Here is a 144,179-nt window from a genome sequence, read left to right as displayed (position 1 = left end):
ATCCATGTACTTTACCTTCTCTGCAGTTTCAGTGAATGAATCCCTCTTCTAGTATTCTAAATTCTATTAATTTTAACCTCCCAAGGACATCTTACCAGCATAACACATCCAGATTTTGTGGTGCTTGAGCTTATAAATTGTGAGGTTCCTCTTTAGGAAAAGAGTGCAAGTGATAAATACAAAATAAAGTAAAAATGTAAATAATTATTTTTTAAAAAATGAAGCCACCCCAGATTTTAAATATAAGAAATTTGGAATGTATATAAAAATCCTTAAACTCAGAAAAATGATACTTTCTAAAATTAAGAACCTCATGTGTTTTTATAATGCATTTTCCTCCAAAATTTGTTTCATCTTCATTGATTGCCTCTTCATACGATAAGATTTTTATAATTTTATTCTATAGAGTAGATTGTAATCCAATCATTCTTTTAGCATTGTTGATCAAAATCTGTGTTTTCTGTTGAAGGTTTAGACAAGTTTATTTGAAGTTGAATTTTGATAGCGACATGCAAATTTTAAGATTATTATGAAATAGAGAAAGGCTCTAAAGTTTTTTTCTACATATAAGCTATAAGATTCCACTTTTCTAACAAAGTTTAAATACTTTTTAACAGTGAATAACAGTAACCAGTTTGTTATTGATGTTGTTATAGTATACATTGTTTCCTATTATTTTTCATTAGTTTGCAGTATAACTTCAAGAAGTATACTTTTCAATGTGTTCATATGATTCATTCCTTTTAATCACTTAGACTATCAGATAACCCAAGAATCAAGTCATAACTTCTTTTAGAAAATGTATCTTTTTTTTTAAATTAAGGTATCATTAATATAAGATCTTATGAAGATTTCACACAAGCAATATTGTGGCTACTACATTCATCTATATTATCAAGCTCCTCCCCTCCGCCCCACCCCCACCCCGCACATACCCCAGGGCAGTCACTGTCCATCAGCATAGTAAGATGCTGTAGAGTCCCTACTTGTCTTCTCTATGCTATACTGCCTCCCAGTGACCTACATTATGTATGTTGATCATAATACCCTTGATCCCTTTCTCCCTTCCTCCTCGTTCGCCTTCCCCATCCCCTTTACCTTTGGTAACCGTTAGTCCCTTCTTAGAGTCTGCGAGTCTGCTGCTGTTTTGTTCCTTCAGTTTTGTTTTGCTGTTATACTCCACAAATGAGGGAAATCATTTGGTACTTGTCTTTCTCCACCTGGCTTATTTCACGGGGCATAATACCCTCTAGCTCCATCCATGTTGTTGCAAATGGTAGGATTTGTTTTCTTCTTATGGCTGAATAATATTCCATTATGTATATGTACCACATCTTCTTTATCCATTCATCAACTCATGGACACTTAGGTTGTTTCCATATCTTGACTATTGTAAATACTGCTGTGATAAACATAAGGGTGCATATATCTTTTTGAATCAGGGATCTTGTTTTCTTCAGACAAATTCCTAGGAGTGGAATTCCTGGGACAAAAGGTATTTTTATTTTTAGTTTTTTGAGGAACCTCCAGATCACTTTCCACAATGGTTGAACTAATTTAGACTCCCACCAACAGTGTAGAAGGGTTCCCCTTTCTCTGCATCCTCACCAGCATTTGTTGTTCCTTGTCTTTTAGATGTTGGCCATCCTAACTGATATGAGGTGACATTGTGGTTTTAATTTGCATTTTCCTGATAATTAACGATGTGAAACATCTTTTCATGTGCCTGTTAGTCATCCGATTTCTTCTTTGGAGAAGTATCTGTTCAGATCCTCCACCCATTTTTTAATTGGGTTATTTGCTTTTTGGTTGTTGGGGCATGTGAGTTCTTTATGTATTTTGGATGTTAATATCTTATCGGATATGTCATTTATGAATATATTTTCCCATACTGTAGGATGTCTTTTTGTTCTACTGATGGTATCCTTTGCTGTAAAGAAGGTTTTTAGTTTGATGTAGTCCTATTTGTCCATTTTTGCTTTCATTTGCCTTGCCCAAGGAGTTGTGTTCATGAAGAAGTTGCTCATGTTTATATTCAAGAGATTTTTGCCTATGTTTTCTTCTAAGAGTTTTATGGTTTCATGACTTAACATTCAGGTCATTGATCCATTTTGAGTTTACTTTTGTGTATGGAGTTAGACAGTAATACAGCTACATTCTCGTACACATAGCTGTCCAGTTTTGCCAACACCAGCTGTTGAAGAGGCTGTCATTTCCCCATTGTATATTCGTGGCTCCTTTATCATATGTTAATTGGCCATATACATGTGTGGGTTTATATCTGGGCTCTCTATTCTATTCCATTGATTGATGTGTCTGTTCTTGTTGTGCCAGTACCAAATTATTTTGATTACTGTGGCTTTTAGTAGAGCTTGAAGTCAGGGAGCATAATTCCCCCAGCTTTGTTCTTCCTACTCAGAATTGCTTTGGCAATTTGGGGTATTTTGTGGTTCCATATGAATTTTAGAACTCTTTTTTCTAGTTTATTGAAGAATGCTGTTGGTATTTTGATAGGGATTGCACTGAATCTGTAGATTGCTTTGGGCAGGATGGTCATTTTGACAATATTAATTCTTCCTATCCATCAACACAGGATGTATTTCCATTTTTTGGTGTCTTCTTTAATTTCTCTCATGAGTGTCTTATAGTTTTCAGGGTATAGGTCTTTCACATACTTGGTTAGGTTTATTCCTAGGTATTTTATTCTTTTTAATGCAGATGTAAATGGAGTTGTTTTCCTGATTCCTCTTTCTGCTAGTTCATTGTTAGTATATAGGAATGTCACAGATTTCTGTGTATTAATTTTGTATCCTGCAACTTTGCTGAATTCAGTTATTAGTTCTAGTAGTTTTGAGGTGGATTCTTTAGGGCTTTTATGGACAATATCATGTCATGTGCAAACAGGACAGTTTAACTACTTCTTCCTTACCAATCTGGATGCTTTTTATTTATTTGTGCTGTCTGATTGCCATGGCTAAGACTTCCAGTACTATATTGAATACAAGTGGGGAAGTGGGTATCCTTGTCTTTTTACCAGTCTTAAAGGAAAAGCTTTCAGTTTCTCATGGTTAAGTATGATGTTGGCTGTGGGTTTGTGGTATATGACCTTTACTATGTTGTGGTTCTTGCCCTCTATACCCATTTTGTTGAGAGTTTTTATCATGAATGAATGTTGAATTTTGTCAAATGCTTTTTTGGCATCTATGGAGATGATCATGTGAATTTTGTCCTTCTTTTTGTTGATGTGGTGGATGATGTTGATGGATTTTCAAATGTTATACCATCCTTGCATCCCTGAGATGAATCCCACTTGATCATGGTGTATGATCTTTTTGATGTATTTTTTAATTCGGTTTGCTCATATTTTGTAGAGAATTTTTGCATCTATGTTCATCAGGGATTTCGGCCTGTAATTTTCTTTTTTTCTGGTGTCTTTGCCTGGTTTTGGTATTAGAGTGATGCTGGCCTTATAGAATGAGTTTGGAAGTATTCCTTCCTCTCCTACTTTTTGGAAAAATTTAAGGAGGATGGATATTAGGTCTTCTCTAAGTGTTTGATAAAATTCGACAGTGAAGCCATCTGGTCCAGGGGTTTTGTTCTTTGTTAGTTTTTTGATTACCAGTTCAATTTCCTTGCTGTTAATTGGTCTGCTCATATTTTCTGTTTCTACCTGGGTCATCAGTCTTGGAAGGTTGTATTTTTCTAGAAAGTTGTCCATTTCTTCTTGGTTATCCAATCTGTTAGCATATAACTTTTCATAGTATTCTCTAATAATTCTTTCTATATCCTTGGTGTCTGTAGCATGATTTTCCTTTTTCATTTCTGATTCTGTTTATGTAAATACATTCCCTTTTCTTCTGGATAAGTCTAACAAGCAGTTTATCTATTTTGTTTATTTTCCTGAAGAAGCAGCTCTTGATTTCATTGATTCTTTCTATATTGTTTTAGCCTACTGAATTTTATTTACTTCTGCTCTGATCTTTATTATGTCCCTTCTTCTACTGCTCGTTGGCACAATTTCAATCTTTCTGAATTAACTGAGTCTCTTGTTGTGTCCTACTATGTGATCTATTCTGGAAAATATTCCATGTACACTTGAGAAGAATATGTAACCTCCTGTTTTTGGGAGGAGTGTTCTGTAGATGCCTGTGAGGTCTGTTTTCTAATGTGTTGTTCAGTGCCTCTGTCTCCTTACTTATAATCTGTCAGGTTGATCTGTCTTTTGGAGTGAGTGGCATGTTTAAGTCTCCTAAAATGAATGCATTGCATTCTATTTCCCCCTTTAATTCTGTTAGTATTTGTTTCACATATTTAGATGCTCTTTTATTGGGTGCATGATATTTATAATGGTTATATCCTCTTGTTGGACTGACCCCTTTATCATAATGTAATGTCCTTCTTTGTCTCTTGTGACTTTCTTTGTTTTGAAGTCTATTTTGTCTGATACAAGTACTGCTACTCCTGCTTTTTTCTCATTATTTGCATGAAATATCTTTTTCTATCCCTTCACTTTTAGTCTGTGTATGTCTTTGGGTTTGAAGTGAGTCTCTTGTAGGCAGCATATAGATGGGTCTTGTTTTTATCTCTTCTGTAACTATGTTTGTTGATTGGTGCCTTTAGTCCATTTACATTTAGGGAGATTATCAATAGATATGTACTTACTGCCATTGCAGGCTTTATATTCATGGTTACCAAACTTTCAAGAGCAGCTTCTTTACTATAACTGTCTAACTTAACTCTTATTGTGCTACTACAAACATAATCTAAATGTTCTTTTTTTACCTCCCTTCTTTTTCTTCCTCTTCCAGTCTTTATATACTAGGTGTCATATTCTATACTCTTTATATATCCCTTGACTGACATTTTGAGTAGCTGATTTAATTTTGTATTTCTTAGTAATTAATTGGTCCACTTCATTTACTGTGGTTTTATTTTCTCTGGTGAAAACTATTTAGCCTTAGGAGCACTTAGAGCAGTCCCTCCAAAATACACTGTAGAGATAGGATGTAAATTCCCTCAACTTTTGCATATCTGGAGATTGTTTAATCCCTGTTTGGAATTTCAATGGAAATCTTGTAGCATAGAGTATTCTTGGATGGAAGTCCTTCTAGTTTCATTGCTTTAAATATATCATGCCACTCCCTCTGGCCCTTAAGGTTTCTGCTGAGAAGTCTGCTGTAGCCTAATGGGCTTTTTTTTTGTATGTGATCTTTTTCCCTCTCTGGCTGCTTTTAATACTCTCTTCCTGTCCTTGATCTTTGCCAGTTTTATATTTATACGTCTTGGTGTTTGTCTTCCTAGGGTCCCTGGTATTGGGAGATCTGTGCATTTCCATGGCCTGATAGTCTATTTCCTTCCCAGTTTGGGGAAGTTTTCAGCAATGATTTCCTCGAAGAGTTTTTCTATCCATTTTTCTCTCTGTTCTTCTTCTGGTACTTCTATAATGTGAATATTGTTTCATTTGGATTGCTTGCACAGTTCTCTTATTATTCTTTCATTTCCAGAGATCCTTTTTTCTCTTGGTGTCTCAGATTCTTTGTTTTCCTAATTCTCTAATTTCTGTTTCATTTACCATTGCCTCTACCTGATCTTATCTGCTTTTAAATTTCTCCATTTTATGTTTCTTTCAAGATGCTGTATTTTTCAAAGTTTCTATCTCTTTCTTGAAGTCCTTCCTGAGATCTTGAATATTTCTCTGTAGCTCCATAAGCATGTTTATGATTTTTAGTTTGAAATCTTTATCAAGAATATTGGTAATTTCAGTTTCACTGAGCCCTTTTTCTTGTGTCTGTTTGAATCTTGTTTGTACATGATTTTTTTGCTGTTTCATACTTCTAGTGATTCCTATGGAATACCTTTGTGTAGGTGGCACCCTTAGTGCCTAGAACCTCTATTCTCTGGAGCTGCCTAGCACCTGGAGTGATGGCAGGGGTCACAGGTGCATGGCACTGGCTCCTGCTGGGACGAAAGAGCTCTTTCCTGTTTCCCAGCTCTATTGCCTGCCTCTACTGCCAGTTCCAAGGGGTTGAGTGCACTAGCTGCCATAAGGCGGGGGCACCCTCCAGCTGGCCTTGGCTGATGGCAGGGGTAGCAGGTGAGTAGACTGGTGCCTCCTTGGAGGAAGACATGGCAGATTGCGTATTGCACTGTTTTGCTAGGCAGGAGAATGGAGTATCTGAAGCTCCTGAAAGTGTCCAACCTGGTGGGCTGAGTTTGCCAGTATGATTTTGTCTACCTGTCCTTTCTCCTGAGCAGCAAGCTCTGCATAATCTTTGCCCCTTTAGCACTTTCCTCACTCTTGAGAAGACTTTCAATGTGTCCACCTTTCTTTTGTCCCAGAGGTTCTGTTGTGGGTACCTGTTCTCTATAAAAAGCTAGAATCTGTCTCTCCAAGTATTTTGCCTCTCTGCTTTCCAATCCCACTAATCTCCAGAACACCATGTAATGTGGGTTCATACTCCTGGAGAAGATCTCCAGGGCTGAGTGTTTAGCAGTCCGGGGCTTTTACTCCCTTCCATTTTTGTTTCTCTTCCTCCCATCTGTGAGATGGGGTGAGGGGTGGGCTTGTGTTCTGCCAGATCACGGCTTTGCTACTTTACCCTTTTCAGTGATTTCTTCTTTTTTGCCCGGATGTAGTCTGTTCTGCAGTCTTCAGGTCTTTCTTTCAGGATTAGCTGTTTTTGCTGTATTTTTATGTTTTATATGGTTTTGGGAGGAGGTTTCTGCTTCACTTCTCACACTGCCATCTTTTTCCCCTCCTCAAGTGCAACTCATAAAACTAAATAAAACTTTATACATCTAGCTTAAATGGAAACTTGGAAGGTGAAACTCCCTAATTATATAGAGAACTCTGGTGATTACCTTAGACAATCTGCATAGTAGAGTCACTTCAGGAACTTTAAAAAAAACACTGATACCCAGGTCCTATTCCAAACCAATTAAGTTATAAAGTTTGGGGGACAGAGTTCCCAGCAAGTGTCTCATGTGGTTCTGGTATATGGTCAGAGCAGAGTGTCTCTACCCTGGATCATTCACATGACTGAAATGGTAACACCTAGTATTTTTTATCCCAAATACCTCCACACTGTTTTCAATCTCTAATTTTATGTTTATATTAAATATAATTTCACAGTATTTGATTTTCCACAAAGAATATATTTGTTCAATTTAAAATTTCCACTCATTAGAAATTATTTTAGATTAACAAATGCTTTATATTTTAACACAAATATCATCTATGAAGGTGCAAGTAATGGTGTGTGGACATGTGTTTAAGATCCGATTTTCTGGGGATGAAAAGCCTAATTTGTAGATTTACCAATGTCCATGGTGTAAATATTCCTGCCATTATCCAATTCAAACTACCAACTTTTTGTCACTAAAAATGGAATTAGGAAACAATGTGCTCCATCAGTTCTCCATTAGTCTGTGAACTGCTCTAGAACATCACTGAATATAAAGCTATCAACCATTCTTTATGAATAATAGATCTACTACTTCATTTTGCAAATGAAGGATCCAAAATGCAAAGGTTTTAAGTGACTCATTCTAAATTAAGCAATAGTTTAATAAAATAATATTGTAATTAATATCAAAACAACATGTGAGATAAAACTCTAAAATATATGTGTAAATACACACAATACATATTAATACATAAGAATTCCAATTAACCTAACTATTAATTGAATGATTTTGTTTTCTGTTAAAATGTCTCTTCATTACCTTTATTTATTTATATTATTATATTTTTTTATTAAGTTATCATTGATATACAGTCTTATGAAGGTTTCACATGAGCAATGTTGTGATTTCAACATTCACTCATATTCTCTTCACTACTCTTAATTAAGTGCTTATACATAATAAGGTGTTCCTGATTTATTCATTTTTCATTTTTGCTGTCTGCTCTTCAATGACTAAAATTTGTTTTAATATTTGATATGAAATTCTACACTCCTCTTAAAATATGACATGGCTATTTTTTATATATTTTCTCAGATTTCTTTAAAATATTTTTAAAAATTTCTCTAAAGAAATCATTGTTAATTTTGAGTGGTATTAGCCAATTAAATTTATAATTAAAGAAACATTTTATTAATTTAAAATTCAAATTTTCCATCAGTAGAATTTTAATAAATTTATTTTTTGCTATTATGAATGGGATTTCTTTCTTTATATGTAGGAAAATTGATGATTTTTAGACAAGTTATATTATTAATCCTATTGCTTAGCCAATTATATTTTCTAGGTATAAACACATATGAATACAGTAAACTATGCCATAAATCTGTAAACACACACACACATTTGACCTTCATTATTTACAGATTCTGTATTTGTGAATTCCTACTTGCTAACATTTATTTGTAATCCCCAAACCAATACTCCCAGTGTGTTCACTGTCATTCCAGACCATTTCTGAACATGCACAGAACATTGGGAATTTGATTCTCCCTATGGCACATATTACCAGCCGAGGGCAAAGAAGGCAAATTGTGCCTTCTCGTTGCAGGTCTTTTATAAAAAAGTGAGTATATATAAAGAAATATGTATATATATTACACTTACATAAACAATTGCCCTTTCCCAGTCCTTTTACTGCCATGTTTTGTATTTGGGTGCTTTTTGTTGATGATTTCTTGTTTAAAATGGGCCCCATGCCTTGAGCTGATGTGCTGCCTACTATTCTAAGAACAAGAAGACTGACATGTCATCCAGAGGAGAAAATACATGGGTCGGACAAGTTTTATTCAAGCATAAGTTACAGTGCTATTGGTCTTAAGTCCAATGTTGATGAATCGACAAGATGGTATATATAGGGTAGAAGAAAAAATTCATTGGTTCATATGTGATGCTCCTCCAGAAAGTGCTGAAGTAAAACCTATTGTGCTTTATGAAGTTGTGGTGAAAATATAAAATGGCTACAGTTATGTATTCATGGGATAACAACTGAAAAAAATAATGTTCTAGGCATCACTATGGTGAGACTGAAAGCCAAAGTTTATAATCTCAAACCCAGTATCAGGAAAATGTTACATCTTTCATGACTAGTGTTTTATTATAAAGAAATACTGCTTGCAATTATTTGTAAGAAATATATATTAAATAATGTATCTTTAAAAATAAACACATAATATAAAGTTATTTAATGGTTGATTGATGAAAATGTGACCAGAAGCTTATAAGATCTACTCCTGTATTTTTCCTAAGACTAATATCTCAGTATTCACTAATTCAGCATTCACAATGACTTTATAGAACTCCACTATTATTATGTGAGTGTGCATGGTGAAAGGAAGGAAATGGTACCTAGAATTTCACAGCCATCCTACAAACAGGAACAATCGTGTATTTATTTCAACATACATGTTACAGAATTTAGGTAGGTGCTATTTTATGTATGTATGCACATGGACATATAGATTACATACACTTGAATTTTTTCATTCACAATTTTAAGCATTTCCCCATATTATTATGAATTATTTCTTACCATTACTTTTAATGGTTATTTGTTTATTTTATGCATGTAGGATCATTTCTTAATGATAAATTTTAAGAGCCCCTTTCCTCTGTCACAATGTTTATTTCTTTTTGAAAAAGCTTTAAAAGTGTATGTTCCCATTTCACTTACAAATGTAAAAGTAGAAAAATCATTTTGAAACTCCTGTAGAAAGATTAGAAATACAGAATTTTAGTTCCACCTTATCTAATAACAGTATTTCCACTATCACTTTCCCTTTACATAATTTCATTAATATAACTCAACATTTAATCATTACCCAATTTTCTTTTTTACAATTTTTATTTAACTTTGCATATGGGTTTACAATGAATTAGTTTAGGTCTGTATATTTATCTGATGTAGTGCTCAAAGTCAAATCCTTTTCAGTGATAATAACCTGGATAGTGTGTTCCTAGATTTTACCCATTTCTCAGCTTTTCTAAGCAGGTCTTTTTGCAATTATTCATTAATGGTTTCTATCTTCACATATTCGACTGTTACAGCTAAATAATATGTAACTAATAATTCATTTTTTGTTTCAAAGTTCTATAGATATTGTTTTTTTTCTTCTACTGTTGACATTGCATAGATACATTTTGAGTGCAACCTGATTTTTACTCACTTATACATATCCTGTTAATGTTTTTGTTGTTCAAATCATTGGATCAAATTACTGGTGTTGATGTTATGTCATTCCATATATTCATATGCTTTTTTCATTAAATTCTAAGGCTTAACTATTTTACATTTAAAAATCATACATATACTCATTAAAAAATAACCATATTATTATTCCAATGAAAAAAATTAATTGATGAAACATTACAGGACAGTTATTTCTGCAGGAGTTTCCTGTCCGTGGGAGATTCCTTAAAACTTAGTTGTGCTTGGAAATGTAGACAGAACAAGATAATAAATAACTACAAGATATTTTAGACTATTACCAAAAACTACATATGTAATTGGGATATTTTTATATTTTGTTAATGTTATTATTTCCACTATTTCTTTGTACAATGTCTCTTTCTCCACCAAACTAAAATATCTTCATTGTAACTAAAATATGTTAAATAAATCCTAATACAACATCTCATAGAATATTTTAGCTTCCTTTAAAAAGCTTTTATTCAATTGCCTGATACTATTATTATATATTCTTTGGACTCTTTTGGATTCCTTCTAAAGCATACATACTCAGTTTACTTCATCTATATTTGAAATCCAGTTTATTAATAACTAACATGTAATCTACAGTTGTGTTATCAATACGGACAGATTAACTGTTTTAGTGAAGTGCAATGCAGTTACAATGTGGGCAGACCAGAATAGCTAATCATAATATTAAATAACATTTAACTTCTTCAATTTGTTTCTCTCTCCAAGGAGAAAATAACACTCAAAGCAACTAATGATTTTCTTACATAAACTCTATCAGCATCTGTTTGTCCACACAACATCCTTAAAACTATAGGCAGAAGATGCTCACCAAAGGGGGGTGTGATCTTCCTAATGAGATACACGATGTCTTTGGAATGTAGCTCTTACAGAGATATGCTCAAGACAGTTGCCATTTCCTTCTCATCAACTCCTCAGAGTTTGAGATTTGGCCCCCAGCCACAGTTTCTTTCAGCTATCACTCGTGCATTATTATTTACTTCTGCCCAGGTTGTAGTACTTTATATGATGCCCTTTATAATGTCAGACAATGGGTAACAATCTCCAAGAAGCTATTGTTGCCATCTGTTTTCTCCAACAATTCCTGGAACATTTGCCTTCCCTGAACGTCCATAAAATTTGCATTTTAACACCCAGTGTGACAATTTTTCTAGGCATTTTTGATGTCCCTCTAGTGCTATCTGTTTTACCTCTTTTGCCAACCATACTGGTTTATGTACATTTCTCCAGAAAATAAAGGCAGAGACAAAATTGCAGTAAGGAAGCATATATAAAAAGCCACTAAACTGGGACAAATCCACAATGATGCTTCTTCTCTTGACTGAGAACATAAGCCATTACTCAATCTTTTTTGTTAACAGGCAATGAGAAAAAATATTTATTAATTGTAATCTTCAATGCAATTAACATTTGGGAGAACAACTAAACTTTAATGAATTGGTGCTTTAATGAATTAGCAACAATAAACAAGCATAACCAACATTTAAGCTTTCTACAATATGAATAAAACCTGTATTTGCAGATGTGTCCTTTTCTTTATATAGGAGGTAATGTATGGCCATCAGTAGCAGATGATAAACGTTTAACAACAAGCTTTTGGGGAGAAAAAAAAGACCTTATTTTTAGTGTTTGCCAATTTCTGTGGTGCAAATACTCCAACCATGGCTGTTCCTTTGAGAAGAGAGGTCCAAAATCAGTTCTCAAGATTTGGGGTAGATCAGCTCCAGAACACCTGCAGGTATACTGGAATTAGTTTGAAGTTTTGTTCTGTTTATAAATTATAGTACTGGGATCAAGCTGCTAAATCTTCCTGTTTCTTTATTTTTTACCTGTAGAATAATTCTTGCCATTGCAGGGCTTTTGGAAATAGAGATGTTGTGTGTAAAGCAGTGTGCATATTAGCAGCTAATAGACACTCACTGAGTATTCTGCATTATTATAGTCATCAGTTCCCTGTGTTAATCTGCTCAGGCTGCCACAAGAAAATACCATAGACTGAGGGACTTAAACAACAGCTGGAGGTTCAAAGTCCCTATCAAGGTGCTTCTCTAAGGGCTCTCTTCCTGGTTTGTAGATGACCGTCTTCCCACTGTGTCCTCCTGGGCCTTTCCTCCATGTGTGCAGAGAGTGAACTCTGGTGTCTCTTCTTATTGTAAGGATACCAGTCCTTTCAGGCTAAGGTCCCACTCTTATGACTTCACTTAACTTTACCTCCTTGAATGCCTTATCTCCAAATAGCCACATTGGGGGTTAGGGCTACCATATATGAATTTTGTGGGAACACAATTCAGTCCATAATAATCTCTGCACATTCTCTAGATTTTTCTCTATGTACTTTCTATTTCCCAAGTATGCCCATGCTTTCTTTGCTTTGTTCATGATGTTTCCTGTAACTATATGTCACAGTAATGGACAAGCTCAGATTGTCAAAGTCCATCTTCACTACCTCTTCCTACAGAAATACCTTCCTGATCATTTCACCAAAAATTGTCTCTCCTACCTTGAGCACTCAAAAAGTTTTGATTATAGCACTCCTGTGATGCTTTTTTCTCTCTGACAAATGTTATGCCATATTTCATTAAATCTAAGATGCATATTTTCCTTCACTTTAAAATCCCTGAAGAATTTTTATTGTGATCTAAAAGAGGATGGCAACTCTCTTATCAATTAAAAACATTAACAATACTTCACATCATTGGCCAGTGTTATAATATGATAAAAGAATACTCCTTCAAATGCCCATTTTGCATTTTATGTGTCCACCATTATATGCACTTATAAAAATTAAAAGTGAAATTATATTTATGAATATGAAATATCCTTCAAAAATGAAATATTTAATTTTGTATCTCTTTATTCTTTAAAAACTTGTTATCTAGTACATATTTTAGTTCATTAAACAACTTGCAAATCAGATCCAAGCTCATATGGACAAATCTAAATTTAGGAAAAATGAGTAAAATTCTATCTGTTGTGTGATTTTTAATTGAAAGTTACAGAAACCTAATTCAAATGAATTGAAGAGAAAAGGGAACTCATATTAACTGTGTTATAATAAAGTATATGCTTCAAAATGGTAAAATCATAACTTATAAATATGAAATAGGGGGGCGGAGCCAAAATGGCAGCATGAGTAGAGCAGCGGAAATCTCCTCCCAAAACCACATATATTTTTGAAAATACAACAAAGACAACTCTTCCTAAATATAAAATAAACACATCAAAAGTGGTAAGATGAATTCAAAAAGCATTTGAAAAGATATATGTTATATATGTATCTATTTAAACATAAAATTTATAATATTACACCATTACCATGCCAGTTAGTTACTATTAGACTATGCGGTCACCTATAGAATATGTGGTGCATATTCATCAAATAGACACATCCACATATGGTTTATAATAAGGGGAAAACCATTTAAACTATAAGAGATTTGCACTTGCTGCCATTAGAAGATTTATAAAAGTACAAATTGCTTTCAATTACAGCATTAGCATTTACTAATCTTGAACCCTTTAGTTAATCCCCTTCAAGAGCACTAACACCTAATAGTTACTGCAAAAAAAGGTAATCCCTTTGGTACCTGGTTTTTCACTTTTTGAACTTTAGTAATTAATGTCACTTCTTATCTGAGTCAAAACATCTGAAAGAAAAGGACTGAAATCTGTCCAAAGAGTGCTTGAAATACATTCATTGGTGAATAAATCAAGTAAAGATTCTAAAGAAGCTTCTGTTCTGTAGGGAATGGGGAAAGGTTATACATGACAAACATGTGGAAGTGATCAGGTGCGTTTGACAGTAATAACTGCCCAGGAAAGAAGAAAACAAACAGTATTTGGGGACTGAGTTTACAGGGGATTGGAAGTGTGGGGATGTGAGCTCGGTTGTGGGGAAGAGTGGCGAGCACATGTGATAGTGACAAGAGCGATCGAGGTCTGCACCCCAGGAGGATGCCGTTGGAGCGACACTTGGCTTAGGAGAGCAGGGTGTCACACAGGTAGAACCACTGAGGCAGATGCCTGAAGACTGGGTCGGGGGTGCCTGTGTGATCAAGGAGCATCATGAGAGAGGAGTAGGAGAGGACTCCAGGGAGGCACTGAACATGTGCAGGGAACAATCTAATATCTTTAATGTCTCACCTCCCCTTTGCTCTGGCCTTTGCTGTGCCGGCAGTCAGGAGGGCCTGGGATTGCTGCATGCCTATGTGCCTGCGGGGTGCTGGGAGGATGGCTGTGGGACATGCACTGCTCATCTTGTTTCTGAGCAAACCTGGAAATGCCAAGACACAAATGACTGGGGCAGCCCATGAGCAGTAGGGGATGACCGCTGGTGGATAAAGCTTCCCCATCATATTTTGGCACAGAGACCCATGGCCTGAGAGGGGTCCTAAGGATTGAGCTAAAGTTGCCCACAGAGGTAGGCAGCTCAGTAATGGACTTTCTCTTCTCTGCTTCCCTGTCACTAGTTCCCTCACTCTGGTTCTCCGAATCACTTCCCAAAATAAACTTCCTGCTTGTAAGCCCTAGTCTCAAGCTCTCCTTTTGAGGGAAATGAAGTGAAGACAGAATAGAGTGGCCACATCAAAGAGAATAATAGAGCTCATTTAAGACTTTGAAAGCCTTGTACTTTCTTCGAATATGGAGTTTTGGACCAAGGAATGAGACAATACGACTCAAACAAGTAGAAATTGAGGAAAAAGAGAACACCTTATCAATTGAACAGAGTGACTCTAGGTAGACTGTAGGTGCTGCCATATGCAAAAGCACAAACTCAGTCTTTAGTCCTAGATGATCTCACAAGAGCTAGAAACCAGATTCATAGCAGCTCTGCTTGCCCCCTTTTCTGTCCTGTGGAAAATTAGAAACAGCCTTTTCCCTCCAATTGGTACAAGCTTGACATTCCAAGCTACAACCCAAGTAGCTCTTGAGAGTTTGTGAAAGAGTCTGTGAAGTAAGCTGATTGTGAGTGAGATCATTTCATTTTAATTCTCTCAACCCCAGGGGGCATTTGTTATTTGTAATACATGGAAAATTCAAGTCATTCAACAAAATTCAGTTCATACCACAAAGTTTGATATTTTATTTATATATTTATTTGTTTGTTTATTTATTATTTATTATTTTTAATTTTGATATCATTAATCTACAATTACATGAGGAACATTATGTTTACTAGACCCCACCCATCACCAAGCACCCTCCACATACCCCACCACAGTCACTGTCCATCAGTGTAGTAAGATGCTGTAGAATCACTACTTATCTTCTCTGTGTTGCACAGCCCTCCCTGTGCCCCACCCCACATTATACATGCTAATCATAATTCCCCCTTTCCTTCCCCCCCCCCCTTATTCCTCCCTTCACACCCAACCTCCCCAGTCCCCTTCCCTTTGGTAACTGTTAGTCCATTCTTGGTTCTGTGATTCTGCTGCTGTTTCGTTCCTTCAGTTTTTCCTTTGTTCTTATGCTCCACAGATGAGTGAAATCATTTGGTACTTGTCTTTCTCCGCCTGGCTTATTTCACTGAGCATAATACCCTCTAGCTCCATCCATGTTGTTGCATATGGTAGGATTTGTTTTCTTCTTATGGCTGAATAATATTCCATTGTGTATATGTACCACATCTTCTTTATCCACTCGTCTACTGATGGACATTTAGGTTGCTTCCATTTCTTGGCTATTGTAAATAGTGCTGCAATAAACATAGGGGTGCATCTGTCTTTTTCAAACTGGGCTGCTGCACTCTTAGGGTAAATTCCTAGAAGTGGAATTCCTGGGTCAAATGGTGTTTCTATTTTGAGCTTTTTGAGGAACCTCCATACTGCTTTCCACAATGGTTGAACTAATTTACATTCCCACCAGCAGTGTAGGAGGGTTCTCTTTTCTCCACAACCTTGCCAACATTTGTTGTTGTTTGTCATTTGGATGGTGGCAATCCTTACTGCTGTGAGGTGATATCTCATTGTAGTTTTAATTTGCATTTCTCTGATGACTAGTGATGTGGAGCATCTTTTCATGTGTCTGTTGGCCATCTGAGTTTCTTCTTTGGAGAACTGTCTGTTCAGCTCCTCTGCCCATTTTTTTATTGGAGTATTAGCTTTTTGTTTGTTGAGGTGCATGAGCTCTTTATATATTTTGGATGTCAACCCTTTATTGGATCTGTCATTTATGAATATGCTCTCCTATACTGTAGGATGCTTTTTTGTTCTATTGGTGGTGCCCTTTGCTGTACAGAAGCTTTTCAGATTGATATAGTCCTACTTGTTCATTTCTGCTTTTGTTTTCCTTGCCCAGGGAGATATGTTCATGAAGTAGTTGCTCATGTTTATGCCCAGGAGATTTTTGCCTGTTTTTTTTCTAGCAGTTTTATGGTTTTATGACTTATGTTCAGGTCTTTGATCCAATTCGAATTTACTTTTGTGTATGGGATTAGAGAATAATCCAGTTTCATTCTCTTACATGTGGCTGTCCAGTTTTGCCAACACCAGCTGTTGAAGTGGCTGTCATTTCCCCATTGTATATCCGTGGCTCCTTTATTATTGACCATATATGTTTGGGTTAATATCTGGACTCTCTATTCTGTTCCACTGGTTTGTGGGTCTGTTCTTGTGCAAGTACCAAATTGTCTTAATTACTGTGGCTTTGTAGTAGAGCTTGAAGTTGGAGAGTAAGATCCCCCCACTTTATTCTTCCTTCTCAGGATTGCTTTGGGTATTTGGGGTCTTTGGTGTTTCCATATGAATTTTTGAACTATTTGTTCCAGTTCATTGAAGAATACTGTTGGTAATTTGATAGGGATTGCATCGAATCTGTATATTGCTTTGGGCAGGATGGCCATTTTGACGATATTAATTCTTCCTAGCCAAGAGCATGGGATGAGTTTCCATTTGTTAGTGTCCTCTTTAATGTCTCTTAAGAGTGTCTTGTAGTTTTCAGGGTATAGGTCTTTCACTTCCTTGGTTAGGTTTATTCCTAGGTATTTTATTCTTTTTGATGCAATTGTGAATGGAATTGTTTTCTTGATTTCTCTTTCTGCTAGTTCATTGTTAGTGTATAGGAAAGCAACAGATTTCTATGTACTACTTTTGTATCCTGCAACTTTGCTGAATTCAGATATTTGTTCTTATAGTTTTGGAGTGGAGTCTTTAGGATTTTTTACATAGAATATAATGTCATCTGCAAATAGTGACAGTTTGACTTCTTCTTTACCAATCTGGATGCATTGTATTTCTTTGTGTTGCCTGATTTCCATGGCTAGGACCTCCAGTAGTATGTTGAATAGCAGTGGGGAGAGTGGGCATCCCTGTCTTGTTCCCAATCTTAGAGGAAAAGCTTTCAGCTTCTCACTGTTAAGTATGATGTTGGCTGTGGTTTTGTCATATATGGCCTTTATTATGTTGAGGTATTTGTCCTTTATACCCATTTTTTGAGAGTTTTTATCATGAATGAATGTTGAATTTTGTCAAATGCTTTTTCAGCATCTATGGAGATGATCATGTGGTTTCTGTCCTTCTTTTTGTTGATGTGATGGATGATGTTGACAGATTTTCAAATGTACCATCCTTGCATCCCTGAAATTTATCCCACTTGATCATGGTGCATGATCTTCTTGATGTATTTTTTATTTCAGTTTGCTAATATACTGTTGAGTATTTTTGTATCTATGTTCATCAGGGATATTGGTCTATAATGTTCTTTTACAGTGGATGTTGTATGCTCATTTTTCTTTCTCCTAATGGACAAATTGATCACCCAGAATATTTTATTTAACTCTGGTATCAAAATGTAATATTTTGTTTCATTCACAAATTAAACTTTTGTGTAACTTAAATTATGATTATATGAACCTTTTTAAATTAAATTTTGTGTAATTCATGGGCGAGGAAACATAAAGATTTTACCGTACGTGGACACTAACAGTTTAGCCTGCCACAGTTGCATGGACACTGGAGGAAGGTAGAGACACTGGGGGTTGGAAACAAAAGACTTTTTTACTCAAGGAACTGCAACTGGTACAAAATTTTGTTCAGATCAATACTTGTCTCCACTATCCCCTGCCTGCAAGTCCCACGGGGATGCAATGCAGATGAGCACAGATGGATGCTGAATATGCAGTCAATTTGTGTCACAATCGCAGAATCCAGAATTTAGGGAATCTCAATCTTTTGTAAGGAGACTACAAGTAAATTGGCCCAATCTTGGCACCAGAGGGAGACATTATCTTTACCGTAGTGACAGTAAGCAAATCTGCCCTCTGCACTGGAAGAGGACTATCTCTGTCTTCCAAGGTTATTCACCACACAAACATCCTTAAAAGACAGTCTGGCACAAAAAGTTATCAATGCCTCTGTTTACAAGATGAGAAGACCTGTGAGACTCATAATACTATGTTGTAATAGGCTTTTGTAATGTAAGTCATTCTTGATCATGGCAAAAACAAATTAGCACCTTAGGAAAGTATGTAAACATGGACTTTTCACACTAGTGAGGTCATAGAAGTCTTCAACTTTTATTTTTGCAATTAATTCTGCATCTTAAGTATTTTTCTATATTAGGACATAAATATATATGGGAATATTTTTGTACATGTAGGAAACCCTTATATGGTTGTATTACAATTTATTGACTCAATCCCTCATTAGTAAATGTTTAATTGTTACAAGTTTTCACTGGTACAAACAGTCCTACACTAAACATTATACTTCTGTTTTGGATATTGTCTTGAGTATAGGTGTATGATTCACAACTAGGAGGATGTATGATTCACAGCATTGAGATAAAGAGTATGTGGGATTTTAATTTGAGGGCTATGAAATGGATCTACTAGAAACTTCATCAGTTTCTCCTGTTCCCTCACAACCTTGCCAAACTTGGATGTTAGGGTGACGGGCAGAATAATGCCTCCCCAGAGCTGTCCGTGTCCTTATCTCCAGAACCAGTGAGTATGCTACCTTACATTGCAAAAGGGCTTTACAGATGGATCACGTGAGGCTCTTGAGATGGGAGATTGCCTTGGATCCTAGGAGGATCATTGCGAAGGTCCTTATCAGTGAAGGAGGCCGAGAAGGGTTTGGGCTGAGGGAAGAAGGCTGTGCTGGCTGAGGACCGTGGGTGAGAGAGTGTGGGTAGGCCTCTAGATCCTGACGAAGACAGGGAAATGAATTCTCTTCAGAGGCTCCAAAGGGAACATAGCTCTGCCAAGACCTTAGTTTTAACCCCGTGAAACTCATTTCAGACTTTCAAACGCCAGAAGAGAAACATAATAAATGTGTGTTGTTTTAAGATGCGCTGTGGCAATTTGCTTACAGCAGCAATAGAAAACTAATATGATAAAATTGTCTAATCTTTGCCATTGTAACAGGCAAAAACAGCATCTCATTTTAAAACTTTGAATTATTTAAATATGAGCAGAACTGATTTTCCTTAATGTGTTTTGCTTTTTTTTTTTTTGGTTAGTCTTTTCATATTCTATTAAAAGTGATCTTTTTGTATTAAGGAAATTACTTCTTTATCATAAATGCTGGAAACATTTTTACCATTCTGCTGTTTAGTAGGTCTTGTAATTACAATCCTGATATGCCTATGGTTGTTTCCAGCAGAAAATTTAAGTATTTGCATAGTTAAATGTATTTTTTTTTCTTTTCTTTTTGGCTTTTGGATTCGTGTTAGCAATAGAAAGTTTTTTTTCCCTCAAGTATAACATCTAAAAAATTTTTATTCTATTACTTTTAATAGCTTTAGCCCTAAATCTTTGTTGATGTATCCCAAGTGCCTTGAATAGAGTCTGGGCAAAAGATAATTGCTCAAAAGCATTTATTGAATAAATAAGTGGATTGATTTATGATTTCTTTGGATGCAACAGGTGAAGTAAGGACACAGCTTTATTCATTAAATATTTTAAATAACTATTCAGTCTTCATAAAACTGCTTATTGAAAAATACAGATTTTATCCACTGCTCAGAATAAATTTCTTTGTATTTTATAAAATCTGAATATATCTATATATCTTTGTATCTACGTGTGGGCTCTGATTTATACTGTATTTTTGTATTTGACTATCCTTACACCATACCTCTTTTAACTTTCATAGCTTCATTATAGAATAAATTCCTATAGTTAAAACTATGCTTATACTTAAATGTATTATTAGCATTATTTAAAAAATTCTTGCCCTTTTTCCTTGATACACTGTAGTATTTTCAAAAGTTACCTTCGCTGAAATAATCCTATTGTTTTTAATGCTGAGGAAACTTGATGTTTTGAAACTAAAACAGAACTTATATCATAAGAGTTTATCGTTGGGAAACAGAATTATTTTTTAATTTATGGGTACAGTACCCACCTATAGATATAAGCTTTTGCATATATTTTTGAGGATATATCATGCAATAAATTATTGGGTTTTCTGTAATTACATTGAAAGATAAGTATAGGTCTTGACTCTGTTCAGAGATTGATTTCAATTTTGCCCAAGTACAATGACAATTTTATACAATTCCAACTAAATGTAAAGATTATTTTGTAAAATAAAAAACTACATTAAACTATCTAGCATGGTATATAACCATATACAGTTGATAATTTGGAAAATGGAATTGCCAAAATGAAGCTGGCAAATGCAATTTGAGGAGAATTTGCTTTCCAAGGTTTTATGTTATGATGATACACTTATAGAAAAATATTTCAGGAAACATGAGAAAACTACAATGGAGCTAATATCCGGCAGAGAACCTATTCTATTAATATTTACATAAATTAAAAGCTTGTAAATACATAATTAAAAATCATTAGGGACCAAAGGAGTAGGCAATAAATGGTTTTGAGATAAATGGCCAGTTTTTTTTAGCAAACCTATATATATGCTCTTCATGGTAGGCTCTCAAGATATCTTAGTTAATCTCTGGAAACTGTATATGATGAGATATCACTCCCATTATTATGTTATGTTAAATGAAGCCCATTCAGTCTTAAAATAAGGGGATTACCAAACAAACCTAGTCTAGTCACATGAGCTCTTTTAAAAGCACAGTTTTCTACTTCCTCCTACAGCAGAAGAGAAAGTCAGAAAGACCCCAAGAACATGGGGACTCAACTTTCTGGCTTTGATGACAGAGTGCACCAAGTAAGAAGAAATGGAGATGGCCTTATGGCTGTGCCTCCAGATAAGAGTCCAGACCAGCCAACACTTTGTTGTCAGTGGCAGGACATCCTATGCAGAGAACCCAGTTGAGTCTACCTGGACTTCTGACCTACAGAACTATCAGCCAATAAGTTTGTATGGTTTTAAGCTGCCATATTTGTGGTGACTTGTTATGCAGTAAAAGAAAACCTTGTGGCCTAAAATGTGGTTATGAAAAGTTTTAACAGTTAGGAAAAAAAAGCTTATGCTGTATATATAGCTAAGTGGAAATTATAAGACCTTACCTATCATTTACATTCATAAAATAACTCTAGATAAAATAAAAATGCATTTATAAAAAATATACATAAACAATGACTTATATAGTAAGGAGATAACTGGTTGTACTTATCTTTTGGAGAGTAAGATGGATCTCCCATATATTCTTCTTTGAAAAATTTACCCACAGCTGCAGCTGAAGAGCTAGACTTTAGATGTATCTGCCAGTACACACCTGACCCAAGCTAAGCCTCTATCCTTGGGAATTTGAAACTAGAGTTCATGTTAAACCATGACTGGATCAGTCATTTTCTACCACATACACTCACATATATACTAAAGCAGCAAGAATACATTTACAGAGGAAGGAAACAAAGCTGACAAACTGAAAAGGGGAAATGAGATTCCCATACTTCCCGACTTCTCCTTTGTAAGCTTCTGTCATTTCCAGCTCTGGGTTTCACAGAAGTCCCTGCATCTGTCTCATCAGCGCCCCTTCTGGCTTCAGGTTGTTTGCACAGGTTTATGTTTCTTATGACCAAATAATTCACTAAAAGGATGATGCATAATTTTAATTTTCTTTTGTGTACTTTTTTGAATTATCCACAATGTTTATAGTAAAGATACAGACTTTTTATAATCAAGCAAAAGAAACTTTCAACTAAAATTTGTAAAAAAATATGTAATTTTTTAATCAAATAACACAGCTCAATGGTCAAAGTTTAAATGTTATTCATATTTATAATGCATCTAGGTTCCCCAAAATTTGAGGTGTCCTAGAGTAAAATACATATACTGTAGGAAAAGTTCATTTCAGAAAATAAAAATTAAGCCTACTTTAGAGATGGTAGATATAATGCCAGGGAACTAAGATAAAAAAACCATAGCAACTGAACATAAAATTTGACTGAAGGTTTTCTAGGAGTCAAGGGAGAGAGAGTACAATGGGTAATTTTTCTATACATTGTCTGATTAAAGGAAGTGCCACTTCCTTTGTTCTTTAGAAGAGACAGATTTTTCCCTGTTTTTTTAGTCTAAATGAATCCTCTCTGATACATGAAATTATAGAATTATAAAAGGGAAACATTAGGAAAATAAAAAAGATAATGTTATCTAAGACTATAATTTTGTCCCATAGAAAAGGTAAAACAATATGCCTTGGGTCAGATAGAAATAAGAGCATTTTGATAAATCATGCAGAAACATTTTCTTACATGACTGCCTCGGTATATTATTCTATTTAAATTACCATTTATGGAAGTAATTTCTAGGGTAATACAAGTGAATAGTCTTGGTGTTCTAGCAAAGTTGGTGAATAGTCTTTGCAATTACATAAATATAATGCTTAGAAAATTGAAGGGAGTGCTGCTTGACCTGCATTTTGCTTTGTGCTTCTCAAAAATGAGCTTGGCTCCTAACTTGGTCTTGCAGTGGTGGCTCCCATTACCAGATAAGACAGTTAATCTCTCAATGAGTATTTGAAAGTCTAACATTTTGTATTCTTGATCAAAGTGAGAGCCAAGTGCTTTAAATGGCAATGAGCAGGTAGCAAGATAACATCCACATTATTAAAAAAAATTAGACTATCTTGTTTGTATTCTTGTCCAAGTAGAGGATACTTTTTTCTATCAACTTTGGGCAAAATGGTGTATGTGTTAAGAGAAAAAGATTATAACCCAGAGAGTAAAAATGTGGACATAGAAAGTGAATCCCAAGCATTAGAACTAAAATTTATCAAGGTAAACCCACAGAAGCATTTCTAGTTTGTTTGTAAGATATAAAATCCAAGACTCGTGGAAAAGTTCTGGGAAATAACATATGCACAGTAAAAAATATAATGATATACATTGACCGAAATCTTAGCCAGTTTCAAAATCTTTCTTCTTCTTTATCAGGACATTAAACTCCGTTAGAGTGGTTTACAGGTCTGAATTTTCAAAGGTGCTGAAGAAAAGCAGATTTCATTTCTGTTTCACAAATACTACCTTCCTGTTACTGTCAAAAACCAAGATCATAGAGGTGGTTTGGCCAAAGGCCCAGTATAATCATGGCCATTGCAGGTAAACTGAAATATTTAATTATAGTCCTTATTTTCCAAATGCCTTCTTCACTAAATATTTGATCAAACATGGAAACAAGCTGCCAGAGGTGATGGTGGTCTCTGTGGACAAATGAAGGAAATTATAGAAATGAACCTGTTTATGAAATTTTTAGCTAAATGAGAATCATTCTTCAGCAAATATATGAAAGTAAAAATGAAGGCTAAACATGAAGAAAGAGGAGTGCTGAAGCAGATAGAGAAAATAAGGTTAGGCATGGCCTTCATTGACAATACCACATTAAGAGTAATAGAAACTGAGAAGAAAGAAGGATTGGATTTTAATATGCAGGGGCTATGTCAAGGCAATTGCTACACAAATCAGTAAAGCATGGCATGATATTAGACTTCTTATAAAAAGAGAGGAGTTAGCACAAATCAATATGGGGACAAAGCTGGTGAAAATTCTTTATGTAATTTTAGAGTTTAGAGAGTTGAGAACATGAGTGGTACACCAAAAATATAAGAAAAGTAAAATTACATTCATAGTTATTTGTAAAATGAGAAAATATTGGAAATAAAAATAGAAATACAAAAATACATAAGCTATAGCACAACAATTTCTCTTGCAATGATCTATCCCACACAAATAATAGGATATAACTGTATGAATATACACATACATATACAGGTATAAATTCACATACCCTCAGAGAAGTACATGTATCTGGATTTCACTACAGTATTGTTTGTATTAATAAACACTTGAAACAATATAAAAATCATCAATATTATTCATCTTTTTGAAAGAAATCAATCATATATAAATAATTTTAAATGAAAAAGCAGGTTACACATTGATAAGTAATAAAAATGTATATATATATATGTACATATGCATATGTAGAGACATTTGGTAAAATAGATATATATTGACATGCATATTGCTATATCTATGTAAGTGAGGAGAAAGTGGGGAAGGATGTACAACCGTTTGTACAACTCTTAGTTGTGATCTTGGAAGGTAGAACTAGTAGGGCAAAAGGAAGAGCTTCTATTTCCTTACATAATTTTTAAGAAAGTAAATAGTATGGGTAAATATTTACTTTCTATTAATTTCTATATTTTTCTAATATAAAAATTTCATTTTTTTGATTAGCTATCTGATCTCCATGAATATATTGTATAATTTAAGAGATCTTTTTATTTATTTATTCAATTTATGTATTTGCATTTTTTTAAATTAAGGTATCATTGACATGCAATCTTATGAAGGTTTCACATGAGCAACACTATGGTTTCAACATTCACCCATATTATCAATTACCCCCACCCATGCCACTGCAATCACTGTCTATCAGCATAGAAAGATGCTATAGAGTTACGACTTGTCTTATCTGTGCTATTCTGCCTTCCTGGTGACCTCCCTACATTATGTGTTAATCATAATGCCCCTTAATCCCCTTCTTTCTCCCTCCCCATCCCAGCCCCTTCCCTTTGGTAAGCTCTAGTCCCTTCTTGGACTCTGTGAGTCTGCTGCTGTTTTGTTCCTTCAGCTGCTGTTTTGTTCCTTCAGTCTTGCTTTGTGTTATACTCCACAAATGAGGGAAATCATTTGGTACTTGTCTTTCTCCACCTGGCTTATTTCATGAGCATAATACCCTCTTGCTCCATCCATGTTGTTGCAAATGGTAGGATTTGTTTCCTTCTTACGGCTGAATAACACTCCATTGTGTATATATACCATATCTTATTACCCATTCATTACTGAGGGACACTTAGGTTGCTTCTATATCTTGGTTATTGTAAATAGTGCTGTGGTAAACATAGGGGGGCATATATCTTTTTGAATCTGGGATCTTACTTTCTTTGGGTAAATTCCTAGGAGTGGAATTCCTGGGTCATATGGTATTGCTATTTTTACTTTTTTGAGAACCCTCCATATTGCTTTCCACAATGGTTGAACTAGTTTACATTCCCACCAGCAGTGTAGGAGGGTTCCCCTTTCTCCGCATCCTCACCAGCATTTGTTGTTCCTTGTCTTTTGGATGTTGGCCATCTTAACTGGTGTGAGGGGACCGCTTATTGTAGTTTTAATTTGTATTTCTCTGATAATTACCAATGTGGAGCATCTTTTCATGTGCCTGTTGGCCATGTGAATTTCTTCTTTGGAGAAGTGTCTGTTCAGATCCTCCACCCCTTTTTTAATTGGGTTATTTGCTTTTTGGGTGTTGAGGCAAGTGAGTTATTTATATATTTTGGATGTTAACCCCTTATTGGATATGTCATTTATGAATATAGTCTCCCATACTGTGAGATGCCTTTTTGTTCTACTGATGGTGTCCTTTGCTGTGAAAGTGTTCAGGAAAAAGTTGCTCATGTTTATATTCAAGAGATTTTTGCCTGTTTTCTTCTAAGAGTTTTATGATTTCATGACTTACATTCAGGTCTTTGATCCATTAGAATTTACTTTTGTGTATGGGGTTAGACAATAATTCAGTTTCATTCTCGTACATGTAGCTGTCCAGTTTTGCCAACACCAGCTGTTGAAGAAGCTGTCATTTCCCTACTGTATATCCATGGCTCCTTTATTGTATATTAATTGGGCATATACGTGTGGGTTTATATTTGGACTCTCTATTTCGTTCCATTGGTCTGTTCCTGTGCCAGTACCAAATTGTCTTGATTACTGTGGCTTTGTAGTAGAGCTTGAAGTTGGGGAGCATAATTCCCCCAACTTCGTTCTTCCTTCTCAGGATTGTTTTGACTATTCAGGATCTTTTGTGGTTCCATATGAATTTTAGAACTCTTTTTTCTAGTTCATTGAAGAATGTTGTTGGTATTTTGATAGGGATTGCATTGACTCTGTAAATTGCTTTAGGCAGGATGGCCATTTTGACAATACAAATTTTTCCTATCCATGAGCAGGGGATGTATTTCCACTTACTGGTGTCTTCTTTAATTTCTCTCATGAGCATCTTATAGTTTTCAGGGAATAGGTCTTTCACCTCCTTGGTTACGTTTATTCCTAGGTATTTTATTCTTTTTGATGCAATTGTGAATGGAATTCCTTTCCTGATTTCTCTAATAGTTCATCATCAGCATATAGGAATGCAATAGATTTCTGTGTATTACTTTCATATCCTGCAACTTTGCTAAATTCAGTTATTAGTTCTAGTAGTTTTGAAGTGGTTTCTTTAAGGTGTTTTAAGTACAATATCATGTCATCTGTGACAGTTTAACTTCTTCCTTACTAATCTGAATGCCTTTTATTTCTTTGTGTTGTCTGATTGCTGTGGCTAGGACCTCCAGTACTATGTTAAGTAAAGGTGGAGAGAGTGGGCATCCTTGTCTTTTTCCCAATCATAGAGGGAAAGCTTTCAGCTTTTTGCTGTTAAGTATGATGTTTACTGTGGGTTGTTGTATATGGCCTTTACTATGTTGAGGTACTTGCCCTCTATACCCATTTTGTTGAGAGTTTTTATCATGAATGGATGTTGAATTTTGTCGAATGCTTTTTCAGCATCTATGGAGATGATCATGTGATTTTTGTCCTTCTTTTTGTTGATGTGGTGGATGATGTTGATGGATTTTCAAATATTGTACCTTCCTTGCATCCCTGGAATAAATCCCACTTATCATGATGGATGATCTTTTTGATGTATTTTTTGAATTTGGATTACTAATATATTGTTGAGTATTTTTGCATCTATGTTCTTTAGGGATATTGGTCTGTAATTTTCTCTTTTTTTTCTTGGTGTCTTTGCCTGGTTTTTGTATTAGAGTGATGCTGACCTTTAGAGATCTTTTTATGATGTTATGAGACAAATATATAATGTATCTTTCACTGGTAGAAGACCATGATTTTCATATGAATATATTATTATTTTGCTTTATAAGTTAATAAGAACATGGCAGAAAAAGAAAAAATTTCAGGAAAGATTATTGAATGCACACAGAATGTAGTAGCAGTAAAAATATGGGCATTTCTTTAAAATATTAAAAAGTGACAAAAGGAATGGAAACTAAATTCATAGGACCTAAAAGGAAATGACAGAAAAGCCACATACAGAAAATATTAGAAGATCTCTTGAATCGTAAAAGGTATATTCAAGAAGTCATCAGAGAATTTGTTGAATTATTGAATCTGTTGTCACAAAATTGATGAAATGTGAACCCAGTTATATGCTTTCATGTATAAAATCAAATAAGCTGTAAGGAAAACAAAGATAAAAAATGCAGTGAAATCAATATGAAGTAGGATGAACAGGTGGATGAAAGGGTGCCAATCCAAAGAAAATGAGAAGAGTAGATGCAAGTTATATGATCCACTTGGCAAAGAATACAAAAAGATGAGCACTATACACAGGAAGTCTGTCTAAAGGAAAAAGCAGAAGTAAAAAGCATTAAGACCTCATTGACCCAAAAGCCAAGGGAATGACATGATATGGAACATTAATGGATGTAAGAAGCTTATCAGGGAGTGAATCATATTACACTTTTCATCAAGATGAAAAACTGGAGAAATCAAAAGACTAATAAAATTTTAATCACTGTTTTATTAATCAGCATTTTCAAAGCTCATTGGTGAAAGAAAAAGAAGAAAATCTTGGTATCTAAAGGGAAAACAGTTTAAGAACCTCTCTATGTTGTTATAAGCAATTTGAGAAGGAAAATCTAAGATGCTCTATCACACTTTATAAAAAATGTACACCCAAAGAACTGGAAAAGAAAGACCCATTCATCTAAAATTACTTTACTCCAGTCTGGCCTATCTAATTTTAATTTCCTTCACTTCCTTCTTTCTTCTATTTAATTTGTGGCTTTGGATAACTATGCTTTTTTTTTTCAATTCCAAAATAGATACTGGGTAGAAAATATTTTACTGCTTTCTTCCTTATACTTTCAACCAACATGTATTTAGTTTTTCCAATTAAAATGATTATAAAGAATTATCTCAGTTATAGAAGAGTTGAATAAAATTCCACTCTTTCAATGCTGGTTGGAAATTAAAAAGAAAAGTTGATAAGTTTTTAAAATGTTGACTGAATTTGTAGTTTTGACACAATACAATCATTTTTACTCAAAATGAATGAGTAGTGACAGATGTAATAAAAATATTATTGAAATTTTACCACACTTACTTTGCCAGCATTATAACTGATTTATTTGTACACAGATCAACTTGATGGGCACTAGATGTCACTCTTAATCACCATGATCTCTATAATAAGCCCACACATCCTTAATGCGAAACTTTGAATAAAATCACATAAAATCGAGTTACCTTAATGTATTACGGAAGGACAAAACCTGACCTGACCCAAGTTTATTTTGTGGCAAAATTGGACTTGATCTAATCACAGACTATTTACATATTGTCTTTTCCACTTACTGTAAATATAAACATAATTGATGACAGGGTGCTATCCAAACTCTTAAAAAGAGTTATGTGATATTTGAAAATATGCTTCACATTACATTCCTCAAAACAACAGGTTATGGTTTTTGAAAAACATCTGGCCCAATAATGTTTTTGAAGATCATTTAATTTTTCCCCAGCTTTATTGAGGAGTAATTGACAAATAAAATCACATATATTTAAAGTACACAGATGTAGGGTAGGGTACGGGGAAGGCAGCATAGCACAGAGAAAGCAAGTAGTGGCTCTATAACATCTTACTAAGCTGATGGACCGTGACTGTAATGGGGTATGTGCTGGGGACTTGATAATAGGGGAATGTAGTACCCACAATGTTGCTCATGTGATTGTACATTAATGATACCATAATAAAAAAAGTGAATAGAAAAAAAATAAAAAGTGAGGAGGAGCCAAGATGGCGGCGTGAATAGAGCAGAGGAACTCTCCTCCCAAAACCACATAGAATTATGAAAATATAACAAAGACAACTTCCTAAAATAGAGACCAGAGGACACAGGACAACATCCAGACCACATCCACACCTGTGAGAACCCAGCACCTCACGGAGGGGGTAAGATACAAGCCCCCGCCTGGCGGGAACCGAGTGCCCCTCCCCTCAGCTCCCGGCGGGTGGAAAGAAACCGGAGCGGTTTTTTTTATTTTTTTTGGCGAGTGCTTTTTGGAAGCCTTAAAGGGACACGGACCCCAATACTAGGGAAACAGGGCAGCAAGACTAGTGAGGAGGTGCCTGAGACCGGGGCCTGAGGACAAAGTAAATCACACGTTTTTTTCCTTTTTTCTTTTTTCCTCTTTAGTTGTTGCTGTTGTTGTTTTGGTTTGGAGAGTACTTTTTGGAAGTCTTAAAGGGGCAGGACAGGACACTAAGCCCAGAGGCAGGGAACCTGGGGATCTCTGGGCACTCTAACCACCTGGGCAACAGGGAGCACAGAGGCCCCCTACGGAGATAAATAGCCTCCCGGCCGCACCCTCTTCAACGGGGCTCCACCATTTTGGAGGAGCAGCCCCAGCGAGGCCACGCCCACAGCAACAGTGGATATAAACTCCATTGCAACCGGGCAGGTAGCAGAAGCCCTGTCTGCGCACAACTGCCAAGCATAAGCCACTAGAGGTTGCTATTCTCCCAGGAGAGGAAGGCCACAAACCAACAAGAAGGAAAGCTCTTCCAGCTGTCACTCGTACCAGCTCTGCAAACTATCTCTATCACCATGAAAGGGCAAAACTACAGGCAGACAAAGATCACAGAGACAACACCTGAGAAGGAGACAGACCTAACCAGTCCTCCTGAAAAAGAATTCAAAATAAAAATCATGAACATGCTGACAGAGATGCAGAGAAAAATGCAAGAGCAATGAGATGAGATGCAGAGAAAAATGCAAGAGCAATGGGATGAAGTCCGGAGGGAGATCACAGATGTCAGGAAGGAGATCACAGAAGTGAAACAATCCCTGGAAGGATTTATAAGCAGAATGGATAAGATGCTAGAGGCCATTGAAGGAATAGAAACCAGAGAACAGGAACATATAGAAGATGACATAGAGAGAGATAAAAGGATCTCCAGGAACGAAACAACACTAAGAGAACTATGTGACCAATCCAAAAGGAATAATATTTGTATTATAGGGGTAACAGAAGAAGAAGAAAGAGGAAAAGGGATAGAAAGTCTCTTTGAAGAAATAATTGCTGAAAAATTCCCCAAACTGGGGGAGGAAATAATCAAACAGACCACAGAAATACACAGAACCCCCAACAGAAAGGATCCAAGGAGGACAACACCAAGATACATAATAATAAAAATGGTAAGGATCAAGAACAAGGAAAGAGTTTTAAAGGCAGCTAGAGAGAAAAAGGTCACCTATAAAGGAAAACCCATCAGGCTAACATCAGACTTCTCAACAGAAACCCTACAGGCCAGAAGAGAATGGCATGATGTATTTAATGCAATGAAACAGAAGGGCCTTGAAACAAGGATACTGTATCCAGCACGACTATCATTTAAATATGATGGCGGGATCAAACAATTCCCAGACATGCAAAAGCTGAGGGAATTTGCTTCCCACAAACCACCTCTACAGGGCATCTTACAGGGACTGCTCTACATGGGAGCACTCCTAAAAAGAGCACAGAACAAAACATACAACATATGAAGAATGGAGGAGGAGAAATAAGAAGGGAGAGAAGAAAAGAATCTCCAGACAGTGTATATAACAGCTCAATAATCGAGCTAAGTTAGGCAGTAAGATACTAAAGAAGCTAACCTTGAACCTTTGGTAACCACGAATCTAAAGCCTGCAATGGCAATAAGTACATATCCTTCAATAGTCACCCTAAATGTAAATGGACTTAATGCACCAATCAAAAGACACAGAGTAATGGAATGGATAAAAAAGCAAGACCCATCTATATGCTGCTTACAAGAAACTCACCTTAAACCCAAAGACAAGCACAGACTAAAAGTCAAGGGATGGAAAAACATATTTCAGGCAAACAACAGTGAGAAGAAAGCAGGGGTTGCAGTACTAATATCAGACAAAATAGACTTCAAAACAAAGAAAGTAACAAGAGATAAAGAAGGATACTACATAATGATAAAGGGCTCAGTCCAACAAGAGGATATAACCATTCTAAATACATATATACCCAATACAGGAGCACCAGCATATGTGAAACAAATACTAACAGAACTAAAAAGGGAAATAGACTGCAATGCATTCATTTTAGGAGACTTCAACACACCACTCACCCCAAAGGATAGATCCACTGGGCAGAAAATAAGTAAGCACACACAGGCACTGAACAACACACTAGAACAGATGGACCGAATAGACATCTATAGAACTCTACATCCAAAAGCAACAGGACATACTTTCTTCTCAAGTGCACATGGAACATTCTCCAGAATAGACCACATACTAGCTCACAAAAAGAGCCTCAGTAAATTCCAAAATATTGAAATTTTACCAACCAATTTTTCAGACCACAAAGGTATAAAAGTAGAAATAAATTCTACAAAGAAAATGAAAAGGCTCACAAACACATGGAGGCTTAACAAATGCTACTAAATAATCAATGGATCAATGAACAAATAAAAATAGAGATCAAGGAATATATAGAAACAAATGACAACAACAACACAAAGCCCCAACTCCTGTGGGACGCAGCGAAAGCAGTCTTAAGAGGACAGTATATAGCAATCCAGGCACACTTGAAGAAGGAAGAACAATCCCAAATGAATAGTCTAACATCACAACTATCAAAACTGGAAAAAGAAGAACAAATGAGGCCTAAAGACAGCAGAAGAAGGGACATAATAAAGATCAGAGAAGAAATAAACAAAATTGAGGAGAATAAAACAATAGCAAAAAATCAATGAAACCAAGAGCTGGTTCTTTGAGAAAATAAACAAAATAAATAAACCTCTAGCCAAACTTATTAAGAGAAAAAGAGAATCAACACAAATCAACATAATCAGAAATGAGAATGGAAAAATCATGACAGACCCCACAGAAATACAAAGAATTATTAAAGACTACTATGAAAACCTATATGCCAACAAGCTGGAAAACCTAGAAGAAATGGATAACTTCCTAGAAAAATACAACCTCCCAAGACTGACCAAGAAAGAAACACAAAAGTTAAACAAACCAATGACAAGCAAAGAAATTGAAATGGAATTAAAAAAACTACCCAAGAACAAAACCCCGGGGCTGGACAGATTTACCTTGGAATTTTATCAGACACACAGAGAAGACATTATACCCATTCTCCTTAAAGTGTTCCAAAAAATAGAAGAGCAGGGAACACTCCCAAACTCATTCTATGAAGCCAACATCACCCTAATACCAAAACCAGGCAAAGACCCCACCAAAAAAGAAAATTACAGACCAATATCCCTGATGAATGTAGATGCAAAAATACTCAATAAAATATTAGCAAACAGAATTCAACAGTATATCAAAAGGATCATACACCATGACCAAGTGGGGTTCATCCCAGGGATGCAAGGATGGTACAACATTCGAAAATCCATCAACATCATCCACCACATCAACAAAAAGAAAGACAAAAACCACATGATCATCTCCATAGATGCTGAAAAAGCATTTGACAAAATTCAACATCCATTCATGATAAAAATAGAGGGCAAGTACCTCAACATAATAAAGGCCATATATGATAAACCCACAGCCAGCATTATACTGAACAGCGAGAAGCTGAAAGCATTTCTTCTGAGATCGGGAACCAGACAGGGATGCCCACTCTCCCCACTGTTATTTAACATAGTACTGGAGGTCCTAGGCACGGCAATCAGACAAAACAAAGAAATACAAGGAATCCAGGTTGGTAAAGAAGAAGTTAAACTGTCACTATTTGCAGATGATATGATACTGTACATAAAAAACCCTAAAGACTCCACTCCAAAACTACTAGAACTGATATCGGAATACAGCAAAGTTGCAGGATACAAAATTAACACACAGAAATCTGTAGCTTTCCTATGCACTAACAATGAACCAATAGAAAGAGAAATCAGGAAAACAATTCCATTCACAATTGCATCAAAAAGAATAAAATACCTAGGAATAAACCTAACCAAAGAAGTGAAAGACTTATACTCTAAAAAATACAAGTCACTCTTAAGAGAAATTAAAGGGGACACTAACAAATGGAAACTAATCCCCTGCTCATGGCTAGGAAGAATTAATATCGTCAAAATGGCCATCCTGCTTAAAGCAATATACAGATTAGATGCAATACCTATCAAATTACCAGCAACATTCTTCAATGAATTGGAACAAATAATTCAAATATTCATATGGAAACACCAAAGACCCCGAATAGCCAAAGCAATCCTGAGAAAGAAGAATAAAGTAGGGGGGATCTCACTCCCCAACTTCAAGCTCTACTACAAAGCCATAGTAATCAAGACAATTTGGTACTGGTGCAAGAACAGAGCCACAGACCAGTGGAACAGATTAGAGACTCCAGAAATTAACCCAAACATATATGGTCAATTAATATTTGATAAAGGAGCCATGGACATACAATGGCAAAATGACAGTCTCTTCAACAGATGGTGCTGGCAAAACTGGACAGCTACATGTAGGAGAACGAAACTGGACCTTTGTCTAACCCCATGTACAAAGGTAAACTCAAAGTGGATCAAAGACCTGAATGTAAGTCATGAAACCATTAAACTCTTGGAAAAAAACATAGGCAAAAACCTCTTAGACATAACATGAGTGACCTCTTCTTGAACATATTTCCCGGGCAAGGAAAACAACAGCAAAAATGAGCAAGTGGGACTACATTAAGCTGTAAAGTTTCTGTACAGTGAAAGATACCATCAATAGAACAAAAAGGAACCCTACAGTATGGGAGAATATATTTGAAAATGACAGATCTGATAGAGGCTTGACGTCCAGAATATATAAAGAGCTCACACTCCTCAACAAACAAAAAACAAATAATCCAATTAAAAAATGGGCAGAGGAGCTGAACAGACAGTTCTCTAAAAAAATAAATACAGATGGCCAACAGACACATGAAAGATGCTCCACATCGCTAATTATCAGAGAAATGCAAATTAAAACTACAATGAGGTATCACCTCACACCAGTAAGGATAGCTGCCATTTAAAAGACAAACAACAACAAATGTTGGTGAGGCTGTGGAGAAAGGGGAACCCTCCTACACTGCTGGTGGGAATGTAAATTAGTTCAACCACTGTGGAAAGCAGTATGGAGGTTCATCAAAATGCTCAAAACAGACCTACCATTTGACCCAGGAATTCCACTCCTAGGAATTTACCCTAAGAACACAGGAATCAAGTTTGAGAAAGACAGATGCACCCCTATGTTTACAATAGCCAAGAATTGGAAACAACCTAAATGTCCATCGGTAGATGAATGGATAAAGAAGATGTCGTACATATACACAATGGAATACTACTCAGCCATAAGAAGAGGAAAAATCCTACCATTTGCAGCAACATGGATGGAGCTGGAGAGTATTATGCTCAGTGAAATAAGCCAAGCAGAGAAAGAGGAATTCCAAATGATTTCACTCATCTGAGGAGTATAAGAACAAAGGAAAAACTGAAGGAACAAAACAGCAGTGGAATTACAGAACCCAAAAATGGACTAACAGGTACCAAAGGGAAAGGAACTGGGGAGGATGGGTGGGCAGGGAGTATAAGGGGGGGTAAGAAGAAGGGGGGTATTAGGATTAGCATGCATAGTGGGGGGAGGGAGAAAGGGGAGGGAGGGCTGTACAACACAGAGAGGACAAGTAGTGATTCTACATTTTGCTATGCTGATGGACAGTGACCATAATGTGGTTTTTAGGGGGGACCTGATATAGGGGAGAGCATAGTAAACATAGTATTCTTCATGTAAGTGTAGATTAAAGATAAAAAAAAAAATCAGTCCCTGTGTGCTGACCTCCAATGAGTTCTACACAGTGGTATAGAGGGCATGTCAAAGTGTGGGCAAAGGGTCTGTTTGTTTCTATACAGAAGATTAAGGCCTAGCTTGGCTACCCAGAAAATGAACTAAGATACGATATGAGAAGGAGCTTCTGGCATCAGCACTCTCTGGAGGACTCGTGCCACGGAATGATCATCAAAAAGCCTCCACAGGGATCCGGGTGATGCTGCGGTTGTGGCTTGCCCCACCCCACCGTTTCCTGGACTTGCCATTGGAATGAGGAGGGAGATGTCTAGGCTGGCATGTGCATACAGTGAGACAACAAATTTGACCAGATATGTACTGTTGGAACTCATTCAGGAGTTGGGAGGGGTGGAAGTTGTAACGCTCCAAAATCTTATGACTATAGCCTATCTATGGTTAAAAGAACATAAGGGATGTGAACAGATCCCAGAAATGGGTTGCTTTAATTTGTCTGACTTCTCTCAGACTGTTCAAGTACAGTTGGACAATATCCATCATATCATAGACTAATTTTCACAAATGCCTAGGGTGCCTAAATGGTTTTCTTGGCTTCACTGGAGATGGATGGTAATTATGGATTTGCTTTGTTTATGTCACCGTATTCCTATTATGTTAATATGTGTGCACAAGTTAGTTAGTAGTTTAAAATCTATACATACTTAAGGTACTCTACAAGAAGATACGTCAAAGAAATAATCAATCCTCCCATGTTTTCTTCCATATGCTACCTCTATAGGTTTTCTTCTTCCTTCCTAATTACAACCCTTAAATAGAATTCGTGCCTCATATCGAATTTACCGAGTATCATAATTCCTCCAGGTGGTAAAGATACCTTGAGACAAGTGCTGGGCATAGAAGCCACAGGGCATAAATCTGCAAAGAAGTAAAAAGCTAACCTTTTCAGACAATATGGCTTCTCTCTCACTTACCAACTTTACATTTCCCTGTATGGCCCCGGAAGATGACTGGTTAGCCAGAGACGGGTAAGATTCCTCAAGGGAGGAACAACCTAAGACAGGCACAGTTACACAGGGACCATCAGGTGAGAAATTGGGGATCAACAGAGGTGAGGCTCAGAACCTCACCCCCCCTCTGTTTTGAGAGAAATCTTCTGCATCCGTGAATGTTTTGCTGCTCTTGTCTAGCTTGGATTAATACTTAGTCCATAGGCACACACCTGATCATCTACATTTGCCCTCTTACAGCACTAAACTATGTTTTCTACCTTGATCTTGCATCTACCTACCACTTCAGCATTTTATTAAAAATAAAAATAATAATGATAAAGGGAGAAATGTGGGATCCACATATAAATAAGTATAAAAATCAAACGAATATTCATATTTGACCTGATTGTTTATAGTTCATAATGCGTGATCAAAACCGAAAGTTTCTGTGATAACTGCCCTTGTACTGGTCACCATGTAAGAACTTATTCATTATGTAAGAATTCGTTCACCATGTAAGAACTTGTTCGTTATGCTTCAGAAGATTGAAGACTGAAGAGAACTAGGCATGAAATGGATTAATGACTGTGCATTGAGTATTGGCCCCCCTATACAGAATTTTATTGTTGTTAACAACCATTTGATCAATAAATATGAGAGATGCCCTCTAAAAAAAAAGAAAAAAAGTACACAGCAAGATATGATATACATATACATTGTGAAATGATTACCAAGATCAAAATGATTAGCACATCCATCATGTCACATAGTTAACCTGTGTGTGTGTGTGTGTGTGTGTGTGTGTGTGTGTGTGTGTGTGTGTGAGTGTGGTTAGAACACAAGGCCTCCTCTCAGTAATTTCGAGGAAACGTGACTGTATTATTAACTACTGTCATCATACTGCATACAAACTAGACCCCCAGAAGTTATTCATCTTATAAAGTTTGTACCCTTTTACCTACATCTCCCCATTTCCTCAGCTCCACATGCCCTGGCAATCACCATTCTATTCTGTCTCTATGAAACCATCATCTTTTTTTAGATTCCACACTTCCATGTGATACCATACAGTATTTATCTTTCTCTGTCTTGACCCAAGGGTTTTTGATAAATGATTCTTGTCCTAGACCAGCAGTCCTCTCATTGTTTTTCAGAAAATCAGGTGATAGTGATAATAAAAGCACTTATTAAATCGTGCTCTACTCATCTGTGTACTCCGATCCCATCCATCTTAGCACAGGATCACTGCATCTAATCCCGATGTCATGAACCTTACTCTTTTAACATTCATAGCACATGGCAATGTAAAAATTAAACTTTGAGAACATATGTATCTTTTGCTAAAATTCAACTGGTTACAGAATGTGTTTTTTGTAGAATGTTATTTCTAAAGTTTCCCTGTTTAAATCTTGATTTTTAATTAGGTCCTGCTATGACTGATACTTGTGTGTGTGTGAGATATATTTTTTATTTTTTATTTATTTTTATTATGGTGTCATTAATATACAATCACATGAGCAACATTGTGGTGACTAGATTCCCCCCATTATCAAGTCCCCACCAAATACCCCATTACAGTCACTGCCCATCAGCGTAGAGTCACTACTTGTCTTCTCTGTGCTCTACTGCCTTCCCCATGCCCCCACCACTGTTATGTATGACTGATATTTCTTCTTGAAGTTCTATGTTCATCTCTCTCAAGATATATTTAAATCATGTGTAAGAGATCTGGACTCACATATTACATTTTTTGCAATTGTAGAAATATCTTTGGTAGCTCTTATCAGTATCTTAGTTCAAAATATTTCAGCTAAATAGGACATTCTGCTTGCTTCCTGCCTAACTATAATGTTTAACAAGCTTGCTGGGAGGAATTAGTAATGGGTTCTCCTACTGTAAGGCCTACACTGTAAACTGGCTGGATCCAAATACCTTAATAACAATCCTAAACATCCCCTGAACACTGTAGCCTAAGCACACCCAACTTCGAATATTCTCATTGTCACCCCAGTTCCTTAACAAGTTATACATTTTGGCTTCCTTCCTAAGAATCTTAGCCTAGTTTTGTTCCCCAGCCATGAAAAAATGACAAAATGTTCTTTGCAGGTATAAGCCACTGGACAATTAATAGAAGTATATCATGGTGATTAAGAGAACAGACCCTGGAGCCAGAGTAGCCAGTTTTAAATTCTGTTTCTATATTTTTACTGGCTTTGGACAAATTATTTAACCTCTCTGTGCATTTCCAAATCCACAAAATAGGCATAATAATATGCTTTTCATAAATAATTCATTATATCTAAAGCACTTACTATTATGCCTCACCCATAATAAGTGCTATAAATGTGTTAACTCTGGTTTTATTATAATACCAGACAGAGTGTAATGGTTATAAACATGAGCTCTGAAACAGAAAGGCCTGTCCTGAAATCCTTGTTATATCACTTACTGGCTTTATGTCCTTCAGTGGATCACCTAAGCTTTCTCTACTGTAATTTCCTCATCCATAAAAACTGAGTAAATAAATAATAGTATATAGCTCACATGTAGGTTACGATGATTAAGTAATTAATGTTTTAATGATTGTAGCATGGTGCATAATACATTATATATATATTTTAAATAGTATATTGCTAAGGAATGGAATTAGAAAGGTCTTAGTTATGTCCTAGAATTCTGACTAGAGCTACTAAATGTGTATTGATCTTATTTCGTGAATAGCTAAGACAGAGTAAGAGTGGAAAAGTGGAGATTTAAATTGTTGCAGGTTCAATATATAATGTCCATTAGACATTCAAGTAGAGATTTCAACTAAGAGTTGGATATAAACCTCAGAAAACTGGTCTGAACTATATTAAAATTTTCAAAGCCGTCACTATAGAGATGATTCTTAAAGCCATAAAAATTGGTTAAATCACCCAGTGAGAGAATGAGGTCAGGGAGGTTTAGGAAACCTGTTCTAAGCCCTTAGGAAATACTGAACTTTGAGGTTAAATTGAGGAGATGGAGCCAGCAAATGACTCAGAGATAATGAAAACAGAAAGCAAAGAAATAAACAAGAAACCCAGATGAGTACGGAATCGTAAAGTCTGGGAAGGACCAGGGCTTTCAGGAACAAAGATGGGCTCTTTTTCAAAGCCACCGGGCAGGCAGTAGAAATGAGGACAGAAAAGTGTTCACTTTTTTTATTTAAAGGCTGATCCAACTTGACAACAGGTGTCAAGTAGAGGGATGAGGATGGCAGTTAGTCTGAAGAAGGCTGGTAGGGGAGACAGTGGGCAAAGTCAGCTGAGACATCTTTTTGGTTAGATTTGCTAAGAATAAAAGATAAATAGAGGCAGTCACCAGGTAGGAATTTGTAGCCAAAGGAAGAGCTTTTTAAAAAATTATTATCCTAGAATCTGGTTTTGTTTGTGAACTGTATGCACAATTAACAAATTAAAATGAAAGAGATAAGTAACTGAGAAAAGCCGAGGAGACAAGGACACCAAGGGCATGTGGAGAGTCTGCCCGTGGCAGGGAAAGGACACAAGGTCTTATAATCGGAAGACAGAAAATGAATGCAGACTAAACTAGTTGGTCGATTTAGCGATGAGAATAAAATGGAGTTCACATCTAGCAGTTTGTAGATTTTTAGCTCTCGTATCAGTCAAGGTTTAGTGAAGAACAGATAAATCATTTCAAAGGTTTAGAGCAGAAAGGACACCATGCAAGGAGTTGGTTATGCAGGTGATGAAGGGGCTGAGCACCCACAGAAGGACCTGAGATAACACGAATTATGAACACCAGGGTATCACTCCCACCCCAAAACTGGAAGCTCAGGGCGGGAGGAGGTGTTACCGATTCCACACCAAGGTCACCTCACAGAAGCTGGAAGTAGAGCAACCCTGCCTGATGCAAACCGGAGATGCAGCTGCTGCCAGAGGCACCCCAAAACATAGAGACAGGGAAGGAAGGTAGCCCTGGTTCTACTTCACTGCTCTTACCCTCTCCCACCTGTGTCTCCCGCTGGCAAACCTAGCAGGCCGGCAACCGGGTGAGAGGGAGCCTGGGGAAATCAGCCTTCAGAAATGATTTCTTTGCCACCAGAGTGTAATTAGGGAGAGAATGCAGCTGAGGGGACAGAAGGCCCAGGCATCCAGACGTGTAAAACGATCTCATTCGTATTGAGAAGGAGAAATGGAAAGAGGTGACAAGTTGCGGGAGCAAGGAAAAGACATGATATGGTCATCGTGAAACCGGTTGAGTGAGCTTAATAGAGAAACAAAATGAGGCTAAATTTCAAGTCATAAGAAATTGCCATATTTGTAGGTCAAAAATATCTAATATTGGAAAAGCCATACAGTTAAAACTAACCATTTTCTCACTCTAATATAAGGAAAATAACTATAAAATCATTGCATACATTGAGATGATTTTTATTATTTATGGTTAGATATTAATTTTATCATTTATGTATGACAGAATCATGTAGTTATGCTACCTGTGATTTATCTAAGTCAGCAGGCCTCAAAGAATGGCATTATTATGCTAAATATACCAAGGTTTAAATACAGTTCTCATTCTTGTAGGTGGGAAATAGAACTTTCATCAATATGGCTAGAAATAATTTGGTAATTAGGGAGGCAAGCCAATTATAATTGTATTCATCCGATATCAGTGTAGACTTAACTAACACCTACTGATCTCTTCAGTCCTTTATAGGGGGGACTGCAGCTTTCCAGTCACGAACTGCTTGCATACATTGTCTAGAGCACATTTCTCCTTTTCTTCTCTAAGATGCCCGAGAATCTGCTCTACTGACCAGAAGATCACTTAGTCATAATGAGCATAGAACTAAAGCAAAGGTAAATGGACTGGCCTGTGGGCTACCTAGCACAGCCAGGATGAAACTTAATGAAATAGCCTTGTTTCTCCACACAGAAGTTCTGTCTTCTGATAGTTTACTGGGCCTTTGCAGGCTAAGTAGCTCCATGGCAACAGCCTGGTGTGCACCATCACATTTTACCTTACTGACCCTACTGCTGTTTCCTTCTGATTCCCTATCTTTTAAGACATCGCTGACTGACATATAGAATCATGTTATAGTTCCATAGTTTGAGTCTTCTGTTGTTTTGAGTTGAACATTTTGTTGTTCACCCCTCAAATTCAACTATGGTCCTCTTATTTTTAAGTTCTTAGGTGGAAACTTGGGGAATGACAGGCAAATCATGGTTACCTCCATGATCTGAGCCACAAAAATAATTTACTTACTAGAATCATTAGAGATTAAGAACAATGAGACTAGTGTGTGTGTGTGTGTGTGTGTGTGTGAGAGAGAGAGAGAGAGAGAGAGAGAGAGAGAGAAATTAGGAGCAATGATAGTTGAATCTGTTATAAAATGAGTTGTGGATCTCTAATATCAAATTATTTGATGAAATATTCTAATTTATCTAATAATAATATCTCTGCTTTGCAATGAACAAAAGCCTTTTTCTGAGACTATATTGATTTATTCCCAGAATTAAAGATTATGAGTCAGTGAAATATTTGACAATATTGTGCAATGGAGCAGAATGTGGTTAGAAGGGCCAGAACACGTGTGGGTGTTAGAAGTAAAACTACAAATAGTTTGTCCTGATCGAAGGCCAAATAAATTCATGCCTTGCTATGCTATAATGGGGAAGCACTATTTTTAGTTCTATTGTCTCTCCAGATCATCACCTTACAATCCATTTTATTCCTCAGCAAATTTTAGTAGCAATATGCTACAATGTAGCTTTTCAGTGCATGAACCTCTAAAGATCTCCCCTGATGAAGCTTTTTCTTTCTATGCTACTGAGCACAGCAATTCCATGGAAAGGGCTCATTGAAGTTAGAATTGAAAAAAGATCCAATCATAATTTTTGAAACCAAGAGAATGCTGGAATAAAGCTTTTTGAGCATGGCTTATAACTTTTCTATTGTGGAAAGCCTTGTCATTTAGACCAAGAAAATGGTGGCTAGATATAAAGATATTGGCTTGTAAGCTACTTAATTTCCAATTTTTATTTTCTACCAATAAAATTAGAACTAAATGAAGAGATGAAGTTACATAACAGCTTTTTATTAGGAGTTAAAGAATGAATGATAAAATAATATTTGACTATGTCAGTTCCATATATTTCTATGAAAATTATTGTTTTCAAATCAATTTGGCATCCTTTGCCCTAAGAAATGTCTGAGGGATAAGAAAGGATTTATTAGCCCAAACATTTAGGAGAGGTTCTTTCTAATTTTAGAAAAAACTTAGAGCATACAGGTTAATTCTAAATTTCTATTGTATCTCATGAGACAACTGACTAAGAACGAAGGTAATGACATTCTTAGCAATGATCACTTTTGGTCTAAAATTCAATCTACTCTTAGTATTTTATATTTTGTAAAGCCAAAAATACTTTTTGAGAAAATGTGGTGGATATGAATATGATGTAATGGCACTGGCCAACAGAAGGAGTGTCATTTCCTTATTAACGTGTCGGTGATTTGAAGTCCATTCATATGATAAATTTCAACTTTGTACTTTTTTAATAAATGATCTACTAAAAATAACTACCAGTAAGTTTTATATTTATTACACTTATGTAGTAGAAATGCATATAGTTTTTCCTGGTGGAATGCCAACTAAATAATGTAAACACTGATAACATAGCAAGTGCAAGTTATTTAACAGTTGTACTTAGTGGTATTACAATTGATTTGTATTAGATTACACAAGGAGTTTGCCTAGTTTTAAAAATATTAAAAGAAAAATAACCATGTACCATGTAACTGAAACTTGAGCAATGAAAAGTTCTCCCTGAGAATCAGATGGTTAACTAGTAAAAGTTGCAATGTTTACAGTAATGGAGTACATAATAGGATCTATTCTTGCATGTAGTTATTTAGGAAATATTTATAGTGATTATGTGTTAACACAAATGAATCATATTCAAATCCTAGTTTACAGTCTAGTCAGGATATGACATGGCCATAAAGAACCCTAATAGAAAGCACAAAGTGATGGCAGGTGTCTGCCTAATTTCTGGCACTTTGAATGCAGTCTTCCTCAAAACCATTTTATGATAAGCACATAAAAGCTGCTCATAGCTTTTTTGAAATCTACTGCTTTGATATTTGCTCTGAGCTTTCCTTATTTCTGGCTGCAAATAGGGGTCTTCAGTATTCCATTGTGGCCCCATGGCTGGACACACTTCTTATCCTTTTGCTGGCTTACTAACTTCGGCTACCCACATATTCTTGGCTTGCTTGGCATCTTTGAATTTGCTTTCCCAGAAAACTGTTGAACAGAGACATTTCTGTGACTAAGCATGATTTAGTCAGAAGAGAGAAAGGAGCTTCACATAAAGGGTTATAAAAAAATGAAAGCAGGGAAAATTGGCAGGAAGAGATATCAGAGGAAGCTTCCTAGAAAGGAGTACAGTAGATCTTCATTATTCCCATTTAGTTTTGTTCTATAAGGTCACCATGAACAAGGAATTTGTGAATACTCAACTCTCACCTCTAGGAAAATACTGTCAGTTTACTTTAAGCATCTAGTCACATTTTTGTCAACCAGTCTATACATAATCTTGTTTTATGTATACTTCTGCTTAAAGACACCTTATTTAATACATATTGTTGATTCATCAACATTGAATTTATGGCCAACAGCATATGACTCATCCCTGAACAAAGTTTAACTGTCACATATTTTCTCCATAGTCACATCCTCGTCTTCTTGCCCTTAGGAACACCGGACAGTAAGTCAGCACTACACTTGCGGACCATTTAAACAGTGAAATCACCACCAAAAAATACAGAAATTGTGAAAAGTCTGGTATTAAAAAGGCTATGAAAATGACATTCATTTATAGTAGGAGCAGTTCAATGGGGAGACTCAGTGGAAAATGGTTCCCAAATTCCACCATTGTTTGCAATGACCATGAGTATGGATTTTGGGACCACAAATGAATTTTGGCAAGCAGGTAAATTTGCAAATATGAAACCTGCAAATAGTGAAGATCTCCTGTGTTTGTTCAGGGCCATGAACTTGTGGTAGGATCTCAACATGGACAGTTGAGAAGGAAGGTACTCAGTAAGACAATAGATTCAGCAAAGTTATGACCATGGGTAAGCATATGGCAAGGGTTCTGGAGTTGACTTTGGGCAGAAACTAAGAAGTAGAACATCAAATCAGGTTGGGGATAGAAACTAGAAGATGTTTATTTCTTGGGGAAGTTGGATTTTGCACCTAAACTGAGAGTTTTGAACCTTTTATGTGGATTCAGAACCCTATCTTTGTTCAAAGGAGTCCTTAGAAATCCAGCATTACAAAGAGAAGCTCTAATTTTAGGACATGTGGGGTCTTACAAGAGTCAAAGGCTAACACTGCAAGGGTTTATAACGGAGTGAACACAATGCAAGGCTCTGGTGCATGGGTGAGGAAACTCTGAGAGTCCAGGAGAAGCTGGTCAGGCAGCTGGAAACCATCTGGAAACCATGGTCACATCTAGGACCAAGGGCTGGAGGAAAAAGGGAGAAGGTGGAGTTACTGACAACAAGAAGCCAGCTCTACAAGTAGTATTTGAAACCAGATAGACCTGTTTTGTGGGACCTGGAACTAAAAACTGGTGTAGTCTTTGCAGTAGACTATGCCCATGCCAGGATTTCCCACCAGTGCAGCCCACAGGCTAATACAGCCAGAAGGCAGCTGACTCTGGAGTCTAGGAAATGCTCCCATGCCATGGCAGTGGGGTGTGATTAGAAGCCAGCAGAGCAGGAAATGCCTGAGGAATGGTTCCAAGACACATTGGCCCAGCACCAGGGTAGAACAGAGTCACACATGTACCACCTCTCCTTAGTGTGAATACAGTTAATATAGAAAACTTGTACATTAAGCAATGTGGAATCAGTGCCATATTTTAATATGCACAGTAACATGATCTTATGCTAAAGTATTCTGTGCCAAAATATCAAATGAGATCAAGGGGAAAAATACATATACATACATATGCATATGTATATATGTATATATATTTATAACAGGAAATTCAGAGTTAGAAATATAAGTCAGGGTGCATTTAGTCAAAAACTCACCAAGTGTAAGTTACTTTCAAAGTAAAAAAGATAATTGAATACATTCAATCAAAAAAAGAGTATATCTAGAGTAAAAATTAACTGTATTCTTACTGAAATATTAAAAGCTTGTGTTCTAAAATATCAACTTGGGTGAAGTTATGAATATTTTTCTAAGGCACATTTCTTAATTATAAATATACCACCTAACTATTCTTCTCATGACTCTTTTGTTGGCTAAAGGCTTCTTAGCTTTTGCAATTTATCAGATGTCAAAGCATTTTTCCTAACATAGTATTTATGTCATGCCTAAATAATAGATATTTTCTGCTTAAAGATTATCCCAAATTGTCTTTAAAAAAGCAATAGCTAAATTCCAAAGGCAATATATATTATATATACATATGTTTTTTACTTGACATAAGATTAGAAAATACTCCTTTTAAAATAATTCTACAAATACAATAATTTTACAAATTAAATTATTATTAAAATCCATTTTGTATTTTAAAAGTCTTTTTCAAAAAGGACAAAGCACACTAGAAAACAGCATCAGAAGAAAGAATAAGGTTTATCTCACTTGTACATGGGTTTGACAGTCATCTTCACAGTAGTTCCCCAGTCAACTAACTAGTATTTTTAGAATTAATCTCAGACAATTGAATTACTGGCCAATTTGAAAATTAAAAACAAAAACAGAAAACAGTGCTTCACAATTTAATATGTTTATTTATTTTTATTACCTGGTAAAATAGAGCACTCAGAATATTAGGAATAATCCTATCCCCAATTTGCTCATCTATCTCCAAATCTCCTTGTCTTAGCTGGCAATCTTATAAATATTGATTTGAAAACTTTAGAGGGATTATTTCCAATGTAGAGACCTTAAGAGACCAAAAGTTACAGTGGTGATAGTCTGGTGAGCCCCCAGGGTGGTGATGGCCCAGCACATGGGTTCTACCTTCTGCAGGGCAAAGTAGACTTGCTATGAAACTAGAAAGCATATGAAGTATCATGTAGTGGCCATACTGCTTATGGAGCACTGGATTTATTTCACATTGACATTTTGTTCCTGACGAAAATATACAAATTGTGTAACTGTACTAAGAAATGGGTCTTGGTGGATGAAAGAAGATGAAAGGAATTTGCTTCACATTCTATGTAAAACACAGGGCTTAAAGACTACTTTCTTCTGTGAGTCATTAGGATTCAGAAACAGAAAATTCAGATCATTCATCCATGATATTCTTACTTGGATTGACTTCACATATGGCATCCATTCATCATTAGAGTTACAGACAGCTATGCCTCAAGGGCGACCAAATTGTTCTTGATGGTCAACTATCACCATGTTTTCTACATTCATCTTGCGGGATGTAGATGATTAAAGAGCTTGATAAAGCACTTGATTATTAATAAAATGTGTACCATATGCACATAATTATGGGTTCTAAGTGTGAAATATAATACAGTTCTTTTAAATTAACTGTCATGCAAGCTTCTTATGCCTTGCAGTAAGGCTTTGATAAATATTTGCTAATTTGATTCATTTGCATTCCTTACCAAAATTAAATCTTAGATTTAGTATTAAGTACTTTATTATAAAAAAATCTACTATATACCTCAAGATTTAGAGTATAAAGAGAAAGTGGCTATGTATGCCATGACTCTCATCAATAATCTTAAGCTAGATAATTTTAGGTAAAGATCATTTAAAAGTCTTTTATCTCCTAAAACAACAAATAGTCCTCTTTTTAAAAAGCACTGCTCTGTATATGGTTTTATTTGATCATATAATTTATAATGAATGAGACCATTTTTCTTCTATCTATCAAATACTTGGAGCATCATGTTAGTGCTATTAGGGCTGAAATGTCACTTCCTCCCAATTAGTTGCATCCCAACCAACTTGCTTTCAGTTTTATAAGGGCATAGTTTAATATTTTTATCACTTCTCTCAATTCAAAGCTTTGATGTATCATCCTTGTGCCAGTTAACATCCCTGAAATTTGATCTATTTCATATGTTCATGTGGCCTGGAGTATTTAAATGTACTCCTATTTGGACAAAAATGTATGGACTAGAATCACTAGATGATATCTTAGAATTTTAAAAGTATTTAATTGTTCTACAGTTAGAATGAAGTGATGGATTTAGTAATTCTCTGGGATAGACTGTTACAGATAGCCAACCCAAACAATACTTCTAATAGTTACTTAGAGATCACTAAATATTAATACTATCCTTATTTGCATGTACTTAGACACTATTATATCAGAGTCCTGTTAGTAACATATCTGGGCATGTGGGACACATAGAGTATATTGGGACACAGAGTTTATGCCCAAACTGGAATTGACTTTAGGATGTGGACGTATTTGGGTGATTATTATTAGCCTATCGTAGGTACTATACATTCTGGGAAGAGTTGGTTTAAAATGTTTTTGTATTTCTGTATACATTGATTAGTCAATCCCAAAATTTAAGTGTTTATTTAAAAAATGTCTTGTAAGGGAAATGACCACAAAGACATTCACATCTGAATCCTTTGAACCTGTAGAGAGCTCACCTCATATGGTCAAAGAGACTTTGCAGATATAATTAAGGTTAAGGACCCTGGGGTAAGGAGATTGTCCTGGATCATCTGGGCAGATCCAGACTAACCACAAAGTAAAGGACCTCTCCCAGCTGTGGTCAGAAGGAGCTGTCAGCATGAGAAAACTCTGATATCACATTGCTGGTTCTGAAATGTCAGGTTATGGACAAGGACCAGAGAGAGGCCTCTAACGGTTGGAAAAGGCCAGGAAACAGAGTTTCTCTTAGAGCACATAGAAAGGAATATTGTTCTGCTAACACGTTGCCTTTATCCCAGAGAGAGCTGCATTGGACTTCTGACTTACAGACATGTAAGACAATACATATGCACATTTAGAGTCATTACATTTGTAGAAATTTGTAAAAAGTAGCAAAGGAAAACTAATATAATGTCTGAATCCAGTTCTTTGCTGATTCATTTCTTCATGCATCCATAGCCACACAATTTCATCAGAAAGACAATTTTGAAAAGTTAAGATCATGTTTTACCACTTAAAAAATGAAAAAGAAAAGAAAAGGGTGAATGAGATTAAAAGAGAAAACTTTTTCTCACAAGCACAGCTTTTCTGATGTCTAATCCATTATGCTATGCTGATTTTCCTTCAGTATTATCTCTAAACATGTTCTTCTGTCTTTATCTATCTTGAAATATGAGCTATTTTTTATATGACATCATTACTTTCAAGGGATACAGGAAGTTGTGGCTACAGATGTGCTCCTGGTGGCCGGAAGCAAGATTCTGCAATCACTATTCATCACTGTAGTCTGCATAATTGTGTCTATTCTTCCTAGCAAAACTAAAGTTCACGAAGCTGAGACTGAGTTTCTGATTCATCATTTAAATGCATCTCACTGCCTGCTCCTGCCTGTAACACAGTGCCTGGTACTTCAAGACAATCATTACATATTTATTGAATGAAGACAAAAATGTGTCACAAATATGTTTTTTTAAAGGAAAAAAGAAACTTTATCTAATATTCCAAAAATAACCTGTATTGCTACAGCAGAAAATCAAATCTGAATGTACACATGCTGTGGTTGTGAAGGCCAGGACAGCTGTGCCCTCTCCTGGGCTCACTAGATAGATGACAGTACAAAGGTCATCGTTTAGAAGATATTTGTGATGTGTGGAGATTGTTATATAACCCATGGACAATCAGCAATATGGTGCTGATGATGAAGTAAGAGAAATGCCTAGAACCTAGAAGTTAGAGCTGAGTAATGTGTTTCAACAAAGCAGTGTTTCAACCATACAAAGAATTTCTGAACAATATGGATGGGTTATAAGAACTTTCCTTTGAAGGGACTTGGAGGGACTCCAGAATTTCACTCACTAAGCATTTGTTAGCCAATATCATTTTTTATCCTTTGTTGAAATAGGTAGTATTCCTTTGGACTTATTGCTCATATGTAGTTGCATTTAAATAAGTTTTGTTTGGTGGAATGTTCATTACGCTCAATCTCCCTACAATCATCTGTGAGTCTCATTCACATGATGTCAGAAGCAAGATAATGGCAAAAATTTGTTTTTAAAATCAATGTAAGAAGTCTGATATTGAAAAGTATGAGGTTGTGAATCTTGGAGTGGCCTAATATAGTCATCCACCAATGGTAACAAGCAGAGGGCCCTTTCAGGTAACCTAAGCATTGGGTTATCGAAGTGAGAAGGAAAAGAAGGCAGGCAGGTAACCTTCTCTAGAGATGGCGCCATGCTAAGAGTGTTGAACAAGGCAAGCTGAGGAAACACAGCTAATGGGAGAAGTTGAGAATCTGTGCTTAGAAACCAAAATTTTGAAAACAGGTTATCAAAGAGAAAGAGCAAGTAATTCATTTTATTATGTGCAAGTGCAGGGAACTTTGGACTGTGGGCAGATTCTCTGAATGTGGAAACATAGCAAACAGGAAATCAGCCAAGACTGTCCTTGCTGAGGTCACAATCCTAGATATCACCAGTACCAGGAGGGCCACAGAGTAATGGGGTGAGCCAGTGCATCCTTCCCTATCCCAGTGAATCTGATTGTAATCAGCCAGGAACAAAATTAATTAACCAAAAAGAGACTGACTACACATTTGTGTTATGACTTCAAAGGTAGAGTGACTCATTCTTTGTAACTGCCGTGCATTTCTGTGTTGAGTCTTGAAGGAATACACAGGGCTCTGGTCTGTTACAGCACATCATTACACCAACAATATTCTGCTTAATAAAAAGAAGTGCAGTAGACTCTGGGTATAGTAGTGACCCATCTTTGTAGTTTTGTCACAGAAATTAACCTCAGGAAAATGCGAGACTCAAACCAAACCAATCAATCCCTATGAACACATTGGACAAGGTACACGTAAAATATTCTAGACCCAGGATACTCATAACTGCTAGAAATCAGTCCCACCTCTCCTAGTAGTCAGGAAACTCAAACTCCATTGGGCTGTTGACTTTGTACAGAACATATTTAGTATGTAGGAATTTATATATATATATAAAATTTATGTATATATATAAACATATACATATAGGTATGTAATTACACACAAATATATTAAATTGTGAGAACAGGAAGCAAAGCAAAACTTTTACTGGGTTATCACTAGTGGTAACTGTGAGAGGAGCCACAGAGAGAAATAGCCACTCCTATTTCTACCCCTTGATTCCCAAGCCCTTGAATGCTGGCCCAGGGAGAACCACATCCCCAGTGACGGTTCAGAGCATATGCTGACCACACTCCAGAGGACAGCATTCCAGCATTATAAGGTGTTGCAAACTAGCTGGCATAGTAATTGAGTTTTCAAAAGGCCATCTATCATTCTACTAATCTAGCTGCTTCAGGATGAAGCAAGGAAAGGCCAGCGATTGCTGTTGAGTATGAGCCTAATACTGTCCTCCATTTACTATGAAATCAGTACTTCAATCAGAAGTGATGTTGAGTGGAATACCATCATGCTGGACGAGGCATTCTGTAAGCCCATGTACAGGCAACATGGTCAGAAAAAGTAAACCATATCCAGAATAATTTTATTCTAGTAATAATAGTGTTTCTCCTTCCTTGATGGATGCAATCTATTTAATCAATATGCCGTCAGGTAGCTGGCTGGTAACTAAGTGATCCATCAGAGTAATGGTGCCACATAAGGGATTCAGTGTCAGTCTCTGCTCTTTGCAAATTCGGTATTCAGCAGTGGGAGCCTTTGAATGGGAGCTTAGATTGCTAAACACCTGCATAATCTCCATCCCAGCTCTGGGATGTTCCTGAGCTGTGGTCAGCGGCAGCAGGAGGTGGGGATGGTGATTGGCAGTACGTGGTTATGGCACAGTGCATTTGGTAGGGCTGAATGTTGACCCCAGAAAGACATCCTCCCCACCTGATTAATGTTTCCTCTGCTGGGGTCAACCTGTGGTAAACATTCACAAGCGACACAGTCTTCACACTCTGTGCCAACAAAAGATTTATCTACATATCACTTCCTAAACTTCCTTATTTGTAATTTTCCAATCATGTTCCTTCCAAGTCCCTGACACTCCAGCCAAATTATTAGCCACATAATTAATTCAGTGTAGAGCTGTATCTCCAGGCATGTCTCCCCAGCAAAATAAACAACTTGATACTCTGCATGAAGTTCTTCCCAGGGAGGATTTCCCTTCCCTCCTGTCCTTCAAGGCCAGCTCAGAGTAGGACTAGAATGCTGTGGCTGTCTACTTTGGGTGGTTTTGGTATATTGTAATAGAACCATCTGTAAACCATGCCTGGGTTTTTCCTTCCTGTCACTGGTTCTCAAGCATTCCTCAGGAGGTGATAGGAAAGCATTGAGAGGTAAGGTAATGTGTAGTGTGAAGAGAGGGCCAAGGCTGTTTGAGCCACTTACTCATGCAACTTACTTGTTCCTTCAGGACTGCTTGAGCAGGACATGTCTCTACCACTTCAACTTGGTTTGCTGCTGTGCACAACCAATTTTATTGCTTAGTTGGGCAGATTAATACTAAATTCATGATGGGTCACTTGTATGGCAAGTCTGCTCCCTTTGATCAAGCATTGGGTGCCTACAAGCTCCTCAGTCAGCATTCAGGGGTTCAGAGTCAAAACTGTGGCAAGGGGACTGAGAGCCTCTCACTGCTACCCCTGGTGATCTACTGAAGACCATTTGTTTCCTGTCCCTGCTGCTTTAGGCTCTTTGGTTTAGCAAATTTAATTCCAAGAGGAGGAATACTTCCACCAGGCAACACAACAGTGATTCCACTGAATTTGAGACTGCTATCTGGCCAGTTTGATACTTCGAGAAATGGAGCTTAATTCTCCTCTCCTTTAATGTGAGTTGAAGTCAGTGACTTGCTTCTGGTATAGCATGCAACAGAAATGATGTCATGTCCCTTCCAAGAGTAGATCATAAAGAGACTGAAGCTACCGTCTTGGGGACTTGTGCATGTTCTCTCTTTCTCTGATCAGTTGCCTTGGGAAGCCATCTTATAAGGACACTTATGGAAGCCTATGAAGAGACCCATGCAGCGAGGAGCTTAAGACTGGCCAACAGCCAGTGAGGCACTGAGGTCTCAGCCAAGGCAGGTGTGATCTTGGAAATGGATCCTTCTTCAGTGGGCTCTTCAGCTGAGACTGGATGCAGAGCTGACACCTACACAATATCCCCAGTAGGCATGTTCAGCCAGGATGTCCCAGCTAAGCTGACTCTGGATCCCTGAGAAACAGAAACTGTGAGATAAGAAATGCTTGTTTTTTATTAAAACTAAGGTTTGGTTACTTTACTAGGTAGCAACAGATAAGTAATAATAACTAATATTAAAATTGAACCTACACTCATTGGGCATTGGAACTTTGCAGCATTTGGTCTCCAGCTGGGTGCAGCACAGAAGAAGGTCAGATTGCACAGCAAGGTCTTTTGGGCCATTGAAAGTACTTCTATTTTTACTTAGAGAGAAATGAAGGGCTATTATGAAGTTCTGAGTGGAACAGTGACATGATCTGACTTACATTTAAAAGTTCTACCCTGGTTGCTGGGCTGAGAATAAGCTATACCTTGCTAAAGCAGAAACATGTTAAAAACTGTTGCAGTAATACAGGCAAAAATGATGGTGTCCTAGACTAGGCTATTAACAGTGCATGTTGTAAGAAATGCTTGGATTTTGGATGTATTTGAAAAACAAGCTGATAGCATTTCAAATAGATTCAATATGGATTGCGAAAAAGAAAGGAATAAAAAATGATTCCACTGTTACACCTGAGCAGCTAAAAGTGTGGAATTATCATCTACTGACGTGCAAGTAGAACACATGTGGAAAAGAGATTGGAAGTTGAGTTTGCTTTTTTAATTAAGGTGTAATTGACATGCAAATTACTTTCTCATATACAGTATAATGATCCAATATTTATATATACTATGCAACAATCTACCACAATAAATCTGGTTAACACCTATAACCGTATAAAGTTAGAGAATTTTTTTTCAGATGAGAACTTTTAAGATTTACTCTCTTGGCAGCTTTAAAATATTTTGCCATACGGCTTTATTAACTGTATTTGCCATTGCCGTACATTATATTCCCATGACTTGTTTATTTTACAATTGGAAGTTTGTACCTTTTGACTACCTTCACCTATTTTGTCCACTCCGAACTCTCCACCTCTGGCAACCACCATGCTGTTCTCTATGAGCTTGATTTTGTTGTTATTTTCATATTCCACATGTAAGTGACATCATATGGTGTGTTTATTTTTCTCTGCCTCAATTATTTCACTTAGCATAACACTCTCAAGGTCCATTCGTGTTGTCTGAATGGCAATTTAATTCTTTTTATGGCTGAATGATATTCCATTTTGTGTGTGTGTGTATATAATATTCTATTGTGTGTGTATATCATATTTTCTTTAGTCATTTATCCATCAATAGACCAAGGTTGTTTCAGTATCTTGGCTATTGCAAGTAATGCAATGAATGTGGGGGTGCAGATATCTTTTTGAGTTATTGTTTTCATTTTTTTTTGATAAATACCCAGAATTGTAATTACTGAATCATACGGTTGTTCCATTTTTAATGTTTTGAGGAACCTCTATAGTGGCTGCACCGATTTACATTCCTATCCAAACACAAAGGTTTCCTTTTCACCACATCCTCTCTAAAACTTGCTATTTCTTATCTTTTGATAATAATCATTCTGTGAGGTGATAGGTCATTGTGGTTTTGATTTATATTTTCCTGATGATTAATGGTGTTCAGCATCTTTTAGCCATCTGTAGTCTTCTTTTAAAAAAAAATCTATTCAGATCCTCTGCCCATTTTTTAACCAGACTGTTTAGTTTTTGCTATTAAGATGTATGAGTTCTGTATATATTTTGGATATTAATCCCTTGTCACATTATGATTTACAAATATTTCTAACATTCAGTAGGTTGCCTTTTCATTTTGTTGATGGTTTCCTTTCCTATGCAGAAGCTTTTTAGTTTGATGCAGTCCCACTTATTCATTTTTGCTTTTGTTGTTCTTTGTGGTGACAAATTCAAAAATCATCAGACCTATGTCAAAGAGCTTACTACCTATGTTTCTTCTGGAAGTTTTATGGTTTCATGTCTTACATTCAAGTCTGTAATCCATTTTGAATTAATTTTTGTGTGTGGTATATGACAATGATACAATTTCATTCTTTTGCAGGTGGCTCTCCAGTTTTTCCAGCACCATTTATTGAAGAAATTGGTGTTCTTTCCCCAGGAGTTGAGCCATCTGTTAAAACTCCAAGCAAAAATATCAAGTAGGCATTTGTATATATGACCCTGAAGTTTAGGTGAAAGCTCTGAGTAGAAGATATACATTTGGGAATTACTGGAAAATACTTGATTGTTAAAACCTTGGGCCTTGATGTCATTATCAAAAGAGTGAGTGTAGATAAAAAAGGGAAGTGCTAATCCCCAATGCACTTCCTCATGCAATCCCCCCAAATTAAGAGGCAGAGTAAAGAGGAGGCACCAGGAAAGGAGAATGAGAATGAACAGTCACTACAATGGAGAACGACTGTCCATTTCATGTGAGTCACTAAAAAGGCATCTTTTCTCCCCACCTCCAAAATCTTTTCTAATCCATATTCCCCAAAGAAGCAAGAATGTGTTTCTTTGTAAATCACCCTATAGTATTCCCTAGCTTTAATTCCTTCAGTGGTTTATCTTTGCACTTACAAGCCATGGTCTTGTATTGTCAGGGTGTTCAATGGTACTGAAAGTCAGTAAATTTTAGCCAGAGTGGTTTTCTTTAACCCTCCTCATTGTGATCTTCCATACTCCTGACACTGAATGGTCTGTTAAATTCATACTTTTGACCTCGTTGTTCTGCATATTGCATGATTCACTTTAGATTCAGAGCTCCGTATTTTGAACATCAGTGGTGTAACTGACAGTTTCTTTAAGTGTAGCTCAACAAAAAGAATTGGGTCCCTTCGAGTGAAAGACCTACTTCCTTTTGGTAAACCTCCTACATGCCGGTTACTCTACTCTGACCAGTACAGGCCCAGTAGCCCTCTTCTATAGCATAGTACTTAAAAGTTGAATATTAATTCATTATTTTGCACAGAAAAAGAGGCTAGTTTTACACACTGGAAGATTATTGACATCTTCTGTTTGCATAGTATGTCATAATTAAAACATTTCTTCCATAGCATTATTTACTGTCTTGGATATTATTACCAGTTAGATAAACAGCTGTTTTAGATAACAAAGTGAACATAAAAGAAATATATGTGTGCTTCCTCCTTCCTAGGAATTTATGTTTATTACTTTACTACTTTTCCCCTTTTTAAAAAATAATGTCTCATTTGCAGTTTGAAAAATGTCAAAACAATATTTTATTGAATTCCAGATATATGGTTAGTGTGAAATTCTAAGAAACTTAATGGGAGATACAAGTTTAATTTTTTAACATAAGATTTCTTTGTTTGAGCTGCATGAGCTCACAGATGGTAACATGACCAGAAATGTAATTTTGAACAGAAAAAAAAGAAAAAACAACCTAAGATATCATAGCCCTTAAAAATGATAGAGGATTTCACAGACAGCAGTCACTTAATGAAAATGTGGAATGACTGCACCATGAAATACTTTAGCAGCTGATGGAAAATACTCCTTTATATTTGCTTATGGCCTTTTATTCTTCTTTCAAAATTTTCTTTCTGTGTTTGTTTGCATACAGACTCCTAATAGTACTGAGGTCCTTTACACAGTTGTTTTTGCTTTCTTTTTGAAAATCGTATATATATTCAAGTAACCCAGGGATGTGGGGTATTTTATCCCGTCCCTTCAGCATGTCTGACTTCAATGTTACGTGTTATTTCTACCTACAGTGTTCTCTCAGACAATTATTGAAAAATCCATTTTCAATTTGCTTTCTATCTTTTTTGTACTTGTATTTGTTGTCATGCATTGTTCACTTTTCAGAGGTGCTTTCACTCTAAGGGACAAGCAGCTAGTGTTCCCTCCTCTGTGCTTTGCCATTCTGTTTTAGAGAACCCTGGGTGGAGGAGGGAGAGAAGGAAAGATTGGGTAGCAGGACTTAGACTGAAGTGAAGTGTCAGCGAATCTGAAGGCCACATTTACCCATTGGAAGAGTCTTGCACATGCCGGGAAATGTCTCCCGTAGCATCCTTGTCATGCTCAGTAGTTGGCCAGGAAGCACCGTGGGGAGACGGTTATGGGCTCCACAGTCAGAGATCTGGAAAGTGTATGCTCACGGCTGCCACAGTCCACTCTAACCACAAAGACTGACTCCTCCACCTGGGTTTGAGGAGCAGCTCCTTCATGGTTCAATGCACCAGTTGTCTTGAAAAACTTACAAGATGGATGTTATTGGGACAAACTCCAGTGTCTGTTGTTGCTGTTGATCTTACTCCTGTACTAAGTATTCATCCTTTGCCTCACATTCAGCTCTCACTGTAGCAGGCCTACTTGGCTTAATTGATCATGTGATCCAAACCTTCAATTCTAAAGTGTATAAACCATTGGAAACGACCTTCTTCACAGTCCAAGGTTTCTATATGTGTTGATTCATAGTGTCAGTTGAACAAAGGAGCACCAAATACACACAAATGAATCACCTGTTGTTGCACACTCATTCCTTTCTGTCCTTGTGTAAAAGCAGGAATTTCCTCCAACATTATGGTGACTTCTTTTCTTACCTGCTGGTGTCTGGGTATGAGAAACCCAAAGTGCCTTATTGGCAGCCTAACTTGTAGTTCAGTAGGATCCTTGCTATGTCCTTTGAAAGAGTCCACTCCCTTTCAAGACAAAGCCTCTAATTCTGCAGAGCCCAGAACAATCTGGATGGGAAGCACATATCCATGCCTGTGTCTCTTTTACTTTGAAATGGGTCCCTTAGGTCACCTGTTATGCTGTGTTAATATTGATAAAACGGCGCATAGGCAGGATGAAGCTCACTGGGTAGGAAAAGAAAATTCATAACTGGAATAGGTATCTATCTCTTTGAGGATGAACTACTGGTCCTTCCAAGACAGAAAGGGATTGATGTATTTGAGTTGCCACCTGGCCAGTTGGTATCCTTAAAGAATTGTGTTGTATGTGGGGTATAATATTGGTCTCTGCTGCTGACATGTTGAGCATTTATAGGCAGAAGTAGCTAAAAGGTCGTAGTAAGTGAGAGTCCATGGTAATGGGCTCATAAAGCCTCTGTGCTGACCACCATGGCACTCCCCACTCATGTGCCTGTCATGCTACTTTGAGCCAATTATGAAGGCTGCTTACACCAACTAATCTAGATGATTATCTGTGCCTCTTCACTGGTGGGTACTTTCTAGTAGGCATTAACATGTGGTATAAAAATCCCCACTTTTTGTGACCACCCCATATGTCCATCCAAATGAAGCTACTCTTTATCTCTCATCTCCAATCTTTTAGTCATTTTCCTTTAATGCTCCTAACCAGCAACCTGTATATATTCGCACATTGGGTCATTTTGCCTTCAACTGAAGTGGGTGACTAGATGCACACCTGCAGCTCTGCTCACTAGAAAGATTTTCCTACTCCACTGTTTTTCACAAATGCTCTTGAATGTGACTGTGATGGAACCTCTGTTTAATTAGCCTTGCAACCAGGTACCAAGGAATCCATCTATAAATTAAGTTCAGTACTTTTCCTCTTCTTCAGCTGTTCTTATGGAGAGTATCCATGGGACCTGTGCCTTCAATGTGAACAAGGTGAAGCTTTTCAGCACACAGTAGGCAGGGCTATTAATCAACTCTCCTCCCTACAGCCAAAGATGTGATAGTTAGCCCCCAAAACTTAGTTATCAAAAATACCATGATAAATATGTGAAGAATCTAGAAGACAAAAGGGATATTACAGATGATGAAATGGGTAATTTCAGGATCTTCATAAAGTATAAAAAGAACTAAATAGAAATCATAGAACTGAAAAAGACATCTAAAATAAAAGTTTCATTGGGTAATTTTTATAGCATATTGGACACAATAGATAAAAGTCTTAATGATCTTGAAGGCATGTCAATAAACTTTATTATATTGAAGTCCTGAGAAGAAAAAGTTTGCAAAAAATTATGAAGAACTTTGATGGCCTGAGAGAATATGCCAAGCAATCTAACATATATGAAGTCAGAAGCCCAAGGGGAGAGGAGACAGAATGGGACAGGAAATAATATCTGAAAGATACTGGCTAAAATTTTCCCAAATTTGTTTGTAGATAGCAACCTATAAATCTATAAATGCAAGAAGGTTAGCCAACTACAGAGAGCATAAGTGTAAAGAAAACCGTAAGTAGGTCCATCAGTCAAGTTACTGAAATCAGAGGTAAAGAAACTAATCTTTAAAACCACTAGAAAAAAAATAAAGACATTGTACATAGAGGAACAACAATATAAGAATGGCAACTGATTTCACATCAGAAAAAGTTGAGGTCAGAAAACAATGACATGACACCTTTAAAATGTCTGATGAAAAAGAAAACATCTGCCAACCTGAAATTCTATATGTCATGAAAATATCTTAGAAAAATAAAGGTGCAGTAAAAACATTTTCATATAAACAAACCCGGAGGCATTTGTTGCCAGTAACGGAAGTTTTTAGGCTCAAGGGAAATGATACCAGATGGAAATTCAGATTTACAGGAAGGCAGAAACAGCACTGGAAGGTGATAAATAGATAAATGATCATTTTTATTTCTTAAATTCCTTAAAAGGCAATTGATTGCTTTAATTATAGTAATGTTTATGAAGTTTATAAGTAGAAAAAAATAATGCAAACAGCACAAATAATGGGGAGATATTTAAATAAAATTATATTTTTATAAGTGTATTACATTATATATGAAATGGTATAATATATATTATGTTACAGATGACTATTAGAATCCCTGGAAAATTTACTTAAAAGTAATAAAATAAGAAGATTTAAAACATTAATTCAGGAGTTAGAATACTAAGATATTCAATTGTTCCAAAGAGAAGACAGGGAAGAAGGAACAAACAGAAGTAGAGGGCATAGGTAGGAAATAAGTAACAAGAAGGTAAATGGAACACAATATCCAATCAAAAGGCAGAGCCTGGAAACCTGAATATTAGAAAAAGAGACACTGTATGCTGTTTACAGGGGATTCTTTATACCCTGAGGCACAGATAGGTTCATAATATACCATCCACAAGCTATACCAGGCAAACACCAAACATAAGAAAGCTTGTGTAAGCTATGTTACTATCAGATGCAGTAGATGTCAAATAAGTTACCAGAAATAGAGAGGGTCATTTCAAATGATAAGAACAGTGCAGCATAGTGTTTATAGGCAACAATATAGTATTATATACTAAAGATTGCTAAGAGACTAGATGTTTATGTTTTCACCACAAAAAAGAAATAAAAATTATGTGACACAATAGAAGTATTAGCTAAAGCTATGGTGGGAATCATATTTCCATATATAAATATAAATGTATCAGGTCAATCTGTTTCACACCTTATACTTAGCAACGTACTATGTGTTAGGCTGGAGGAAGGAAAAACAAGGACATGCAAACAGAACAGAGAGATACCATAAAAGGAGAACAGACCAGACACCAAGGTCCTTTATATGGAAAGGGGACAGCTCTTCCTGAATTCCATCCTTCTGTTGTGCCAACTAAGAGCCAGATGTCAGCCTCCCCTCTTTTGGAAGGAAAAAAGTTTCTAGTTGTCTATTATGTCACCTTTAGCCAATCATACCTCTCCACACCCCCTAGGATAGCTTGCCCACTCCTCCCCCTCCTAACCCCTTATAAGCCCCCACCTCGCTGACCGGGTATGATTTCTCCAGCCTGTGATAGCCAGACAGGGGAATATCACCTGGGAATGGCACTCAAATAAACTGCCTGGCCCTTTGTTACCTCTCGTCGCCTGCTTATTTTGGCTAGAATTTATCTTACACTATACAGTTATATCTTAATAAAAAAAGTCAATTAATCTGCTCAGCCATCGGTAACACTGCAGTTCACTGGTGTTTTATTGTTGGTTTAAGTACACCATGAAAATGGCTAAAGGTGCCCTTGTAGGTAACAGAGAAACAGAAAAGGAGGCATCTGCCAATATCTAGAGAGAGGGCAGAAGGTGAGCTCTTGCAGAGACTTTGAAACAAGCATGCAGTTTAAAACTGTGAAGGATTTCCTAATACTAATGAACAGACCAGATTAAACCTTGTTAGCTCACCAAATATGCACAGGTGAAAGCACACTTAAGCTAGAAAAAGCTCACATTGAAGAAGGGCTGACCATGAACAGCAATGTGCCTGCTGTGCATTCCTTCCAGGGTAAATTTTAAGATGGGACTATTGCTGAAATAGCTTTAAATATAGTGAAGCAGGAGTATAATTGTGCAGATGATTCTGACTTTGTGAAAAAAAAAGTCTCTGGATGATATAGTGAAACTGTGATCAGTTAATTGCTGGTCTTGAGCAAAACACAGGAGGTCGGAGCAGTTGAATCAATTTTAAAAAGCTGGCTAGATGCCTATGTTAGTGGCCCAGATGACACTGAAAGAGTGCTTTAAAAAGCTATGTTCCTTGAAAACAGTATGCTGTGAAAGAAGCCAGTCATGAAAGACTATATACTATATTATTCCATTCACATGAAAGTCCAAAATACAGAAACCTATGGAGGCAGAAAGTCGATCTGTGGTCACTCAGGGCCTGGGTGACTTGGGGAGCAGGGCGTGACAGCTCAGGTGTTCAGTTTTTTCTGAAAGTATGAAAATGTTCTGCAAGTGGTGATTATGGCACGTGTCTGTGGGAATACCAGAGACCATCGAGTCGAACATTTGAAATGAGTACCTTAACAAAGCTGCTTTAAAAAAAAAAAGGCTAAATCATAGTTCGTCTCTGAAGAATGCCTTCTCAGCCATGTTCTCAGAGATCCAATTCCACCACAATGATGGTGAAAGTAGTATACACTATTCTTCAAGATTCTCAAACAAACAGATTTAATAATCATTTATTGCATATATAGTTCTAACACTTTAGCTTAGCTTGATATTCTATAGGTTTGAAGCTTTACTGTTTTTATTAGAAAAAAACAAAATAATTTACAGACTGTATCCCACCATTTACTCTTTGATTTACTGCTTTATTACTATATTAATAAACTAAGATACTATTAATAGTCTTCAATTATTCCACTTAGAGCATACACTCGCACACTGAGCTTCAGCAGTCCACACAATTGCAGTGTGCTTCTATGGATAGTGGTTTTTATGTAATAAGTTTTATATACATTTATAGCCCTTTTAAGATTCTGAATTTTGACAAGATATCTGGCCCCAGATTATTGTACAAGAGATTGTATCAGATTTATTATATAATATTTCTGGGGGGTTCTAGGACAATAGCCTGTAATCAGTAGCAGTATTAATAACTTCATTTTGCTTCAGAAGGTCATATTTTGCCAACAATTTAGTTTGTACTGAGTTTCAAAAAAAATTGTTTTCCAGAACTTTTAGATTTCAGAAATGCAGAAAAGAAATTACTGATTGCTGCTTAGAACAGAGTGATGATCTGTATCGATGCTGTCCAACAGATACCTTTGTTTACAGTTTAATATACTTTTTACTAGCCATAAAAATAAAAAAAGACAGGCTAAATTAAATTGAATGATAGTTTTATTTAGCCCAGTATATTAAAAACATTATCATTTCAAGATATAATCAATGCAAAAGTTGTTGAGATAATTTACTTACTTTGTTCAAATTAAATCTTTAAAATCCATTGTAATTTTTTACGCTTACAGGAGAATCGACTCGGACTAGTCACATTTCAGAAGCTCAAGAGCAACATATGTCTAGTGGCTTTGTGCAGATCTGTGTGACTAGAATATCTAAAATAGCATGATGTCTGTATTGGTGAAAACCTCAAGTTCTACAAAATTGCAGTCTAAAAGTAACAGGGCTAATGGAAAAAATAAGCATGGAACAGATCACTCAAATCCCATGCAATTTTGGTAAAGTGAACCATAATGAGTTAGTAATTTAAATGTGGAAAAATAACAAGAAATGCCAGGCAAGCAGCTCAGATTCCAGAGATTTTAAAAGTTCACAGTGCTTATAGTGGCCATAGTTTATATAGAGTAAAGCTGGTGTTGCCTAGATGGCATGGTGGAGATATGCTGTTAGCTATAGGCATTGTTTTTAGGTTTGGGGGGGTTAACAATGGTTGAACTAGCTTACATTCCCACCAGCACTGTAGGAGGGTTCCCCTTTCTCCACATCCTCGCCAGTATTTGTTGTTCTTAGTCTTTTCAATGCTGGCCATCCTTACTGGTGTGAGGTGATATCTCATTGTGGTTTTAATTTGCATTTCCCTAATGAGCAGTGATGTGGAGAATCTTTTCATGTGTCTGTTGGCCATCTGAATTTCTTCTTTGGAGAACTGTCTCTTCATATCCTCTACCCATTTGTTAATCAGATTATTTGCTTTTTGGGTGTTGAGGTGTGTAAGTTCTTCATATATTTTGCATGTTAACCCCTTGTCAGATATGTCATTTACAAATATATTCTCCCATATGGTAGGGTGAATATTGTTTTGTTGATGATGTCCTCTGCCATACAAAAACTTTTTAGTTTGCTTGCATCTACCTACCACTTCAGCACTTTATTAAAAATAATAATAATAAGGGAGAAATGTGGGATTCACATATAAATCAAGTATAAAAATCAAATGAATATTCATATTTGACCTGATTGCTTATAGTTCATAATGTGTGATCAAAACTGAAAGTTTCTGTGATGACTGCCCTTGTACTGTTCACCATGTAAGAACTTATTCACTATGTAAGAACTGGTTCACCATGTAAGAACTTGTTCGTTATGCTTCAGAAGATTGGAGACTGATGAGAATTAGGCTTGGGGTGGATTAATGATTGTACATTGAGCATTGAGTCCCCTATACAGAATTTTATTGTTGTTAACAACCATTTGATCAATAAATATGAGAGATGCCCTCTAAAGAAAAAAATACAAAAAAAAAGCTTTTTAGTTTGATGTAGTCCCATGAGTTCATGTTTCCCTTTCTTGAGGAGATGGGTTCAGGAAGAAGTTGCTCATGCTTATATTCAGGAGATGTTTACCTATGTTGTCTTCTAATAGTTTTATGGTTTCATGACTTACATTCAAGTCTTTAATCCATTTTGAGGTTACTTTTGTGTATGGGGTTAAACAATAATCCAGTTTCATTCTCTTGCATGTAGCTGTCCAGTTTTGTCAACACCAGCTGTTGAAGAGGCTGTCATTTCCCCATTGTATGTCCATGGCTCCTTTATCATATATTAATTGACCATATATGGTTGGGTTTATATCTGGGCTCCTTAGTCTGTTCTATTGGTCTATGGGTCTGTTTTTGTGCCAGTACCAAATTGTCTTGATCACTGTGGCTTTGTAATAGAGCTTGAAGTTGGGCAGCGAGATCCCCCCCCCCACTTTATTCTTTCTTCTCAGGATTGCTTCGGCTATTCCGGGTCTTTTGTAGTTCCATATGAATTTTAGAATGATTTTCTCTAGTTCATTGCAGAATGCTGTTGGTATTTTGATAGGAATTGCATTGAATCTATAGATTGCTTTAGGAAGGAAGGCCATTTTGACAATATTAATTCTTCCTATCCATAAGCACGAGATGTATGTCCATTTATTGGTATCTTCTTTAATTTCTCTCATGAGTGTCTTGTAGTTTTCAGAGTATAGGTCTTTCACTTTCTTGGTTAGGTTTATTCCTAGGTATTTTATTCTTTTTGATGCAATTGTGAATGGGATTGTTTTCCTGATTTCTCTCTCTGCTAGTTCATTGTTAGTGTATAGGAATGCCACAGATTTCTGTGTATTAATTTTGTATCCTGCAACTTTACTGAATTCAGATATTAGATCTAGTAGTTTTGGAGTGGATTTTTTAGGGGTTTTTTTTATGTACAGTATCATGTCATCTGCGAACAGGGACTGTTTAACTTCTTCCTTGCCAATCTGGATGCCTTCTATTTCTTTGTTTTGTCTGATTGCTGTGGCTAGGATCTCCAGTACTATGCTGAACAGAAGTGGGGAGAGTGGGCATCACTGTCTTATTCCCAGTCTTAAAGGAAAAGCTTTCAGCTTTTCGCTGTTAAGTATAATGTTGGCTGTGGATTTGTCATATATGGCCTTCATTATGTTGAGATACTTGCCCTCTATTCCCATTTTGTTGAGAGTTCTTATCATGAATGGATGTTGAATTTGTTGAATGCTTTTTCAGCATCTATGGAGATGATCATGTGGTTTTTGTCCTTCTTTTTGTTAATGTGGTGGATGATGTTGATAGATTTTTGAATGTTGTACCATCCTTGCATCCCTGGAATAAATCCTACTTGATCATGATGGATGATCTTTTTGATGTATTTTTGAATTCAGTTTGCTAATATTTTGCTGAGTATTTTTGCATCTATGTTCATCAGGTATATTGGTCTGTAATTTTCTTTTTTTGTGGTGTCTTTGCCTGGTTTTGGTATTGGAGTGATGCTAGTCTCATAGAATGAGTTTGGAAGTATTCCCTCCTCTTCTATTTTTTGGAAAACTTTTAGGAGAATGGGTATTAGGTCTTCACTAAATGTTTGATAAAATTCAGCAGTGAAGCCAAATACAGATTTCTTTTTATAAATATTTTTTCAAAACCAATCTTATTTAACATGTTACATTCATTACATATGGTTTATATCAAATTATAAAGTATCCTGTTATTATTTTTGTTTTCTTTCAATTGAGAGTTCTGGTTTGCATAACAATTTTCTCACCAAGCATACACATAACTTAAAAAACTATATCACTTACTTATTATACCAGATAGGTTAGAAGTGTTAACATAAAATATTTTACAAAATATCTTGGTGGAGTGATTATGGGTGTATCACCTACATTCTAGTAACATACACTGATATAAATATATTAAGGGGGTGCACAGTCATTTTCACTTTTACTCTTTCTTAAAATCTAAATACCATTTAGAGTTTTTAAATGATGTCATCATCTCCACTACCAGCATATAATCAAACACATTTTGATACAAATTAGACTTGCAATGAAATTGTTCATCAGTACTGAATTTCATCATTGAGCTATAAATGCCACAATGTCAGTGATTTAGATTGTTTGGAAAGTTATTAATCTATTCAGTAAATTTCATTGATCAATTTTATGTTAGCCTAGTGGTGAGAATTTAGTGGTGATAAAAATAAGCAAGTTTTTCCTAGCCATATAGCATTTATAGTCTATTGCTGAAGCCAACAGTATTTAAATATTCACATCAAGAAATTTTGAAAAGCACTATGAAAGAGACAAATATGGTGCCATAAGACCCTATAACAGGAGGATTTTATCTGTTAGAAAGTTAGAGGAGGCTTTTAAAGAAGTGATACTAGAAAGAAATTTAAGGAATGAGAAGTTAAATGGATGACAAGTGGATGCAATTTCCAATTAAGAAGACCTTAGCATATGCTAAGTCTGTGTCTGGAGAAGGTATGTCAGGTATGCAGGTGACATGAAGACCAGCTTAGTTGCAGTACTGTCATAAAAGGAAGCAGGTTGAGGTGTCAGGAGCAGCCAAACCCTTAGGATTTGCTGATCATGACAAGACTTGCCTTCATTCTAATACAACACTGTAGGGTTGGAGCCCCTGAACCCCCAACAATGAGAAGCCATTATATAAGTTGTAATATGATCAGATTTTTGAAGTTTACTTTGGAAATAGTTTGGGGACCAAGTGAAGACCAGAGTAAATGCAGGAATGTCAATGTTGAAGCATGAGGATGGTAGATTGTACTGAATGGTGCGGGGCTAGGAAAGACATGGAAGTATCTGAAAGCTATTCTGCAGGGAAAAATGGACATCACTTTGAGATTGGTTGAATATGTGCTGAGATACAGGAAGTATTAGAAGTGGCTCCTAGAGCTCCTGGTTATGGATTGGATGCAAAGATAGATGTTTCATAACTTGAGATAGGGAAAAATGTAGGAAAACAAGGTTGCAGGGAGAGGAAGGGTATGAAAAAAATCTTGAATGTAAAGGCCTTCAAGATGTCCCGATTGACATAGAAAATAGACAGTAAAATACATATCTGGATTTCAGAGAAGAAATCTGGCCTGGAAGTAAGAATCTCTTAATGGATAGAAATTACTTGGATTTTAAATATTTTACATAATTGTTGAATAAAGGAAAAAAATCTAGTATTTGCTGAGTAACATATATGGGGGAAAATCCTGGATTCTATGCCTCATTCAATTCCCACAGGTCAGTGAGATAGATATTATAACCTATATTATATGGATGAAGACACCAAGTCTCAGGGAATTTAATTCACCTAAAGGTACACAGAAATGACTGTTAGGATTAGAAGAGAAGCCTTTTTATTCCAGATGCTTTCCCTTTATTTTTAAGACCTCCTCAAATTAATACATTGACTTAAAAGTCACCAATAACTTAAACTTTAAAGGATTTTCTTTAAGAAATATAAAAGCATGTTATATAATTAGAATATCAATTATTTTGTTTTTTTCCACAGATTTACCAAACGTTGTTAGTGATGATAACATTTAAGTTGCATTGTCTTAGCAAATTTCAATTACAAAAAACAGAGTGATCAACTGTAGGCTGCATGTTTTACATTAGATCCCCAGAACTTATTCATTTTGTAACTGAAAATTTGTGCACTTTTCCCAGCCTCTCCCTATTTCCCCTATAGCTTAGCCCCTGGCAACCATTTTTCTACTCTGCTTCTATAAGTTTGACTTTCTTTTTGATTCCACATGTAAGTGATAACATGGTATTTTTCTTTCTCTGGCTCATTTCACTTAGTCTAATGTCCTCCAGGTTTCTTGATTTTGTCACAAATGACAGGATTTCCATCTTTTTTTTAAGGCTGAATAGTATTCCAAGTATTTCACTGTATACATATACCAATCATTTTTTTTCATTCATCTGTCGGTGGACACTCAGGTCGTTTCTACACTGTGGCTATTGTGAACAATTCTATGAACATGGGAGTGCAGAGCATCATTTCAAGATAATGATTCTGTTTCCTTTAGATACATTCTGAGAAGCAGGACTGATGGCAGACAGGGTTGATCTCTTTGTGATCTCTTGAGGAGCCTCCATACTGTTTTCCATAGTGGCTGCTCCAGTTTACACTCCCACCCACAGTGCACAATTGTTCCCTTTTCTCCATATCCTCTCCATATATATATATATATATATATATATATATATATTACAAGGCTCTATATTCAGTTTCCTTTCTATTAGGAATATATAAATTGTGCTATATAGCACAATTTATATATTCCTTCCCCTAGTGATGATTATTTAGGCTTAATTCCTGCTCACAGTTGTTTAGGTTGTTAAAAAAAATTGCAATAAATATCCCTAATTATGTTTACTTGAAGACTTGTGGGAGCAATCCTTTTTTTTTAAATTGAGGTATAGTTGACTTACAATATTATATTAGTTTCAGTTCTACAACATTTGACATATATAACATGGAATGCTCACTATGATAAGTATAGATACCATCTGTGTGATGTATACTTCCAAATTAGGATTGTTGGGTTGTAGACTTTTGAATATTTAATTTCAATAAATACTAAAAGTTTGCTGTGCTGAAAAGAACATTTCTTACTTCTATAAGTCAAGCCTGATATTCTATTTTTTAAATTATATGTTCCAAGTAGTACCTCATTATTGTTTATTGTTGCATTTCTCTAATGTTAAAATATCTGTTTATATATTTATTTGACATTTACTTTTTCCTTTTTGTGAATAGCTTATTAATAGTGGCCAATTTTTTACTGGGTTTCCCATCTTATTTTGTTTGTTTGTTTGTTTCTGAATTGCAGATATTCATTCTGTCTCCTAGATATTATAATCTCTTATCAGGAACATCACTGAAAATATTTTCCATATTTCTCATATGTCAACTTTTTCCCTATTGTCTTTCACTGAACACAGATCATTAATTTTAACATAGTCCTATACATCAATATTTTTCATTTAATGCTTGCATTAATCAGTGTTAGGAAATCAACTATATTACAAGGTCACAAAAACACTCATATATTCTTCCTTTTATTTCATAAATTTAACTTTAGAATTAGCTCTTTAGACCACTTGAAATTTATTTACTTATCTATTTTTAGTATGAGTTTTGGATCCAACTTGGCTTTTCTTAACATAATAAGCGAAGTTTCTTCACATTATTTGCTAAATAACACATCCATTCTCCATTGATTGATAATGACATCCTAGCACACTTAGTCACTGGTTTCTTACAAGGCTCTATATTCAGTTTCCTTTCTATTATGTTATTCTGTGACTGTCCTAAAATGTTTTAAATATTATGTATTTGCAATTATCTCACATTATTTCTCTACTATGGTTTTGACCTTAAGAAATTATGTTTTTCATATGTTTTAAAATTAGTGTATTAACTATTTTTCCAGAAAGGCCTTAGTAATTCTTATTAGGGTAATTTCTATATTGATATTTTAAATGGTATCTTTATTTTCATGTCTCTAATTATGCTGTGCAAGTCTGGAGATATGATTTTTATTTGCATCAGCTGATATTTTGTTTTTCAATCTTGGTTTTCTTTTTTAGTTATAGCTGCTTGGTCTAACTTTTTGTTTTTCTGGGTTTTAATGACATTGATTTTATGACCTATACCTACTACTAATTACTTATTTATATCTCCTATACCACATGTGAATAACTAAATATATACATGTTTATTACACAAGAAAATTCCTGACTACAACATTTCTAAGGGAGGTTGGAACAGCAATTAGGTATTAAGCTCTGGTTTGGTGACTTGGACTAGCAGAATTCATTCCATTTTGTCTTCTTTTATTATTTTTTTAAACTAGGCCGGAGTAGGTTTGATTACCCGTTAAAGGATTAAGTTTCAAAATCTAAGTCTATATTACACCAGGATATATTTTCACAAAGAAACAAAAATAAAACACTCTAACATTCAGTTACAGAATAATTTCCAAAATTGCTATCGTGTAAACTCTTTGAAAACATGAACAACAGAACCTAGCACATATACTTGTAAACAACCTTGGTGAAAAAGACCTGAGGCTAGAGGTACAAATGTGTGTATCAGTTTATAAATAGGCAGTAGTTAAAGCCAAGACACTGAATGTGGTCTCTGGGGATGTACTCAGATGGAAAAGAGACTCAAGGAAGAAGCCCTTGGTCACTCGACCAACCGTCAGAGGTCTGGGGGATGAGGCTCCCCTCACAGAGACAGGGAAAGAGCTGCCAGCGCTAGGAATGGGCAGGTGAATGAAGGTGCTTGGAAGCCACGTGGGCAGGAGTCACCAGAGGAAGGAGGGACCAGGTGTGTTAAATCACTTCGAGAGACCACGGAAGATGAGCACTGAGAGTTGACCACTGGGTTTTTAAGCATGTACATCATTGGTGGCAAAAACAATTTCAGTGGCGTGATGGGGACAAGGCTTGATTGCAGTGGCTTAAGAGCTCAGAAAGAGACATTGCAGGCAGCCAGTATAAACAACTATTTCTAGGAGTTTTGCTTAAAAGTAGTGTAATAAAGAAACGAAAACAGACTTAGAGCCAGGGTGCCTGGATTTAAATCCCACCTCCATTACCTGCTAGCTGTGGGATGTATAAGTTATTCATTAAGCCTCTGCTTAGGTTTTCTTATTGTAAAATAAGCTTTTTTCATAAGATTACTGGGGAACCAAATGAATTAAAGAGTTAAAATATATAAATCTTTTACTCTGACACATAGTTAATGCTATGTAATTTTCAACTACTGTTATTATTTGATAGGAGCAGAGAAAAACGGCAGGAGCTGAAAGATGGTACGGGTAACAGGAAAGGGTATTTAAATATCTATTTGACTCCTGAGGGAAACCGTTGTGTAACAAGGAAGAACTGACCATGCAGGAGAGAGGAAAGAGTTGCTAGAGCATATCCTTGTGTGGGCTGGAGAGTATAGGATATAGTATTCAAGTGAAGGGCTTGATTTTTTTATCAGGCAGAGATTTCATACAACCCAATGTACCAGGAAGGGAGGTAGAATACATGGGGGAAATGATGCAGACAGGTTATTCTTTGGACGTGGCAGTAAGAATTGGATACTTCCTTCCTTCATGTTTGCATCACTGTGATTACTGTTCTTCAGAATTAATTAAAGCTTGTCAGTAGGTCAAAATGTATTTCCTCCTCCACCCAAACAATGAAATTTTAGTTTGGAAGGGATATAGGCAATTTCTCCTTGCTTCTTTGTAGCCTCAGCTGGGAGGTGCCAGAACCAATTAATAAGTAAAAAAGGCAAAGACAAAATAAAAACCCAGGGATTGATTTTGCCACCTCAGCATGTCTCTCACTTCCTTCAGCTGTGCAGCTGCTGATTATTTTCCTTGATGCATTTCCTTTTTCAGGAAAGCCATTTTTTCTTTTTTTCTTTTTTTTTTTTCTGTTTTGCTTTATTTTGACTCATTCTAATTCCTTCTAAAATTAAGACCGGACACATATATGGGTTCAATTATTCTTAAGACATATATAGGTATAAAAGAAAACACAGAAATGAGAAATTCTAGTTTTTGTTTTGGGGTTATTTTAGGTTGAATACATTTGAACTAGTACAGGTTTTCATTTTATAAAAAATCAGTAAGAAAAGTTCTTGTTAATAGATGGAATTTATACTAAGTAATTTAACTACTGGTAGTTTTGTGGAAATTTTGGAGCAGTTAATTTTAGTTTTTAAAAAAGTAATATTACTTTTTTAGATTTAGAGCTTGGTATAGATGCTGTTAGTATACTGATCTACATGTACTTTTGCTGTAAGATCTTATTACACATTGGCAAAGCATTAATAGAAATGTAAATGAAGTAAGTTCATCAGTGCTATATAATACTTACAAATCCTTGAGAAAAATGAGAATTTAAAATAATAAAAATGGGGAAGATTTGGGGAAAAAAAAACTAAAATGAATCAGAAAAAACGAAGATTACTCTTTTAGACCACAGCCTTTGATGAGTATCAGCAAGACAATGTATTGATTGGGTTCTATGGAAAATACAGTTAAGGGAAAAAATAAGCATCTTAAATTTTTTTCCCTCTCTTAAGCTCAGCAGTGCTCCCTGCCTCTGGGCAAACATTCAGACTCGTCGCTGCGACCCTGCTCCCGGTCCACAGCACACTGAGTCAGCGAGACTGACTAGGGCCAATGAATCCCTTCAGTGGGAATTTTGAATTACATACTAAGTGAGGCACCCTAAAACCAACTTCGTTTTACTGGGATCATAGGATGTAAAGCTCCAGAGATATACAGACCCAAATCTATACCCTGTAGGTTAGAGCACTGGAAAAAGGCAATCCAAAGGGCGGACATTCAGAGGGGACCCCGGATAAGGTAAGGTGACATTGGGAGAGATTTCTTTTTCTGTAGGCATTTAGCAGACCTTATTCTAGTTATTCCTAAAGTCCAGCCTCCTTTCTGCCCTTGTGCCATGTGGAAATTTAAGCTTTCTTATTATATATTCGTTTTTTTTCCTGACACTATTTCTTGTTTGGTTTTGCCCCTTAAAACTAGCAAAGAGATCTCTAAAATACCCACCCTCAAATGGATTAAAACCTAAGAATAATACCTGAATTAATAAAACTCCTAGAAGAAAATATAGTTAACTCTTTAACATCATCATTAGTTCTTTTTTCCTGGATATGCCTCCCCAGGCAGGAGAAACAAAAGCAAACACAAACAAGTGAGACTACATCAGACTCAAAGACTCTAACAACAGAAGAAACTATCAGCAAAACAGAAAGGCAACTTACTGAATGAGAGAAGATATGCACAAATGATATATCTAATAAGGGTCTAATATCAAATAACTCATGCAACTCTACAGCAAAAAACACATATTCTGACTAATAAGTGGGCAGAGGACCTGAATGACCTTTTTCCAAACACACACAGATGGCAGACAGTCCCATGAAAAGATGCTCCACATCACTGATCATCAGGGAAATGCAAATCAAAACCACAGTGAGGTACCACCTCACACCGGTCAGAATGGCTACTATCAAGACAAAAAAATAACAAGTGCCGGCGAGGATGTGGAGAAAAGGGAATCCTCCTAGACTGTTGGTGGGAATGTGAATCGGTGCAGCTGCTATGGAAAGCAGTACAGAGGTTTCTCAAAAAAACTAAAACTAGAAATGCAATACAACTCAGCAATTTCACTTTTCAGAAGCTACCTGAAAAAAACAAAATCACTAATTTGAAGACTTATGAACCCCAATGTTTATTGTAACATTATTTATAATAGTCAAGATACAGAAGCGACCGAAGTGTCCACCAATAGATGAATGAGTAAAGAAGAGGTGGTTCATATGTGCAACAGAATATTATTCAGCCATAAAAAGAATGAATTCTTGCCATTTGCTAAAACATGGATGGACCTAGAGGGTATTATGTTAAGGGAAATAAGTCAAATAGAGAAATAAAAACACCATATGATTTCACTTATATGTTGAATCTAAAAATAAGCAAGCAAAACAAAAATAGTTTCATCAGTACAGAGAACAAACAGGTACCGTAGGGGAAAGAGGAGGGAGATGGGTAAAATAGATGAAGGGGCTAAAGAGGGATAAACTTTTAATTATAATATAAATAATTCATGAGGATGAAAAGTACAGCATAGGTAATATAGTCAATAATATTGTAGTATCTTTGTATGATGACAGCTGGTGAGCTACACTTAGAGTGTGGACATTTTGTAATGTACATAATTTTTGAATCACTATTTTTAGACCTCAGACCAATGCAATATTGTATATCAACTGTATTTCAATAAAAAAGATTTGTTCTCTCTGAATGATGGATTTATTTCTGGTTTATTCCTGTTATGTATTTTTCTATGATTAATGTATTTTGTTAGGTAATTAAGAATGTTAGAGGAAATAAGGCTAATAGTATTTATTGCTGATTTAGCATATCAAAGTGTTGAGAAGATTTTTTCACAATGAAAAAGGATTATCTCTTCCTTCATATTTAAGTTGTCTTCAAGTATATATATTTCCTTTCAACTTTCACTCAATTCAGTTTGTTACAGTATTTCAATTTTAATGTACAGAAATTTTCTACTGCTGCCATTTCTTAGCGATGATACATTTTACTACAGAGGCCACAATAAAGTAATATCTAATAATGTCTAACAATATCGAGTATTTCATTTGTAAATTTTATCACCCACAGAGTAATTATAGATAATACTAATAGAATTGTGTATCCATCACTCAGCTTACATTTACATAGAGGTGAGAGTCCTTTAAAGGATGTGATGGATTGTGGTATTGTTTCAGTACTGACATTTTCAAATTGTGGTCATAGAAAGGTTTCTCATTTTTTGTGTCAGCACAACGGCACAAAGGGTGGTAATTGGATACTCTTCGTTACCTCATGCTCACAAGATTCCTGTACTATTAATTGGACTGATACTTCCAACTTTATTTTTTTGCAATCTGTTTTTTTCTAAGGATATTTTTTCTTAAGATTTTTCATACAAAACAATCAGGAGATCAGGTAACATTACTATCCAATGCAATCAAATCATATTAGGAATAGAAGAAACTTTGAGATGTGACTATTTCTGCTATTCCAGTAACTCCAACAGGATTCCATCCTGCTGATGTGAATGTACAGGTATTTTTGACATTTTTGTATTTCAGACAGCTTTTTTTTTTTTTTTTTTTGGTTAAACCATATAATACTTTACCTCTGTTTTTTTTTCTCATTTGTTAGAACAAGAAATCAAGGCCTTCAGAAAAGTCTGATTTAGTATATTAAAATTTGATAATTTGATAGCTTAAACACTTTGCTATTACCTCTATGCTTACATATTCTAATGGAGAGTTTTAATTATCTTTACTTTGGAAAAATAGAATAATAAATTCTTTCAAAGACCCTTGTAAAAGTCTGGGGATTTCAGAATTTGATATGAATGTATCTAAATTATATCCCTTTTGATTTTTTTAAAAATTTTAATTCCAAGCAGTATCTTTTTCAGCCTGTGTTATCTGAAAGCATTGTTATGGAATTGGCATTTCCTCTTCTAAAAATTGGTGAACCTCTTCTAAAAAAACATCTTTCTCTTATAGAAATGCTTTTCTTTCTTCCCCTCCATCTTCCTACAAAAGAATTCTAAGCAGCACCCTTTATGTTAATTTGATTGCATCTCGAATTTCCCGGCTAGCATCCACGTTTACAGGCTCTGTGATTGTCTGCAATCTTGAGCATAAAATACCAGTTTGCTTTGTGCTCCCTCAGGCTTTCATTTAGTTCTAAGTGCTGAGGGTGGTGACCTTGTGTTTTCTTACAACTAAGTATTGCCTTATGCTTTCTTAATACAAATTTATTGATTGTATCTAAAATAGTTGGCTTCAGAAAAATGCCATTTTCTCCGTGGCAGATCTCTTCCCATGGTGATCATGGAAGGCTTGGAATTCTTTGAATGGCAAAAGCTTTCCAATTTAAGACCTAGAAATGATGGAAAAGCTTATTTTTTAAAAAACGTCTTTTTAGAATTGAGTTCATCAGTCTGACAGTATTTATTGAATGCAAGTAATAGAAGGTATATTTAAGTAGCTTTATTAAGTGGAGGTTACTTTTCACATTTAACAAAATGTCTAGACACACACACACACACACACACACACACACACACACACACACACACACACACGAACTTTGAATAGTGCTGAACTGTTCAGCTCAGCCCGAATGGTGATGTGCGCTTCCTGAGCAGCAGCTCTGCATATATATATATACATGTCTAAATTGGATTTATGGAAGGAAAATTACCATTTAATTGGGGCTGTGATAGAGCAAAGAGAAAACTATTTCAGATGTGAGACATGTATTTTTCAATGTATAGAGGAATTAAAGGCAGGAATACCCTTCCTTTTAGCATTCCCATTTGTTTGAACACTAAAAATGTCACTCCTCAAAAAGTAAAGAAGCATGTTTATTAGGCAGAGGGGGCAGAGGAGGCCACAGTGGCATTAAAGTATATCCTTAATTCTAGGCTTAATTCTCTATACCAGGTATTTTCTGTGAAGAGGTGGTAGCTGGTGACAGGAGCAATTTAGGTTTTACTTCTACTATGACTTGTTTATTTCTGTGCACCTGGGCTGTTCAGTAGAAAATAAAAAGGTTAAGTGAGGTCTTAGTGTGACATCTAACTCAGCAGAAAGTTCCTGCTTCTCAGCTGCCCCATCCCACCCCTTCAGCTCACTTCAGCCATTAGCTCTGTACTACCTGGTCCATCTCCCTGAGGCTGTTAGGGCAAACACTACTAGAGGTTTTCTTTGTCTTATGTTTTTCTGCTTTATTTATTCTTAAGACACATTCATTAGAAGCAGGATTCTAATTTATGTTGCTTGCAAGACACTGTTAAATAACTAGGAGCTGAACCATTCTAGTCAGATGAGCAGCTCTTTCTCACGGTGCCACCTGCATCCCTGTTTGCCTTTCCTCATTTCTCAAGAAGCAGAAAACACAAAGACAACTTTAAGAATTTCCCCATACATCCTTTAGCGATGATGGTTTCTTTTATTAGGTTTTCAGAATTGATACTATTGGTAAAATTTATTCTTTTATGTTTTGATCCATGATTATCATTCTTATTCATGGATATAAGCAAATCAAAATTTTGTTGAAGCTGTATATATAAGATTTTGCTTACATTTGTGTTTCAAAAGTGAAGGCTATCTGGTGTGATCTTTAAAAAGAATCCAATTAATATTAAGTAAATAAGATAAATAATGAAATTGTCACCTAGGGTTAGCTGACAAAAGGGGTCCTTTGGAGTCCAGGTTTTGAAGTCTGAATGGCTACTATGGCATAATGAGAGATGCATGGAAGGCTCAAAGACTATAGTTTTTAATCTGTTTGTTCTAATAGCAGTAGATGGCATAACAGAAGAGAAGGAGGGGCTTAACTCCAGAAATTCTCAGATTTTACTTACCATCTTCATGTTACTGTGAAGCTCTCATAATATTATTTTAACATCTCATACTTTACAGACCTTAAAATAATTAAACATTTCCCTTTTATTGTATATTTAAATTTCTTCTGTGATAATTCCTAAGTGAACATATTCTTGTAAACCATTTTTTCTTTTATATCTGAATTTTTCTTTAGAAGTTATTTCCAAAGTAGAAGGGTTTGAAAGGTATAAACTTTGTTTTGACCCCTTTTCATTGCCATATTGCCATTCAAAAGGGATGGCCTCCAGGAATAAATATAATTGCACTGTAACTTCGATTTCACTCCACCATTTTTACTGGACTTTCTGTATTTTTACATTAGTTGAATCACAGCAATTCATAAGTAGTAAATGTCCTAAAATTGGAAGAACATTTAAACATGTACAGCTTATTATATATCTCACAATTAAGAGATTTCTTCCTCAAGGCCCTTGTTAAATGCCTCTAACATATTTGTGTGATAGATGGCTGTCGTTTAAGAGGGTATCTCTCAGTCATTTCATGCTTACGGTTTTCTTTGAAAATCTGATGAGTGATATGACAGTTTCTTGGAATAATGAATACACTCACAGTCATGCACCACAGCACACCATACACACACAGAATTTAATACAACTTCAGGAAATTTGTGGATTACATCATGCCCATTCACTTTTAACAACCTTAGCCCAAAGATGATGGGCTATGCATGAGTTCAGAGTAAAGGAGAGAATAAAAGATTTGTAGCGTTGAGTTGTCTGGGGAGGGTAAGACCAGGTGGGGGTCAGCACTGGGGGTATGAGGCTGTTTAATCAGTTTGAGGATTTTCCTAGACTTCCTGGTAGAACTCAGAGCAGCTAGAGAGTGAAGAAGGGTCACTACAATAATAACCATGGTTCCTTAAAATTAGAATTACTCTGGATTGAGTGCCAGAGCTAATTGGTGGGAGGCTATTCTTTCTTTATTTTTCCTGATTCTCCAGTTTTCAATCATAGGACAGTTGTTGATACATAAAGAAGCTAGTTTTCAAGTTGTGCTGTTCACTTGGGATCACCTGGGAAGGCAAACTGACTTCCTTTCTCACCCACCCTTGTGGCTCCAGTCCAAGCAAAGCTCTCTTTTTTTCAGTGGATGACCTCACCCAGGTGCATCTGGAATAATGACTTCCTTATGCTAACAAGTTGGTAAGGCATTCAGAGTTTCCTACTCACATATTTTTTTTTAATTTGCCAAACTTTTGGAACAGCCTAATTATACAAAAATATTTTCAAGTTTAAAAAAATATAAGGTGTCCTAGTTTAGTAAGTGAATCAGTCTGATTTTCTGAATCTGAGAATCAATCTACCTAATCTGCTTAATTAGCAAACAAAAGATACTGCATGAAATGATGGACTGCCTATAGAAAAAGAAGAAACCATATTTACAAACATGTTTTAGAACCCAGACTTTTCATGTATTAAGTGAATTTAAAAAATACCTACTATTTTCTTAGAGCCAAGGTATCATCAAATTGGTAGCTTGATGTAGTAGTAATATTTATCTTGTAATATCTCACTTACAGAATTGTCAGGGAAAGAGCAGTGGGCTGCAGTCCAGTAGAAGAGTATTTTACAATCACAGAGCACCATGGATTTCCTTGGAAACTGCATGGCTCATGACCACGTGAAAATAATAATTAGGCTTTTAATACCTGCAGCACCACAAGCCTTGTCAAACGAATAGCATCTTGCTAATTTCCCTACAAAGACATTGTGCTGACAGGAACACTACAGTTTAGCTGTACGCATAGCAAACTAATGTATAATGATTATTATACGGCAACCTGAGTCAAGAATCTAGGCAATTTTTTTCTTTTAAAAGAAGCTATTTCAAAAACTTCTATCAGTGCATAAAATTCAACTTCTTCAGGTCTTTTTTAGAGTAATCTCTGAAAATAGGAGTTGAAAAGATGATCTAAGAAGGAGTGGCAAATATCTTGTGATATTTAGTTCTTAGGCTCTCGTCAGTCGGTGCCATATGGACACTTACTAATGTACACCCATAATAAGATTCCCTATCTGTTCATTCAGCCCAAAGTAGATTAGAAGCAAATGGAAAGGGAAACAGGTAGCCCTGTTCAGAATGAACAAAATCACATCAAAAGTGATAAAATGCACCCTGACAAAAGCAGAAGTGAAGGGAGAATTCAAAAGCAGAACAGATTTGCTAATCTACAGAGTATAATCTATGATTTCTTAAGAGATCATATGAAACTATCAAGAAAATATGTTCTGTATCCTCATTTGGAGGATGTGTCAAAGGTCATAAAACTCTTTAGAACTATTTTAACTTAACACAGATAGAAGAAGTTGTGAACACTAGAGTACATATGTCTTCAGTATTTAGAACAACTTCACTTATGGGAATATCTGAGAATTCCATATTGATGGCATACTATTGTATTTAAAAATAAAAATGCATGTGATTTAAGAAGAAAATTAAAGTTGGAGAATGATTAGCTAAATCATATTTTAGCCTATCTAATCAATCAATATAAAATTGACATTAAAACATATTTTAAGAATGTATGAGGCAGAACAGTAAATAAATATTACAATATATAAAATGTCCACTACGATTCTGGGCCTACATAATGTGTGTGTGTGTGCATATAGTTGTGGTGCTGTGTTGATAAAATAATGGATAAAGTTCTTTTAAATATTCATTCCATATTGTCAAAATAACCTTTTTATAATATACAATATTAAGCACAAATAACAATTCAGCACCAATAATTCAGAAGGTATTTTAATTCATTTACTAATTTACCTACCCATTTACTCCACACAGTTTTTGAAAGCCTATTTCTGTTTTCTACATTACTCAATTTTATTAAAATACATCAAAAGTAAAAAGAAATGACTTAATAGTTATCAAGTCTCCCTAGTTAACTGCCCTGTTATCTGGAAGACACTTTAAAATCTAGGAGAAGGGAGACTGCCGTGTGAAAGTCAACAGAACACAAACTAGGAACTCTCCGTGGAGCAGCACATTCTCACAAAGGTGCTATTGAGCCAAGCTTTCCTCTACTAGTTACTCCACATTAAAGATACATAAGAAGAGGACCATTGACCATCTAGGGATTTATGTTAAGTAGGCTGTGAGTGAAGAAGGGAGTTGAAACACATTGCAGCATCATGCCTTTAATGTTTAATTCAAAATTTTTATCTTCTATTTCAAACCTAGAAAGAAAATGTATTTTTATGAAAAATACCAATGTATTTTGGCCCCCATGATCCAAGAGATGTCTTGTTTGTTTCTTATTTATGTTGTCTAAAACCTAAAACATTAAAGAAACAGCCAGTGCTCATGGTTCAGTCTTTATAGTCTACTGCCCTTCCCACACGGGACCAGGCCTCTGCAGTTGGTGGCTGCTGTTTGCCTGCATGTCTTTTTATTTTAACATTCATTCACAAGATACGCTACTGTTTTATGTTTTTGAATGTATGTAAATGGCATCATAGCTAATGTATCCTTCTGCAGTTCATTTTCACTTTATTCAACATTGTAGTTTTGACATTTAGACATGTTGGTCTGTGTAGATATTTGTTGATCTTAATTACTAAAGAGTATTTCACAGTGTGAAAAACAGAAGAGTTTGCATCCATTCCACGATTTTATTTTCACAAACAATGCTGCAGTGATGTCTTTAGCATCTTTAATGAGTGACCTGAATGGGGATAAGAGTGTCTTAAAGGAGAAAGTTTTGGTGAATTAGCACTAAAATCAGAGAGGAGGCAGACAGGAAATGGAGAAGGCCTGAGGATGCCAGGTCCTTTGTCTTATTCTAACAATTTAAAGACTCTAGTCTTGACTCAACTAGGAAGAGAAGGCCATCAGGTGAAAGCTAATGGGGTTAGAAAAGTGGGAAACTTGGTACATTCCCTCTCCGTTTTTTAGAACTCTTGTGATAAAGTGGTGCAGAGCTAAGGAAATGTGAACTCCTTTCTATTTGTGAGACACAGATTCAGAGGTACAATGAGACTGAAAAGACATTGGAAACACTTCATATACCAAGGCTTTTGCAGCTTTGTCAACACCAAATCCCAGTCATAGCAACAGGATTCTCAGCTTGTCTGGAGTGATGCATTTCCTAGATTGGGCCCAATTACTCACCTGCTCTAAAGCCAAAGCCCTTTACTATATACTTTGCAGTACTCCAGAGGTGGAAAATACTTCCCACCCTAGACTTTGGGCTCAGCCAAATGACTTATTTGAGTCGATAGCAGATGATGTTAGCAGATGGGTTTTCAAACAGTAGCTTAGAATATAGTTGTGCAATTGGCCTTGCCCTCTCTCAATTCTGCAATTGCAGTGAGGCCTTCCAGGTCTACCTTTGGGTTCCAGGGGAATGAGAGGTATGAGAAGCAGTCTCAGGAAGATGAAGGGACATGTGCAACAGACTCAAGTGGTGTTGAGCCACTCCAGCCACCAGAACATCCGCCAACAAACCAGTACATCTGGGAGAATAAATTATTGCTCAGTTAAACCACTGAATTTTGGGGTTGTTGTAACAGCATTATTGTAGCTACAGTTAGCTGATTCTGTTGATGGATTGAAAGACTCAGTATTAGATGGAAATCAGTTTTCTCCAAACTAATCTCTAGATTTGATGTGATGTCAATGAAGGTCCTAACAAGTATTTTTTGTTATTGCTTTTGATTTTGAAATTGACAGGATGATTCCAAATATTCATGAAGAAATGAAAAGGTGGCTAAATGTAATAACCACATTGTTTTTTCATGTGAAATCTTCATGAGAGTGTATATCAATAATACCTTAATAAAAAGAAAAGAAAAGACTAAGAACAACAAATGCTGGCAAGGATGCAGAGAAAGAGGAACCCTCCTACACTGCTGGTGAAAATGTAAGCTAGTTCAACCATTGTGGAAAGCAATATGGAGGTTCCTCAGAAAACTAAAAATAGAAATACCATTTGACCTGGGAATTCCACTCCTAGGAATTTACCCAAAGAATATAATTTATCAAATTCAAAAAGACATACACACCTCTATGTTTATTGCAACACTATTTACAATAGCCAAGATGTAGAAGCAACCTAAGTGTCCATCAGTAGATGAATGGATAAAGAAGAAGTGGTACATATACACAATGGAATATGACTCAGCCATAAGAAAGAAATAATCTTACCATTTGCAAGAACATGGATGGAGCTGGAGGATATTATGCTCAGTGAAATAAGCCAGGCAGAGAAAGACAAGTATCAAATGATTTCACTCATTTGTGGAGTATAAGAACGAAGCAAAGCTGAAGGAACAAAACAGAAGCAGACTCACAAACTCCAAGAAGGTACTAGCGGTTACTAAAGGGGAGGGGTGGGGGAGGGTGGGTGGGGAGGGAAGGAGAAGGGGATTGAGGGGTATTGTGATTGGCACACATGGTGTGGAGGGGATCATGGGGAAGACAGCATAGCACCGAGAAGGCAAATAGTCACTCTATGGCATCTCACTATACTGATGGGCAGTGATGGCAATGGGGTGTGGGGGGGAAACAATAATATGGGTGAATGTAGTAACCACATTGTTTTTCATGTGAAACCTTCATAAGAGTGTATATCAATAATGCCTTAATAAAAATATAGTAAAAACAAAACAAAAAAAAAGAAATGAAAAGGTAAGAATACTCAAGACATTATGAAAAAGAATACAATTTTTGGAGGACTTCTACCACCAGATAACAAGATCTGTGAGGAAGATATAGTGATTAAAACAGTAAAAGAATAGACAAAATAGCGAAAATAATGGAAAGGTGAATGCAGAAAACAGATCTACATATGTACTGTCATCTTATTTATGACAAGGTGTCAGTGAAGTTTTGTGTGAGAATCTTTCAACAAATAGCACTGGAACAATTGGAAATCATATGGAAAACAATTCATCCTGACCCCTACATCACCCTTTACCTTTAAATAATAGTAATGAATTCCAGATGGATTGGTGGGGAATAAACACAAACAAAAATCTTTCAGAGTTAAACATAGGAGAAGCTCTTCATAACCATAAACAAATATTTTTCGAACGAGAGAGAAAAAGCACAAATCATCAAAGAACATAAGGATAAATATAACTAAGTTAAAATTGATTTTTGTTCATAAAAAGACACATTAACAGAATGAAAAGGCAACTCACAAAGTGTGACAAAAACATTTGCAATACTTCTATCCAAGGAAAGAGTTATCTCAGGAAGTGCAAACATACATTTAGTCAGTAAGAAAAAGAAACTCAAACAGAACAATGCAAAAAACTTACACACTTGATAAAAGAGGACATCTAAATGACCATACACATATGAAACGAAAACATTTGAAAATGCCCAGTAAGCACAGGAAAATATCTAGCATCAGTGCTCATTAAAAGGCATATTCAAAGCACAGTGAGATACTGGTACACACTCACAAAAATGACCAAATGTAAAGACTGACAACATTGAATGTTAACAAGGATGCTGAACCACTCAAATCCCTAACACTGCTTTAAAAATGCAAAATGGCAACCACTTTACAAGCTGTTTGGCAGATTCTTATAAAATTAAATTTATGTCCATACCATGACTCAGCAATTGCTTTGTAGGTATAGCTAAAATATCTTAAATAAATAAAAACCTATGTCCCCAAATGACTTGTACAAAAATGTCCATTGCAACAGCAGGGATGAATCTTAAACCCATTATGCTGAGTGACGACAGACACAAAGCAGGACATACTGTACAATTCTGTGTGTTTGAAGTTTTAGAACAGTGAAAGCACATCTGTGGTGATAAAAATAAGAACAGTTGCATCTGGAAGAGATGCAAAACAATTAATTGGAATGATGGAAATACATATCTTTATACGGGGAGGGGTGTGGATTATTTGAGTATATGCATTTGCTTATATAATGTGCAAATCATATATATGAGTCAAAACTCACCATACACGGGGAAAGGAAAGGTCTGTGCACTTCAGGTAATATTAAGATATACCTGCAAAAGAGGCAAAGGAGTATGTTCCCAAGCAAAAAGGTACACATAGAATCATTCTTATTATAGAATGTTGTTTTAGTTTTTAAATATTGGTGAAGTTCCAGCACACTGTAATTAATATTCAATTAAATTTATTTTAAAAATTCACTGAGTATATGTCATGTTCATAGCTTTATGTTTAGGCAGTTATAAAGATGCATGCTATTTAATTTAATTATAAAGCTAGATGAGATTTAATACCCAGGAGAAAATTTAGAGAAAATTATATTGGTACTATATTAAACATGTCTGGCATTGTGATTTATAGTGACTAGGGGAGGCATTTACCAAAGATGTGGCACTTTCTTGAGCTTTGAAGGAGAGCTTTCTTGTAGATGGATAGGATTACAGAACTTCCTAAGTCAGTGTAACAGCACATACAAAAAAGGTGGTATCAGAATTTTATGCTTTAGAATTTAACCCTTGAAAATAGCTAATGAAAGTGGAAATATTTTGAAGCAGATGTATAAATCAATCTCTCATATTATATATATATAAACCCAAAGGAAAAAGGAAATAATTCTTTAAAGTTAGTTGAGTAATAGTTATGTTTTCCCAGGACTGGTAAGGTGACAATTTTGGTTAAGCCACCTAGTCTAGTAGGTCATAATATTTAAATTTAATATACATGGATTACACAAACTATACTTGCAATAATAGGTGAGCTCTAATTCTTTCAGATAGATATATTATTGATATGTCTACATGATAACACATATCCAGACAAAAGGTTAAAAATTAATTTAGACATAACTAGTATCTAAATAGTGAGTTACAGATGGAGAAAGGATTCAGAATAAGAAAATATGGGGAAAGACAGTGAAAGGCAGGCAACAGGAAAGTAGGTAGATCTCTGAGGAATAAGATCACCATGAGAAATAAATAGATCCAGATCTTTAAGAAGGAATGTCTCATATTCAATTAAGTTATTACCTGTACTTTGCTGTTCTTTAATCCCTGTAAGTAATTTCCATGACTTCAATAAAAATCTGTGATACTTTAAAAACATTGTATTAGTAGAGGAAAAGTGCCATACCAAATGAAGCAGGAAATTGAAGCAAGAGATGACCAGGAAAAATATAACGAGCTCACCTCCACCAAGCCTCCTTAGAAATAAGAAGAGGTGGCTCTCCTGTTGTACTTGGCAGAGGCATTCAGGCATGTTTAATTGTATCAAAGAAATTAATACCTCTGATAGCTGTGTGACTTGTGAATTTTCAGGAGGTAGAAATGGCTTAAACAGATAAAACAGCTGGTTAAGTGACTTATCTTTTTTATGTAGGCTACCTACAATCTAAGAATTTTTCAATAACTTCACTTACTCCCCTTTAATTACTCCTCATACCATAAATGAATTAAAGAAATTTGACTGAATTACTCTGAATGGAGGGAGTATTTTTAGTTCAAGGGGTTGGAACTCTAAAGTTCCAACACAGGCCACAAATTCACAAACCTTTATAACTAGTTTATTACTCCATAAGCTGTTTTCTAAAGGGTGAATATTAGCAGCTTTACTTTAGTCATACAAGAGAAATCAGTCTCTAATATTCACAGAGAATGAGAAGAATAACCAACACTCTATTCCTCAAAGTCCCTTCAAAGTGTGTTGGTCCATTCCTGGTCTTATGTAACATGCAGGACGGCCATTGCTGGAATGATTTTGCTATCTCTTACTAAGTTCTACATCTTTCTGCAAAATATGTTGGTACTTTGACTAAACTCCATAGCCAAAGGAAAAATTTCATCCAACATGATGTTACATATAAATAGGACTATGAACTAGAATTTAAAAACCTAGAAAATTCATGATAATTTCTAAAGAATTACGCTCCAAAATAATTTTTTAAAAAACCGCAGTGACTCTGGAATGCACTGTACATATATGGGGAATGAATTCATAAGACGCATATGTACATACACAAAAAATATAGCATTCTTTCTTTTTCAGTAACTGAATGTAGTCTTCAGCCTGTTTCTACCTAATGGCAGAAACAATTTTTACCATTTCCGAGTTAACACTATCATTTCAATTCTCAGCTCAGTCAAACACGTGTTCTTCCCCACTCCCTCTTTCCCTAAGGGTATCTTCTATGTTCCCTGTGGGGTAGGGCTTCCTACGTAAGGCCACGGCACCAGAGAGGGATCTTTGTTCTTTGGTTGGAGAACAAACTTACTGGTATCCCAGGTCTTACCGGTACCTCAGAGATGCACATTGCCTCACTGAATCTCGGTCCTCATCACCTCTCCACGCTGGTGTTTCCAGAGGCATCAGGATCTCCTGCCATCTCCATGATGTTTTTGGCCACAACTAAGAGATCCTTTTGTATCCACTGGATCTCAATTACCTCAGAAAGAGTCCTCCTCGATGTGCTGAGGGCATAGGAAATTTTGAGATTTTCTCAAGTTCCTGCCTAAACTCACCATGTAGCTATTTCGGTATTCACAAAGGCAGTTGAAGTTACTGACCACCATTTCTCAGGGCTCCGAAGGTCTGCTCTTAGACACAGCCGACCTGACCTTCTCCTCCCTTGAAGATAAGCAGTTAGTTGGCTGATAGGTCTCTCCACTATTCTCTTAGAAACATTTATAAGCATCTGATACTCCTAAATTTTTTTTTCAGTTCTGCCCTGAGGGCTTTCTCTCTTTCTCTCTCTCTCAGAGAAAAATCTCTCTGTGTCCCAAAATTCCATCCTTAATTGTAGACCATGACTTTGATATTAAACAAAACAACTGGCTGACCTGTTTACCGGATCATTCTGGGGCAGCTCCTTCTTGAGCCAACAGTAACCCCATGCCCACCGGTTTAAATGTGGGTGCAGAGTTAAGCAATAGGGGAAGGAAAAGGAGACGGGGAAAGGAGAACACATTGTGTATCTGCTGATACTTAACTATAGTTATTGAGCAACATATGCAAAGGGAGACCACCAAAGGGAAATGTGTATATTACAAGGTTTTTATTTTGTAGTGGAATATCTTCTCTGCTACCTGTTAAAGCACAATAGAATATTAAAATGAAATACAGGAAATGTTCTGAAACAACACAGTGACTGCTCTTCCATTGTAAACAGACTCATCAGAGTTGTGTTTCTTTCTTCCCTTGAATGAACATTTTTCTTTTTCTCACTAGCACTCTGAAGACAAACAAAGCTAACAAGTAAAATATAATTCTGCCTGCTATAAAACTAAATTAACTAAAAAGCTGAATCTACATAACCCCAGTGAAGAAAACTCTACGTAGAATTTACAAATCTGTTGACTGTACCAACCACTTTGATTCACTAAGTTGACTGCTCCTCTAGTTTATAATTATTATTCAGCAAACAAATTACATTTCCCTTCTGCACATATGTTATCTCCATTTGCAGTGTTCAAATAGAATGTTATTACTGGATATTCAAGCATCTCAGAACAAAGAGGAATTTAGCATTGTGCTGCACAAACCATTTGCAAGTTTTTAAAGACAAAAACTGACATTTTGTAATATTTAAGGACAGTGAATTTAGTTGGCAATCAGAACATGAAAATGTCAACCTTTGACTACCTTATGAACGTCTAACTTCTCAACCAATAGTAAGTACATTTTCCTTACTAGGACGTATGCTATGAAGGCCAGTAACTTCAGTTGTTCATTAGTCCCCAGTCTGTCTCATCTGCACAAAGATATCCCAGTCATAAAACTCTCTACACCTTTCTCTATCAGCCTATTTCTCTGCTTACTCTTATAAAAAAAAGAGTCCTGAACACATTGTCTATACTTTACACTGGCAATTCCTCTCCTCTCATTTCTCTCCAACCTGCTGCAATCAAGCATAGGCCTCAACCATGCAATTAGACTGCTAACTTGTCAAGATCAACAAGGAGCCCACACGGCAAAATCCAACGGTCAGTCACTCAGTGGCTCAGCCTGCCAGCTCCGTTTTTCCCCAGATCAGTCACTCTCACCCACTGTTATACGGCCTCTACTTGGCTCTTGGTGTTACTGCCCCCGCACTGGCTACCCCTTCTCTGTCTGTGGACGTTCCTCTTCTTTTCCAACTTCTAATTATGAAGTGCCCCAACACTCAGTTTTAGAAATCTTCTTTTTCTACATTCATTCTCTAGGTCAGTGGTTGTTATGAACTGAATTGGTTTTCTCCCGAAAAATGTATATGTTAAAGCCCCAACTCCCAGTGTGATGGAATTTGGAGATGGGGCCTTTGGGAAGGTAATTAAGGTTAATTGGGTTCAAAAGGGTGGGGCCCTATTCTGATGGGATTGTGTCCTTATAAAAGGAGTAGGAGACACCAGAGAGCTCTCTGTTCTCCCACTACCCATAATATAAAGCAAATAAGTCTTTGGAATGGGTGCTTTTGGTGCTAAGGCACAGGTATTTTTAACAGCTTCTCCTAGTGATTCTCATGTATTACCAGGTTTGAGAATTACTGCATAAGAGGGACTCATGGCACAGCTGTTAATGCTGCCACTGACTTTGGCTTTACTTTGAAGTTGGAAGAGTGTGGTTAATAATTTGGAAAGACTTCTCTTCCCTTAAATAGAAGTAGAGTTTTCTTTATTGCAGGAAGTGGAGTGGAGGGGGAGAAGGGCTATGACATTTTTAGTAGGATTACTTGAAGATACAGATTATTGGCTAAGGGTTGGGGACAGGATATTTGAACCTGAAGTTTAGAATAAAGGAAATGCTCACTGGGATCCACTCTACATGGGAGCAATCTTCTGAGATCCAAGGGAAACTTTTAGTAGCTGAATATTTAGCATCCTCCTCCCCATAGGGAGTCATCTTTTGAAACCATCCTATTTCTTCAGTCAGAAATGTACATGTGCTAGAAAACACAGTGCTAATTCTGGCAAGGGAAGGGATAGTCTGGCTCCAGGAAATGAGGAGTTCCACGCAGTGTGTAGACTATGTCTCTAAACCCCTTGTGACAATCAAGAGAACCAGCAGTCCTTCAGAAAGACCCATGAAACTAGGAGTGAGACCTCCCTCTTGAGAAAGAGAGATAAGAGAGAGAAATAGAAATAATACTAAGCCTGTCTATTACTCTTGTCCAGATTACAGATATTCTGTAATCTTTTGGAAGGAAAAAGAAAAGAGCTCTGCAAATATATGAGATACACACCTTTTAAGATTTGTTCAAACTTTTTCCATAAAACTAAAAAAAATAGTAAGTCAGATGTGAATGCTAAAATGGTTCTAATAAGTCAAAAAAGGTATATATCCCATGTACTTCCCTAAAATAGTTTAAGTTTACACATTTGTCTATTTTTTAATAGAGTTAACCTGATTCTGTGAATTCTGCCTTTTTAGATTCACTAAGTGAGATCATTCAATATTTGCTTTATCTGACTTATTTCATTTACCATAATGCCTTCAAGACCCACCCATGTTGTCACAAATGGTAAGATTTTCTTCTTTCTCATGGATGAATAGTTTTCCATTGTTTTCCACACACATAGATATACATACATACATATATAGAGATATAAATACACACATACACACATATCTTCTTTATTCATTGATCCATTGATGGATACTTAGGTTGTTCCATATCTTGGCTACTATGAATAATACTGCAATAAACATGGAACTGCAGGTATCTCTTTGATATATGGCTTTTCTTTCATTGAAATATATAAGCCCCAAAATGGGACTAATGGATTATATGGTAGTTCTGGTTTTAGTTTTCTTTTAAGGAACTTCCATACTACTTTCCATAGTGGCTCAATTTATATTATCAACAACAGTGCACAGAGAGTAGAATGGTGGTTACCAGTGGCTGAAGAGTAGGGGACATGGAGAGATGTTGGTTAAAGAATATAAACTTCCAGTCAGAAAATGAATAAATCCTGGAGACTAATGCATAGCATTGTGAATATAGTTAACAATTTTGTATTGTATACTTGAGAGTAGCTATGAGAATGTTCTCACCACAAAAAAGAAATGGTGATTATGTGACATCATGGAAGTGTTACCTAATGCTGCTCTGATGCTGATCATATTGCAACATATGAGTATATCAAATCAACATGCCATACATCTTAAATTTACAATGTTATACATCAATTATATCTCAATAAATCTGGGGAAAAAGTTAACCTGATGCATTTAGCACTACAGAATCATAATAAACTAAACTGATGTGTTACTTTCAGTGGGTTAATATTTCCGGAAGAACTTTCTATAGGATGAGCGGGCAAAGGGCATGTCTTCCTCTATCTTCACCTCTTTCCCTTCCTTCTTTCTATAGGAAATCTGGACCAAATTCAATTCAAAAATAGTATTATTTCCATGAGAGTTTTTAGGGTAGACCTATCTAGCAATTAAAATCTATAAAATCTATGCTCAACTTAAACCTACAGTTTTTTATATGAAACTTCTTTCTGTGACCATGTGTGTTTTATTTTCATCATTCACAAAATTAAGTCCATGTAAACCCTAAGTTACCTAGAAATACCTCTTATCCTTCAACAATGAAAGATACTTATTCACTATTGTTTTTTGTCATTAGTCTCACTAAAGCTATGAAAATGCTCAACATATATTAAAGTTTTTCCATGATGGGCATCAAAACCATGCATCAAATTACATTTTAGAAGAAGTTATTTTTCTCCATAATGATTTTCCCATTGTGCTTGGCTATTTTAATTTATTTAGAGACAAATTAATTAACTTTTCTTGAAAAATACTGTGTATTTTCTCTAGTGGCAGACAATTCCCTTTTACAGGTAATTCTGGGAAGGTTCCTTCAGCAGTGATGAGGTTATTAAGAGTGCCTTGTGATATCAGTCCCATAGTCATGGTAACCACCTGACGTGGCCACTCCTGGGCCCTGAAAATTATTACATGTTTATAAAGGCCCCGTTGCTTCAATAAGAGAAGACAACTCTAAGTATTAGTTCATCACTAACCTGTCAGTTATTATTTGACAGTCACTTCCTTGTTTCAGTATCTGAAAGATATAAATACCCTCTGGCAATCTTTATCTTTATTTAAGTCTTTGGTAAAGACTTTCCATATTTTTACATAGGATTAATATGTCACTCCTCTCACTAATATTTTAGTATGATTTTATTAAGTTTTCATGAACACTTATTTCATTTCCAACTTTATTAGAGATGCTCTAGGAGCTATAAAATATGAGTTTCATTTAGAGGAAATACGGTTTTGGTTATCTTTCAGTGAAATTTATATGAACTCTAAAAGCCAACATTAGCTTATAGAGATTGATATCTTTTCACACCCCTCCAGCTCAGGGAAGTGGAGATTAACTGATGCATCTCTTGTGTATAGTTCAGCACATGCCAAAATTTCTGAACATATCTGTGAGTCAGGCATACCTGGAAAGCAAAAGACCACCTTTACTCTGGGAATCTCCCAGAGTATTATAATATCAAACAAAAATTTAGAGTACATGGACATTTTAACAGCTCTCCAAACAAATATAAATCCTCCTTTCGTGCTGACAGTTTTATTATTAGTGATTAAGTCCTTGGCCCATTTCTTTTCTAAGGCATGCCTTTTCAAAGGCTGAACTTACAATGGGTAGAGAACAAACTAAGACTATAACTTCTTAGTGAGCAGGTTTGATCAGATATTATATCCTGATAATTTAGGACCTAAACTAATTGTGTAGAATCTCTGAAAAGAGAAAATGGGGTTAGAAAGAGAAGACAGAATTTTACAGTCATAATTCCCCTCCATTTTTTAAGTAACTATAACTAGAGTAAATTCAGTATTTAGGACACAGATATGAATTTCAAGTTCTGAATGTTTACAAATGTGGAACTGGTCATGTTTACCTCTGCTTATGATATCAGGAGAATGTTAAACCTCAACAATGAAATACTAACCTTATACCATCAAGAAATATGATAAAAGAAAACAATTTACTCAAGAAATTAAATTTTAAATAAAAACAGTCATGAAACATTATCCTGTGGATTATAATTCTGGGTGCACTTCCACTTGAGCAATGGTGCAATCACTCAACTGCAGCAGCAAATGAAATGAGAAAATTCATAGTTTAGAAGACAAATATTCATTTGTGGACCAAGAAGAATATTGTTAAATAGCAATCACAAAAACACTGTGTTTTAAAACCATCTAAAAATCAAATAAAGTGGAAAAAATTCACTAATGAGATTTACATTTATATAATTTACATTTACTTAAAAAATAATTCTAAGAAATATAATCCTATGATGTTTTCATTTCATCTGCAGTATAATCATTTATATGAAGAAGTAAATATGTATATATATATATATATACACAAACAATAAAACTAAAATGGAAATTTCTGAACTATTTTAGAGGAAAGACAAAACAAATTTTTGCTGTGTAGCTGGATTATTTTAATGCATTTGTCAACAAACAAAATTACTGTAAATACACAAAATGCTAATATAACTAAATGGTAGTAATTAAATAATATGCTTCACAATGAGATTATGTATAGTTATAAAAATTATAAATCTAACAATTTTCCATTTGAGCAAATGGCACTTGACTAACAGCAATAAAATGAAAAGAGGAAAAAGTCAAAATAATATTAATAAACCAAGAAAAAAACAATATCTTGCATGGTTCTGGAAGTTAAAAGAAGGGATAAACATGGAGAATGGCTCCCATCTGTTTGCAGACTGTGTGGACACAAGACCAAAACCAGTGCTTAGTGTTGTGTTTCTTATTGCCAGTGAGGATGTGATGGGCTAGGGAAGTCCCTTGGTAGAGGGATTCCAGGAAGGTTTGCCCTTGCTCTCCAGAAGAGGGGGAGGACCCCCTGTAACATTTGACTTTTGACCAGAGGGTAATGTGAAACACCAGAGCTGGGGCCTTTCTGGTGGGAATAACTGAATTAAAAGGAGGTCCACAGGGTCTTCTAGCACAAGGGCTTCAGGACAAGTTCTGTCTTGTGGAGTACCTGATATAGCAGAATGGAACTGGAGCCCTTCTTCTGGAGTCATGACTCCATCAGGTGGCATCTTTTCTACATGGGACACAAATCCCTGGATGCCTGAGCTATCACAGCCTGACTACCCTCCTTCCCTGGTTATATGATCATCCAGAAGTTTCCTGGTGATCCTTTTCAGGCCTCTATGCCAAATGTACACTGGGAACATTTGGGACTTAACTGGGACATAAGAAAATATTTTCAAATACTAATACTTAAAATTTTCCTCAGTTAAAGTTTACCTGAAGTTTGCTTTTTCCCCTTAAATTATTAAAGTTTCTCTTAACCACCAGCACTATCAACCTGTTACTATGTTGTTATTTTTCACAGGAAACAAGCTGGCATTGATATTGCCAGTGATTATTTTCAATTTTTTCTAGGAAAATATTGACTTGAATTTTACAGGTGCTCCACTCTGCACCTGTTTTCCAGGCTGTTCATTTGCTTTGGAAATGTTCTCTTTTTGTGGTAAATTTCCTCTAAATTAAACATTTAGTGAAACTTCATTACTATTGTCAGTGCAGTTAGAAAAGGATTGGGTATTATTCCTGGTACTTATGGCCCTCATCCTCCATTTTTTTCTGACTGCAGCAAAGTTTTCTCATTTTGGAGAATTGTAATATGATCTCAAAATGTATTGATTATGCTGTCTCTCAGATAATTTGGTGTACATTTGATTTTATTTTTGTCCAAAAACTTTTAAGAAGTGTGAATTTGTTTCTTACTGCTGCTGTAACAAGTCACCACAAACTTAATGGATTAAAACAATACAAATGTATTATCTTGCCATTCTGGACATATCCGAAATCAGTTTAGCTTAAAAATCAACACAATCTATTAGCAGGGCTGCATTCTTTCTGGAGACCCTAAGAGGGAATTTATTTCCTCTCTTCCAGGTTGTCTTGGCTGCCCAACATTCCTTGACTTGTGGTCACATCACCCACTTCTGCTTCTGTTGTCACATTTTCTTTGAATCTTACTCTCCTGCCTCCCTTCTTGTGCTTGCACTGGCTCCGCCTAGATTATCCAGGATAAGCTCCCTGCCTTGAGTTCCTGCATTTAATCACATCTTCAAAGTCCCTGTTGTCATATAAGGTAACATATTCATAGATTCTGGGGATTAGGATGTGGACATCTTTGGGGGTTATTATTCAGCCTACTACATATTTTACTCAGCTTTATCCATTGGTTTCTTCAAAATATCTACTAAGAGATGTCAGAATTTTCATCTAATCCATTTTTTTAGTGCTGTCCAGGACTGTTCTTCATTCTTCTGATGTATTTTGAAGACTGTTTTGGTTGCAGCTACTTTAAATTGGAAAAGTTCTGATGCATCCTTTTAAAAATGAATATTTTTTGCTGCATTTATCATAAGCAAACATTGTTCTAATAATTTAGATTTCTCTTCTTTCAATCCCTTGTTCTAAAAGTCTCTATTTTAAGTCCAGGTAAGAGCTTTCCAGATCTTTAACTATTGCTTCTAGTTTTTGTATTTCTGACAGTGCCTTCTCAAGTTTGGCTTCCATTAACATTGACTCTAAGCCTTAAAATAATTTTATGTGAGTCTAACCACCTTGAAGATAATGGTGCCTTACTGTCAGAAGGACAGGAACCCCAGTGGCCAGTTCTTTGTCTCTAACTATATAAAGTAAGATTCCAGTGATTAAACATTTTATTTTCTGCTATAATGAAAGACACCACTTCCTACAGTCATCTGCAAGGGCCTGCACCTGCTCTAGAGCCCCTGTCAGCCCTGCCATTGCCTGACGCATTATCTCCAGGACCAGAGAGAACCAGGGCCCCAGTGGCCATGCAGGGGCCACAGAGAACCCTGTAGGCATCACTCCCTCAATTACCCCAGTGCCTGACAATGGCACACTTCCATGGGGTGGGTGTCAGAGGGAGACAATTACATTGGAAGAGAACCTCCCAGCCTTTCTCACACGTTAACATAGACAGGCATATTTCACAGCCCTAGGGTATCCAGAGGCTAGAGATGATAGCCTGAGGCTCTGGCTTATCCAGCCCTGCTTATTGCCCCTGAGGACTCAGGTAATCAATGGCTTGAACCTGTAACCAATTTAGGAATCACTGGTTAGGAAGCTCCAGGGCAGGGGACTTGCAGGCCCCTGGCTCTGATGAATGTTTATCCTCTCTTGAATAAACTTCCGTTCTGTGATCTGGGGCCTCATCCCACCTACAAAGCTCACAGAAAACTTGCAGCTCTCTGTGCCCCTCCTTGATTTGTTTTTGGTCTAAAATGTATGTGGGGAGGAGGGCCAGGTGGAGGAGTGCTGCAAAATGTTCCTAAGGCAATGTTGTGCTGGAGCAAGGGTGTATCAGCTGGTTAGAGCCAATTGTATATCATTTCCCATCTCCATGTTGGACCTCCTATTGAGACGGAAAAGACAGAGGCAGCCCCTGTCTAGTAAGAACAGGAAAAGGGGCCTCAGAAAAGGACAAAAGCAGGAAGCTTACCGAGGGCCTCAGGAATATACAAGAACAGGATGCTTGTGGTGGGAACACCCTTGTTTTCTTTTCTTTTTCTTTTTTGCTAGCAGTAAGGGTTGAAAAAGCATGCCAAATATGGAAATATAGATAACTCTCAATAAGATTGGTCAAAACAAGTAACAGCATTCCAGGAGAAACCTATAGATATTAGATATCTCAGCTAAGTCTGAGATATATATCCCTAGACACAGCCCAGACACAGGCACTCTTGCCCCATCCCAGCATATGCTGGGAGTTCTGTACTACCGCTTTCCCTAAATAAAAATCCCTTTTTTTCCCCACTTACCTACCTTGAGCATTGTGATGTTCATTCTTCGACTCTATGAACAAGAACCCTGGCATCACTATGGCTTGAAATCATTCATGGTGGGATAATATTGATACCGCAGATACCAATGCATACTGCAAACCAAGGTGGGTTTGCTTGTTTGTTTGTTTGTTTGCTTGTTTTTTTCTGCAGAGCCAGGGTAATCATTTGCAAGCACAGCACTTCCTTTGAATATCTAGGTCTCAGCTCTGTTCCCCTCGTGCGTTTGCTCAGTTCACCAGGGACACGGCTGTGCTCATGCCCAGGCAGGCACTAGCTTTTGTCTGAGCCCATTCACACCTGCTAGAGAGAGCATGAGACTTAAGACTTGGACACAGCCCTACGGGAAACTCAGTGATCCTAAACCTTGCGCTCCCTCTACCTGAATACCCTCATACTCATTCCCATTCAGCTGAAGTTCTCCAGAATGGCATTTCTCACCATTGCCATGAGTCTGTCTTTTCTCAGAGTGCAAATCAGAAAAGAGAACAAAAGAAACTTTGCTTTTAGCTTTATTTTTCTTGAGTTTCTTTTCTTTTATTTATTTTTTTACCTATCTGTCACTCCTGCATTTTATCCAGGTGACAGGAGAGTAAAATTAAAGTCCCTCTCCCCCATGTGTCTTTGCCCTGTCACACCACTCCCTGTTCCCTTTTCTCTGTATTTACTTCTGTAGGCTTCCCCTTCTAGGGCAAAGGCACAGTGTCCTTCCAGTCCCTCTGGTTTGGGTTCTTTATATTATATGTCTTGACTTTCTTCATCTCTCCTATTAACCTACATATGATCTCAATTTGAAGAGTCAACCAGTTATAATCTTAACATATAAAGGCAGCCTTTAAAATTTAGAAAAATAAGTGCTATATATATTCAAGGGAGTGAGCATTGAGACAGAGAATGGATCTATCACTCCTTTTGCTTTAAAAGCATTTCCCTCCTGCTTCCTCAAGGAAAGGAATTCTATGGTTTACCCTTCATGGTGGAAGAGCTGAAGGAAAACATAGCTTACAGGAAATTAAAAGCATATAGGTTCAGTATTTTGAAAACTATCTGTTATAGTTTCAGTATTCCTACTGAGAAAAAAGAAAAAACAAAATAGAACACTTTAACCTCAGTACAATACCAGAAATCTATATGAATTTTATATATTTTGACTTAAGAACTAAGCATATCACTTACTTACATATTCCTATGGTTCCTAAACTTTTAAATTTTAAAGTACAAAATGAGTCCTTAATGTCTCAGAAATATTAAAAAATAAAATAATTAAAGTGTAAGTAAGAAAGTATCTATTTAACGAGGGAATCTTGTGTTGTGAAAATGTTATGGAAAATATCTTATCCACTAAAATAACCAGCAAATACATTGTAAACACTGTTCACTATGGCTGCATTTTTTAAATATTGTAATTAACATAATGTGGCTAAGTAAACCTCCAAAAATGACTAAATCATGTTCTTTAACCTAGGGCTAAAAAGTATGAATGAAAGAAAATTGTATGAGTTGTCAAATCTTGATTATTATATTTGAAATGGTCACAGTTCCCCATAAACACCTCCAACCAGGCCAGTCACTGAGAGGAATTCCAGAGTACCTTTTCATTCCAACTCAAATTCTTCAGTGCCTTCAGAATGACCTTTCCAAATCATCATTGTGATGGTGAAAATAAATACAGGAAACTTCATTAAAAATGGAGTCATGAAGCCCTGAGGGGGAGCTGTCTCATACTGTCACTTGCTTAAGCAGCTTACTTCATCTTTCCCTACAGGAAGAAGCTTACCTCACAAACACTGGCAGAAGGAAGGAGAAATTTCTCCTTGCCAAGCAACAGCCAAAGAGAAACTGCCACCCGCAGACATGAAAAGCCTCTGCACCCTGAGCTCAGCCAAAACAGCCTTTCCCAGCTTTCTCCTTTCCCCTATGAAAGCAAGCCCCCCTCCTCTGTTCTCCAGCCCTGCCTATGGCTCACCACAGTTTGCTTGTCCTGAATTACAACACCTTTGCTATTCCTGTGTGAACTCATTTTGCTGATAAAATAGCTGGCTCTTTGTGTTTTTTAAGATCTGCCATCATGCCTTTGCTTCTTAGTATGGCATTCCAAGTCTCTACAATCACTTCAAATCCACCTACCTCCTTTCATCTATTCCCACTATTGATCTGGGGTTCTTGTTCACAAAGCCTAAGAATGAGCTTCACAAACACTCAAGGTAGGAGAGCAAGGTACAGGCTTTTATTTAGAGATAAAGTGAAAGGACAGAGCTCCTGGCTCATATCAGGAGGAGACAAGAGAGTCCAGGGTGGTATGGTGTCTAGAGGTTTTATAGGCAGTTGAGGATTTTTGAGAACATGAAAAAAGGCTTAGGGGTGTGGACTTGTTAAGTGGTTCTTGAATGTTTAGAATTAACTTAACACAAGCAACTTCCTGCTCTGCTGATTTTTTCCCTGAGATACTAGCATCTTGGTCTGGGAGCATATCAAACAAGGCCACCTGCCCAGCCCCCAAGGTGGGCTGAGGTATTGTTTTCTAACTTCTTAACTTCTTGGGTATTAAAATGCAATCTTATTTTTAAGGTGGAATCCTTCCTGCCTTTTACTGTTGCTTATGTCTGGGCCTGCATGCTAAATTAGTTGCCCAGTTTGCAAATCACCTCATCAGATCTGAAGGAGGAAAGACAGCACATAGGCCTGGGCCTTTAGCATGCTAAAGTGAATCTTACACATGATTACCAATGATTAGCACAATAAAAACATGTGCTACTCTTCTTTATCTGGGGAATATTAACTGACCTCACTGAAGAATGACTCTAGAGCTGAATGTTTAACACAGGATTTTAGTAGGGGGTTTCCTTGCATTTAGTTACACAGCTCTGACTGCAAATATCCTGCCTTGCTTTTTCTGGAGGCCCTCACCCTACTCTGACTACACCCACAGTGTCTGTCTCACTATGCATCTTCTAATTCAGAACATTGATCTGGTGTTTGATATCTGATGGTTGCAAGCTTTTCAGTTGCTTACTTGAGCTGTACCCCATAAGGCAAAGATCACTGAGGTACATTTCAGATTTAAGTAACCCTTCTTAGATTTATACCATGTGTCCTCCTACAATGGATAGTCTAGAGACAGAAAACTGATCCAAATGGGACTAATAAGATGTCTTCTAGAATTTTGAATTGAGATAAAGAAAGTCCAATTTAGTAGGTACTCCAGAAGGTAGGGAGCACAAACCCATATACGTAACTTGCAACTGCCTGTGGACTGAGAAGTTGAGAGATGGGCTTCAGAGGGACAAGATGGTGGCAAGTAACCCAAAGGCACAGCACATGAAGGCTCTCTGAGTGAGCTGCCCCTGGTCGCAGTGTCTTTCTCACACTGCTCTTGGATTTTGAGACACACTCCTAAATTCTCAAAATAAATCCTTCTTGTTTTGAAGCAAGTTTTAGATGATTTCTATTGCTTGTACCCCTAAAATCCTCATGAATACATACCCTGATCAGGAATTAAAGATGAAGAAGACATTGAAAATTTTGGAAGATACATGAATTTCACATCTCAAGAATCCCCCATTAATATCTTTTCATTGAAATAGATCATAATGTATTTCCAATATGTTTCATAACTATTTCCATATTCAGATCTAGTCTAATCCTTACCACTATATATTGATATCTGTAGATGGCTCACCATTTTTCTAAAGTAAGTTGTCACTGGGACTACATCTCTCATTTCCCAGCACCCCTGGTATACTGCTATTTTCACCAAATAAGTATCAACAGAAATAATGTGCATTGCTTCCAGGATATGACCAATAAGAGGGGCTTTTCCATTTTTCTTATCTGCTTGGCTACATGCAGAAGACCCCCTAGATATAAGAATTGGAGGAGATGCAAATTGCAAATGCCACATGGAAGACCACCTACTGGACCAGGAGTAGATGCATTTTGCTGATACCTAAGAGGTGTACTTCTATGATATTAGATATAAGATAAATGAAATGTGGACATTTGTTATCATTAAACTCACAAGACTGTAGGCTCCATAGAGACTAGAATGCTGCAAATCCACAATAAACTTTTGTTGATTAAAGGTATGATTCATTGAGCTAAAACCAAGTACTTATGTATTTGTCTTAGAGAAGTAAATATATGTCAATCCATAGTAGAAGAATTACAGTTGTCTCTTTCCATCCTCAAGTCACTGCAGGATGACCCTTGTTTAAGGTTGTTGCAGGGATATATATGTGGTGAGAATGCAGGTCCAGAAAAATATAATTTGAAGTGGGAGTAGTAGTGTCAGGGTTGCAACTTTGCTGCAACTATGCTACTAGAAATTGACTTTTAGTTCAGCCTTTGCCATGAAAGAACCTATTGTTGGGTTTTTAATACTTCGCCCATGTCTTTAAAATGTATCTTTCTGCTTTAACAAAAAATTACAAAAATTGGTCTTCATTTTTGGTGAGAAGGAAATAAGAGGACTGAAAAATAGACCCACTGCCTGGTTTGGCTGTAAGGTCCTTGGTAGTGCGCCACCTAATGGGGATCTGAAGGATTGACAGTTCTGAGGTTTGTAGTTAGGAGGGCTTTTAAAATGAGGGAGAAAACAATAAACTTTAAAGATGGGAAAATGATGAAAGCAAACCTTCATTCTAGGTAATTATTCCTTGATACAGCATAGTATAGAGCCTTCACAATAAAGCCTGTATTTTAAATATGAAAAATAAGAAACTCTGCTCAGGTACTTCTTCCCAATTGAATTTAGAGGAACTTTTTCTATATTCCTTGAAGCTGAAGCATTTCAAGACATGCTAAGATATAGCTGGAAAGCAGCATTTTAGGTTAAACAGTATTTGATGACAATATAAACTCACTGACAGAAATGTAAAATATTCCTAAAACTTTTCCAGAAATTTTCCTTCACTCTTAAAACAATCTCTGTAGTTAGTTTTTCTGAATATTTCAGTGCAATTTTAAATGTCTGCTATATAATGATTACCCTTTTTATGATATTTTACCATATTGCAGTTAATTAAGGTTAGAATCATAAAAATACATCATTGTATTTTTATATATTATTTAGGGTTTTATTTACATATTTTGCTTACTCTTCCTCAGGGTAAACCCAGAAAAAAAAAAAAAAACACTAATCATTTTAGCTAAATAAAATCCAGTGCAAGCAGAAAGAGAATATCTGTGGCCACGAGAAAAAATATAGATTCTTTATATAGAGATCAAAATAAAACTTGGTAGCATTAAATAGTCTAGGAGAGTGAAAGAAAAAAATGTACCAAAAGAAGTAAAAGAAAAATCAGTATCTACCAAGTTTATGAATAAGATCTTGATCAAATGATTTCATGATTAAATAAGGTAATTTTATATTTTTTCTGAAAAGAAGAACCCACCAAATCAACAAAAGCGTAGGGTAAAAGACCCTTCAATTGTATATATAGCAAATGCTATATGTAGTTATAGCAGAAATACTTTCCCATGTGTTTTCTTTCCTAATTTTTATCAGGTACTGGGAACTGATGTCCAGTTCATTCAGTATTTCCTCAGCATCAGTAAGTTATAAATTCTTACATGCATTATGTTCTTGGTTTAGAAAAATGAAATTGAAGTTAACAGAAAGAAAGACCAGATTTACACATTCTCCCTCTTTTCTATCATTTCTGGTCAAGCAGTGACAATTTGGATCTTGACATGGAAGTCATTAATAAGTACATTGGAAAGAGTTAGAAATAAAATAGTGAACATTAGGTTTATCATATTAGCTCTGTCTGAACGTCCATTATGACAGCACTCAAGGGATTTAATCTTTCTGATTCTCAGTTTTCTATCTTCAAATGGAGACACTTTTTTTTTTTACCATATCTTAAGTGTTGTTTTAAAACTAAAAAAAGATAGTGTTATATAAAAGCATTTAAATATAATTTTGTTTTAATCATTATATGTCAAGGTTTGGCATATATATATCTACATTATATGTATATATACACAATATATATCTACATTATATGGAGATAACACTCCATTTTCTTTCCTTCATGAAAATACCTCAGGAATATAGACAAAAGTAGAAAACTAAAGAGCAAAGGGCTCATACCCATCCTCCGATATGAAATCACCAGAAGAGGGGAAAATACCTCTTGAAGCACAACGTGTTGAAAAACTCTTTTTAAAAGCTCTATTTAGAATACCATCTGGTCCCAACATGCTTCATAAAACAAGGAGGGGATGATGGGGCTTGGCACCTCTACAGCTCTCTCCCTCAGTGAAGGAATGTTTGCCATAATACCCACTAATGGGTAACAGCAAAATGCAAAACAATGAACAGAAAGTGGGCAATACCACCTAGACATAAATGGGGACATGATAAACAGCATACCAAAGACTAAGCATGCTTATGATCATCAGCATGCAGATAGCATTCCAAGGACCCACTAATAGGGTCTGGAATAACAGACTCAAAGAAAGGCAGCAGTACTGGAAGGGCAAACAGATTGCTGGGCTGAACCACTGTAGTGAGAGCAAAAAGTATAATGCCAAAAATTCTTGGAATGGTTAAAATGTTGTGCTACCTGAGTGAACACAGAGATATGATGCCAATATGCCCAAGCATAAATTTGAAACTTGAATGACATTTTGGTTGGTAATAATAAAAGGAAAAATAGGTACAGCTAATTATCCTTAGAAATTATGTGAGCTTAGTCCTGTATTTAAGGAAATACTTTCTATAGGATAACATACCATCTATGCACCAGATACTGGTATTTGTCTCACTACTCAAAACCCTCCAAGTGGACAAAGACCATATTATGACATGATGTGCCAGACTGCTGTTTTCTGTGTATATATAGTCTCCTTATCTTATTTTGTTACTTCTTATCAGTACCTTTACAAATGAAATTTCACTCTTTAACGACATAATATTCTGGAATGTTGGATCTCCTAAATCCTTTCAGAAAATCTTTTGTTTTTCCACTCACTGTCATATCCAGGGCTAACACATTTCCATATACACATACATACATACACACATGCACACAAACATGCACAGTGTATCTGAGGACAACTTAAAAAAAAATCTCACAGTCTGAGATTATTGTGAACCTTCAGGAAAGGATGATTAGTTTCTAAGTCATAGGCAGTAAAATTATTTGATGAACAAGACAGTACTTTTCCTTGACACATTCTATAGTTAAAAACAACTGAAAAGATATAGTAAAAATTAGAATATTTGGTGGAATACCTAGATGTAGGAATCATGGAAAGATTTACAAACAACTGAAGGGATATAGTGAAAATTAGAATATTTGGTGGAATATCCAGATGTAGTAGTCAAGGCAAGATTTAGGAAAACAAAGGATGTAGTAATGATAAATATCTTTATTTACAGCAAAAATTTGCAAGTAGAAAGGAATGCAGTAATTTATATATTTGTTTTTTGGACAATGCACAAGTGAACTAAAGTACAAAAAATGAAAGCTGAAATGTCAAACAGCTATCTCATTGGCCCTGAGGAAGGAATTTTCTCTAATGTCTATGGCAAGTTATTTCTTCACTAAGTTGGAAAAAGTAAGGAAAAGAAATATATTTTAAGTTTATTCTAACTATAAAAAAATGTGATGGATATTTGTAGTGCATTAACTAATCGCAGGAATTTTACTATTAATAATTTGTTTCCTACACATATACTACTCATCTGCCCTCATTTCACAGCCCAGAATTAGTCATGAGGCCTCATCTACCCGCTAAGGGACTGAGAAGGGCTACCTTTTATGTACATCTAAACAGGGGAAAAATCATATACTGAAGAACCTTCAAAATGATTACCATACCATCACTGAGTTTTTTAAGATGGGCAAGGTTGTTTCATAAAATAACATGTATAACCTTAAAGAAGATCTCAGCAAATATAAGATATATTAAAGGACTTGGCTGTTTCACTCTAACTTAAAAGACCCAAGGAAGACTGCAGATTTGTGTTAAGTGCAATTTGGTTAAATTCACAAGTGAGGGCCAGAAAATGTAGACTGGAAACGTGCTTCCTATACACAATAAAGGTTTTAAAATGACAAAAACAAGGAAGGCAACTCAAAAAATGTTTCTACCTTCAAATCTTATTTACCAAATTCCTAAGAACAATCTCTGTTCTCCTCTTGCAAATTTTCTATCCACTCTGATAAATGTCACCTGGACCAGGGCAGGCATTCTATTTCATTTCTAAGATGTCTTCTGTGCTGCTTGTCTCTTGCTTGCTTCCATTCCAAAACTGATTAGGTAAAATTATGAATAAAATTATTTTGTTTGCTTCAGGATATATGTAACTAATGATGTTTTTATTTCCTTCTATATCAACTTAAAATATACTTTTATAATATTTTGCGTATTTCTTACAAGGGCAAATCAAAAAATACAAACCATATGTTAATTGCTACATTCTTAATCTTTATACTTCGTGCAAATGGTTTAATAAGCATCTTTATTGAAATCACTCCATTCTTGGACAGTTAATGTGCCAAAATAAAAGTAGATAGCCACAAGTTTAAGTGACTATTCCAAAGTTAACCATTATATCATTTAAATCATTACAAATAAGCTGATTCTAATGTAAAGATGATGAAAATAGTATATTAATGGAATTTTTGGAAGATTGCTATAAATTATTTCATAGTAAAATTGACCAAAAAACTTAATATTTAATTCATTGGTGTGAAAACACTTAGGTTATAAAGTGAAAATGTAGTGAGTCTACACATTTTAGTTTAGGTACTCTGGGGAAGTCTCCTACCAGAACCTGTGCTGTGTAACAGGACGTCCTGTCCATGTGCTTGGTTTTGCCTTATAAACGGTCATGAACATGCAGTGTTCGTTGTTCCTTCCTATTCACTCTCAACACTTTCCAATCATTTTATTGAAACTCTTCCAGCAACTGTCACCATTAACCTTCCTGTCTTCATATCCATTGAACATTTTTCAGTCCTAATCCTACAATGATCTCACTGGTGCATTTCCCAATATCGATCTTTCTTACTCCTGGCAAGTGACTCTCTTTCATCTGTGAGTCTATTTTCCTGGTCTTCTCCCAAGCTCTCAGATCTTTCACTTCTTGGTTTCCTTTGTGAACTTCTTCCTTCACTGTCCCATTAGCTATTACTGACTTCCATGACTAATTTTTATTCACTAAGTTTTCATTTGTTTTTTTTAAATCTATTGTTACCTTCTGGGTAACCCTATTTACTGTTATATTTTTAACCAACAATCTATGCTAGTAATGTCCATATCTACACATATAACTTTAATCTGGCACCTGGATTTCATATTTTCATATAAAACTGTCTGGTGAACATATTTCTGGAAATTCTACAGCTACTTCCTGTTCAACAAGTTCACCTCATCTTAACTTCCAGAATTACACATCCTGAATCCCATCTCACATATTGACACTACCATCCACACTGTTATGAAAGAAATATAGGTCATCTTGGATACCTGTTTCTTATTGTTTACATCAATCAATTCCTAAGGCCTTATAATTTTATTTCCAAAACATTGTTCAAGGCCAGTGTGTCTTTTCTATCCACAGGAAGACCTTAATTCTGGTCTTCAATCTTATCTTGCCTAGGTTACTGTAATATCTCCTTCCTAAACACCCCAACTCAAGAATTGCTTCTCTCAAATATACTCTCAGAAAATCTGATTACCTCTGCCTTGAATATCTTTTTCCTGATTCTTTCTGAATTCTTTTCTTTGATTAGTACTCTGAAGATTCAGCCCAGACAGGTGTGTCATTCTCTTTCAGGGAAAATTTCCAAAACCATGTGTATTCCCAGGAAATCCAGTGCATGTCAGATCTGTTTATTCATTCCTTCAAGTCTCAGGATCCTACCTTCTTATATTTAATATTTTCTTTATATATCTTTCCTTTATATGTCCTCCCTAAGAGCAGCAATCCTTGGAGCACTAGTGCTTAGAATAATGTCATTCCCAATCCAGGAATTCAGAAGGTGCTAGTTGAACTGAACTACCCTATTATTACCAATTCTTTCCTATTTTTCCCATTTATATTTTTAATTGAAGTATAGTTAATATATAACAGGATCAGGTGTACAACACAGTGAATCAACAAGTATATACATTATGAAATATCCACACATTAAGTATAGTTAAAAGCTGTTACCATACAAGGATATTAAAATATTATTGACTATATTCTCTATGTTGTACTTTTCATCTCCATGACTTATTTATTCTATAACTAGAAGTTTGTGCCTCTTTATCCCCTCTGGTAACCACCAGATTGTTCTCTGTACTTATGAATCTGCTGCTTTTTGTTTATTGGTTGTTACTGCCTTTTTTTTTAGGTTTCACATAGAAGTGAAATCATACTATATTTGTCTTTCTTTCAATTATTTCACTTAGCATAATACCCTCTAGATCCATTACTGTTGTTGTGAATGGCAAGATTTCATTCTTTTTCATGGCTAAGCAATATTTCATTGTGCATATGTGCCACATCTTCTTTATTTGTCTATCAGTGGACACTCAAGTTGCTTCCATATCTTGACTATTGTAAATAATGCAGCAATAAACATAGGGTGCATGTATCTTTTCAAATTAATGAGTTTGACTAGATTCCCAGAAGTGGAATTACTGGGTCATATGGTATTTCTATTTTTAGTTTCTTAAGGAACCTCTATACTGCTTTGCACAGTGGCTGTACCAATTTACATTCCCTCTAGCAGTGTAGGAGGGTTCCCTCTTCTTTACATCCTTGCCAACACTTGTTATTGCTTGTCTTTTAAATAGTGGTCATTTTGACTGGTGTGAGGTGATATCCCTTTGTGGTTTGATTTGCATTTCCCTGATGATTAGCGATGCAAGCATCATTTCATTTGTCTGTTGGCCATTTGTATTCCTTCTTTGGAAGAATGTCTATTCAGACCCACTGTCTATTTTTAATGGAATCATGTTGGGTTGTTTTGTTTTGTTTTATGTCGAGCTGTATGAGTTCTTTGTATATGTGAATATTAATCCTTTATTAGACGTATCATTTGCAAATATGGGAAAACTGGACAGCTACATGCAAAATAATGGAACTAGATCATTGTCTCACACCATACACAAAAATAACTCAAAATGGATGAAAGGCCCAAATGTAAGATCTGAAACTATAAGACTCCTAAAAGAAAACATAGGCAGTAAACTCTTAGACATAGGCTTTAGCAATTTTTTTTCTGCATACATCTCTCTGAGCACGGGAAACAAAAGCAAAAGTAAGTAACTGGGACTACATCAAACTAAAAAGCTTCTGCATGGCAAAGGAAATCATCAACAAAATGGAAAGGCAACCTATTGAATGGGAGAACATATTTGCCAGTTGACCTCTTTCTGCTTCACCTCATTATCGCCCTACAGTAAAATCTTTCACCTCCTTACTCTTTCCTCTGGAGCACTTCATTAAAAAATTTCCATTTGTACTTCAAGGAAAGAAAGTGTAATAGAATTCCATAGAAGCCAGACATTAATCTGGTGGTAGCCTGCCACCAATTTCAGCAACTTCAGTTAACACATAGGTAAAATGAAGCCAGTGGGTGCAGGGAACAGTAGTATAGAGGTAGTGAAGGCACCAGAATGACATGTGTCCTCATTAACAGAAAATGTTGGAGTTAATCCAAATCTACAGTCTTTAGTTTTATAATTCATTTCACCACACAGATAATTACTTTAGTGATAGATTTTTTTTCTAGCTATAAATTTTTACCCTCCTCCTAAAATTGAAGAATCCTTGAAAATCTTGCCCTATTTGAATGACAGCTTCTACTATGTCCATTTTCTGGGTCTTTTCATTGCCATTAGCAATTGTCAATCCTCATTTTTCTGTACAGGGATCTCAAGATACATGAGATATAGAAACAGAAAAAATATTTGATTCCTTTCATGTATTTTTACTCCTTTTGGCCCTTCATCTAGGTTCCTGCCTATCTATTTTCATTCAAGTAACTGCTGATAGCACTTGCTTTCTTTAAAAAGAGTAAAGAGTGCTGCTTTCTTTGTAGGTCTCCTATTTGAAGATTTCTGCTTCTAAGGTAATTATATCCACAGCTCATCAGAGCACTCAATACCTACACTAGGTTTAAGTGTTACTTCTTCTACAAATTTATTACAGCAAGTAGTGTATTCTTCAAGACTGGACAATACATTCTTCAAGACAATACAATTTTATTTACAAAATATTGATAAATAAGTACATAGAGGTAATTGATATTTTCTTTGTAGGTATAAGAATTTACACCTTCCACAAGACTGAAAGCTGATCCCAATCATGCAACAACGTATTTCTTTGACCAAGAAGAGAAAGAGAAATATTTTCTTAGGAAAACATTTTGCTTGAGAGTAATAAGAAATATTTGTAAGATGACATCTTTCTCATGAAAACCTAAGAATAATATTTAGAAATGTTCCATACAAGTTTGTTCTAGATATCATACTCAAATAATATTAGCATTACTCAGACACCACAGTCCTGTGTGTGCACGTTTTATTTTTCCAAGAAAGCTAACAGATGGAGCTGCCACGTTATCCTCACAGAAATTTTTGTGATTTCACAAGAGGTAGCCAGAAAATGTAGGCTGGAAAAATGCCTTTCTCTACTCCCACTCGGTGGCAGTTGTAAAATGTCAAAGTAAAAAAAAAAGAAAAATTTAACTCAAAAATGTTAACTTCTTCAAGCTCCCTTTGACTTTCATTATCCGCATTTAAAAGTGTTACCTGCACTGATCAGAGATTAAACACCATTTCCAAAATATCTTCCTTGCAGACTTTGTCGTTTTCACTCTAACACTGAAGAATTAGACTCTAAATGAGAAGAGTCTGATTTTCTTTCTTTTGACTTGATGTAAGTGGTTATCTGTGTGATGGCTTCAATTTTATTTTAAAATATTTATTTAAATTATTTGTATAAATTTCATAAGTACAAATTGGAAATACAAACCTTAAGTTTATTACTGTTTTTTTCCACTTTGTAAGAATATAGAACGACCAATATCTTTACTGAAATCATGCCATGTTTGGGAATTCATGTACATAAAGAAAATTATAGGGCTAAATATTGGTAAGTAACTATTCCAGGTGTAAAGTGTATTGTTTAAATCGCTATATATGGTGTGTGTGTATATATATATATATATATATATATATATATATATGAACATCCGTATGTATTGATATAACAGTGCCAATAAATTATTTTGTAGATACAGTCAGAAAATCTTAATGAAATGTTCAAGATAAATAAAAGATTAAAAAATATGATAAAATGAGGTGAAAATAGGAGTTAATATTATAAACCAGTTGAATTAAGTTAAGGAATGACTGCAAGTAATTTAAATCATAACAGTGCTTTAATAACAGAAATTTCTTTCTGTCTCAATAAATAACTTTGCAGGGCTGATAAGCTGGCTCTCTCCTCCCTCAAAGAGCCAGTTTCCTTCCAGTTCAAGTTTCCCTATTCCTGAAGTGTGGCCTTTGTTGTTTTGAGCCAAGATGGTAGTTTCTGGATTCCTCAAGGCAAGAGAAAATGAGCAAAGAAAGAATTGTCCTGTTTCTGTGTGGCTTTCTTTTAAAGAAAGTTTCTGAAACTGCCACATAAAACTCCTCTTTCAGTCCCACTAACTAGACATTAATTACTTGGCCCGATCTAAAGGCAAAAGGAGACAGAAACGTCGGCATTAAACTGGGTGTCCGTGGGTTCAGATGTAGGCTACAGTTCCTACAAGGGACAAAGGAAAGAACAGACATTGGACATAATTTTTTAATTTATACTTTATAGCATCTGCCCTTAGGCAATTTTTAATGTTTCATGTTTCAGAAACTACTAAGCTAATGAAAATTTTTACCAAAAATGCAATTAAGGAATTTTTTCACCAAGTTAAAGAACTTTTTGAAGTTCACAATTATATTCTATGTGGAAAATGCATATTGCTTATTATTTGGTAAATGTATTGCCTAATATACATTATGGAGAAAACTTTAATGGATAATAAAATTGGATATTAATTAATGATGCTATTATTAAATAAATTGGGAAAGGCACCCTTGGAGAACATGAGAATTATACCAACTGTGCCATACTTTTGTAATGTTAAATAAATGTGCTGCAGGAGAACAAATTCCTTATTTTTTTAACAAGAGACTGCCTCATAATCACTGGAGGATATCTCATCTTCATTTACTGTGAGTTCTGCACAATGTGAATTGCACTGTTCACTTTTGTGCTTCCTGTGACAATTTTGTTCAAGTGAAAAATAAGCATTTTCATCAACTTCATAATAATAGCACTACATTTTTCATGATTATATATTTTTTGGACTCTTACAGCCATTGTTCAGAAAATTTATATTTGGCCTACAGAGAGGAACCTGAGACTACGTCTGCTAAATCACCTAAGTAATCAGTTGCAAGGCCTGGCTTGAAATCATGAACCTATGGATTCCAATGTAGTTTCTGCAGATTGTTGCTTCTAGAAGACTTTCTAGGTTCCTTTGAACTTTCTGTAGGCTTCATCTACACTAGAGCCAGAATAAATTCTAACTTCAAGGAATATTTTAACAACCTGTTTTATTTGAATAACAGGGATCTTAAAATTTACAAATGTTTTCCCATTCACATATTTTAACAGCTTTATTAAGTTATACTTAATATACCAAAAAACTATATATACTTAATGTGTACAATTTGATGAGTTTGGACATATGAGAACACCCACGATACCTCACTACAATCAAGATAATAAACGTATCCAATACCTCCCAAAGTTTCTTTGTGTTCTTTTTTTCTGTTTCATTTTGTTGTTGTTGTTGTTGTTTGTAGTAAGGACATTTACCCTAATAGCTATTATTTAAAATTATTGTTAAAATTTTAAACAATAACATACCATATTGTTAACTATAGGCACTATGTTCTACAACAGACTCTCTAGAACTTAATCATCTAGCATAACTGAAACTTTATACTCAAAAACAATTCCCCATTTCCACATGACCTAGACCCTGGCAACCACTGTTGTATTCTCTGCTTCTATGAGTTAGACTATTTTTTAGATACCTCATATGAATGGAATCATGCAGTATTTGTACTTCTGTGACTGGCTTATTTCACTTGGCATAATGTCCTCCAGGTTCACCATGTTTGCACATATGGAAGAATTTTCTTCTTTTTAGAGACTGAATAACATTCTGTTTTATGTATATGCCAAATTTCTTATCTATTCATCTGTTGATGGATACTTGGGTTGTCTCTATATTTTTATGCAAAAGGGATACCCTAGAAGATATGGATAAATTCTTAGATACATACACCTATCAAGACTAGATCATGAAGAAACAGAAAATCTGAACAGACCAATTACTAGTAAGGAGACAAATTGGTAATCAAAAACTGCCCAACAAATAAAATGCCAGGAACAGATTGCTTCAATACTGAATTCTACCCAACATTTAAAGAATTAATGCCAATCCCCTTCAAATCTTCCAAAAAATCAAAGAGGAGGGAGCACTTTCAACTCATTTTATGAGGTCAACATTATATAAAATCAAAACCAGGCAATGAACATACAAGGAAAAAAGACAAAAAAAAAAAAACTACAGACCAATATTCTTGATGAGCATAGTGTAAAAATTTTCAACAAAGTACTAGCAAACTGAATTCAAGGGCACATTTAAAGGACCCTACAACATGACCAAATGAGATTTATCCCTAGAATGCAAGGATGCATCAACATACAAAAATTAATAAATGTGATACAGCACATTAATAGAATGAAAGCTAAAAATCCCATGATTGTCTCTATATGCAGAAAAAGCATTTGACAAAATTTAATAGCCTTTCATGATAAAGATGCTCAGCAAACTAGACAGAGAGGGAATATACCTCAACATAATAAAGGCCATACATGGCAAGCCCACAGCTAACATACTCAACAATGAAAAATTGAAAGCCTTTCTCCTAAGATCAGGAACAAGACAAGAATGCCATTCTCACCACTTCTACTCAACTATTACTTATACACTGAAAACTACAAAACATTGATGAAAGAAATTAAAGGAGAGACAAATAAATGAATCAACATCCCATGTTCAAGAATTAGAATGTTAGAAGTTGTTATAATGCCCACACCATCCAAAGTGATCTACAGATTCAATGTAATTCCCATCAGAATTCCAATGACATTTTTAACAGAAATATTAAAAATAAGCCTAAAATTCATATAGCATTACAAAAGGCTCAGAATAGTCAAAACAATCTTAAGAAAGAAGAATAAAGCTGGAGACCTCAGACTTCCTGATTTTGACATACATTACAAAACTATAGCAATTAAGACATTATGACACTGGCATAAGACAGAGGTATAGACTAGTGGAATAGAATGGAAAGTCAATAAATAAATCCACACATATATAGTCAACTGATCTTTGACTACAGTGATAAGGATACATAACGGGGAAAAAATCAACTCAAAATGGATTAAAGGCTTAAACATTAGACTTTAATTACTTGGCCCAATCCAAAGGCAAAAGGAGACAGAAATGCCATTAAACTGGGTGTCCATGAGTTCTGAAAAACTAGGATAAAACAGAGGAAAATCTTCTTGACATTGGTCTTGGCAACTATTTCTAGATATGATACAAAAAGCACAGGCAAAAACAAAAATAGGCAAGTAAACTACATTAAACTAAAAAGCTTCTGCACAGCCAGGGAGACAAACAGAATGAAAAGACAATCTATAGAATGGGCAAAAATATTTGCAGAACATATATCTGATAAAAGGTTGATGTCCAAAATATTTAAGGAATTATTTTAAGTCAGTAGCAAAACAAAACAAAACACCAAATAATCTGATTTTTTAAATGGACAAAGGACTTGATCTGACATTTTTACAAAATATATATATATAAATGGTTAACAGGTATGTAAAAAGATGCTCAACATCATTGCTAATCAGGGAAATGCAAATCAAAACTACAATAAAATATCACCTCAACCCCGGTGGGCTATTTAGAAAAACAAAACAAAACGAAAGATAGGGCTAGGACCACAGGCGGCTGTAGGAGGGCATCCTTGGTCCAGCTGCAAGGAGGAGGAGGCAGGCGCGCAGAGGGGAAATGGCTGCCGAAAACAAGCTGGAAGAGCATTTCCCAAAGTGTATTCTGCAGAACTAGCACCTATTGTGCTCTCAATACCGTGGCACCTATACAAGATGATCACGGAACAGCAATAGTAGTCATGTAAAAAATTCCTTACTGAAAAAGCTGCTTGAATGTCTGCTGAAATGTTCAAGTTTACTCAAAGAAAGGCACCATTGCAACAGTAATAAGAGATCATGATGCAGCTGTCCTTTTGGATTTATTTTTGGTAACATGTGACCCTTCACATTTGACCCCCTGACCTGCAGTACCTTGGTAGCCATTTCATTTCTTAATTTTGGTGTGTAAGCTCTAATATTTCATCTCTCAGTGTGACACACCGATTTCCTCAAATAGAGATACCCCTTTGAGTGATAAATTTGCAAAATGCTGTCCTCAAAAAAGCAAAAATACAAAAGATAGTACGTGCTGGTGAGGGTGTGGAGAGATTAGAACCCTTATACACTGTTAGTGGGAATGTAAAATGGTTCAGCCTGTGTGGCATATAGGATGGAGTTGCCATTAAAAATTAAAAATAGAACCACCATATGATCCACCCTTCCCACTTCTGGGTATATATTCAAAATAATTGAAATAAGGACTTCTAAGAGCTACACACCCATGCTCATTGCAGCACTGACATTTCTTTATGTATTATTTCCCTCTAGTGATTCAGAGTAAACAGTATGCTGGATTTGACTTGTTCTGGATTGCAGGAGCCAACAGTTAAATTTTTGAATTTCTTGCAGATGGTTGGTTATTAAAAATTAAATTCTATAAATGCACGTGTAAATAAATTATACTTTAAACAGAGGTAATAAATACTCCAAACTCATCCCTTTTGATAATTTTACATTTTATTCATATCTATGTTAAGGTTTCTCACTGCTACTGTATTTGCATTGTAGGAAATGATGACGTACCACCTCTCAAGTTTTCCTATCTCTAGGTTTAACAATCTGATGGGGGAGCATTGTTTTTAGAGAACTGAAACAGTCAGTCACTACAAATCAACACACTACCCCCTGCAAAACAAACAAACAAACAAACAAAAAAGCAGATTGTTATCTAGAAGCACCTCACTGCCAGAGGAATCTATTTACCTCAGAGAAGATTAACAATGTAAAATCAGGAATTCGGAGAGAAATGAAAATTATCATAATAGGTTTTTTTAATATGTAGGCAGATCATAGTCTTAATATCCAGATGTTGTTGAAAAAGAAATGCATTTTCTAAATTCCTTTCAGTCATAGCAGCATGTAAAATTCCAGGGCTTGTGACTTTAAGATCTACCAGGAACTACTGATGGAGAATTTAAAATGCTAGATAAAGGAACCCTTATACAACTAAGGAGGAAATGAGGAGGCCTCTGTGTTGGTGGGGAGAGACACTTGAGTAAAAGAAGAGGTGGTATGGGGCAGTCAGGCCCAGTGTCCTTGTTTCTACCTCTACATGCCAGGATTAGATCCCAAATATGTTGATGGTGGGACTGGGATGTGTCTCCCAGCAAAGCATTAAATAGGTATGAAGGGCTTGAAAACACTGGGCATGATGTCCATTGTCTCAGAGGAGTAGGCACACTTTGTTGCTGTGTCCATCAACCTGTCATGATATGGGACTGACAGAGCTGCCTGGTTGGGACAGGAGTCTAAATCTGCACTGTCCAACATGGCAGTCACTAACCACATGTGGCTCCTGAACACTTAAAATGAGTCTAGCTTAATCTGGGCTACAATTGTAAAATATGCACTGTGTTTGAATACTTAGTAAGAAAAGGTGAAATATCTCATTATTAATCTTTTCTACTGATTAATGTTGGCATGATAATATTTTGGACATATTAGAAAAAAGAAATTATATTGCTTAAGTTAATTTTACCTGTTTCTTTTTAGTTTTTCTTAATATGGCTACTAGAAAAATTAAAATAATATATGTAGCTCATATCCGTGGCTTGTATTACACTTTGATGAAAAGTGTTGACCCTAATAACTAGCTGACCCTGACTGAGTATCTCTCCACATGTACTCCGTAGGGGTTCAGAAATTGCTTCATGCCCTGGTGATGTTTTATGTTGAACTAACAAACAAATGAGCTGATGGGAGGTCTTAGAAAGGGAAGACTGCCCAGGGCAGAGGTCCCAGTACTGAAGGCAATGGCTGTGCCCATTAGTTGGATCGGAGAGCAGTGAATGCCGTCTCTTAGTAGAAAGACCACATTGAGACTTTTATATCACCACTGAATTCAGCAAGTACAGAGGCTGATACGCAAGGAAGCAGGCAAGAGTCCAGGAGAAGCCAGCATGGATCTTGTATGATGAGATCTGAACCTTTCATCCCCATGAGATTACCTAACTTAACTCACTGATGAACAATATTGCTTTGGGGACCTTGATCAAACCAGAGATGTAACTTTTGTTTTATTTCTTGTACATATATGAAACTCAAACATAAATGTGTCTTCCAGAATAAATTACCTCAATTTTATTTTAACTTATAACTCTCACAAGATGCTTTGATTTGAATTGTATCAATTACTCTGATACCTAGATTTTTTTTTAAATATCAGAATAGTATCTTCAGAGTTTTAGAAAAAGTTATCTTTTAAGTGACATTTCATCATCCTGGCATCCAGAGTCATAACCTTTCTAGATCAGACATTATATTGTCCACTGATTTATACTCACAAATTTGGTAAATACCATGATTACTATATTAATTTTAGAATTATTCTTTAAAAGGTCATTCTTTAGTACACTGAAAATATTATTTAAAGATATGAGAATCATTCTATGATTACACACTAATGAAATAGTATAGCATTTGCAGCCAAATTTCAAGTAGTGATTTGCATTTTGATTATTTCCACATAAAAATGATTTTATTACTAGAAATATTTTTATCTATAAGAGACACTTATTTCTTCTATACTCCACAAATGTCTAATATGCATCTTTGTACATTTGTTTTTAATCACCTGATAAAGTGATTTGGGATACTTCACAGGCATTACTTAAGATTAAAGTTTTATTTTGATACTACTGAAGAAGAATATGATCTCTGAGTCTTATTTTTGATTTGCAAGGTACTTTAGCCTCAAATATATTGAAAAGTATGAAAAAAACAAAAAATAAATATTTTAACTCCACCAACTGTGTTATTGTCATGTAAATTTTAAAATGAAACAAATTGAGATATGAACTAAAATAATTCAGATGCCTCTGGGTAAAAGTTTATATAGTTCATAAAGAAAACAAGTGCCAGTGACATAGCAATAATTTAGGAGATGGGGATTGTGTTTGCTAATCTAAGTTTCAGGGGAATAAATGAGAGCATGGACCAAATCAAAGTCATTTCAAGGTAGAGTACTTTGGCACTTATTCATGCAAATGTATTCTGCAATGCTTTGGCATGGAATGAAATGTTTTGATGCCATAGGCAAGGGACAACATTTCTTGCTATTCCCTATATCCCTTCCATTGAACACTAACAGAAAATGTAAGATAAATTTTGGATGAGCATGGAATAGCAGTTTCAAAACCTTGAAAACTGCATAAAGATTCCAAAATTAATAATTAAGCTTTCCAGAAGTGTACTTCTATAAAAATTAAAATGTAATGATGGCAAAAAAAAAACAACTTCCCTTGTAGTTGATTGAAATATTGTTTCTAGTGAATAAATGTGATTGTCAAGCTACTGTCACAGAAATCAGGTTATCAGTGCTAACAACAGTGAATATTCTTGTATTTGCACAGTTCTTGAATCCTAAATTTGAGGAACAAAAGCAAAGATTTACTTTTCATCTTTAGAAGCCATGAATATATGAATACTATTTAAATTAATTTTAAGGTGTTCTATTCTCTCTACCTCCCAGAAAAGAAATGTTTGAAATAGTTTCAGGAAAGTTTTATTTATGTATACATAGATATAAAAGTAAACCTACTTAAGCTTTGGGAAGATATAGTACTTCAAATTGTTCCAAATTAGGAAAAACACATAAAAGATTGCATATATAGTGTCCAGAAGATAGAGTCTGGCATATGGATTCAGAAAACAAAGTTCAGATTTTTAAAAATTGAGACATGACATATAACATTGTGTAAGTTTAAGGTGTACTGCAGTGTTAGTTAACACCTCTATTGTCACATCACTACTATTTATTTTCTTGTAAGAACAATTAAGATCTAGTCTCTAACCCACTTTGAAGTTTGTAATATAGTGCTGTTATTTATAACCACCATGCTGTGCATTAGATGTCCAGAGCTTATTTATCTACTTGTTGCAAGTTGGTAGTGTCAGCCTTTTTTAAATGATATTGAGTAAGTTGCTTAGCTCTGAACCCAGATTCCTATTTGTGAAATTAAAGCTGCAATTCCTACCCAGCCTACTTCAGTTTCTTGTAAAATACAGATAAGGAAATAAGTATGACTGACACTGTACATTTTATATGGTACAAATGTTTGGTCCCTGTTACAGCATGAATTTACACAGTTATTGTGAATGTTAACTCTCAGTGGGATTATTAAGCAAATTATCTCTGAAGGATTTTAAATGGACTCTATGTTTGCTAAGAACCTGGAATATGTCAGGACATGGTCTCCCTTTCCTTTTCTTCTCTTGTCTCTCTCATTTTAGAAAGGAAAGAGAAGAACACAAACTTACTCAAAAAAACATTGGAATGGTGTTTTTTTATATTGAAGACAAAAACTAAATAAAGCAAAATTATAATAGAAATGAAAGAGGAGGTTGAATATTTGGGAAAGATACAGATATAGGAATAAATATGTTGTTCAGTACAAGAGGAGGAAACAAATTTAATGTAGAAAAAAGTGATATTCTAGAAGAGGCTAAGCAAAAGGTGCTTAAACCCTTAAGATTCTGGAAAACGGCTCTGCTTTGGTTAACAAGAAAATAAGGACAGTTCTTATGTAGCAAATAGATTAGTAAGTAAAATCAGCCTCAAATGCAAAGTCTATCTATATTTCTAGTTTTATGTTCCTCTCCTATTTTCCAACAAATATATCCCGAAGACCACATACGTGTAGGGCATCTCTCACCCCAAATTTAAATTTTAAAATTTAATCCTTGGTTTTATTCTCTTGTAAATTCATGCACTTACAATTTTCTTGCATTACTAAAACTACAGAGGAGATTGAACTACAGAAGAAAACTGAAGAGTTGCATTTCTTCCTCTATAGCCATTGTAACTGGAATCGGACTACAGGAAATCCATATGTTTGACTCCACTTGTTCTCACTGTTGCTCCTCTATTCACTCTGCCATCCTGGCCTTCCCATGGGCCTCTTGCCCTTAGACACTTTTAAGGTGTGAGTTAGGTATCAATCTGCAAACACTCCATTTTGGGGCAGACACATCAACCCTCTAAAGGATTCCTGAACCCCTTCATCTGACTCAGTTGGAGGAGGGGTTACCCCTACAGAACTTAAAAGACTTTTCTTAAGGAAACTTCTCTATCAATCAGTTTCCTATTTATTCCCTGGACATGGGTGCCGAGCTGCAAATGGCAAACATCCCTGTCGCGGTACTACAGAATGGCCTGCATCCGTGTCTGACTTCCGTTCTTTCTGCCCTCCGAGACAACAGGAGAAATCCAAAAGGTCACATTTAGCAAACTGCTGTACTCCTTTTCTCCACTGTCTGGACTCACCCTGTGAGATCCAAAGCTATATAGGTATGTAAGTCTCAACTAAAACAAGTTCTTGGCTAAACAGTAACTTCTATCTTTAAAAGTTTCCAGCAGTAATGGTGCTGTCAGTATTTCTGTTTATATTTACTGTTAGATAGATTTCCATTTTCTCAAGATTAGTATTTCTAGAGCTAAACTGATCCTCTCTGCCCTCACTCCCCCTAAAGAAAAACCCAATTCCCTTTTCTGATTTCATTTTTTCAATGTAGTTCAGTTACTCCAGGAATTCATGAATTAAAGCTCAGCAGCATTGCTGGCATTCTGCTCCCACTGTCCCTTAACACCCCCACATTCCCATCCCACTGCCATAGTTGATTTCTCTTTAACATATTTCAGTAGAGCTTTTATTATCTCACACTCGGATTGCACAGTAGCCTATGCTAACTACACGCCGCACCTGCATTTTGTACTTCTCTGACTTCCTGACCACCACTACCACTTATCATCCACAAGTCACATTTTCCATGTTCATATTCTTATTGTCCATAAAATAGAACTTTCACTACAACCTGATCCTTCACAGTTCCTATATAACCTCCTTTCCATCAAGGTCCCAGCGCGCATTTTCCCATTCCACTCCATTTTTTTGTTCACATAATACTGCAAGCTGATCTAGCACTTTCCTGTTTTAATCTTTTTATTATTTTCCCAAACTCCTCTGCCTTTTCTTCTTCACCATTTTCTTTTTCTTTGTCTATTATACCACACCTGTCAGTCAATATGTGTAGTTAAAAAGCACTGAGATTCTTTTTAACTACAGAGACTCTTTGTTTAATCTTGGCATTGAAGACATTTTAAGAAGCATCAACAGACTAGGTAAAGCAAGGAATGTGGCCCAAAGAAAAGTCACAGTCTTCTCCATGATCTGATAGTTACCTTCTTTGTTTGGCCCTGTTTTCCTCTTCTTTAAAACAGGGAAGTCAAATTAGATTGTATCTGTCTTTGGTCCTGCTTCTAGGATTTTACCAATCTTTGAACTGGATTCTACTATGTGAACTTTTCCTTGAATAAACCAGCAAAACTGGTGCTATACTTACTAAATGTTTACAAATAACATTTAAATTCTTGTAGTATTGCTATATGGCCCCATTATATTTACTTATTTAATACTGATCCTTTACTTCCCTTTAAGTTTCCTGAGGACTAGAATAATGATTGCTACTAACATATACATATATACCACATACAATCTAGAATATACTATATGTAGAATAGAAACTTGCTCTTCTACTGTAAATGTTTAGGGGAAAGAAGGACTCACTGATACTTTATGAAATTATACCTATAATATTTAGGGAAGCCAAACAATCAGTGATGTTGTCTGAAACCCTTTCAGTATGATTTAAAAAAGCAGTGGAAAAGCTGAACTGGCCAGCACAACTTCACCTTCTTGATTTATGTCTCTGGATACCTATTAGCAGCAGGAGAGCCAAGATTTGTACATGGGAACTTATATGAGAAACACTCTTTCTAAATTCAGAGAGGCCACATAAAATAGTAGAAAATGTGGATGGATTCATGCCTTGGATTAGTCTCAGTGAACTTCAGAGCTCACCTGGAAAGGTTGCCATGAAAAACAGCAACAAAAAATAAGTGGTGTTGGTGGTGTATCACATGATCAATGATTGCATGATGATTGGTGAAAATTAAGTTTAAAATTAGTTGGGAAGTCCATGAGCATTTTAAATTTCTGACAATGCTATTTGACTTATTAATGCTATTTGACACATTAATATAATGAAACAATTCTATATTACTCCACTCAGATAAGAGTGAAAAATATTTAAGTCACACCAAAAAAAGTACTTTTATCAATAATTAGTTAATCATCAATAATTTAGATATCACAGTTTAATTTTGTTGGGTGTTTTGCTCAGTTTATCAGAACTCATTTCCTATAGAGAACAAAGTACTGGGGAAGGTATAATATAGGCATGAGAAACATAATTCTTAACAACAAATGCTGATACTGTTCTTTATAAGCCTACAGTGTATACAAAGAGTTAATACAAATTCTGTAGAATCATATGTTTTTCTGCATCATATGTTTTTCATTTTAGAAATATCCATATCCATTTAGGTAAATTTCAAATTATGGCAAAAGAGAGCCAAACATTTGCATGACTGGTAGACTGAACTTTAATGAATAAATACTGAGGACCTTTTTTTTCAGGTCTTTAAAACAAATGTTTAGCATAAGTATTTCAATGATTCTCTTCCTTTGTGACTTGAATAAAGATCATATGATTTACAAACAAAGGAGATTCAGTAACGTTTCCATTTTCTCTTTTCAGAGGTGTAAACACAGAACACAAAGTATACAGATACATTTTTATGAGGAATTTTTGTAGTCATGAAACTATCCAGATGTCTAACCCACCAAAAGTGATGAGATAATAGGCCTTCTTCTATACATTTTTGACATATTTCTTGGTGATTCTCCCTTCAGCCCAGCCGAATTTAAAACAATGGATAAAGAAAAGTACATGAGATCATCAGGGTCTGCAAACTGAAGGCTGGCTGTGGAGTGTGAAGCCACCAGCGGCTTTAGTGATCATGGTCAAATTGAAGGCTGAGGAAAAGACTGGGCTTTTTAAAGAATGAAATAATTCAAGGAGAAAGAAGAAACTGGTTCAAAATTATATGCCTGAAGTTCAAGTAGGGTGGAAATTATAATCATATAAAGAAGTGATTACTCCCTGTACCACAGCCTTATTTCAAGTCATTTTCCCCCTCACGACACCCAGCACAGTACTAAGAATATAGTATACTCTCAACAAATACTTCCTTAATTGGATTTAACTAAAAACAGGCATTTTTTAAAAATATCAGTAGGAATGAAATCTTCAAGAGGCAAAAATAAGCTGGTAGTTTCAAAAAGATTTAAAACTGTGGGTCATTATTGCTTGGTTTTCCCTCATCACAAACTTAATTTGTGTTGCACCAAAGTGGACTGAGGTGGAAGAAATACTCACAAGTGGAAGTTGAACAGGATGACTGTTCAAATAACTAAAAATGTTTTATGACCATGTTTGAGAAAAATTACTGACCTTCCTCAATTTTCAGTATTTCAGCAGACATACTAAGATTAAAATCATAAACTACTCCAGATCAATATTATTCACCCCAAAATTTAAGTAAATCAAAGTAAATTAAGTCACTAAATTATTATCTACACTCAAAAGTGAGATTGAATTATTTTTAAATTACTGTTTGTATAGTCTATGTTTCTAGCATCCTTTCCAAAACTTCATTTTTAAAGAACCATTAAATCTGAATACAAGTTCTCCTTTCCTCTTTATGTAAAATTCGAAGGCAGAGAACCATGAGTGTCTTGAAGTAATTATACAAGCAGTTTACTGCTTATAGGAAATAATGTATGTGACAATTTTAAGGGAGGTCATACACTACTTTATATATTTATGGGAATACATAATAGGTTTTGTGATAGAGAAATTTGAGCTTTGTGATAGGGATTCAATTTTTGGCTATAAGCATGTTAAAGATAATTTTATTACCAATGATAGAATAATAGGCTTTAAAATTTATGATTTTTTGAGCCATTTTATCTAGTCTGCTATGTAATTTGCATGGCTGAACTTATTCCAAATGATGTCAGGTCAGCTGGCCCAGAAATATGTCCTAAACATGTTAAAAAAATAGCTTTCTTTACTAATGAATATACTTCATAAATTTAAAAAAAAAACTATTTTGTAGAATAGCAAAATTGTATATGAGTCAACCAGCAGGTTTGTATATTAAGAATAACACTCTAGACTTTTGTTTAATAAATTCTCATAGTGTTATAAATTCTAAAATATAGTTTGTGATTCATTAAAATAGAAATTGAAAGCAAATATAGAATCCTAACTAAATTTTAGTAAAAGCTTTTTATCTTTAAATGATCATGCTTTCTCATATAGAGAATACCAATCAACATGTTAATAGAAATTCAACATATCCATGCCCATAGCTTATTTAAATATGTATTATACCAAATTTAATTTATGACATGACTTTCATTTTTATTGAAATATGTAAATTATACAAAAGCACCTAGGTTTAAGGGTAAAACCCTATTCCACATATGCTTATACTTAAAATGATATATGTTTGTAGAAAATTAAGTGAGATCATTTTGTATGATTAAAATTTTTTAACTTAAATTTTAAATTAATCACCATATTCAAGATATTTGAGGTCATAAACACTGAACTATCCCTCTTACTACCCTTTTGTTACTTTGTCTCATATTTGTGGAGTATTATAAATTTCAGGTGTTTTCGTATTTGTTGGCCATTTGAGGACAAGCACTGAATACAGTTGTTATTATTCCCTTGCCCAGCCCATAATCTGGCACATTATATTCACTCAGAGAAAAAGTTACTGAATTCACATAAAAGAATAAATGAAAAAACAAGTGATTTTCTAGCAAATATCTGATGAGAAAGCAACTATTTTCAATTCTCATTTTCCAAAGTGGAAATGGAGATAGTGAGAAGTTGACTGACCTCACACATGTTTTAGTTTGAATATTTAAGTTGATTTCATCCCAAACTTTAATTATCTAGTGAATGGGATATTCAGTAATTTGCATTAAAAACAATCAGTGAGGATTCTGGGAAGGAAGCTGTTCTAGGGAAATGGAGAATGCATCTCTACAAGCTGTGAACAAAACAAATGCCACCACCAACCACATAAGAGTTTATGAACACTTATTACATAGCAGGCACAAGAATACAAGACTTTGCCATCATTTATTATGTACCTGGCCCTAAATGATTTCTAATGGACACATCCATATAATCTTCACTACAATTCCATAGAGTAGATATCGAGAGAAGAAACAATTTTATTGCATAGTATGTCTGCAGGTTAGATCGTTACTGTGAGTTTCCATTGGAGATTTGATGGTGTCTGTTTGATGTCACTTGTGTGCTGGACATGCACACCTACAGTGTTTGTGATGGTCAGAGGAGACTTGTTTTGGCTCCTACAGAGCAGATTCTAATCATGTCTTCATTAAAAATATCCAATATGACTCTGCTCAGAGTTATGAAGTCCCTGCTGGACAGAAGCATGGTGTTTCACCAAAAATTCTAAAGGAAAAATAGGTAAATTTCAGCTTGAGTAAGACGTGTTTATGTGCTAAGCTACCTCAGAAAGGTTGAGATGCACAAGTATTTCAACCCTTTCCACAAGCCCAGAAGTTCCAATTTTCACCTTAAGAGTTCTAGAAAAGAATAACCACCACCCAGCCTTCTTTAGGGGAAAAAAAAAAAGATTTAATAAGATTAGACAAAAGGCACATTGACATCAAATAGAGATATCCTTGGTTACTTGTAGTTCTTTTTCAGTTGGGAACTTTCCTGCTTTCTCTTCTAGGTTGTGTCTTCATAGAAAGTTAGACAAAGCCTCTGCCCTCCCATTCTGTGCCCAGTGGTTTCACTTATTTGCTTATGAGGGTGTGGTGCAAACAGAACTACGTCAGATTTAGTGAACCAAACCTCCCGGAGGTGAGTCACTTTTTCAGCTACTGGTATGTAGTACCTAGAGTGAGGGACGCAAGAGAGCTTTGAACGAATTGTGTAGGGATATAATATGCCTTGACATTGAGAAACTCTTCTAAAGAGAATCACTTACTAACTCTTTAATGACTGATTAACATTTTTCCTTTAGAATTTTTGGTGAAACACCATGCTTCTGTCCAGCAGGGACTTCATAACTCTGAGCAGAGTCATATTGGATATTTTTAATGAAGACATGATTAGAATCTGCTCTGTAGGAGCCAAAACAAGTCTCCTCTGACCATCACAAACACTGTCAGACAAAAGGATCATACATACACCAAATTCTGTTTTTGTTGTTTCTTTGCTTCTTTTCTTTCCTTTTTTAGAACCCTAAGAGTAGATGGACCTGCAAGCAATCCCAAGAAAGAAATGTGCACACCCCTGCAAAAGACTCTCCTATTCTCTCCCCTTCCAAGAAGGAATTCTTCATAAGTTAAAGACTGTCACTGGTTTTACTAAGGGGAAGTTTAAGAAGAAAAATCAAGAGTCCATGTCTTATTAAACCTATGATACAAATATGGTGGGAAGACTATTGTTAGACCCAACATGATGCTATTTCCTTGAGGAGAAGGAAGATAACATATTGGAAATAAATTTAGAAGGTAGACTATTCAGGTCTTGACTATAAAGATAAGTATAAGTGATCAAGTCAGGAAGAAAGGATATGCAGGTTTCTAGGTTAGTAGTGGCACTCAAACTAACAGGAATAAAAGATTCTACAAAGGATGAGAAAATGTAAGGGTGTTGGCAATTTTGATCTTGAATATTTTGAATCAGCTGTTCCCTTGGGATCTTATTGCTCTACAAGTAATTAGAAATATGTGTTTGGAGTAGAGGAAGGAAATTTGGTTCTGATCCCTTTTAGGATATTCTCTCCTTCAGAATCCTAAGATGCAAGCTATTGGTCACTTTTTTTTCCAGTGTGACTGCAGTGTGAATTCCCCACTGTGCTTCAGAATAGAAATAGAGAATTAGGCTAAAGTCTGCTCATTATTATGTCTTCTTCTGCTGAAGGAACTTTAATTCTCTATGCTTTACTTTTTTCACTTTGGAGTTGTATCATTCCACCAGAGGTTCAAGTAAAATATGTAGATAATAGAGAGTTTAAAATTATTCACGAGAGGAGGATAAGAAAGGAAACAGGTTGTAAAAAAAATACCATAAAGCCTTGCAAGTAAAACAAGGGATGTTTTGATGAAGTCTCAAGAAACAATCACATGTTTTTACTTAAGGAAAGAGTCCATAAATTCTTACTTTATGGCAAGAACTGAACATTACACAGATATCTATAATTTAAAAAATATTATTGATATTGAAAAGCTTTAATAATGTAACATTTAGAAACAACTTTTATTATAACCAGCAACTTTATGATATTAGCCACCTCTGAAGTGACTGTAAAAATGAGAAACATGATCAGGTAAATGTAAATTTTGGTGGAAGACTCCAGAACTACAAGTATCTTTTGTTGGGAAAAAATACTTCTTAGAGTATTTTTTTCTGTCATAGGGCAGAAAGTTTAACAGAGGTGATCTCATACTCTTTTCCCTCAAAGTGGTAAAACTTCTATCAGCTGGATTCCAGTGAACTTTTATCTCTTCTACTGTAAAATATATGGTGTAGTCAAATGATGGTGATGTTTTCTTCAGTGCCAGAATATTTCAGTGCCAGAATGACATGCATATTTGCCAGCTAAGTAAATCAATTTACTGAATGACCCAAAGAAACTTTATAAATTCAGAACAAATAAAAAGATTCTACAAGCAAGGCAACACTATCAAGTAATGGCCACAATAATTAAATCAACTTGTGTTGTGTTCCCCTTAAATGAAAGAATGCATAATCCTCTCTCCCAACTCATATATCATTGCACAGAACACTTAAGCCTGTTACAGATTGGTGGTAACACTGATCCCCTGCTGTGAGGAATAATTAAACTTTAGTAAATCACTCTATTAAGCTTATAAAAGCAAATACCAAAAGCTTATGAAGAAGGATTGTGAACTACAAAAAGGGGCACTTGCTGGGTTTGGTTTAAAAGCTGCTGTAGCTAAATTAGAAAACTTATAATGGAAATTTCAGCTCCTTTCTTATTTAGTGTTATTTAATCATCTAATTCCTTTAATCATTTTCAATTAATGTAAGTGTGTGGTGTGCCTCAAAGCAAATTTACTCAGATAGGGTATGTCCTTACTGTACATTAAAGACCTAAAAGTTTGGTTAAGGTATATCATAAAATGCCCTAAAAGGATATTACTGACTCTTCTAGAACTTTCTAAGAGTGTTCATGCTTACTGAAATACCTCCTGGAACATGTCCCTCCCTACCTAAAATTCTAAATGAACTTTGGAAAAGGAAATTACAGAGTTGGGTGGTGTGGGGCATTATATTCAACTGAATCTGACAATTGAGTTGAGAATTGTTTGTTTCTAGTTTTATAAGAATCAAGTGGTAAGTAAATTGCCAAGATTATAAAATCTTAGTTTGTAGCTTTATAATAATTGTTACATAAGGAAATGAATGCTAGATTGCTAAATGCTTAGAAGAATTGCATCAAGCAAAGTAGAGATGGGGACCTTGGAAATAAAATAACGAAGGTGAGTAAGAAAAATACCCAATCTACGTAAGAAGTCAAGGATAGATTAAATTTTGTGTCACATTAGAATTACTAGTTGGAAAGTATGATGAGCAAATGTTGAAGGGTATCCTCTGTGTTGAAGTGGCTGCAGCTAAAAGGTACTTCAACTATGAGTGTGGCATATTCAAGTAGCTTTTCAGGTTAGTGTCAGAGTTTCAATGTGAAGCAGCACGTGGAGGCACGGCCATCATTGATATGCACTACCTGTTTAGAGAAGTCAAAGATTAACTCAAAAGAGCAAGTAAGCAAGAACAAATCTTCATATAAGCAAGTATAACTTTGGCTTGGGGTCTTGTCCTTATATCTTCCTGCATTATAATGTCTAATAATCCACCATAACGTTAAAACATCTCAGAGTAAAAGACAGTTCTTTAACTAAGAAAATTAATTAACAGTGAATTCATGCCATAATCTTAGGGGAAGAACTGGCCATAGTCAATAAGTATTAAACAGTATTTTCTTTCATTTGATTATCAATTTACATGTTGCACAAGAAAGAAGGACTGCGTGAAAATCTGCCATAGACCAATTACAATGTGTCCCCACCCTCACATTCCAAAGACTCTAAGGAAAGAAAAGAAAATATAACTATAGGAAATGTGAAAGAATATTAAAATTAAAGATGTATTAAGCCAGCTCCAAAATTCTGAAATCTTTTTAGGCCTATTTTTTCAGAAACATTATAACGTCACATTTTTCACATGACTAAAAATATAAACCAAACAAAACAAAACTCTGTATGCCCTGCATGCCAGGAAGAGAATTACCACCATCACAACAAACTTTGATACTTCTCATCCTCAAACCCTTCTGCACTGAAACACTGATGCACAAAGATCCAGAGAATATAGAATATGATCCCACCCTGGTGATGCAGAAGCGCATATCCCTTTCCTTCGGCTCCTACCTTTTAGAAGCAGTCATACCCAGACTAGGGATGAAACACTGGGTGAAGACAAAAAGGAAGGAGAGCCAAGAGGACATGGTATGGAGAACACTCGGGGATTCTGAATTTAGGCAGTTCCTTTTCCACGGCATGGGTCAGGGTGAGACTTGAAGAAGCAGGAGACTGGCTGCTGTGTGTTTATCCTGTGCCCAAGGGAATGAGACAGATATATCCTTTAGATCTGTTTTGTCCAATCCTGATCACCAGATTAGGAAAGAAAGTGATGAAGGCTTAACAATAAGGATAAATAAATACATGCATATAAACTCTTTTTCTTTTTTTATACATTGCCTTTTCTCGCCCAGCCCTACCTCCATGCTCCATGTAGGAAGAGGCCATTTCTGTTAAACAAGTTTTGATAAGCAACACAGGAAGAGATATCAGAGACCCAAAAAGCACTCTAAGTGACATTTGCTACTCCCTGATGAAGTGATAATTGATGATTCCTGAGCGGAGCAAGGATGCTAATAGCCTATGACTTGTTGAGTGGACAATGCAAGGGAAGGGAAGAGCAGAATGGCTCAGTGAGAGAGAGGGAGAGATGAGGTGGTCAGGGAGCTTGGGACAGAAGATCCATGATACTGAGGGAGAATATTAAGTTCTGCTCTTGGGCAAGTGGTGAAATCTTACTCTTCTGTTTCTATGTGAAATCTCATTAAAATATCATTTGCTAATGCATTGTGGTGTTTACTCTGTTACTGGAACTCTGAACAGAGTATCCATGTGGTTTGGGGTGAAGAGGAGACGTCAATGGGAGTGCTCCACATGGTTACTCAGGGATAGAAGTTCTGTCCAGTAAGAACACGTGGGGACCGGATGCTTTTCCTTTTTCCCCTGACACAGAATGAGTGGCCTTTCTCTCTTCCTCCTCCTGTCAGAGCTGCTCTAAAGAATGGGTCTGACATTGATCAGCTGCAACTTATATATCAATTAAACATAGTGTTCTCTTTGAGGTAGCGCCATTTAAAATGTTATTTGAATCATGAAATAAAGTTTACTCCTACCCTGCCGACATGATTCCAGGTATCAAAGAGATAGGCAACTCTTCGGATAGAATCACATACTTGGAATCAGAAATCAATGAATCTTATCCTATGTACTAAAAAACTCTTTCTGACAGCTTATTATTAGTTTACACTAACTCAACATCATCTACCAGTAACTTAAAGATGAGGGGATGGAAAGCTGACCCTGTTGAGGGAAAAGGGTTTGAATCTCCAGAGCGTTCCCTGATCTGAGAACTCATGTAAGATTTGCCAGAACCCACCCCCAAGAAAGCATTCCCGCCGACTGCAGGTAAATTTTCAGCACGAACACCATCATCCTGCAACCTTTTAACATACTTCAAACCATACTGTGACCTTCGCAATAAAGTGAGTCACATTGAAATTTTGGAAGTCAAACCCCCATTTCACTCTCCCCTATTTCTCAATGACTCAAATCAATGTGATCCTGAATATTTTTAAAGGGAAGTTTATCTTCTTGTCTTTTCTCCTCTAGGGAAATTCTTCCCTTCAAGAAAGAGAACTAAATAAATAATTCTCTTAGAGACAGCTGACTATTTCATAAACGAATCATCTAAAAGTTCATTGTAAAAGACCTTCTTCACCTTGTTCTCTTTTTCTCCATGACTTTAAAATAGAAAAACAGAAAATAAAAAACATATAATTCTCATAATCCAAATGTTCATGTTCCCAACATACCCAAGAAAATGGAAATTTAACCAATTCACAAACAATTCTTCCGTTTTCTATCTGTACATTAATTACATCCAAAGGGAACTTTGAACTTATATTTCAACAAAGCATAGTACTGTTAATAAAATTGCATTATCCTCAAGGTGAAACAAAGGGCAAAAATGAAGTTAAAAAGAGAATGACTTTTAGTCAAACAGATGGCAAAAGTATTTATAATTGCCACGTAAAGCTATTTATTCTCAAAATGTTTAAGTAAATCATTTAGATCATCCATCTTATGTTCTTACAAACTTACTAATCTTGATTTTCAGTAGTTTCTTTTCAACTGTCTCAAATAAGAGAACTCCTAGGCTCTCTTGTATACATAGTTTTGTGAGCAGAGTAATTATTAGATTTTTGCTCAAGACCATACATGAAACAGCCAACTACATTAGATGGCAAATCACTAAATTTCTAAAGTTCTGTGGAGCTTCTTCAAACAGCCAAAGTGGAACTTGGGTCAAGGATTGGTGAACAAAATCAAAGTCCTATCAAAATTTAGAGATCCCTGGTAACTAGAGATAAATGTGTTTGAATTGTATAAGTTGCAATGAGCTATGTAATATGACTTACATTGGGCTTCCACAAATAATTTTGAAAGGGTTTGGCTATAAAGAAATAATATAATGTGAAATGTTAAAATACCACTATGTTGGTAATATGCTATAAATAGTCTAATTATTTTAGATTAGTAGTTAATTTTAACAGCAGTTATTCCTCATGCTCTAGGAAATATACCTATTAACCAATAGGAATTACATATTGCATAATCTCTAAAATAACCCTTGACAAAATAATGTGTTATTTATCCCACCAACTTTCTTTGTTAATTTTTGAGACTCTTACAACTTTATCAATTACTTATGTACACTTACGATTATTGAATTAATATATAAACACATGTGTTGTGATTACTCATGTTATGTACTTCATTAGTTAATATTATTTGGGATTTCTTTTATTTCCATGACATATCTAGAGTTTAGGTAATTGATGGATTAAAGCACTCTGTCGTTGTCTCATTAAGTGCAATGACTCTTTCAATAGACACTGTGCTATGTCTATTTTTTATAATTTCTATTTCAAACATTTGAGATGGTTTCACATTGAACAAATTGTGATAATAATCCCTGAAAGGCCATTATAGAAATAAAACCTACTTAGTATCTTCTTCAGATAAATGAAGAATCAGACAAAATTCTAGACAATCCTAGTATGAGTTTACGTCTCTCTTCCCTCACAGTCCTGGATACTTGAGAATTTTTTTTTTCAGGGTTTGTAGGGTTATTTGTAAATGAGAAAAAACATGGTCTCCATAGTACAATCTGAAAATTTTCCCTGGATTTGTTTTGGCTTTAATACTCAGAAAGACACTCTAGAGTGTACATGTGAACCAAAATTCATCCTCATTCATTCTATTAGCAGTCAAACGTTGAACAATCATAGAAGTAGATGAACTGAGTTTGAGTTTCCTATTAATGGCTTAGGTATTTGTACTGAACAAATGAAAAATACATATATATCGAATTAAATTTTCATAGACTTTTGAAATTATATCCAAGATATTTCCATTGCAGGAAATGTTGCCACTTATATACAATAAAATTAACCTCTAACTTAATTTTTACTTGAAAAGCTCAGGAATTTAATAAAATATATATAATGCCTATAATTTCATCATTCTTTAAAAAAACATGATAAAACATGTGGTTAAAATATTATGCAAAGTTAGTTTCATCAGAAACCCTCACTGTTTCCAAGGACAGTATATTGAAACATAAATTTTAGTTTATCAGATATATATTCACATCATCAAAGAAAAATCTTCTGTAAAGATTTTTTAACAGAAATTGAAGATGCCAAATGTCTCTGATTTGCATTCCATAGTAATTTTGGTTACATTAAGTAAAACGACTTTATCAAAAAAATTCTTCGTGGGATTGAAATTTAGAGGTTCAGGATCAGAGAGATTGATGGAGTCCACCCACTGTCATTCTAAAACCAAGAAACATTGAGTAGTTTTCTCAAGGTCACTCAAAGAATGGAAACTCTGAGAACAGAAACTGAGTTTTTTGGCTTCCAATCAGTTGTCCTTTTTTTTAACACTAAATTATTCTATGAATTTGCACATTTTACTGATGAGACAACTAACAATGTGGTAAATGTAATACAAATCATAGCATTAGAACTAAAATTAACCAGCACACTGTTGTCAGGGGGGTTTTAGGAAGTAGAGAAAATTCAAATGTTCTCTGAAATCCAGAAGGCAAGAGAGATTAAACCTGAGATAGAGAACAAAGAGGAGATTCATGTTCAAGCTTTTGCTTTTTGAAAAGGAAAAAATTAGGGCTGGCAACACCAGGCATTGTTTTAAAGTGAGTATAATTCATCTCTTAAGATCATTCCTTACCCCAACATAATTTGTTCTCACATTTTGTGATCTCTCTCTTTGACAATTCTGTTACCATCTTTCAGTGCCTCCCTGCCTCTCTTTATTAAACCTCTCATTTTACAGTTTTTTTTCCACATAAAAATCAACATACTTTATATCAAGCATAGAGACATCAGCTTCTCCTAGAACATTTGAGACATTTTGTTCCAGTGAATCTCTATATGATAGTTTCTAAATCAGTACTAGGGACAAAGGATAGGCAGAATGTTTTTATTTAAATAATAATGAATGATGTATAAATGTATGTAAATATGTGTAAATGGATCCTAGACAAATAGACAAATATGAAGAATTGATATATCTTCTTCCCAAGAATAAATAAATAAGTTATAGATATTTATAAGAATTATTTATCATATATAATTGGCATAAAGCCTACAACTTCTGAGCATATTCCTCATTTCTCATTCATTTATTTAGAAAATATTTATTGAGTGACAACAAATGTAAGGACCTCCACTACATACTCAGCCAAACTGATGTGTGAGGGGAAGACTGATTTAAATGATTAACACTAAATCAAAATAATTATATATTTTACTATAAAACTGAATTTTATTCATGTGTGTGTGTGTGTGTTCTTGGTATCTACATGATTTTTTTCTTTAATGTCCAATGGTTATATTTATACAAATAAAATTATATGCCATATTTACCTATTGTCTCTATCCCAATTTAAGGAACTTACATTTTTTCAAATGCCTCCCCAAAAATAAATGGTTAAAATTTCTACCTATTCAGAAACTCTTTACAAAAGTATTTGATACATAGGGGCATTTTTTTATCCCTCAAGGCCTTGCTCCTTGAAATGTGGTTTTTAAATCAGCAACATCATATGTGAGCTTATTAGAAATTCAGAATTCCATCCCAGACTTAGTGAGTCAGAATCAGGGCTTTATCAAGATTCCAGGTGCTCCTTATTACATTCAAGTTTGAAAAGCACTCACTGATCTCAGACAAGAACTGGAGTGGCTGTGTCCAGTTTTATCACATGGTACAGATGTTCCACGCATGGTATCAAACACAGAAATAGAATTTCACGTTATTTTACCATGTTAATAAAAAATGTGCCCTTAGTTTTTCACTGATTCAGGATATCATGTCCACAAATACTAAGAAAGAACTTCAGTGGATGTGCAGAATATTCTGGGAATTCCAGAATTGCATCATCTCGAATTCATCAGGATTGATCATGATTGGATGTATCATTGCTAAATTTCAATTTCAGAAGTAAACCCTGATGTAGCCTAGATCTCTAAGGGCTACATCCTTGAGAATTTCCTTACAATATTCCTACCATTCTTTCATTTAAAAAAATTTGACATAGGTCAGTTTATCACCGCTATACTTACTCTGTGTCTTTAATATATTTTTGTATTTTAAACCAGAATCTCACAGAAAAGAGACCAGTTGCCTGCGCATATGCTCTCCCCTAGAGCACTTTCACTACTGAATATAGCTCTCTATGAAGACACCTTGCTTTCCCATGCATTTTATCTTCCCATTTTAATCCTCTTCCCATTTTTATCTTTTATTTTATTGCTGGTCAGAAAAGAAATGGGATGGGATTGCATCTGTATTCGTGCCATACTCAGGCCAGCAGTCACTTACCCCTGGAGTAGAAATGACGCAGTCACAGCATTAACACAATAAATTATCCTAACGAAGAGCATGCAAACCAGAATGTAATTCTGTCATTCCTGCTTTTCTTAGACAGCATCCTTCTCCATCTGCCCTGTGTTGAAAGCCAGAGTGTGCTCTGGGTAAATTTAGTATCTGTGGGAAATGATATGCAGGAATTCAAAGACTGGCCTCCTGGATGGATTGTCAATAACCAGGAAATATAGAAAACTCCTTATTTTACTCCCATAACGGAAAACAGAACAAAAATCCCATGTGTGGGAACCCCATAGGTGGCATTACAGAGTATAATACTACTCCAGGAACCCCTCTTCTTACCTTCCTCCCTTTATCTTGGAGTGAGCCCCCAAAATAAATCCTTCTCAAGAGGTGAGGGCTTACTTTTCAAGAGGTGAGGTCATCCATTTCCCCCAAAACCTGCCCTAGGGGAAATGGCTATACTTTTCAAAGGGCTATACTTTTCACATTCCAACACCAATTATTGCTGTTCCCCAAAACAAAGACGCAGACTTCGTTCATTTTAACAATTTTGCTCTAAATCTCTCTTTATGTAGCTCTCGGTCTACAGCTCCTTACATTCTCCAAAACAGAACACGGAGGCCCTGGAGTTTTTCACTGCACACTTTTACCCTCTTGAGGTAGATTCTTAATAAATACTCCTTTTCCCTGCGTGTTTACTCCATGGTACTCTCTTCCCATTCTAAGAATGCTATCAAAGCAGGAAACTTTTCTCTGTACTATTGTCAGTAAGGAATTATTTGTGGTCTATACCAACTGATTAGATGGAGCTTGTGAATTGGTTCTTGAGATCTCTGTTTGCTGCTGTCTTATTACATTCACATATGCATGAAATATGCTAACCCAGGTGACCATTAAAAGTGTGCTGTGAGATACTGGCAATCATTATGGTGAATCCTACTTGTATAAAGTTAAACACATCAGGAAAAATGCCAACAGACTAGAGAAAAAACTATAACCAACCTTTTTCATCATTCAGTCTTAACCAGTCAACAAAACACACTTAGTATCGACTGTACACAAGACATTGTACCATGTAATGCAGGGATTTGAGAATAAATAAGGTATATATCTCTCCATATATATATCTGTATACATATAGGTAAATACATATATGTAGCTATTTATATATCTATAAAACATAGTATGAAAGAGAAAATAAAGTACACATCAGTTTTTATAGAAGATGTCATTTGATAAAAGTTCTAATAGAGTGCGACAAACAAAAGACTAATGGAGCCTATGGACCAAGATCACTTCTCACCAGGTTGATTAAAAATGCCCCCAAAAGAAGCAGTGGAAGTCGTGAGGGATGAGTGAAATTATGACAGAGAAAAATGGAAAGAATAAATTTTACAGAAGTGAGAAGGCAATAAAATATTGGCTTGTTCAAGGAGAGAGGTTTTCTAATTTGGTTGGAGTGCAGGGTTTATAAAATTTCTGGGTGATGATTATATTTCCATTAAGGGATTATTATGAGCTAAATTGTGTTCCCCCAAAATTCTTATGCTTACATCTAAACCCCAGTACCTCAGAATGTGACTCTTTTTGGAGATAGTGCCTTAAACGGATAAATTAAAACCAGACGACTAGGCCTTATCCTAAGATCTAATCCAGTCCTACTGGTGTACCAATAAGAAGAAATGAAGACCCAGAAGAGACACCAAGGGCACCTGAGCACAGAGAGGGCACCGCAGGGAAGCAGGGAGAAGGAGGCCTCCACGAGCTAAGGGGCTGCGGGCTTCTGGCCTCCACAACTGTGAGAAAACACATTCCTGGTGTCTCAGCCACCTACCCTGTGGTATTGGGGTATGAAAACTGTAACAGACTGATACAGGGAGACATAATAGAAAAATAAAGACTTATGCCTGTGGGCCTTTGATTAGCCTTTGAATGCCATCACACATGTATACACCTTATTTTGTCTCAGAGTCAGCTGGTTATTCATGTGAAAACCCCTCTTACTTGCTCCTTGTCATAGCTGTCATTCTGTCACTACATTTTCACCTACAACAGGACTCCAAATATTAAAGCCACCCAATCTAGCATCATTCCAGTGACCATAAAAGTCTTCTAGCTCAAGAAAAACTCAGAACAATCTATATATACATATAACAATTTTAACAAAGGTAAGTTAATGTGACATATATGAAAACATGAATATGGACATTTATAAATTATTATAACACAAGTCTAAAGGTCAAGTATGAGGTTAGAATTTTTATAATGTATTTGTTTGAAGGAGATTTAGTTTTATTCTTGCTCAGGTTCCTTTACCTGCTATAGCAGTTAGAGTGATCTGTAACTTAATCAGACTTGGGGATAAGGGAGCAGCATGGTACTCACCCCCACTCCCCTTCTGGCTCGGGTTTATGTGCCATCTCTGAAAAGCGCATCATGCTTAAATACAGACAGCAGAGCAGCCATGACTTATACAACTTATGTTAGCCTTGGCTTCAAATTACTTATCTGCTAATTTACTATTATTCTAAGCTTCCAACAGTTCTAATTTGTAAAAGCAATAAGCAGAAGTGCTATACTAACTGGAATTTTTTATTCCAAATTTCTGTTTACTGGTGAGCATGTTCTTATATTGGTAAGTTCCTATAAAAGTCATTTACTGAGGACTGAGGCTAGACTTCCTATTTGTTTCCTTTCCCACAGTAGTTTGGTATTCTGCAAATAGTTCACATGGTACAAATATGGAAAACATAAACTATAGTCAGAAAGTGTCCATTAAATTACCCTTTAAAGAAGAATAAGGAATAATTAGAAGGCCAAATGTGGACCGATGATGATGAAAATGTGTTGTAAGAAAGGATTATTATGAATTCAGTCATGTGCCCTTGAGGTGTAAAGGGGAAAAAAAGGCTCAGGGAGGTAGATGTTTAAAGCTCACTCATTAACTAATACTGCTTAAACTCCTTATGATTTTAATAAAACAGCAAAGGATACAATTTAAGCAGTTTAGCTTGTTGGGACAGTGAGATGAAAAATCTTATATTAAATATAAATTTTGTCATCTATCCTACCCTTAGATGTTACAGAAAATATAGAATTTTACACAGGAAATCTTTCTTTTTTAGTAGATATACAAAATTGAAGACAAGGAGTGCTTGGAGCATGGAATTGATAAAAGACCATTTTTATACTTCATGTTACTCTCTTTCATTCTTATGGGCAATGATTTGGTGAAATCCATAAATTTTACCTTTTATAGTGAAGAAACTGACATATGTTTTGACTGCAGAAAGATTTCTGATCCAGTTCCAAAAGAGATACAGAAGAGAAAATGTTTAGCTTATATATATATATATTCAAACCACATTTCTTGGCATAGCCAAGTCAGGTTTTCAAGTCAGAATTTTTAATATAACATTTGTAATGCATGCTGCTACTTTTTGACAAGATGGAGATCTATTTAAGTACAGAGCATTTATATTCTTACTGAGAAAAACAAAAAGTGAGCACAAATTTTGACCAGAATAAATCCCATTAAATTATATTTTGCCAGTGCTTGTTATTATTATCATCAACAAATGTTTTTCAAGGATCAACATGCGTGAAGCTAAGTGAGAATTTGGGGGGAGATGAAAGCATCAGATATGATATTTTAAATAAGATCCAAGTCTCTTGATTGCAAGCCACAGAATAATCTGTTCTGCCTAGTTTGAGCTCCATAGGATTTACTAAGGGATGTGTGAAACCTCACAGTACCGTAGGAAGACTAGGGTGAGCTTCTGAGGTGATCCCCCAAACATCGTTGCAGAGCTGGCCTGCTAAGGGAGAGGCTGCTGCAGAACACAGAAGTCCCAGCCTCTGCCTCCACCCAGCAGCATGACAAGAGCCCACCAATTTGCCATGAAACTCACCTCCAATTCACTCTTGCATGCATATGTCTATTTTGTGAGACCCATGGTGCATATCCATTTCCTGGCAGCAAGGGGAAAAAATCATGTCACTTATTTTATCCTGGGAAAGGTAATTAACAATGTGAAAATGTGAGAAACTGTCAAAATATTTTAAAAAGGTATTTTAAAAGTTTAGGCTAGCATAAATGGCAAGTGTTTATTTCTGTGCACCACCAATGAAATGTTACTTCACTAACATTGTCAGATTTTTTCCTAAGTACTTTCATTACTTGTAGTATAAATACCTATCTAAAATTCTGTAATATATATTCTGATGTTACGGGAATATGATATATGTAGGGTACTGAGGAATGGCATTAGACCCTCCTCTAGGGAAGGTCATAAAATATTTTTCCATTGTTAACTCTTGCATAGTGTTATCTTTAAGTTTAGCTACAACATATTTTACACTGTCTTTCTCCCACCAGCTGAAGTGTTAATGGTGCTTCTAAACAGCTTAAACTAAATAAGAAAATACAGTACAGAGTACTTTTTTTTTATTCAGGTATCATTGATATACACTCTTATGAAGGTTTCACAAGAAAAACAATGTGGTTATAACATACACCCTTATTATCAAGTCCTCCCCATACCCCATTGCAGTCACTGTCCATCAGTGTAGTAAGATGCCACAGAGTCCCTATTTGTCTTCTCTGAGCTAAACTGTCTTCCCCGTGACCCCACACACACCATGTGCACCAATTAGGATACCTCACAATCCCCTTCTCCCTCCCTCCCCACCCACCTTCCCCCACCCCTCCCCTTTGGTAACCGCTAGTCCCTTCTTGGAGTCTGTGAGTCTGCTGCTATTTTGTTCCTTCAGTTTTTCTTTGTTCTTATACTCCACAAATGAGTGAAATCATTTGGTATTTGTCTTTCTCTGCCTGACTTATTTCACTGAGCATAATACCCTCTAGCTCCATCCATGTTGTTGCAAAGTACTTTTTAAAGTAACCACTTCTATAATTTCCAGTCCAGTAAGAAAATATCTATGTAAATATTGCCAGTGTTTATTTTTCTTATTGAGGAAATAGACTGGCCATAATTTTTCCTTGATAAACTCTAAATGCCTTTACCTACTCTACTCCTCTTTCTATTTGTAATGTTAATATTTAAACAAACCATCTGAGAATACAAATATTAATTTTTAAGGAGAGTAATTTTGAACAATATTAGGAAACAACGTGTGCTGGGTAATGGAAAAGACAATTTATTGCACGTCTTCCACCTGCCAGGTATTTGCTGGGCACTGTGGTGAGTAACCTCAGATCACTGTCCTCAGACTACTCACACAGTTTGATGAATGTTTATATCCAAAACAGGTGGTATGAGCCAAGAGAGGAGATGTAAATATAGAAGTTCATACACAGAAGAAGGAAGTAATTCAATGCTTTCGCATTCATGGAGATGGTGCCTCAGCAATGTCTTGAAAGGTAAATAGGAGTTCAACTATCTAGAGAAATGCCATATCAGTAAAATTAGTTCTGCTAATGTATTTTCTCCTGTAGGTCATAAAATGTATGAGTCAGTTACAGCCTGTCAACCACTGGTGTAAATGCTACTCATTTTACATAGATCTGGGTACTTTACTTTCAGCTGCTTTCTAATCATATCATATAGATTCAGACAGTCTTTGAGAATCAGAAGCATAATACTCTTAAATTAGTTCAACAAAGAAAAATAGTCCTGATTTTATTGTTAAATGTGGAAGATGTTAAAATTTACATTGAAAAGATAACCACTCAGAAAAGAATGGTTTTCCTACCACTCCTAGTGGTAAGTACACAGTAAGTGCTTATTAAAAATAATACATCTCTTTATGTACTCTTTGTGATAATAGGTCTTCTATGGTTCAATTGACATCCTTCCATTCACATCCTTCTAATGTGAATAAACTGGAATTAAGTATAAGGCTTGAAGGAGGCTCAGCCATGAGGGGAAAGAAGGGAAAGGTAAGAATTATTTCAAGAGAACAGTACTAATTATTTCTCTACATGTCAGAATATGGCACAGAAACTCATAAACAGCAGGAAAAATATGTATGAAACTAACAGAATTTTTTTCATTAAGGCAATGGGAAATTGAGATGAGTTCTAATCGGGATGAGAAATTGAGATCAGTTCCAATTGCAAAATTGCAAGGTAAACATACAGAAGAAAAGCTTAGGGGATAGGACAAAGCACAGCAAGCAGTGGGTGTTTTCTAGCAGAAATTTCTTAAAACTTAAAGGGTGTCTCACCATTCTGAAGTTTCCAGTATTCCATAATCATTCTTTATTATTATTTAAACTGAAAACTTTGGGTCCTTATCACCCACGATAACTGTAATTCAGCAATCTCAATTTGCCTTGGAGAAAACTCCAGCAAGTGGAGCAAGATAAGAGCAAGGGGCTAGCAGCAGCTCCACTTGCCTGAGCGGCCTTAACAATAAGCATAAAACTCTGAAATACATATTACTGGGTAACCTTTTCCAGCTCTCCTCGTTGCAAATGACTGGCTAAAGAGAAATCAAGGGCATAGCCACGGACAAGCTGGAGTGCTATCAGTATTATATTTGCACCCCAATTTCTCTGTGGCTATGTCCAATTTGGGGGATGCCTGCCTAATAGTCTGTGGTTCTAGACTCCAGGCTCGGGAAGGAGGTTGTGTTATGGACTGGACTAGAGTAGTACATTGATCAATGTTCAAAATACATAATATTTTGTGTACCTCCATGTGCTGCTCTAAAATATTTACTGTCTCCATCAGATTTAACTAAAGAAATGCAGGTTGAAGGAGTAAATGCCTACAGTAGAGGCAAGATTAAGAAAATGGGTTAGCCCAGACCTGTTTTGGTAAGGACAACTTTGGGATACCAACAAACCAACTCCTTGGTAATTGCTGGTTGCGAAGGGGTTGCCTCTGAAACCAGCAGCCCCCGCTATGAAGGGGTCTGCTTCCCCCTGCTGGACGCAGCCGATAGCTGCACTTACTTCAGAAATTCTTTACAATCACATCATCACCAATTATACTTACAAGCTGACGTGTACTGTGTGCTTGTTCAGTAAATGGTTTGGTATATGAAAGTGATAACACAGCACCAATTTCCACATGAGCATGAATAAATCTTCCTGATAGCTCCTGCAGATGTGGCTACGATTCTGTCTGGGCCTCTCTTTGATCGAGGCGCACACAGTATGATACAGCTCAAGCCCATGGAGTGACATGGTTGGACACTCTCAGGTTTGGAAAGTATTCTGTGGGCTCTGGCCTGTCTCAGATAGGTGCCCACGTGGCCCACTTACTCTAAAAATCTGCAATTACATGCATAATCTCTAATTTCCCAAAGGGAGAAAACTTTTCTATCCTTCTCTTCACGTCATATTTTTCTTCTTTGTATACTATTTTTTAAAGTATTTCTTTTCTTCTAGACAGGAAAACTTTCAGGTTCCTATAGAGGCCTTTTTCCTTTAACCAATCATGTGCTTAATTCCCTATAAGCCTCCTATAATAATTGAAGGGCCATAGCCTGACCCCTTCCATATCTCTCTCTATATATATATTTTATGTGTATTTTAATTATTCACAGACTGGAAGTCAACTGAAAGACACTTTTTCCAAAATATCTTTATATGAAGCTACCAAAACAAATTCATTAAATTTTGCATATATGATAGTATTTTATGGACAAGTTTAGGTAAAGGTTACCATTTAAAACTGAAGTTAAATACTCAGAGACTATGAATAGCTACTGAATCTTCTGAATAAGTAACATATCAGAACTACAGCTGGTAGTCATTTGGATGTTTTTCAGTTGTCATCAGGAAGTGAGGTGTATCATCAGGAAGATATTTAAAAGAACATTGTAATATAATTTTCTAGGAGAGTAGTAAACACTCATAGTAATGAATATGAAAGACAAATTGGTGCTTTGCAATTAAGTTTGTTTTCCAAGTAGAGTTTATGTGTCATAGAAACAAGTTCATTTTGTAGAGTGAAATTCAAAGATGGAACTGATCTCTGGTCATTCATGGCAGACAGGAAAAACGAGGCCTTCTCAGTTTTGAGATTTTGATAGTGTTAGGGTCTGAGACTCCGAGGTTCCTCCAGAGAACAAACCACACGGATGCGGAGATGTAAATTCAAGCAAAGTCTTTAATCAGCCAGCTAGCTGGGGCCGACAGCACCTTTCCTGACTCACAGGTAGAGTCTGAGCTGCCTACCCCCAAGCAACTTTAGGTATGGATTATATAGGGTTTTCACAGTTGTTGCACCGAAGCCCCCACGTTACCACAACCAATGAATTTGGAACACATTCTATACTTTAGCCAATAAAACTGAAAGGGGAACACACCGGTTGCCTGACCTTTACACAAGCATTCCTTTGTGACTTATCACGAGTTTCGGCCCTAGGGGGTCGCCCACTCCTAGTTATCTAACTTAGGGCAGGGTCCAGGAATGTTAGCCTCAGGCAATTTCTACGTAAACCGCGTGGTTTTGCTCTAAGGTGCAGTTAAATTTTATCCTGATTCTTGATGTTCTGCATTCCTTTACAATAGATTAATACTACATGAGGAATAGATGATTAAAAACATAATGGTTTCAAATGTAAGGGGCCTAACATGAACATAAGTAATCTTTATAAAGCTGTGCCCCAACTTACAGAAAAGTTATGAGAATATTTTGTATCATCTAATCATTCCTTGGTCAGAACAAGCTGTTACCATTTTCTTTAAGTAATAATGCCTATTGGTGACCTTGAATTTGACTTGTAACATATCAACATTGAACACTGTAACATATCAAATTTCACAGAACAGACACCAGAATTCAAACTAAGCAAGGATCTAACCCTGGGAGATCAGAATCCAAATCAAAAAAATATCTAAAATACTCTGACAGTCTCATGCAGGAGACTTGTGCTGACCCTGTGAGATTTTTCAGCTCCTTCTTATCACATCATATAACATACTAACTGCTGTCAAAACCCAACCTATTTTGGCATAACCTGACAATCAAAGTTGGCCAGTGGATGATGAGACAAGTAATTCCTCAAGAGTCAAGGGTTCACTAAGTTCTATTTTATTTCTCCTGACAGCATTTTATTGTTTTTCTTTTTATTCAGTATTCTCAAGGACTATGATTTCCATATCTGGATAATAGATAGTTTTTCATTTTTAATAAGCCTGTTTAACTTTTAATAAACTGGATTAATGGAAGCTGGGAATGTTTTAAAAACAGTTAATGGAAAATGAAGGGCTAAGATATGTAACTTACATGTTTAAAGAAAAATTTATTTGATCTCTAATTTCTGGAAAATAGCATAACTCTTTTATTTGGCTAACTAAAGCAAAATTAAATATACTAAGGGATTTTACCTTTCTCTGCCACATCAAAATTAATTTTTGTTTTTAATTTTTAGGAATTTGAACTATTTCCCAGATATGGAAATCATAGCCCTTGAGGGCTATGAAAATAATAAAATGCTACCAGAAGAAATAAAAAAGTACTGCCCCCAGAGAACTTAGTGAGCTCTAAACTCTCTAAGAATTATTTATATTAGCATCAACTTACCAATTTTGATTTAAATTATTTCAATATTCTACAATTTAAATGATAGAACTGTAATAAAAGGAATTGACAGATCTAACAAATTCTACACATTGTTAATGTTAAGGGAAAACCTGTGTCCATAGCGAATCAGTGTTAATGAAAAATAGTAAGCAGATTTAAATTAATACACAGTATGTTATTGACCTATCGAAGGTATTTAGGTATTTTTAATAGGTTGTGATTATGACTAAGACTACACATGTAACTTTATTTGGTAAGGAGTAACATATTATAGCTGAATGAATTTGAGAATAAGTATTAATTGAATATTGCTAATATGTTTCTTCAAATATTTGCACACATTTGCTGCTTTATTGCTCCACCCTTCTCATTTAAATGTGAGTTTCTTAAATATCCAGAAGATATGACTTCTAGTAAAATTTGACCATATTTCCTATATATACTTCTTGGGCAAATCTAGTAGAAATCTAATTATTTTAGAAAACTATGAAATATTGCAAACATACCAAGAATTCAGAGAATAAGACTTCCTTATCACCAAGATTTAATGTATACTACTATTTTGTCATTCTTTGCTTTAGATCACTTCATTTCTTGGTTAAAAAAAGTAAAGTGACAATGCAGTTAAAAGCCACACCTAACCTACCCACTATTGTCAATTTCTATAGAAGAACCTGATATCTTGAGCTGACGTTTAACCTTGTAAATTTTTTCAGATTTTTTGTATTATATTTATATATCCATATATATGTGTGTGTGTGTGTATAACAGCCTGCAATAATAATTACATATTTTCTTATTTTACATTTCATATGAATAGTGTCATATTGTACATGTCACTTCTTTCTTTCAGTATTATATTTCCAACTTCATATACGCAGGTCACACATTTCAAAAGCTTTATGATATTCTACTTCATGTATATGCCATAATTTATTTATTCATTTCTTTCCTGAAAATGCTCTTACAACATCACCTTGTAGCTACCCTCTTTCACATTCTTCCACCTTAACTGTTTTACTCTCATCATCTTGAGAAAGTGCTAACTACGCCCTCTTTACTGAAACACTCCTTTTCTTCACTTTCCTAATATCACTATCTCCTGGGTTTCCACAGGCATTGACTTCTGTCTTCTCATTTTTTACCCTCTCACCCCTTGAATTGTTGCATATATTTTCCTGGCTTCAGTTATAAGTTGGTCAAAGTTTTCTCCTGACTTCAAACCTCTAACCAGACAACTGCACTTAAATATCCCACTGGCAGCCTATGTATATCTTGCTCAAAACTGGTTATTTCCTGTCCAAACTTGACCCTTGTCTTGTATGCACTATGTCAGCATTAGCATGATC

At 35.7% G+C, this 144,179-nt stretch overlaps 1 pseudogene; it reads left to right on the top strand.

The window, feature by feature from the left end:
- Positions 1-23,228: 23,228 nt before the first annotated feature.
- On the top strand, positions 23,229-112,864 carry LOC108402885 (calmodulin-binding transcription activator 1-like; annotated as a pseudogene).
- Positions 112,865-144,179: the final 31,315 nt, after the last annotated feature.

Source organism: Manis javanica, chromosome 3 (assembly GCF_040802235.1).
Source record: "Manis javanica isolate MJ-LG chromosome 3, MJ_LKY, whole genome shotgun sequence".
NCBI classification, from domain to species: domain Eukaryota; kingdom Metazoa; phylum Chordata; class Mammalia; order Pholidota; family Manidae; genus Manis; species Manis javanica.
The sequence above is the reverse complement of the archived record's forward strand: the minus strand, read 5'-3'. Positions and strand labels throughout refer to the sequence as shown.